Raw genomic sequence first — 135,055 nt, forward strand, 5'->3', positions numbered from 1 at the left:
CAGCTATGACATACAACTTTCTACTGGGGCTTTGGGGAAAAAAACAAAAGCAGGAGGATTAGCAATAGATGTTAGCTCAGAGCGGGTCTTCCTCAGCAAAAAGAGGAGGATTAGCATGGATGTTAGCTCAGGGCTGATCTTCCTCACAAAAAAAAATATATCTATATATATATATTCTTATCCCATCCCCTCCTTTTTACACAAAACGTAGCACACTCTGCAACCTGAAGTGCCTCTTGCTTTTTACTTTCAATCATATGGCCCTTTCTTTATCAGGACATCAGTACTTCCTCATTCTTTTGACCGTGTGGAAAGTTCCAGGATGTGCATATCTCAGTGTTTATTTCCTCAGCCCGTTTTGATCAGCACGTGAGTTCTCTCCAGTCTCTACTTTTACAAGCAATGCTGCAAGGAATTCCCTTGTGCACCATTTCCCGTGAGTATGGGCATGCTACCTGCAGGATAATTGCCCACAAGCAGGAGGGCTGGGTCTTAGTGGAAACAGAATTCCACTTAAAAGGGTTTAATGGAACCAACTACTGAAGGGCTGATGTCAACTGGAGAACCGACAGACGTATATTGAGTGTATTAGTTTTCTGTGGCTGCTCTAACAAACGACCACAAACTTGGTGGCTTCGACACAAATGTATTATCTTACAGTTCTGCAGGTCATAAGTCTGACGTGGGTCTGACCGGGCTGAAATCCAGGCGTGGGCATGGCTGCGATCCTTCTGGAGGCTCTGAGTAGGATCCGTTTCCTGGCTTTTTCCAGCCTCTCGAGGCTGCCCACATTCCTTGGCTCGTGGTGTCTCTTTCCATCTTCAAAGATGGCCAAGATGAGTGAGATCCCCATATCACATCACTCTGACCTCCTTTTCTGCCTCCACCTCCACTTTCAAGGATCCTTGTGATTTTTTTGAGCCCGCCAGGATAATGTCCTCATTTTAAGGTCAGCTGATTAGCATCCTTAATTCCCGTCTGCAACCTTAATTCTCCCTGGCCACGTAGCATAACAGCTTCCAGGGATTAGGACATGGACATCTTTGGGGGGTTGTTATTCCGTAAGGCACCCCAGAACTAGCAGCAGTGGGGAGCTGTTAACACATCTAAGGCTAAAGAGCATGAAGTGGGAGCAAAACTTGCCAACAGCTGGAGCCTAAAAGAAGATGCTCTCTGCAGGCTATGTGGCCACAGAGAAACACAGCCACTGCCCAGACTGTGGCCGGGCAGGGAGGGAGTAGGGGAACAGATACTCCTCTCTCATCTCTCACCCCCAGTCACCTGCCAGGCTTCCCCACTGGCAGAATCCACCAGAAGTGATACAATTTGCTTTTTTTGTGGCCACAGGAGGAAGCCCTCAATACACAGCTGCTCATAGGCAGCAAATATCCTGCTGGGTGTCTGGGCTTGTGCTGAATGCTGAGGATAGAGCCGAGAACAGGTTCCTCCGGCACCCGACACCTGTTACCTGCTCAGTTCCTTCCTTCCTTTCTAGTACTTTCCACCTTCTGACATACCATAAACCCCGCTATTAGTATTTATCTGGTTTATGTCAGCTCCCTGAAGGCAGGGATTCCTGTGTTTTGTTCACAGCTAAATCGCCAGATCCCAGCACACAGTACACAGTAGGCGCTCCATAAGTTTGGTTGTTAAAAATTGTGGTAAATGTGCAGACCATAAAATTTACCATTTTCACTATTTTTAGGTGTACAATTCAGTGGCATTCAGTACAAGAAACTTTGTTCCCATTAAACATTTAATTCCCCATTCATAAAATAGCTGTAATTTTGTGACTGGGTTATTTCACTTAGCATAATACTTTTAAGGTTCGTCCATGGTGCAGCATGTGTCAGAATTCCTTCCTTTTTAAGACTGAATAATATTCCATTGTCTGGATGGACCACAGTTTGTGTATCCATTCGTTCATCAGTGGACACCCGGGTGGCTTCCACCTCTTGGCTCTTGTGAATCAGGCTGCTATGAACGTGGGTGTACAAGTATCTCTTTCTTTTGCACATATACCCAAAAGTGGAATTGCTGGATCCTATGGTAATTCTACCTTGGACTTTTTGAGGAACCTCTAAACCATAAGATTGTTGTGAATTCGTGAGTGAGCTGCTTCTCAGGGGCCCAGAAGCAGAGTGGGACTTGTCCTTAAAATCCCTTTTTTGCCTTTCGATTTGGAACCATGTGAATAAATTCCTTACGATTTGGAACCATGTGAATAAATTACTTATTTAGGAACAAATAATAAAAAAAAAATTAAAAAGAAAAGAATGGCAGGAAACGTTTGTTTCTTGGAGCCATTGAAACCACCAAATTGGAAACCACAGACAGAGCAGGCAAGTGACAGTGTCCAGCAGCTGAATAGGAAATACATCAAGTTCAGGGGCAGCCTTCCCCTCTGGGCCTTCGCCTCAGCTGTTTCCCCTGCCTGGTACACCCGTCTCCTGACATCCATGTGGCTCCACTTTAGCTCCCTCAGGTCAGAAAGGTGGTCCCAGGCCACCTGATCTCAAATAACACCTCACCTCCCCATTTTGCTTTTTCCATATCACGTCCCCATCTGCCACACTATATATTTTACTTATTTATCCTTTTTTTTTTTTGGCTGTCTTGATGTCCACACCACATGTGCAAGGAATTTTATCAATTCTCTTCCCTGCAGTGTCTCCAGGGCCTATAACAGGGCTGAGCACGCAGTAGGCACTCAAGAGATTTTTTTTTTTTTTTTTTTTTTGCTGAAGATTTGCCCTGAGCTAACATCTGTGCCGATCTTCCTCTACTTTGTATGTGGGTTGCCACCACAGCATGGCTGATGAGCAGTGTAGGTCATCACCCGAGAATTGAACCCGGCTCCCCGAAGCCGAGCATGCCGAACTTAACCACTAGGCCACAGGGCCAGCCCCAAGAGATATTTATTGGTTAAATGAAAAGCAACCTTCCTCATTTCTTAGGGCCAGGAGTGGACAACACCCATTTCCAGACAGCTTCTCCCTCCAGGGATGAAAGGGGAGTAGTGGAAAGCAAACATTCTCCACAATATTTGTGCTGTTTTGTTTTCTACCTGAGTGGCTGGCACACAGGTGATTATTATTTTTTTAAATTGAGATACAATTGATATATAACATTATATGGTTTCAACTGTACAACATAATGATTCAATATTTATATATATTGTGAAATGATCACCACAATAAGTCTAGTTAATAGCTAACATCATCACCATACATAATTACAAAATTTTTTTCTTGTGACGAGAACTTTTAAGATGTACTCTCTTAGCAACTTGCAAATATACAATTCAGTGTTATTAACCAGAGTCACCACACTGGACATTACATGTACCAAGACTTATTTATTCTATAACTAGAAGTTTGTACCTTTTGACCCCCTTCCTCCATCCACCACCCCCCCTTCCCTGATTCTTTTTTAACTATGGTAAAATATACATAACATAAAATTTCCCATTTTAACCATTTTTAGGTGTACAGTTCAGTGGCATTAAGTACACTCACACTGTTGAGCAACCATCACCACCATCCATCTCTAGAACTTTCTCATCTTCCCAAACTGAAACTCTGTCCCCATTAGACACTAACTCCCCATCCCCCTCCCCCAGCCCCTGGCACCCACCATCCTACTCTCTGTCTCCATGGATTTGCCTCCTCTAGGGACCTCATATAGGTGGAATCGTTTGTGACTGGCTTCTTACACTTAACATAATGTTTTCAAGTTTCATCCATATTGGAGCGTGCGTCAGAATTGCATTCCTTGTTATGGCTGAATAATATTCCATTGTGTGGCTATACTATATTTCGTTTGTTCATTCATCTGCTGATGGACACTTGGGTTGTTTCCATCTTTTGCCTAGGTGATGCTTTTATTTATCTCTATGCCTTTTGGAATTCCTGAAATATTTCATAATAAAACAATTCCACAAAATAGGCCTCTGTCTAGTGGAAAGGAAAGCTTGCCAAGAAATATTGTTAAATGAAAATGATAGCACTCTCGCCATGCCTGTCTCTGTCTAAGCTCTTTGTGTGTATTAACTCATTTGATGCTCTCCACACACCTCTGAGTTTGGGACTCCGCTTAGCCCCATTCTGCAGAAGAAGAAACTGAGGCACGGTGAGGTTAAGGGACTGCCCGGGATCACACAGTGGCTGAGCTGGGATTTGAACCCAGACCTTCTGGCTCTAGGCTTCAAGTATGTAATTCCTTGGTTTCCTCTCAGGACCAGCATAGAATGTCCTGTCTGTGGCTGCTCGTGGGAATTTTCTAGACGCCATGTGCCCAACAAGCATGGAACTTCCTTAGAAAGATTCATGGCTTTTTTGGGGAGGGGGCTGACTGTTCTCTGAACTCGCCCATTCGAAAGGACACAAAGGGGTTTTGTTTTTTTAGCCAACTCTTGGCTTTTCCCTGGTCTGCTGGGAGTTCTGGGGGTGCCCCTCCTCGAAGACCTCACGGGGAATCCCCTAGTTCTAACTTCCTCCTGAAAACCCACTGGGGCAGGGTGGCCAATTGTCCCAGTCTGCCCAGGCCTGCCCCAATTTTAACCCGGAAAGTCCCTGGTCTGGGAACCCCCCTCCATCCTGGGCAAACCCCACGGTGGGGGGTGATCCGGAGCCCTGGTGCTGGGCCTGGACTCCATCTGTGATGGAGGAGGTCCAGAAGGAGGCCTCGGGCCCTGGGGGCAGCACACGAGCCTTCCCTGCAGCCTCTGTGGCTCCTTTTTTCTTCAGCTGTCAAGTGGGGGTGCTGGTCTCACTTTCAAAGAACCTGCAAGAGCTGAGAGAATTCTAAGAACCCAGCTGCAGGACAATGTGAGCTATTATTATAATTTATTTTTGTTACTGGGATTATTACCATTACTGTTGTTATTAGTCACCTCCTCTGATATTTCCTGTGGTCTCTCCTGAGGCGGTGGGAACCGGGTCCCAGGCCCACCCACCCTCTGTGGTTGAGCTTCCAGGCCCAGCAGAGGCTGCCCCACCTCACTGCTCCGGCTGTTGAAGAATCTGGCCCCCTCGGCTTCCTGCTGCTCCACTCCTGGTGGCAGAGAGGAAGCTGAGGGCTGAAGGCCACAGCCAGCCCTTCCCCAGCGAGCGGGACAGCAGCTCAGGCCCAGACGGCCCCCCGGGTCATTCACTCCGCCGGCTTCTAAGGCCCTTCCTGGGTACCAGGCACAATTCCAGGCGCTGAGGACGCAGTGGAGAACCACACAGACCCCTCACTTATGGAGCTGACATTCTAGAAGGGAAGACAGACCTTAAAATCAGTGCTCCAGTGGCCGGCCCCGTGGCGCAGCGGTTAAGTGCACGCGCTCCGCTGCGGCGGCCCGGGGTTCTCAGGTTCGGATCCCGGGCGCGCACCGACGCCCCGTGTGTCAGGCCATGCTGTGGCGGCGTCCCATGTAACGTGGAGGAAGATGGGCACGGATGTTAGCCCAGGGCCAGTCTTCCTCAGCAAAAAGAGGAGGATTGGCATCGGATGTTAGCTCAGGGCTGATCTTCCTCACACACACAAAAAAATCAGTGCTCCAAGAAACTTCCAGTGAAAGGTCAGGTTGTCATAAAGGCCATGAAGAAAAGTAAGCAGGTGAAGGGGCTGAGAGATGGGGTTGCTGATTCAGAAGGCGGAGCTTCTGGGGGAAGTGGTGAGGGTTCATTTCTTGGCCTGGGTGGTTGGTTTGTTTTATTATTGTGTTCTTTAAAACTGAGCCCACAAGTGAAGCCTGAAAGTTTCTTTTTTTAATTTTTTGTATAATCTTTTTGTGTGTGTGTGTGAGGCAAATTGGCCCTGAGCTAACATCTGTGCCCATCTTCCTCTATTTTGTATATGGGATGCTGCCACAGCATGGCTTGATGAATAGTGTGTAGGTCCGTGCCGGGGATGGGAATGCACGAACCCACGAATGCTGGGCCTCTGAAGCAGAGTGTACCAACTTAACCACTACGCCACTGGGCCGGCCCCTTGAAAGTTTTTTTTTAACGCATGGTAAAGGAAAACTGTTTCTCTACTCACAACACTTCTGAGACCCAATGTGTGGGTTTTCCACACCAAGCAATTCTCCAATTTTCTTTGGACACCAACTGGGTGTCCTACAGTTCAATTTGGGTCTGACGTTAACTACCCAGAGCTAGTGCAGACCCCACAGGTTAAGGGCTCAGTCCCACAGGACTGCCCCCGGCTTCAGACGCCAATCGAAAGTCCCAGTTTGTCACCTGTATTTCTGACCGACCAGCTATAGATTGGGGGTGGCTATAACCTCTTCTCAGATTCAGTAATTTGCTACAGAGGCTCACAAAACTTAGAGAAACATTTACTTGGGTTTATCAGTTGATTATAAAGGATGTGATAAAGGATACAGATGGACCGCCAGAGGAAGAGGTACATAAGGTGAGGTCTGGAAGGCTCCTGAGCACAGGAGCTCTGTCCCCACGGAGTTGACGTGCGCCACCCTGCCAAGACGTGGATGTGTTCACCAACGTGACAACTCTCTAAATCTTGTGGTTTGGGGTTTTTATGGAAGTTTCATTACACTGACATGATTGATTAAATCACTGGCCATTGTTGATTGAACTCAATCTCAGCCCCTCTCCCCTCCCTGGGGGCAGGAGTGAGGGTGGGTGGGAAGGTACCATCCCTCTAATCACCTGGTTGGTTCCCCTGGCAACCAACCCACATCCTCCAAGAGTCACCTCATTAGCATAAACTCAAGCTTGGTAGAACACGTTTACCATGAATAACAAAAGATGCTCCTCTCACTTCTATTACTCAGGAAAGTCCAAGAATTTTAGGAGCTCCGAGCCAGGAACCAGGGACTAAAGCCAAATATTATAACAAAACACGCTCCCATCACCCCTTTCACTCAGGAAGTTACAAGGGTTCTAGAAGCTCTGTTGCAGGAATCCGGGATGCAGACCAAACATATATCTCTTAGATATCACAGTGTCACACGTGGAAAGGCCAGTTCCTTCAGACAGGGGTATTTATGGCTTCAAAGTTCTCAGGCTCATCTGTGTCTGCCCAATATTCCCACTCCGTCCTGATCAGTGCACTTAACTCAGCAGAAGAGACTCTTGGGATTCTGCATCTACATGGCTTTACAATTCTGTAACCCACACCATCAGGCCTTGGGCTCATCATCTACATCTATGAAAGATGAGATTGTGTTAAGGCCCCTGCAAAAACACCTGAGCTCATATGTTCTCTCAACACAAGAATGTTCCTGTTGGCAACAAAATTGGAAGCCACACAAAAGGCCATCACCAGAAGAACGAACAATTAAGTTTTGAGCTACCGTTCTGTGGAGCTGGAATATGATTCGGCAGAGAAAAGGAATGTTCTAGAGCCACGTGCGTCAACATGGATGGATTTAATCTCAAGAATGTATATTGAGTAGATAGCGTCAAGTGGCAGTGTAACCGTGGGCCCTCCAGGACCAGTTCAACTGACCCCATCTTAACAGAGTAACTAAGAGTGGCCTTTCAGGAACTGAGACCCCTTGTCCAGTTCAGGCCACTTGAGGCCACCAACCCATCAATTGGACCTGTGCAAATGCCTGATAAGTGACCTTTTTGACCTCAAGAGGCTGAAACCTCCACCCTCAGATCATGCTAACCCCACCGTTTTGTGAACACGCATCCCGTGAAGAGCCATGGAGCTTGACCACGCTTGGGCAGATCATCAATTACCTCACCTCTCCTCACCTCCAGTCATCTATCTCCACACTTCAGACCACCCCGCCCTTCATCCCATAAATTGCGCCCCAAATCCTGAATCAGGGAGACAGATCTGAGAGCATACGCCCCTATCTCTTTGCGGATCCATCTCGCAATAAAGCTGATTTCTTTTCCCAAAAGCTGATGCTGTAATAATTGGCTTTTTAATGCACATCAGGCAAGAGAACACCAATTTTGTGCAGTAACAGCAGAAGGACATGTACAGTACATTTTTGTAATGTCAAAAAGTGCACAAAACATCGATTTAGTATTTGAAGATCAAGTAAAGTGAAAGGAGGAGTCATAAAAATATCCGAGGAAGTGTATTCCAGGCAGAAGGAGCAGCCCGTGCAAAGGCCCTGAGGCCAGACTGTGTGTGGTGTGTTGGAGGAATAGCAAGGAGGCCCATGTGGCTGAAGCACAGTGAGTGAGGGGGAGAGAAGGAGGAAGTGAGGGCAGGGAGGTGATAAGGCAGGTCGTGCAGGGCCTGTGGGCCACAGAGAGAAGCTGGACTTTTGCTCTGAGTGAGGTGTGAGCCAAGGAGGGTTCCCAGCAGATGAGGGACATGGCCTGACTTAGGTGCTCACAGGCGCCCTCTGGGTGATGCAGGGAGGACACACTGTAGGGGCGGGGGCAGGAGTTCCCAGAAAGGATAGAAGCTACTGCATCGGTCTAACTAAGCACGTGATGATGAAGGCTGGACAGGGAGGTGTGAAAAGCAGGCAGATTTTGCTGATGAACCAGAGGTGAGTGTGAGAGAAATGGGGATGTCAAGGAGAACCCCAAGATTTCTCTCCCCGAGCTAACTAATATTTCCATTTTTCTCTTGAATCCTTCCAGAGGTGGGCTGAGCACCACAATAAAACACAGTACATTCCTTTTACTCCTCTCTTTTATTGGGAAATATATAGACACTCTGGAAATGTCTCCATATCAGTTCAGAGCCCTGCATTTTTTCCCCAGCTGCGTATTATTCCCTTGTCAGAATGAACCACTGTTCATTCCCCAGCCCCCAGGTTCCCAGGACCACCAGGTGCCAGGCGAAATCTCTATCTACAGTTTCACACTGAATCTCCACAGCTGCCCTATGAGGAAGAGTTTGTTTGTCCTCTATTTTCTCAGATTCAGAGAGGAGCAGCCACAGCCATTATGACTCCAATTCCAGAAATAAACCTGGCTCTGCCCTTTTGTTTTGTTTTGTTTCATTTTATGAGGAAGATCAGCCCTGGGCTAACATCCAATGCCAATCTTCCTCTTTATTTTATTTTTTTGCTGAGGAAGATTGGCCCTGAGCTAACATCTGTGCCCATCTTCCTCTACTTTATATGGGACACTGCCACAGCGTGGCTTGACAAGTGGGGAGTCAGTGCATGCCCGGGATCCGAACCTGCGAACCCCGGGCCACTGAAGCGGAGCGCGTGCACTTAACCACTTGTGCCACCAGGCTGGCCCCAGGCTCTGCCCTTTTGTGCTTTGTGACCTGGGAAAGTTACTCGACCTCTGTTAAAGCAAAAATTATTCAGACGCGTTAAAACGGTAAGGAAGACTTTATTCAAGACTATTGCAATAGGGGAGAGAGATCTCGTCACTGAACTCAATGGGTCTGTCTCTTGTGAGTGTGCAGCTGAAAAGCATAACAAAGGCTGAAGCCCGGGGAAGAAAAAGGTTTATTGCTTGCACAAGCAATGGAGAAGATGGGGGATAGCTGGCAAAGCAGTGCCCTCCCCCTCCCCCTGCTTAGTGCTGGTGGAGACTTTATACCCCAGAGTACAGAGGATATGTTACAACTGTGTAACAACTGGGCCTAATCAGGGCACACGTGCAGGCCATTACATACTCCGCTCAAGGCACCATTACCTAACAAGTTCACTGCAACATGCCATTACATAACGGGTTCAAGGAACATCTCATTACATAACAGGGCCATGGTAACTTTTGGACACTTAGAGCTGGAGCAATTTGCAGGGGTCCTGCTGCGACTGTGTAAGTTTCACGGCAGGAGGGCAACATCTGCAAAAACAAAGACATCAACTTCTGAAAAACAGCACATTTAATTTTCTCCTTGTCTGGAAAACATTTCACAGACTATGTTTAGTTATGGATCTGATTTTCAGTAAGACTTTCCTTGCCTGGTTTCTAGTCACAATCTGGCTCAACTCTGAATATAGCAAAGACAGCTGGGGATTGCTAGCCAGAGAGCAGAAGGAGGGGGTTCATGTAAGGAAAATTAGTAAGAGGAGACATTAAGGTAGGGGGATTCTTGCTAAATTTGTTACTGAACCTAAACTCAGGTTCTTCTACCCGCTGCACAGTAGGGCCAATACAGAAAAAAACCTGAAACCAGGCTTGTGGCATGGAAAGAGGTTTACTATTATTGAAAGGCAGCCAGACGAAGAGATGGGAGTTAGAACTCGGATCCACCTCCTCAAAGGGAAAAAGGTAGGGGTTTTTATCTGGGGCTTTAGGTAGGGGAGGGAGAGCATGTGCCGGGGGTTTAGCTAGGGGACAGGGACCATGTAGCCGTGCTGGTTGGCGCCTTCCCACCAGCCTGTGTTTGGCCTTGAAGACTGAATTTCTTTCCTTTGACTGTCTGGACTTTTCTGCTTAGTTTTTACCTTCAGCCTGCGTTTGGCCTTGTGAGGCTGAATCTTGATGTGTGGACCTTGACTTCCTGGGAAAAATAGCTCACTCATATACTAAGGAAGGACAGAGAGACCTGGTTAGTTTTAAACAACAGTTGATTATGCTGAGTATGCACAGCTGCAGTTAGCAAAGCTTATCTCCAAGTTTTTGCTCTCTTCTTCTAGCCCAGGGAAGAGTTTTTAACTGCTTCGTGCTGGGTTTCAAACTGACCTAAGAAGAGTCTTGCTAAAGAGAGGCCATGGACTCAAAGGTGGGGATGAGGAACCTGATCAGATGTCTTATATATCAAAGGTGGGGGGAGGGGCCAGCCCGGTGGCAGAGTAGTGGTTAAGTTCAGGCGCTCCACTCTGGTGGCCCAGGTTGCACAGGTTTGATCTGCAGCGTAGACCAGACGCACCACTCATCAGCCATGCTGTGGTGGGGTCCCACATCCAAAATAGAGGAAGATGGCAAGGATGTTAGCTCAGGAGCTAATCTTCCTCAGCAAAAAGAGGAAGATTGGCAACGGATGTTAGCTCAGGGCTAATCCTCCTCACCAAAAAAAAAAAAAAAAAAAAAGGTGGGAGGATGACTTAGAAAGATTCTTTGCTCAGACTGAACCAGGCAGGCCAAAGCCAGGACTGGGGCCAAGGTTGAGGGCTAGTCAAGAAGAGGGCTCAGAGGACTAAAGTTTGGTCAAAGAGAGTCTTTGTCACCTCTCTGTGCCTCAGTTTCTTTCTCTGAGAAACGGGGATAATAAGAGCCCCCAGAGGACAGCTGCCGGGATCAAATGCGATAATGCGCGTAACACGCTCAGCGCAGAGCCTTCTCAGTCAATGGCAGCGACTTGCTGTGCGGGGATCAGGTGGGACGTCCAAGCTGCTACGTTGACAGCAAGAGGGCCTCAGAGGCCGGGGCTGCAGGTGATCAGGAAGGGATGTGAGCAGGTGGGCCCGAAATGCCTCCCGCAGAGGAGGGGGGTCTCGGCCAGCGAGGTGGGGTTGGCCCAGCAGCGCCCGGGAAGAGAGGCAGGACGGAATGAGGAGACGACGTATGGCAGGGAGGCTGGAGGATCGGATGGCGGCCGGCTGCAGCCTTGATCGCCCGGGTGAGGACAGGGGGCTTGCGCCAGGGTCAGCTCCGGAAGCCTGACTTGGGACCACCGACTGCGCGGGTAACCGGAGCTGCGGCACCGAGGGCGGACTACGCTCTCCCGCCCACGCGTGCGGGCCTCCTTCTTCCGCGTCTCCGCCCACCCCGCGGCAGCCAATCGCTGACGCGGCGGCGCATCCGGGTGCCGGCCCAGCCAATCGCGTTTCAGCGAGACAGTGAAGCCGGAGACCAATAGGAGCGCAGCTGTTGCCGCGAGAGGACAAATAGTTACAGGGAGCTGGCCAATGAGAGTGCCCGTTTCAGGCCGCCAATGGGAGGCGGCGTCTCGGCGGCTGTCAGACGGCGGCTGCGGCGGGGTGCCGCGGGTTCGAGCCGGAGGCCCCGGGAACGGGTGAGTCTGGAGCGCGGCACGGAAGGGGCGCACCCGGGACTCGTCAGGAAGAATGCGGCCGGCCGGAGGCGCGGGACTGGCTGCGCTTGGCAAGAAGTGGATCGAAGCACCCTCAGGACTCGTGGATGCCGGGTGGGTGCACATCGCGGTCCCCACCCCTGCCAGCCCCTGCCAACTGGGTTTGGAGGTTTGCGGGTGTGTGGGGTGCAGCCTTTCCAGGTGCAGATCTCACCCTAACCCCATTTTCAAAGCTGGATCTGGGCCCCGTGGGAACGAGGAAGGAGGAAATGGGCACCCAAAAAGCACTATCCCCAGGATCTTGTCTTAAACGTTAATAGATAATAATAGTGGACATTTATCGAGCGCTTACTGCATACCAGGCCCTGTCCCGATCCCTTTCCCTGCCTCATCTCATTGAATCCTCCCAACACCCTTTGAGGGAGAGATTGCCATAGCCCCATTTTCCAGATGGGGAAACAGGCTCAGAGAGGAGCTGATTCCTGAGAAATCCGATCCTGTGCTATTGCAACAGTCTCCTCTTCCCTCACTGTTTGTCTTAGTGCAGTAACATCGGTGGAATCCCAGACAGCTCCTCCCTGGAGATGCCGGGGACCGCAGGAGGCCTGGGCCTGGGCCTGGCTCTGGAAAAGTCCCAGAGCTGGACTGTGGGGGAGAGAGCAAAACACAACCCTTGCCCAGCTCGGGGGAGTCAGCCGCGACTGGGGTCACGTGTGGGGGTGGATGTGGGAGGCAGGAATCTCGGCCTGAATGAGAAAATCAGGGTGATGAATGATTTGATGAATAATAATAATCTTATGAATAATAATCTTATGAATAATAATAATTTGATTCTTGCTTTGCTTGTCATACTTGTTTTTTCATGCCTGTTTCAACGTCTGTGCTGAACATGTAACATACTGAACCGCACTGAAATGTTACAACCATCTCTTCATGGCGACACTTGCAGCATCTCCATTTTCCAGATGGGGAAACTGAGGCCCAGTGTGGCCAAGTGACCTGCCTGAGTTGACACAGGGAGAGCCGGGATTCGCCCCCAGGTCTGTTTGACCATAGTTGCCTGCCTGGTTATTTTGCGAAGCTGGGTTCAGAGCAGATTTTTATAAAGTATTTTTTTTTTTAATTTTATTTATTTATTTTTTCCCCCAAAGTCCCAGTAGATAGTTGTATGTCATAGCTGCACATCCTTCTAGTTGCTGTATGTGGGATGCGGCCTCAGCATGGCCGGAGAAGCAGTGCGTCAGTGCGCGCCCGGGATCCGAACCCGGGCCGCAGCAGCGGAGCGCGCTCACTTAACCGCTAAGCCACGGGGCCGGCCCAGAGCAGATTTTTATATTGGTGCAAATTTGTCCAGTAAACGGGGCTTTGTTGTTACTGTTGGTAATGGATCTGATAACGGGGACGCATACCCCAACTCCATCAAACTCCATGTGGAAACTGAGGCTCAGGGAGAATTGGGTGCCTAAGGTTGTACAGCAAGGGGGGTCCAGAATCTTCCCCTCGGGCCTCAGTCTGGACAGGCAGGAGGTTGAGGTGCTAAAGGACCCTCCAGCCCGAGGCCTGGGGCTGACGGGCTGTCCCTTCCTGGCCAGGCCAGCTGTCAAGAGCATGCCTCTGTGCCATTGGCGGGCCACCACCAAGGGCAGCCAGCCCGATGGGGATGGAACTCAGCTCGTGGCCACCAGCGGAGGCCTGAAGGTACTTCTGCACTGGGCTGGCCCCGGCGGCGGGGAGCCCTGGGTCACCTTCAGCGAGGCCACGCTGACCGCGGAGGAGGTCTGCATCCACGTTGCACACAAAGTCGGTGAGTCCCGTGGCAGGGGTTGGGGTGCTGGCAGCAGCAGGGGCCCATCCGTTCAGCCGCCTGCTTGTTCATTCAGCAGACACTGAGTGAGCACCTTTGTGGAAGTGATATTCCAATAGGAAAATCAGCCAGAAACACAATAAATAAGAAAACCGTATAGGAGGCCAGAGAAGATGGCAAAACATTAAAAACTTAGGGAGATAAGGGAGGGAGCCACAGGGATATCTGGAGAAAGATGGGACCAGGCAGAGGGAACAGCACGTGCAAAGGCCCTGAGGTGGGAATTTGCCAGCAACAGTGAGGAGGCTGGCGGAGTGAGTGAAGGGGAGCATGGAGTAGGCGAGGTGACAGCACAGGTCGTTCAGGGCCTGAGGGAGGACTTTGGATTTTACTCCAAGTGAGGCAGGAGCCACAAAGGACATGACTGGACTCAGGTGTCACAGGTACTGTCTGGCGGCCGTGAGGGGAACAGATTGTGGCAGGTGAGGGCGGGAGCAGGGAGACCAGGGTGCAGGTGACCTCCAGGTGGCAGATGATGGGGGAGAGGTCAGCCAGGGTCAGATCTTACAGTGCCTTCAATGCCAGAGGGAGGAGATCAGAGTTTAGACTTTCTACTGAAGGCAGTAGAAAACCAGGGAATAGCTAAGAGATCCTGCAGTAATGTGCTCAAAGTGTGATGTCTTCTGCCAGAGGAGGAGAAGGTCTCTCCAAGGGGACTTCACTTACAGCCCCTTCCTCCAGGAAGGCCTCTCAGATGCCCCCCCGCTAAAAGTGGCTGGAGGCCTTCTGGTGGATTTCTGCATGCCTTGTATTTTCCCACCGAGGGCTGACCGTTAAAGAAGTCAGACAGGTTTGCTGAGTGACGCGACACATGCCTGGCAGAGGGCCCAGAGAATTTGATCTCTTTGAGGAAGCAAAAGACCTCCAGAGTAACTGGAGAGTTCGTTTGAGGAATTTGGTAGAGGAAGTAGGAATTAAAACCAGAACATAATTGTCAAAGTCCAGGTCACACTTATTCTGTGCCGAGGGGGTTGGGCTTTCTCAGGGGGCAATGGGGAGCCATGCAAGGTTCAAGTGAGAGAGTAAAATAGTCAGATTGGTTCTTCAGAAAGTTGTCTCTCAGGGAGGCATTCTCCTTCTGCAGGAGGCGGTACACTTGGATACAGCAACTTTAGAGAGCAATTTGGCATCATCTAACACAGTTGAAATATACATTCTCTGAGGCCACACAGTTCCACTTCTAGATATGCACTCTACAGACACTTAGCTCAGGTGCCCCAGGAGACACATGAGAACGTTCAGAGCTGCCTCACTTATCTTAGTGAAAAAGAGGAGACCATTTTGAGGTCCTTCTACAGGAGAACGCACAAATAAATTGCAATATGGTGGAACACTGGAATACTATTCAGCCAGTAAAAAGGAATTTAACCAAAGTTACATATATCACATGTAAAATCTATTAAAAGCTATTGTAGCATGAAAAAGCAAATTGCAGATGGACACATAATCTAATACTGTGTTTAGAGTTTATAACATTCAAGACTGGGTCATGGAGGATATGAAAATGATAAACTCTAGTTCAGGAGTGTGGTTAGCGCTTCGTGGGAGGGGTAAGGAGGTGGATGTAGGAGGGGGCTTCCATTCACTTGCCAAATTTTATTTCTTTATCTGGCAGCTAGTAGTTAGGTGATGATAAATTATTCCAAATGGACTATTTTTGATAAAATTTTTAAGCGACGTGTATAAAAATGGCACCTTGGGTGGCCAGTGTGGGGAATGATGGCGAGGCTGGAGGCTGGAGTAGGCCTGGGCTTTAGCTTTAAAGGAAGTGCGTGGGTCCCAGAGAGATGGAGGATGCGGGGAGAGCAGGACTTATGCTCGATCTGATGTGGCGGGGGTGGGAGGAGTTGAGGACAAGGACCAGGTCCTTGCTTAAAGAACTGGGCAGAGGAGGGGCAAGTTTGGGGACCCCAGATGAGATCTGTGTGGAAGAAGGCACATCTAAGGGGGCTTGTGATGTCCAGGGAGAGACAGCCAGGAGGTGCTGGGATATTTCTTCAGGGCTGGAGTTCAGAGAGAAATCAGGCAAAGTGTGTTTGTAAAGATGTATTAGTCAGTCTATGATAGGTTTTGCTGCAGTAACAAGCAGCCCCTCAAATTTTCCTGAGTTAAGACAATGCAGGTTTACCTAAAATCTAATGCCCGTCAGATGGTTCATTTCTATTTTGTAAGTTTCACCACCAGGCAAGAGGAGTCTCCAGCATCCCTGGGGCAGGGAAGATGGCAGGAGGGTTTATTTCCAGGCCTGGGAAAATGCGCATCCCTTCTCCCCACATCCCATTGGCCAGAAACTGGTCCAATGGCAGCATCCTAGCTGCAAGGGATGCTGGGAAATGTAGTCTCCTTTGAGGCCTCAGCACAGTCAGCATATTGCATTGCCCCTGTCAGCAGGGGAGGAGCCCCAGGGAGGGCTTGTGACGGCAGGTCTGGAGGGTTCACGGGCTGTGGCAGCAGAGGCTGACCCCTGACCTCATTTCTCCCCCGTTCCAGGCATAACTCCACCGTGCTTCAATCTCTTCGCCCTCTTTGATGCCCAGGCCCAGGTCTGGCTGCCTCCAAACCACATCCTGGAGGTCTCAAGAGACACGAGCCTGACACTGCACTTCCGCATGAGGTGGGCGAAGGCCCTTGGAAAACTGGGCCCCTTTTGTTCTGCCCCCTCCCTCCCCTACGCCCCATCTTCCTGGAGCTGCTAAGCCCAGCTGCGCCCCCTCCCTTCCCACAGGTTTTATTTCCGGAACTGGCATGGCATGAACCCTCAGGAGCCGGCCGTGTACCGCTGCGGGCCCCCGGGGGCTGAGGCCCCCTCGGAACAGGCAGAGCAGGGGATGCAACTCCTAGACTCAGCCTCCTTTGAATATCTCTTTGAGCAGGTGTGAGCAGGGCTGGGGAGGCAGGACTATTTGTGGGGGACTTGGAGACAGTTGAGGAGCCCCCCCTTGCCTCCCCAGTTCACTCTAGCTAATAGGTTTCAACTCATTTCATCTGGGATCCTTTGGCTGCCTGAACCAAAGGGTTCTCAGACTCTTAGGATTGCCCGGGAAAGACTGCTGTGATCGATTAGTGATGTCTGCCACAGGCACAAGGTTGGGCAGAGGAGGCATGAATGCTGCATATTTGGCCTTTCCAGAAAATGGGGGTTCTCTCGCCTCCCCAAAGCAGCCAGAAGCTGGGGGATGAACAGGTTCTCATGCCTCGTTTTCTGCCCGATTCCCTCATCCCCAGGGCAAGCATGAGTTTGTGAACGATGTGGCATCACTGTGGGAGCTGTCGAGCGAGGAGGAGATCCACCACTTCAAGAATGAGAGTCTGGGCATGGCCTTCCTGCACCTCTGCCACCTCGCTCTCCGCCGTGGTGTCCCCGTGGAGAAGGTGGCCAAGAAGATCAGGTGTCTGGGAATGGGGGGGGCGGGGACACTGCATAGGTGGATGGAAGTGTCTGAGCATCTGGGGGCCAGGGTCGACCTTGCATACTGCCACGCCTTCATTCACGCCACAAGCATTTATTGAGCACCTACTGTATGCTGGCACTAGTTCTGGGTGTTGAGGACACAGCAATGAACAAGTCAGACACAAATCTCTGCCCTCCTGGAGCTCACATGGGGTGAAAGAGACAGGCAGTAAACAAAATACAAAAGTAAAAGGTTCAGTGTTTTAGGTGCTGATAAATGCAATGGAGAGAAGTTCAGCAGGAAGAGGAGGAAGGGGAGTGTCAGGGAGCAAGGGGCGTACAATTTAACACTGGGGAGTCAGGGAATTCCTCACTGAGAGTTGACATTCAAATGCAAAGATGTGAAGGAAGCGAAGGAGGGAGCCACATGGGCATCTGGGAGAAGAGCGTTCTGTATAGAGAGCACAGCCAGTGGAAAAGCCCTGGGGCCGCCTGATATGTTGGAGGAAGTGTGCTAGAGCGGGGTGAGCTTGGAGGACTCCTGAGAATTTGAGGGAAGGACGCTGGAGTCTGGGTTGCTAGGAGCCAGCTATGCTCACCTCCATTGCAGTGAGGGCTGGGGCAATCAGGGCACACTGCCTGGAGGAGGCATCAGGAAAGCTGGGTCTTTCAGGACCAGTGGTTCTTCTTAAAGCATGTATTTTTCAGTCCCTGTCGTGTTATCACTCTGGAGGACTAGAGCCCAGGGTGCTGGGAAGCCCAGAGAAGGCACCCTATCCAGCCTGGAGATCAGAGAACGCTATCCGGGGGTGGTGCCATTGCTGCTGAGACCTGAGGTTGAGTCGGCTTTATCCAGCAAGCGTTCTAGGCAGAGGGAACAGCATGTCCAAAGGCCCAGAGGCAGAAGGTGGCAAAGGCCTGTTTCCAGGGAGCTGAACTTGGAATGCAATTACACAAGTACAGGAGTGGGCTATGCACTAATTGGGGGGCCTTTTCCTGAGGGCACTAGGGAGCCTTGGAAGGCTTGGAAGTGAGGGCAGGAGGCAGCCACAGGATCCCTCTGGTCAAGGGATGGGAGTGAAGGCTTGGGACATGGAGACCGAGGCTGGAAAACCCCGTGATCTCGGTGGGTTGGGGGCAGGCCAGGTGATGGGGGGATGGGGCAGGGGGTAGGGCTTTGTAAGGAGCAGAGGGGCCTCCCTTTTATTGATAGTCATAATATCAATGATAAAAACAATAGCAACTTCTCCCGTCACAATAACACCCGACGCTCGTCCTTATTATGTGCCAGTCGTTGGTCCTAACATTCTCATCGGCTCTAGAGGTGGGTACTGTTTGATCCCATTTCGCAGATGAGAAGACGGAGCCCTTTAGAGCTTAAGGAAGTCGCCCAAGAGCTGGGATTTCAGCCCCACAGTCTCCTCCAGAGGTCTGGGCCCTGGGCCCTGACTCCACCTGGCCTCGCTGTATAGAACATTCTGGCCCTTTATCCTGTTCTCTCTTCCACCCTCAGAACAGCCTGGCTGTTTTCTAGACGGGGCAGCTGAGGTTCAGAGAGGTTAAGCCACTTGCCCCGCGTCACCCGGCCGGGCCCCGCCGCCCAGGCTCTGCCCGGCCGCCCCCCGCCCCCCAGGCTCTGCCCCCCCCCGCGCCCCCCGCCCCCCAGGCTCTGCCCGGCCGCCCCCGCCCCCAGGCTCTGCCCGGCCGCCCCCGCCCCCAGGCTCTGCCCCCTCCCCGCGCCCAGGCTCTGACCGGCCCCCCGTGGTCCCCGCAGCTTCCAGGACTGCATCCCGCGCTCCTTCCGGCTGCAGATCCGGCAGCACAACGCGCTGACGCGGCTGCGCCTGCGCAGCATCTTCCGCAGGTTCCTGCGGGCCTTCCAGCCCGGCCGCCTGTCCCAGCAGGTCATCATGGTCAAGTACCTGGCCACGCTCGAGCGCCTGGCGCCGCGCTTCGGCACGGAGCGCGTGCCCGCGTGCCACCTGGAGCTGCTGGCCCAGGCCGAGGGGGCGCCCTGCTACATCCGGGACAGCGGGCAGGACCCTCCGGAGCCCGGGCCCGAGGCTGCGGCCGGACCCCCCTCCCATGAGGTGCTAGTGACAGGCACCGGCGGCATCCAGTGGCGGCCGGTACAGACAGAGGTGAGCGGGGTGCCTCTTCCCCTCTGGGGGTCCAGGTAGGGCTGGGCGGGGGGCTCCTGCTCACCCTCGGCCTCTGAGGGTGGCTGTGCTGAGCCCTTTCCCCACGTGGCTCTGGGGCGTCTGTCTGTCCCCTGGGTCTGTTTCTTGGGGAACATCCTCTGTCTGCCTGCCCCATGGGGTCCTAATTTCCGGGGTCTGCATCTTTGGGGAACTCCTTTGTCTGGCATCTCAGATCCTCTTCCTGCCTCCCCGAGGTTCCGGCTTCCGGCATGTGTATCTCTTGGGTGTGGGTCTCATATCTCACCTATGACACCAGGACTCAGGGGGGATGCCTGAGGAGGTTGCCCAGTCCCACCAGCTCCCACCTCTCCCCAGGGTGAATGTGGGGGGGCTCGAAACAGGCATGGCCCTGCTCCATCCACTCACCCCACATGCTGGTTTCCAGGGTCCCGGTGGCGGTGGTGGTGACAGCAACAGGAATCCCCATGCTGCCCCATCCGGGAAGAAAGCCAAGGCCCAAGAGGTGGGCGACCAGCCAGCAGACAGGCCGCGGGAGGCTCCGTGGACCTACTTCTGTGACTTCCAGGACATCACCCACGTGGTGCTGAAGGAACGCCACGTCAGCATCCACTGTCAGGACAACAGATGCCTGGTGGGGCCCGGGGCTGGGAGCTGGGGGTGGGGGGGCGCTTCCGGCCTGCGTTGCCCTCCTGACATGCCCCCCGGCCCGCAGGAGCTGACCCTGCCTTCCCGGGCCGTGGCCCTGTCATTGGTGTCGCTGGTGGATGGCTATTTCCGCCTGACGGCTGACTCGAGCCACTACCTGTGCCACGAGGTGGCTCCTCCACGGCTGGTGATGAGCATCCAGGACGGGATCCACGGGCCTCTGCTGTGAGCGCCAGGGAGGGCAGGCGGGTGGCACTGGCCGAGGGGGTGGCTGCCAGCTAGACCGTGAGCTCTGGAGGCCGTGGGGCTTGAATGAGGTGTGTGCACGTTTGTGCGCATTCTTGTCTTAGCGTGTGTACGTGTGTGTGTGTGCACTGTGTGTGTGCAAGCATTCATGTCTTAGTGTGTACCTGTGTGTGCATGTGTGAGCACACACGTGTGCAAGCATTAGTCGGTGTGCATGTGTGTGCAAGTATTCATGCATAGCACATTGTGCGTGCATTCGTGTCGGTGTGCACGTGTGTGAGTGTATACGTGCATGTATGTCTTCACCCGTGTGTGCACAGGTATAAGTGCACATGTGAAAGTGTGAGCATGCTTGTGAGTGTGCACACCAGGGGTTATGCGGGGAATGAGGGCGCCTGTGATGCTATGGGCAGCATATCATACTGAACGTCCCTGGGTTTGAGACTGTCACCATGCCTGTCTGGATGGTTTTTTTTTTTTAATAATTTTATTTATTTATTTTTTCCCCCAAAGCCCCAGTAGATAGTTGTATGTCATAGCTGCACATCCTTCTAGAGCTGTATGTGGGACGCGGCCTCAGCCTGGCAGGAGAAGTGGTGCGTCGGTGCGCGCCCGGGATCCGAACCCGGGCCGCCAGCAGCAGAGCGCGCGCACTTAACCGCTAAGCCATGGGGCAGGCCCTGTCTGGATGTTTAATAGCCCACGCGGCGTGCAGCTGTGTCACTGCTCCAGTGACCGCATTTAAAATTATCATGTCGTGTTTTTGCACGTGACAGGATGGGTGGTTCTTGTGGGGCATAAATGCTGGTGGCCATCCAGATGTCTGTGGGGAGGTTACACCCCTGCAGGTGTGGGTCTGTCCTCGTATTTGAGGGTCACTGTCTGAGCAGTTCCGTTTGGATTCCGTTTGGCTGAGAATGTGAGCTGTCAGTGTTTATGTGCTCATCAAATGCGCATGTGGCCATCCTGCCGCTGCCGGGTCAGAGGTGGGGACTGTCAGCTTGTCTGGCCATGGGCCCTGTGCCTGGGTGTCCCCTGTCCTACCTGTGACACTGGGATTGGCCCCTGGCGGTGTCTAAGAGGTCTGACCCCTATGAGCCTAGTCCCTTCACCACAGGAGGGCAAAGTGGCCATTTCAGCTCGAAAAGGCTGTGGCTGTGTCTCTGGTCATGGCTGGGGTGTGCCACCCAAACAGGGCCCTCAGGGCCACATCAGCATGTGTCTTGGTTCTTTCGAGCTGCTGTGACAGAATAGCACAGCCTGGGTGGCTTAGCAACAACAGACATTCATTTCTCGCAGTTCTGGAGGCTGCAAGTCCAAGTTCAAGGTACTGGCAGATCTGGTGTCTGGTGAGGGCCTGCCTCCTCGTGCATAGAGGGCTGTCTTGCCACTGTGTCCTCACATGGCAGAAGGGGCGAGGGAGGGCTGGCCTCGTGGCTTGGCGGTTAAGTGCGCGCGCTCGGCTGCTGGCGGCCCGGGTTCGCATCCCGGGCGCGCACCGACGCACCGCTTCTCTGGCCATGCTGAGGCCGCGTCCCACATACAGCAACTGGAAGGATGTGCAGCTATGACATAGAACTATCTACTGGGGCTTTGGGGGAAAAAATAAATAAATAAAATTTAAAAAAAAAAAAAAAGAAGGGGCGAGGGAGATCTCTGGGGTCCCTTTTCTAAAAGCACTAATCCCATCTATGAGGGCCCCACCCTCATCACCTAATCACCTCCCAGAGGCCCCACCTCCTCACACCATCACCTTGGGGGCTAGGGCTTCAGCGTGTGAATTTGAGGGGGACACAGCATTCAGGCCGTAACAGCATGAGAGCCACCACATGTGTAGCTGTGTGGGCTCACAAGGCTGTCACCTTGAAGTGCCTGTTTGTGCTCATGACGGTTGTCACCTCTGGGTCTGGGGTGTCAACGCTTCTGTGCTTCCACGTTCACCGAGTACGCGTTTGTGTGTCTGATCATCGTCCTTGGGTGTGTGACAGACCATCCATCGTGAGTGGCTCTGTCCGTGGCTGGGTCTGTGCCCATTGGGCATCTGACACCTGTTTCCTGTCTCTGTGTGTGTCACTGTCAGCGACGGTGTCTGACAGTCGTTATGCACGAGTGTGTGTCTGCTCTGGCACCTGTGTCTCTGAGTTTTCACGTGCGTGACAGTGTTACATCCGTGTGTGTGCAGACACAGCGTCCCCACATAATCGTCTGCGTCTGACATTTGTCTCAGCTGGGAGGGTGCCCCTCTGCGCAGGTGTTGCGTGTCCCTGTTGCCAGGTGTGGGCCCAGCAGTGTCCCCTTGTCCCCCCGGCCCCAGGGAGCCATTCGTGCTGGCCAAGCTGCGGCCGGAGGAGGGCCTCTACCTCATCCACTGGAGCATCAGCCACCTCAACCGCCTCATCCTCACGGTGGCCCAGCGTGACCAGGTGGCCCGGGGCGGGGGTCCCGGGCTGGGGCTGGGCGCGCTCCCTGCCTGGACCCCTGCTCAGCGCCCCCCGCCCCCCTCCGCAGGCCCCCGGCGCGACGGGCCTGCGCCTGCGCAAGTTCCCCATCGAGCTGCTGGCCGGGACCTTCACGCTGGAGGGTTGGGGCCGGTCCTTCGCCAGCGTGCGGGAGCTGCGGGCCGCCCTGCAGGGCTGCTCCCTGCGCGCCGGCGACGCCTGCTTCTGCCTGCGCCGCTGCTGCCTGCCGCGGCCGGGAGGTACGAGGCTGGGGGCGGGGCGAGCCGGGGCGGGCCGGCGTCCCCCCCACCCCCCGCCAGCCCTCGTGACGTCACTCCCGCCCCCAGAGATCTCCAACCTCCTCATCATGCGGGGGCCGCGGGCCAGCTCCCGGCTGCTCAACCTCAGCCAGCTCAGCTTCCACCGCATCTGCCAGGACGACGTCACCCAGGTGTGGGGCGGGGCCCCGGGGGCTGCGGGGAGGCCGGCCTGGAGCTGTCGTCGCAGAGCTGACCCCTGCGCGTCCCCGCAGCTGTGCCATTTGGGCCAAGGCACAAGGACCAACGTGTATGAGGGCCTCTTGCGAGTGGGGGGCGCGGGCCCCGAGGAGGACAAGGCGGACGACGGGGACCCCCCCACGCCCGGTGGGGGCCGCGGCCAGCAGCTGCGAGTGGTCCTCAAGGTGCTGGACCCCAGTCACCATGACATCGCCCTGGTGAGTGGGCGCGGCCCGGGCACGCGCGGGGTGAGGGCTCAGGGTCTGCGGCCACCTGACCTGCCCCGTCCCCACAGGCCTTCTACGAGACGGCCAGCCTCATGAGCCAGGTCTCGCACGTGCATCTGGCCTTCGTGCACGGCGTCTGCGTGCACGGCTCCGAGAGTGAGTGGGCCCTGCCACATCCCCCCGACCCCCGTTGACAGGCCGACCCCCACTGATACCCGACCCTCAACCTGACTTAGACCCTGACCCCTGACTGCCCCCCAGTTTGTGACTACTGTCCTCGACCTGTACCCCAGCCCCTGACTACAGCTGGACCCTCACCTGCACCCCAGATCCCTGGCTGCACCCCAACTCTCCGCCTACACCCTAACTGCATGCTAAGCTCCATCTAACCCAGCCCCCATCTGCCCTCTGACCCCCTCGGCACCGTGACCCCACGCAGACCCCAGCCCTGGTGGGCACCCCAGTCCTCCCAGACCTCAGTCCCTGCTCTACCCCAAGCTCTACCCCTGCTCTGCGTGCACCTCCAAACTCCTTGTAAGGGCAACCCCAGCCAGCCCGCAGCCCCGCCGCCCTCAACCCCCGGTGTCCATCTCTCCTGCTGTGCCCCCACACTGGCCCACACGCCGACCCCCCCTGCTGCCCGCTCCACGAGCACCCCAACCCTGTGAGATCCGAACGTCACTCACGCCCCAGCGTCTACCCTGGACCCAGATGCCACCATTCCCATCTGCCTCCCCCCGCACCCACCTCAGCCTGCGCTCGGTCCTGCATTTCTCCTCTCCGTGGAGTCACTCCCGAGCCCTCCCCACACACCCCTGCCCTGACACGGTCCCAGCCCCCACGTCTTGCCCCGGCGCCCTGGGGGGTGGAGCAGGTGGGCGGCCCCTGCAGCGGCTGGGCCTTTGCAGACATCATGGTGACGGAGTACGTGGAGCACGGGCCGCTGGATGTGTGGCTGCGGCGCGAGAGGGGCCACGTGCCCCTGGCCTGGAAGGTGGCAGTGGCCCAGCAGCTGGCCAGCGCCCTCAGCTACCTGGTATGTGGCCTGTGGGCGGGGCCTGGGTCATGGGGAGGGCCAGGGCGGCCTCAGCATTGTGTGTTGAGGTCCCGACACATCCCTCAATCCACTCACTGGCCCCGGGGGATCTTTCCATGAACCTCCTCTGCTCACACCCAGCTGTGGCTCCCACCTCCCCTGAGAATACCTCACTCATCCTGGTGTCCGAGGCCCCGTGTGGCCTGGCCTCGGTCACCTCTGTCCCTCTCTCTTGCTGTTTATCCCCAGCCCTTTCTGGTCCAGTCACCCCAGTTTCCAGAGCACCCCCTGTGTTCCAGGCTCTGTCCTAGGCCCTGGGGACACAACAGAGAAAAACAGCCAGAGGTCTCTGTCCCTGGGGAGGTGGCATTTCAGTTGGGAGGGACAAGCGAGAAAGAATAATTAAGTCCATTATGTAATAGGTTAGAAAGGAGTAAGAACTATGGGGAAAAAGTGGCAGAGATAAGGAGTTGCTGGTTTGGGGAGAAGATAAAGCTTTAAATTGATGGGTTGGGGAAGGCCTCACTAAGGTGACCTGGAGGTGAGGGAGGGAGCCAGGATGGTGTCTGGGGCAACCACATTCCAGGTAGAGGGAACAGCCAGTGCAAAGGCCCTCGGGAAGCAGCGTGCCTGGCCTGGGTTTGAGGACAGCAGTGGGGTCCTCTGGCCTTCTGTCCCTGGCCAGGAGCCTGGACCACCAGCTCTGGGAGAACAGGAAGGACCCACTGGGCACCTAGTGCTGCCCAGTCACGATGACAGTGTTTTGGGATCCCCATAATGACCATGATTGTCTTTTTCACATGGGCTGTCCCCACGGGGACCACATGGGATGGGGTGGGGGCGTGGTCCACAGCCCCCAGTGGCCACGCCCCCTCTCCACCCCCCCATCCCCCCAGGAAGACAAGAGCCTGGTTCATGGTAATGTGTGTGGCCGGAATATCCTGCTGGCACGGCTGGGGCTAGCGGAGGGCACCAGCCCCTTCATCAAACTGAGTGACCCCGGCGTGGGCCTGGGTGCCCTCTCCAGGGAGGGTGAGGACCCCGTGGGGCTGGGCATGGGGCTGGGCTACCCCCACTCCTTTCACCCTCAGTGACCTCTGACCCTGGCCCCCAGAGCGGGTGGAGCGGATCCCCTGGATGGCCCCCGAGTGCCTGTCCGGCGGAGCCAACAGCCTAAGCACGGCGGCTGACAAGTGGGGTTTTGGTGCCACCCTCCTGGAGATCTGCTTCGATGGCGAGGCTCCCCTGCAGGGCCGTGGCCCCTTCGAGGTACATCCGGGGAACCCCTGGTCCCTTCCCACAAAGGGGATGGGCGCCTGCCAGGAGACCAGACCTGCCTACCCTCTGGCCGTGTGGCTTCACATGTCATGTCATCTCTGGGGCTCCAGGTCATCTGTCAGTTGGGATTAACTGTAGTCATGACCTCATAAGGGTGTGTGGCACACAGCAAGTAAGTGACATGCTTCCCTTTTAGGCAGAGTGACCAGGGCAGTGATGGGGGAAACACAGGCTGTGGGGGTGGGGGTCCCAGAGGACACCCCTGGCCCAGTTGTGGAGTCAGGCAAAGCTTCCCAGAGGAGGTTTTAATCCAAGTGCAGAAATACCCCAGTGACCCAGGCTAGGAAGGGCAGCCTAGGCGGAGGGCACAGCATGTGCAAAGGCCCAGAGGCTTGTGTGCATTCAGGGAGCTGCAGTCGGCAGGAACTTCTGGGAGCAGAGGCAGGTGGAAGCCAGGGCTGGAAGGGCCACGTGTGAGATGCTCCAGGGCAGCAGAATCTGCTTGACTTGGGTTTAAGTCCTGGCTCTGTGGTGGCGGGCAAGTCGGTTTCCCTTCACCGGGGCTCAGCTGTGTCATCTGTGAAACGGGAACAATAAGAACAAGGATCTGGGCCATCCAGCCTTGCTGCTCTGGGGGCTTGGCTGCCTCTTGGTGGGGGGGACTGGCAGGGGATGCACTGACTTTCAGGTCCCCTCCCTCACAGAAAGAGCGCTTCTACCAGACGCAGCACCAGCTGCCCGAGCCCTCATGCCCGGAGCTGGCCACGCTCACCAGCCCGTGCCTGACCTACGAGCCCGCCCAGCGGCCGTCCTTCCGCACTATCCTGCGTGACCTCACTCGGCTGCAGCCCCAAAGTGAGCCCCCCCTCCCAGTGCTGGGACCCCTGCTGACACAGGCACGGTGCACCCAAGGTCTCTGTACAGAGGCTCAGGGTGTGCGCCGTGGGTGCCCGGAGCTCTCCATAATATTTTGCTTGGGGAGACCCACAAATTCTTTGGAAGAATTTGACCCTGGCAATTGTTTTGTTTTTGATATTTTTTTCTCTCCTTGAAAAGTTTGTACGCTTGACACAATCTCAGAACATCCCAGGTGTTAGTTGTGATGCTGCCAACTCTGCATTTTGGACAAGAAGTGGAATTTTCCAGCTGTTGCCAAACAAGTTCCCTTATCTCTGGGATCGGATGCTGGGAGAGCAGTGGCCCGCTTTCTGGGCCCCCGAGGGTGGGCCTGCCGGGGAAAGGGCCAGGGTGTGGCCTCACCCACTGTGGCTCTTCCAGATCTTGTTGACGTCTTGGCTGTGAACCCGGATTCGCTCGTGTCAGACCCCACTGTTTTCCACAAGCGCTATTTGAAAAAGATCCGGGATCTGGGCGAGGTGAGGGCGGGGCCTGGAGAGCCGGGGGCGGGGCCTGGAGAGCCGGGGGCGGGGCCTGGGCGGTTAGAAAGGCCGCCTGGTGGGGGAAAGAGTTTGGGTCTTAAGGAAAGTCCTGTCTAAGGGTGGTTCTCACGAGAGGTGGGTGGGGACTGGCTCAGAAGACCCTCAGCTGCAAGGGAGGCCCTGGGGAATTGAAGGGGGAGCTCCAAGGGGACCCACCAACACGGAGTAGGTGGGGCCCAGGATTTTCCAAACAGACCTGCCTGGAGGCGGGGCCTGGGGAGCGGGGGTGGGGCTGACCCGGCGCGCTCCGGCCAGGGTCACTTCGGCAAGGTCAGCCTGTACTGCTACGACCCGACCAACGACGGCACTGGCGAGATGGTGGCCGTGAAGGCCCTCAAGGCGGACTGCGACCCCCAGCTCCGCACCAGCTGGCGGCGGGAGATCGACATCCTGCGCACGCTCTACCACGAACACATCGTCAAGTACAAGGGCTGCTGCGAGGACCAAGGTGGGCGGGGCCTAGGGCACGGTGGGTGGGGCTATGTCGTGGGCGTGGCTTGGCGGGCGTGGCCAGCAGGGCCTGGCCAATGAGAGCCCCTCAGTCCAGGCTAGAGGATACAGTTTGCAGGCGCCGGGGTGGGCGCGGCCAGGCGCCTCCTTTCGGTCCGGGGGGCGCTCTCCTGGGGCCAGGATGGGCAGGAGCCACCGTCAGCTCCGTCTCTTGGGGACGGGATTCAGGATGGGTCCCTCCCACCTGAGCCCTGGGCCTAGTGTGGGCGGGTCTTGGCCGTCCCTCCCCACCTTGGGGTGGGGGGACGGCAGGGCTCAGGGTGGGCGGCCCCCGGCCCCTGCCTCTACCGCCCGCACCGGCCGCCCCTCTCCCGCGTCAGGCGAGAAGTCGGTGCAGCTCGTCATGGAGTACGTGCCCCTGGGCAGCCTCCGAGACTACCTGCCCCGGCACAACGTCGGGCTGGCCCAGCTGCTGCTTTTCGCCCAGCAGATCTGCGAGGTGGGCCGGCCCGCCCCTGCTCCCAGGACCTGCCCCCTCCTCTTTGGCCTGGCCTGAGCTGTCTCATCCCCTCTGCTGGCCCGGCCCTTCCCTCAGCTCGCTTAGTGTCTCCTTACTGGGACGCTCTTCGTTCGCTTGGCCACGCCCAGCAGCCCAGCCCCTCGCCATCCGCCCGCCCCTGCCCAGGATCGTTTGTTGTGGCTGCGCCCCTGCTGTCCGGCTCTGCTCCCTTTCGCTCCGCCCCACCTGCCATCCTGTCCACTCTGGCGCCTGGCTCCCGCAAGCCTGACCTGACTGTCCCCCAGCCGTCCTGGCCACAGCTCGTGCCCCGCCCCGCCCCACTGATCCTGACGCGCCCCGCCCCCAGGGCATGGCTTATCTGCACGCGCAGCACTACGTCCACAGAGACCTGGCCGCGCGCAACGTGCTGCTGGACAATGACAAGCTGGTCAAGATCGGGGACTTTGGCCTGGCCAAGGCCGTGCCTGAAGGCCACGAGTACTACCGCGTGCGCGAGGATGGGGACAGCCCCGTGTTCTGGTGACTGGGCAGGACGCAGCCGGAGGGGGGTGCCAGGGTCACCTGGAGCGGACAGGGTGGAGGAGACGGATGCTGGGTTCTCAGATGACAGGGCCTGGTCCCAGTGAAACTGCCCGCCCTTACGGATGGGGCCCTAACTGGGGCCAGAGGGGTCCTTAAGCCGAAGGTCTGGACTCCAGACTGGTCTGGCCCCACGCCCGGAATGCCCCTCCCCCTAGGTATGCCCTGGAGTGCCTGAGGGAGTGTAAGTTCTACTATGCATCCGACGTCTGGTCCTTTGGGGTCACCCTGTATGAGCTGCTGACCTACTGTGACTCCAGCCAGAGCCCCCCCTCGGTGAGAGCCCCCCCTCGGTGAGAGCCACCCCGGTCCCCCCACCCGGTCCCCCCACCCGGTCCCCCCACCCGGTCCTAGAGGAGCTAGAAAGGCATGCATTCAATTCCCATCTCCCCCACCTCAGCAAGCGCTTAACCCACCTGAGCCTCGCCGTCCGGATCTGTAGAATGGGCCCCTTACACTGCAGGGGGCTTTAACTGTGACACAAACCCCACTCAAATAGGAACAGCTTATTCCATGGTTTGCAGACTCCAGGGGAGACTGGGAGCGGGGCTGGATCTGGACCCTCAGATGTCATCAAGAATCCCGTTTTCTCCATCTCCGCTCTATTGTTCTCTGTGGTGGCAGGACTTTCCTCTGTTGTGGCAACAGTGGCCCCCCAACTGAGGGGATCAAGGGTCCTTTTCTTCCCAGCATAATTCAGGACACTCTCTGATTGGCCCAGCTTGGTTCACGTGCCCACCACGGAGCCAATCACTGTGTAGCCACCAGCTGCAATTATTGGCCAGGCCTGGGCTGGGGGCGGGAGCCAAGAGTATGTTATGGATTTATTCCTAAAGCCAATCAGAGTGCCTTTTAAGAAGAAGAAAAAAAGGATTCTCAGGGCGTCTGGTTGTGTAGTGGTTAAGTTCTGCAGCTCCGCTTCTGCGGCCCAGGTTCCTGGGTTCAGATCCCAGGTCTGGACCTACACTACTCATCAGCCATGCTGTGGCAGCAACCCACGTACAAAATAGAGGAAGATTGGTACAGATGTTAGCTCAGCGCTAATCTTCCTTAGCAAAAAAAGGAAGATTGGCAACAGATGTTAGCTCCGGGCAAATCTTCCTCAGCAAAAAAAAAAAAAAAAGAAAGAAAGATTCTGGGCAGGCAAAAACAACTTGCTGAGAGACTTAATAATAACAGCAAACACCTGAATCAGACTTGCTCTATGCATATTAGTTTTTCTTTCACAATAACCCAAGTGGTAGATGATGCTATCACCCCATTCTACAGAGAAGAAAACTAAGGCCCAGAGAGGTGAAATCTTAAGCCCAAAGTTAGGCAATTGGGAAGCACCAGAGGGGACTAGAACCCCGGCAGTCCGTCTCCAAGCTTCTGACCTCTACTTAGGCAGTCCTGCCTCTTGAAAAGAGCTTGTCTTGTTTCTTCTGTAGAAATTCATCGAGCTCATAGGCCTCACCCAGGGCCAGATGACAGTGCTGCGGCTCACGGAGCTGCTGGAACGAGGGGAGAGGCTGCCGCGGCCGGAGAAGTGTCCCTGTGAGGTGAGACTCCCCGTCTTTTCTGCTGCCCCCCCACTGGACCATGGAGAGAGCAGCCATCACACCCCAGTTTCTCCTTCCCCAGATCTATCTCCTCATGAAGAACTGCTGGGAGGAAAAGGCCTCATTCCGCCCGACCTTCCAGAACCTCATACCCATCCTCAAAACGGCCCACGAGAAATACCGAGGCCAGGCCCCCTCGGTGTTCAGCGTGTGCTGAAGCCACCGGCAGCCGTGTGGCGGGATTGGAACAGGCAGGACCCCCAGAGGGGGCCTCCTGCTCCCCGCCCCAAGGGGAACCCAAGAGGGAGAGGTCGGCCTCCCCCACTCCCTGTGCCTTACTGCTGCCCCAGACCGTCCTGTCCTAGTCCCTTTGAGCTGCTGTAACAATACCACAGACTGGGGGATTTATCTACAACAGAAGTTTATTTCTCTCCGCTCTAGAGGCTGGAAAGTCCAAGATCAAGGCGCCAGCATGGTCGAGTTTTGGTGAAGGCCTTGTTTCTGGTTCATAGCCTCTGCCTTCTCGCTCTGTCCTCACAAGGTGGAAGGGGGCGAGGGATCTTTCTGGAGCCTCTTTTTTTTTTTTTTGGTGAGGAAGATTCGCCCTGAGCCAACATCTGTGCCAATCTTCCTCTATTTTGTATGTGGGTGGCCTCCACAGCATGGCTGACAAGTGGTGTAGGTCTGCACCCCGGATCCGAACCTGCGAACCTGGGCTGCCCAAGTGGAGCGTGCCAAATTTAACCACTCTGCCACAGGGCCAGCCTTTGGAGCCTCTTTATAAGGGCACTAATTGCATTCATGGGGGCTCGCTCCTCTTTTTTTTCTTTTTTTTGTGAGGAGATCAGCCCTGTGCTAACATCTGCCAATCCTCCTCTTTTTGCTGAGGAAGACTGGCCCTGGGCTAACATCCGTGCCCATCTTCCTCTATTTTATATGGGACGCCGCCACAGCATGGCTTGCCAAGCAGTGCATCGGTGCACGCCCGGGATCCGAACCGGCGAACCCCAGGCCGCCACAGCAAAGCGCGCGCACTTAACTGCTTGTGCCACTGGCCAGCCCCCTCTCGCCTCTTGACTTAAGCATCTCCCAAAGCCTCACTTCCTTTTTTCTTTCCTTTTTTTTTTTTTTTGGTGAGGAAGATCAGCTCTGAGCTAACATCCATGCCAATCCTCCTCTTTTTGCTGAGGAAGACTGGCCCTGGGCTAACATCCGTGCCTATCTTCCTCTACTTTATATGGGACACCACCACAACATGGCTTGACAAGTGGTGCGCCAGTGCACACCCGGGATCCGAACCTGTGAACCCTGGGCCACCGCAGTGGAGCGCGAGCACTTAACCGCTGTGCCACCGTGCCGGCCCCAAGGCTCACCTCCTAATACCATCACATCGGGCATTAGGATTTCAAGATGCGAATTTTTTTTATTGAGGTCACATTGGTTTATAACATATAAATTTCAGGTGTACATCGTTATGTTTCAACTTCTGTATAGACTGCGTTGTGCTCACCCCCAAAAGTCTAGTTGTGTCTGTCACCATACACACGTGCCCCTTTACCCTTTCTGCCCTCCCTCGCCTCCATGTATGACTTTTGAGGGGATGCACCTTCCATCATCATGAGCCTGATACAGGCCCCTAAGGAACCCAGGACAAGCAAGGAGCCCTTGAAGCCCATCTTTTTGCCCTACCTGGCCCATCCCCTCAGGGCTCACTGTTTCCATCAGCTGGCCATAAGCTCATACAGTCAGGCGCCGCATAACGACGTCCCAGTGAATGAGCAGACCGCATATACGACGGTGATCCCATAGAGCCTAGCTGTGGAGTAGGCTGTACCATCTGAGTTTGTGTAAGGACACCCTATGACGTTCACACAACGATGGCAGCACCTAATGATGCATGTCTCGCTGTCACTAAGTGACCCATGACTCTGTTCTGCTGCTGAAGGCTGTGGTCCTTGCCGCTTCTTCAGTGAGTGTCTCCTCACCTGGGGCCCACAGCTAGAGCAAGACAATGCAGAAGGATCCAGATTCAACAATTAAACATTTGCTCATGTCTAAATGACCAGCTAGCAATTAGACCAGCACCTAGAACACAGAAGGTGCCAAATAACCAGTCGTTAAATATACCAACAAAAGATTTGGGGGGCTGTGTGCTGTGTAGATAAGCCTGCCAATTTCACTCTTTCCCTCCTGTGTGACCTCAGGCAAGTGGCATCCCCTCTCTGGGCCTCAGTTCTCAACTATGAACTGGGGACGGTCATCTTGCTACCTCTCAGGACTAATGGAAAGAACTAATGAGGTCATTTATGTCAAATGCTTAGCAGACAGACATGCAAACAATTGCTTAATAAACATTTGATATTATTGTTAATCTGGTGTTTGCCGAAGTGTTTCTCCTTGCCAGGTGTACTAGAGATGAGCTATGTGTTAGCCATGTTGTGAAAGGCATGGGCTGTGTGTTAGCCGTGTTGTGAAAGGCGGTTAAATAATTTCCTTTTTCATAAGCCTTCTCGAAATCTTGCTCATTGCCAGCTCTCCTGACCAGACAGTTCCACACTATTCTAGTGACATTTGCTTTTTATAACAGTTTTCAAAATTAAATATTCGTTATAATTACAAATCTTTTGTTTTGTTTTGTTTTGTTTTTTGCTGAGGAAGCTTGGCCCTGGGCTAACATCTGTCCCCATCTTCGTCTACTTTATATGTGGACGCCTGCCACAGCATGGCTCGATAAGCGGTATGTGGGTCTGTGCCCAGGATCCGAACCTGCAAACACCAGCCCACTGAAGCAGAGCACATGAAGTTAACCACTATGCCACCAGGCCGGCCTCAATCCTCCTCTTTTTTTGCTTGAGGAAGATTAGCCCTGAGCTAACGTCTGTACCAATCTTCCTCTATTTTGTATATGGGACGCCACCACAACATGGCTGACAAGTGGGTCTGGCCCCGGGATCCAAACCCCAGAACCCAGGCCGCCGAAGCAGAGCGTACTGAACTTAACCACTAGGCCACGAGGCTGGCCCATGGATACGTATTATTGACTTAGGCAGTGAAAGTCTCTCGCTGTGCATCAGCCACCACTGTCGCCTCTGGTTTCCTGTTTTTGTTTCCAGAGACATTTTACCCAGATAAAAGGAAATCTGTACACATTATGCTTTCCCATCTTTTGCAAAAATAGTAACATGTCCTACTATATAGAGCTCTCATCTATATCCTTGTGATTTATTTTTTCCACGTAATAGGTCTTGGAGACGGTCCCACATATCCAGGCAAACAGTTTTCTTTTTCTATTTTATGATTTCGTTGTAGTCATCGCTGACGTGTTATCTGCCTTTATTCCCTGCTGGGGTTCCTGTTGTCATTTCTAATCCTTTGCCAGGCCCAGGATGCTGCTGTAGTGAGTAACCACATGTGGACATCATTTCACCCACGTTCAAGGGTATCTGTAGGACAAATTCTTAACAGGAGGGGCTGGCCCCGTGGCTTAGAGGTTAAGAGCGCCCGCTCCGCTGCTGGCGGCCCAGGTTCGGATCCCGGGCGCGCACCGATGCACCACTTCTCCGGCCATGCTGAGGCCGGGTCCCACATACAGCAACTAGAAGGCTGTGCAACTATGACATGCAACTATCTACTGGGGCTTTGGGGAAAAAAAAAAAAGGAGGAGGATTGGCAATAGATGTTAGCTCAGAGCCGGTCTTCTTCTCAATGGGAATGGCATTTAGGATCTCGCCTGGTAACCGGGAAAATACACTGCCCCTAGAATATGTTTTGATATTTGATAAGGCAGTTCTCTCTTTTTTTTTTTCCCCAAAGTTTTCTTGGCTTACCCTGGTGGAGCTACTGTTTATTTATTTATTTGTGAGGAAGATCAGCCCTGAGCTAACATCCATGCTAATCCTCTTTTTGCTGAGGAAGACGGGCCTGGGCTAACATCTATTGCCAATCCTCCTCCTTTTTTTCCCTTTTTCCTCTCCAAAGCCCCGGTAGATAGTTGTGTGTCATAGCTGCACATCCTCCTAGTTGCTGTATGAGGGACGCGGCCTCAGCATGGCCGGAGAAGCGGTGCATCGGTGCGCGCTCGGGATCTGAACCCGGGCCGCCAGCAGCGGAGCGCGTGCACTTAACCGCTAAGCCATGGGGCCGGCCTCAATCATGGACAATTTAAAGCATATACAAAAGAAGGGAAAATAATGTAATGAACCTGTGCTTACCCAACAGGCGGCATCAAGTTTGCAACACCCGTGGCCAGTCTTGTTTCAACTCTCCCCCACCCCCGCCCCGCCACGGGGTCATTTTGAAGCAAATCTCAGATATGTCATTTTGTCAAAACTTCCATCAGTATCTCGAAAAGATGTAACCACAAACAATAACTACAAAATCATGACCGCCCACAGAAAGTTGAATGATAATTCCTCAACATCATCGTGCAGCCTCAGTTTCAATTTCCCCAATTGTCTCTTAAATATTTGGTGTGTGTTTGTTTAGAGTTTGTTCAAAGAAATATCCAGGGCCGGCCTGTGGCTTAGTGGTTAAGTGCGCGCGCTCTGCTACTGGCGGCCCGGGTTCGGATCCCAGGCGCGCACCGACGCACTGCTTCTCCAGCCATGCTGAGGCCACGTCCCACATACAGCAACTAGAAGGATGTGCAGCTATGACATACAACTATCTACTGGGGCTTTGGGGGGAAAAAAAGGAGGAGGATTGGCAATAGATGTTAGCTCAGAGCTGGTCTTCCTCAGCAAAAAGAGGAGGATTGGCATGGATGTTAGCTCAGGGCTGATCTTCCTCACAAAAAAAAAAAAAAAGAAAGAAATATCCAGACAATCCACGCACTGCATTTGGCGGAGGGCGGGTTCCTTTAAGTTCTGGATTCCTCTTCCTCTTTTTTTTCCTCCTTGCACCATCCTTGTTGAAGAAACTAGGTTGTTTGTTCCGTAGACTTTTCCACTGTGGCGTCATCTTTGTGGTCGACTTGAATGCATTCCTCTGTCCTCACCTTGACCCACCAATGGTCAAGTTCAATTTCCATTTTTTGGCAAGACTCACAGAGGGCACTGTGCCCTCTCCGCAGGAGACACTCAGGGTCAGCTTGTCCCTCCTGTTGTGACATGAACAGCCACCCAGATCCATCAGGGATGCATTTTATTTTCCAACATTTTACTCTGAAAAATTGCCGACATATAGAAAAGTTGGGAGAATAGTACAGCAAACATCTCTAAATTCCACCGTCACCCAATTGCTAAATTTACCTTATCATGCGGTATCTGTCATTTCTCTGCCATCCATCAATCCATCTCATATTTTGGATACAAATCAAAATAGGTGGATGTCATATTTTTTCCTGTGGTGAAATATACATAATATACATTTTACCATTTTGACTATTTTTAAGTGTATGATTCAGTGGCATTAAAAACATTCACAATGTGTGTAATCAATACTATTATTTACAGAACTTTTTCATCTTCCCAAACAAAAATTTGTCCCCACTGGACACTAACTTCCCATTCCCCTCTCCTCTCAGCCCCTGGTAACCACTGTCTACTTTCTCTAGGAATTTGCTATTCTAGTGTCTTCATATAAGTAGAATATTTGTCCTTTTGTGTCTGGCTTATTTCGCTGAGCATAATGTTCTCAAGGTTCATCCATGTTGTAGCACGTGTCAGAATTTCATTTCTTTTTAAGGGTGAATGGATGGACCACTTTTTTTCTGTTGTTTTTTTTTGACAGCAGCCATCCTAATAGGTGTGAAGAGCGATCTCACGTGGTTTTAATTTGCATTTTCCTAATGGCTATGTTACCGCACAAAATTGGGGTCCTCTTGCCCGAAGCACATCAAGAGCCAATTATTAAGGCATCAGCTTTGGGAAAAAGAAACCAGCTTTATTGCTAGGTTGATCTGCAAGGAGATAGGGGCATATGCTCTCAGATCTGTCTCCCCAGTCCAGGGCTTGGGGCACAATTTATGGGATGAAGGGCGGGGCTGTCTGAAGTGCAGAGATAGATGATTGGAGGAGAGGAGAGGTGAGGTAATTGATGATCTGCGCAAGCGCGGTCAAGCTCCGTGGCTCTTCACGTTCACAAAATAGTGGTGGTGGCATGATCTGAGCGTGGAGTTTTCAGCCCTTGGACGTCAAAAGGGTCACCTATGGGTCATCCTTGCAAGCCCAGTTGATGAGCTGGTGGTCTTCACCAGCCTGAACTGCACAAGGGGTCTCAGTTCCTGAAAAACCACTCTCAATTACTCTTGATGAGATGGGGTCAGTTGAACTGGTCCTGGAGGGCCCGTGGTTACAGCTAGTGATGTTGAGCGTCTTTTCGTGTGTTTATTGGCCATTTGTACAGCTTCCTTGGAGACATGTCTATTCGAGTCCTTCGTTCGTTTTTGAGTTGGGTTGTTTTGTTGTTATTGACTTGTAAGAATTTCTTTATAATCTGGATATAAGCCCTTATCAGATATATTATTTACAAATACTTTGGATTTGGGTTTTAGTTGCTCTCTCAGCACCATGCAGGAAATGGACTGGGGGGCCCGGCAGTTGACTGGAGGGGGGAGGTGCCCCAGGTGAGGCAGGAGGGGCCGTGGCCTCAGGGATGGGGAGAGTGGATGAACGCTGGGTGTTATCGACGCCCTCCACAAGGTCCCTCTCTGGAGCTCAGATCAGAGGCACAGGAGGCGGGTCAGAGGCCTGAGAGATGGAAGTGGGAGTGCCCACCTGACCCCCCAGTCCCTTCTCTTGGGATGAAAGGACCAGCTGCCCAGAGGGGAAGGCAAGGGAGGATGAGACAGGGGACAGGGCCAGTTACAAGTAGCATCCTTGACAGACAGTGGTTCAGATTTCAGCTGTCTCCCTGCCTCAGCACTGCACACGGGGCATGGGCGGCCCCAAGATCTTCAAAGGTCAAGGGCCTACAGGAGCCACTCAGGTGGTCAACACAGAGCTGGGCACCCAGTAAATGTGGGCGCTGTTCGTTTTCATGGCTTCCCTCATCTTAGGGGTCCCTCATTATCATCCCCAGATCTCTTAATTGCCCCCCAGGAATGTTGAGATCTCACGCTAACCCCTTGATGCCCTACCTAGAAGTCCCTTCATTTCCCCCTGAAATGTTGCCTTGAAATCTCATCTTATCACCTCCAGGACAGTGCTTGGAGGTCCCCCATAAGTTCAGCTGGAAGGAGGTGTCTCATCTCCCTCCACGGCCCCCCCAGGCTTCGTAGTTCTGAGAACAAAGGAAGTTGATTGTGTTCCACTTCCTGTGAGTTCATTTCTGGACCAGCAGTGTAACTGAGGTCTGCCCTGCCAGAGACTCGCCAGCACCCTCCACCTTGCTGGGCCCTACCAAGGTCCCCCACTCTGGACCCCCGGGGTCACAGAGTGTCCCCCTGCCCCTCCCCAGGCCTGAGCAAGGGGCAGCCCCTGGACTTCTGCAATCCTCACCACTGTGGCTGCACTTCCGTCCCCTGGGCGGCTCCGCCTGTTCCCTGCTGCCAGACACCTTCCTCCCACAGGCTGGCTACTGTGATGCCCTCGGGGCGACTGCCTGGGGCCTGCTGGATGTCGCTCGTCTTCCTGCTTCTCATCGGCTGTCTGCTGCCCGCAGGTGAGGAGAGTCAAGCTGGGGAGGGCTGGAGTCGGGAGGTCAGTAGAGAGAGGGTGAGAGAACAGAGAAAGCAAAGCTCTCCACATCCTGTGCCCTGGCCATCTCGAGGACTTCCTGAAACTCAGATCCGACAGGGGCTCGAGAGAAAGTTGTGGCTCCTTAACGCAGCCTCCAGGGCTCCCCGAGGCGCCATCCCTGCATGTAACTTGTTCCCTACCCCCAACACACACACACACACACACTCTCCCAGCTCCATGTAGCCCCTCGATGTGTGCCTATGCTCTTCCCTCTGCCAAGACCTTGCTTCCCTTTCATTTAGCTAACGCCTACTTATCCTTCAAAACTGGCCATGGTCGTCCCCTCCTCCAGGAAGCCTTCCCTGACTCACTCCCTCCTGTAGTTTGGATCAGGGTTTCCTTGGCCTTCCTCCAAACTCTCCCCAGTTCCTGATCCATCATCCGTCTTCCCCACTAGACTAACGCACCCTGAAGGCGGGGACCATTATACCTGGGCATGAGGTGGGACCTGAGGATGGGGGGTTGGGGGGCACCAGAACAATCAGGAGAGTTTCTGTCTCTTCCCGCAGGTGTCCATGGGCAGTACTCACTGCGATTTGAGCCCCAGGACCTAGTGGTACCTGATGGAGGGTCCATCTCGGTAAACTGTAGTACAGATTGTCCCCATCCTCAATCCTTCCATCTGGAGACCTTCTTACCCAAGAAGTCGCTGGGTCAGGGCTTGGGCTGGGCAGCCTTCCAGCTCAGCAATGTAACCAATGACAGCCAGATCCTCTGCTCCACCTTCTGCGACGGCTCCCAGCTGTCAACCTCTTCTAACCTCACAGTGTACCGTGAGTGGACGCGCCCGGAGCGGGGAATGGCCTCGGGTGGTGGCGGGCGGGGGGTAGATGGCCAGTGGCGCAGGGGAGCGGAGGCCTGGAGTTTGCAGGAATGGACCAGGGCTCTGACCCAGAGCCTGGACCTGGATATGTGTGTGTGTGTGTGAGAGACAGAGGTAGAGACAGAGACACAGAGAGATACACCTCAACTGTATGCCAGGCCAGCAGCTGTGACATCAATTTATTTGGGTCCTAGCAAGCATTTTTAAAATGACATCTCTTGGGCCGGCCCCGTGGCTTAGTGGTTAAGTGTGCGCGCTCCGCTACTGGCGGCCCAGGTTCGGATCCCGGGCGCGCACCGACGCACCGCTTCTCCGGCCATGCTGAGGCCGCGTCCCACATACAGCAACTGGAAGGATGTGCAGCTATGACATGCAGCTATCTACTGGGGCTTTGGGGGAAAAAAAAGGAGGAGGATTGGCAATAGATGTTAGCTCAGGGCCGGTCTTCCTCAGCAAAAAGAGGAGGATTGGCACGGATGTTAGCTCAGGGCTGATATTCCTCACACACACACACACACACAAATGACATCTCGCATCTTCTAGTTATTACTTTTACTTTTATGGCGGGTAATCAATTCATGTGGTTCCAAAATCAAAACAGTATAAAAAGCTGTAAATTTCAAGCCTCCATTTGTATAGCGCTGGCTGCCAGCAGCTGCTGTTTTATTTTTCTTCGTGAGGAAGATTAGCCCTGAGCTAACATCTGCCAATCCTCCCTGTCTATTCTTGAGGAAGACTGACCCTGGGCTAAACCATCCGTGCCCATCTTCCTCCCCTTCATACGGGAGGCCGCCTCAGCGTGGCCTGACAAGCTGTGTGTCGGTGCGCGCCTGGGATCCGAACCCCGGCTGCCAGCAGCGGGGCGAGTGCACTTAACCGCTACGCCACGGGGCCGGCCCCTGTGGCTGCTGTTTTAAATGTTGACTTATTCACTCCTTACAACAGCCCCGGGTGGGGAGGTTCTCCTATGAGCCTCATCGCAGATATGGAGACCGAGGCTCGGGGGTCAAGTCACGTGCCAGCGCTCACAGCCCATGAGCGGAGCAGCTGGCACTCTGGTTCGCAAATTCCTGTCTGTAACAGGCTAGGTCTTCCTCTCCAGACTCTGCGTCCCCCTGTTACTGGTTTCTTATGGATCCTTCCAGACTTCCTCTGCATTTAAAAGAATACAACAGGCCTGGCCCCGTGGCTTAGCGGTTAAGTGCGCGCGCTCCGCTGCTAGCGGCCCGGGTTCAGATCCCGGGCGTGAACCGACGCACCACTTCTCCTGCCATGCTGAGGCCACGTCCCACATACAGCAACTAGAAGCATGTGCAACTATGACATACAACTATCTACTGGGGCTTTGGGGGAAAAAAAAAAGAGGAGGATTGGCAATAGATGTTAGCTCAGAGCCGGTCTTCCTCAGCAAAAAGAGGAGGATTAGCACGGATGTTAGCTCAGGGCTGATCTCCCTCACAAAAAAAAAAAAAAAACACATTAAAAGAATACAATAGACTAGGAAATAGCAGAGAACGTCACTCACTCACGGTGCCTACTGTTTTGGGAAGTCTTGAGATAAGTGTAGTGTACATGTGTAATCGCGTAGGCTCCTGTGTGTGCGCTGGTGTATTTGTGCTTGTGTACTTATGTGTGTGTCCACGAGTGTATGTGTCTGTGTGAGTGTACGTGTGTATGTGTTGTGTCTGTATGTTTGTGTGTGCCTGTGTTTGTATCTGTGAATGCCTATGAACTTATGTGTGTGTCTGTGTGAGTTACTGTGTCAATATCTGTGTGTGTATGAGCATATGTGGATGTCTGTGTCAGTACGAGTCTATGTATGTCTTTGTATCCGTGTGTATTTCTTTGTAACGTGTACATCTGCCTGTGTGTACCTGCGTGTCTATGTGTGTGTCTGTGTGTCCCTGTCTCTGCGTGTCTGAGATGCCTCTGTCTGTGCTCTACGGGAGCCTGTTGGTCCTGGCTCATGAGACCCCACTGTGCTTATCTATTCCCAACTCCGTGTCACACTGGGTAGCTTGAAATCTGCCAGAGTGGGAGTATTTCCACGGGAGAAATTGGCAGATGCTCCAGGTCAGGGCTCCCCTGCTCCACCCTGAGAGCCCAGGCATGATCAGCATACCACTAGCCCTGACCAGTGGTACCCCAGGTTAGCGGAGTCCAGGCCAGAAGCTGGGAGGAGGGGCCAGAGGAGTCCCTAGATGTGACATCAAGGAGGCAAGTGGACACATGAGTCTGGAGTTTGTGAGACCCAGATTTTAACCCTAGTTCTGCTCCTTCCTGGCTGTGCATCCTTGGGCAAACCACCTCCCCTCTCTGGGCTCAGTTTCTCCATCTGTAAAAGGGAAGGATGATAGAGGAGATTTCACTGGGCTGCTGTGTGAATGAAGGTGGATGACATCTGGAAAGTTTAAGAAAAGCTCTCAATACACAGGAATTTTGATGATTACTATCAACCTCATAAAGGAGTCATAAACACCTCCTCTTCCTTTTTTTTTTTTTTTTTCTTAACTGTGAGGTTCTGGGGAACAGAACATCTGACTTTTATTTCAGTGCCTGGCAAGGTGTCTGACAAAACAGGAAATAATCATGATCCTAAGGACAATAGCAAACACTTATCCTGGCAGGGACTTAAGCCCTCTGGGTTTATTAATTCAAAGTTCACAGTTCCACGCTGAGCAGGCCACCCTCGGCTCCTCTCCACTCCCTAGGGTGGGGGCTGCAGGGCTGGCTGGTAAGTGCTATTCTTCCCCCCCCCCATAGGGTTCCCTGATCGCGTGGAGCTGGCCCCCCTGCCCCGCTGGCAGCCTGTGGGCGAGAACCTCACGCTGAGCTGCCAGGTGGTGGGCGGGGCGCCCCGCGCCAGCCTCACGGTGGTGCTGCTCCGCGGGGAGGAGGAGCTGAGCCGGCAGCCGGCCGTGGGGAAGGCCACCCAGGTCAACGCCACCGTGCTGGCCCGCAGAGAGGACCACGGCGCCAATTTCTCGTGCCGCACCGAACTGGACCTGCGGCCCCAAGGGCTGGGACTGTTCCAGAACAGCTCGGCCCCCAGGCAGCTCCGAACCTTCGGTGAGGGAAGGGACTGCAGACAATGGGTATGAGCTGAGCCAGAAAAGGGGTGCCTTGGCCGCGGGGTTCCTGAGAATAGAGTGGCTCGGACCTCAAGGCTTCTGGGAAAACATGCCCTTGGCCACTGGGCGGGGTCACCTCAGACGGGAAGCCCTTGGCCGCGCGGGAACCTTTGAGAAGGCTGTGAGTGTGTCCTGGGAAGGGGGTGACTCAGGCCGCAAGGTATCCTGGGAAAGAAGGACCCTGGTTGGGGGCAATGAGTGTGTCATGGAGAAAGGGGCATCTACGGCTGTATGAGACCTCCTCCTGCTCAGGCCCACCCTTCTCCCCAGCCCTGCCCATGAGGCCCCCGCGCCTCGATGTCCCCAGGTTTTTGGTGGGAACGTCGTGCCAGGCGAACTGCACGCTGGACGGGTTGTTCCCCGCCTCCGAGGCCCAGGTCGAACTGGCGCTGGGGGACCAGACGCTGAATCACACAGTCGAGAGACGCGGGGACAGTATCACAGCCACAGCCACATCCACATGGAGCGCAGAGCAGGAAGGCACCCGGGAGATCGTCTGCAGCGTGACCCTGGGGGGCGAGACCCGGGAGACCCGGGAGAACGTGACCTTCTATAGTAAGAGGGGGCGGGGCCCAAACAGCTCAGGAGGCGAGAGGGGACCCGGCTTCAGCAGCACGAGGGGCGGGGCGCACAGCGCGGGAGACTAAACCGGAGGGGCAGGGCCTGGGCCGCCAGAGTGGGAGGAACTACGACGTGGGCGGGGCCTAAGTGACACGAGAAACACCATAGCCTGAGCGCCCCGAAATGGGCCAGGGCGCGGGGAAGCCGAAACGCGTGGCCCCAATACCCCGAGGGGAAAGAGGCGGATGGAGGGCGGGGATTGACGGATGGGAGGTGCGTGGTCAGCAAAGTTCTGGGCAACGCTCTGCCTTTAGGCTTCCAGGGGCCCATCCTGAACCTGAGCGAGCTCAGCGCCCCGGAGGGGACCACAGTGACTGTGACTTGCGCGGCCGGATCCCGAGTCCAGGTCACGCTGGACGGAGCTCCAGCCGTGGCCCTGGGGCAGCCTGCCCAGCTTCAGCTAAACACCACGGAGACGGACGACAAGCGCAGGTTCTTCTGCAATGCCACCCTCAAAGTGGACGGAATGACCCTGTACAGGAACACGAGCGTCCAGCTGCATGTCTTGTGTGAGTAGGTCACTCTGATCTTTAATCCCTTGCTCCCTTTATTTGGAAAGACTTGATTCTCCCTTGCCCCATCGTGCCTCGGGTGCGCTGGGTGTGTCTGATCATTTGGTGGTCCCACAGATGGTCCCAAGATTGACCGAGCCACATGTCCCAAGCGCTTGAAGTGGAAAGATAATACCAACCAGGTTCTGGAGTGCCAGGCCCGGGGCAACCCGAAACCGCACCTACGGTGTGTGCACCAGAGATCCCAGCTCGAGGTGCCCGTCGGGACCTCATTCCTTGTCACGTTGAACTACAGTGGTACCTACTTGTGCAACGCGGCCAGCTCACGGGGCACGTACAATCTGACCGTGGTGATGAGGGTTCAAGGTGAGCCAAGGCGAGGCCGCGGGTGTAGACCGGCAAGCCCAGGAGGGGCCGGGGCGCGCGCATTTACTCCTTGCTTCTCTGCACAGATTCGAACTCCGCAGTCGTCGCACTCATGGTGGCGTTAGTGATCCTGGGCCTGGTGACTGTCTTAACGGCCTTACTGTATGTCTTCGTGATCAAGAGGCAGAGTGACACCTACCAAGTGAATCCGAGGAGCCCCACCTGGTTGCCCCTCACGTCTAGACAGCCTGACCAAGCAGGGGGGGAGGAGCCATCCTGAGCCTCAGGCCGCGGGGATACTAGGCCAAAGACGACGGGGATTTGGCCGTAGCCCCGGGTTGCGCACCAATAAAACCTTCAAAATCCGGGGTCTGTGGCTTGATTGCACTTGCGCCGAGCGTCCACTGAGTGACATCTCCGCGGGGGAAGGGGGCGGAGCTTGTGGTGCCCAGACGCGGCTTGAACTCTAAGAGGCGGGCTGGGTCTTAGCCAATGGGCTGGCGGGGTCGTGAAGGAGGCGGGCCTTCTCTCGGCCAATCGGCGGACGCGTCCTCGTTGCCGCTCTATGCCGCTCCGCCCCGGCTCGCTGGTCCCAGAAGGCGCCGGGTTTCCCAAGATGGCGGCCGACGTGTCCGTTACTCACCGGCCCCCGCTGAGCCCGGAGGCTGGGGCCGAGGTGGAAGCCGATGATGCCGCGGAGCGCCGGGCGCCCGAAGAAGAACTGCCGCCGCTAGATCCCGAGGAGATCCGGAAACGCCTGGAACACACCGAGCGCCAGTTCCGTAACCGCCGCAAGATACTGATCCGGGGCCTCCCGGGGGACGTGACCAACCAGGTATGAGGGGGGGGCGGTGTGGGAGCGTGGCGGGAAATACCACCGTGCGCGTGCGCGGGGGGAACCGGGCGACACCAACGCTGGCGTGCGCGGGGGGGCGTCGGCGGGAGAGCCCAAGCGCGGGATCCACGCGGGGTCGGGAGAGACCAAGAGCGGGATTTGGGGGGGCGGTGATGGAGGGAGAAACCAACTTTGGACTGAGGGAGGACGTTGCTAGGGGCGACCACAGGCTTGGACGAGACCAAGCGATTGAAGGGGGCGGGGAATGGACGGGGGCGGGCAGCTCTGGCCATGTTGGGGGATTGTGAATGGGCAGCTACGTTGGGACTGGGGAAACGGGGGCGCCAGTTGCTGCCTGCTCTGATTGTGTGTTTCCCCACCCCCTCTACTCTTGGCTGGTGGGATCTCATATCCAGAAGTTTCAGGGTTGGCTCGAGTATGCCTTTCCGTAGCACCCGTTTATTATATCCTCTGAGAGATAGATCCGGAAGTTGTAGCAGTTCCTGGGGTCTTTCTTCCCCAAAAGCCCTAGAATTAATTTGGAAAAATGGGGTCTCCTGCCCCCAGTCCGCAGACCTGCAGGAAAGGGGTCCATTGTTCTGTGGAGCCCCTCGTGGCTGATCTTCTGGCCTGGGGTGCCCTTCTCTTGGGGCCTCCATGGGGCAGGGCATCCCAGTGCTCTTTGGACTCGGAGAGATTGCAGCTGCCGCACCCTGCCGCGGAGGAATGGGTACTTTCTCCCTGCTGCCAGAATCCACTGCTCCCTGGCCCACCAGCACATCTGCCACTGGCTGTCCTGCCCGTACATGGGCACATGACTAGTAGGGTCCCAGGAGTGTTGAGAGGGGTGTGACTTGGGGACAGACCTCGGGCAGGTGCCACTAAGCATGGTCTGGTTTATTCCTAGAGCCGGCTTTCCTCCTAGTGCCCACCATCGCTCAGCAGAGAACATGCTGCCTCTCCTGCTGGGTGCACGGTCTGGCACAGGCAGGCCCCAGGGGCTTCCCCCTCCCCCGCAAAGCTGGCTTGCAGAAAGGCAGGTGCTGTCAGCGAGAGGGAATCAGGAGGCACGTGAAGCCACGCCATGTGGGCTCATTAAGTACACAAGGTCCCCAGTCAGGGACCCCTGCGTGGCATTCCCACTGCTGCCCTGACCAATCTACCTTCGAGAGGTTCCTTCACCTCTCTGAGCCTGTTTCCTCCTCTACGAAATGGGTATGTTAATACCTAATTTGTGAGGTTGTCGGAAAGAGTCAGTCTCGCAAACCGAGATTCAGACGGGTGACGTGGCTTCCCTATGGGGCATACAGCAGAGCTGGGCCAGGAACTCAGATCCACCTGACTCTCTAAAGAGCGAGTTCTGTTGGTTAAAAGCATGAGATTTTGCGGCTACGCTCTGAATCCCAGCTCTGGCCTCAGTGGCCTGGGCCGGGTACCTGCTCTGAGCCTCAGTGGCCTCATTTGTAGAATGGGGATGGCAGTTAACCTGCCTGCATAGCAGGTCCCCGTGAAGGTGGCGCAGGTTGCTCGCTTCTGCCCCTGGTGACTCCCTGTCCTTTGGCTTCTGTCTCCGCAGGAAGTGCACGACCTGCTCAGCGACTATGAGCTCAAGTACTGTTTTGTGGACAAATTCAAAGGGACAGGTTTGTGGGGCCGTGGGGTGGGCTAGCGGCAGAGGGTGACAGTCCCTGAAGCTGGGTGGGGCCTGGTGCAGCGTCTCCTCTCCTGAACTTTGGCCCAACATCGTCCCCTAGGCCAGCGCAGGACAGACTGTTGCCCCCGTCTGTCCCTCGTCCTGGGTGCCCATCGTGGGGCAGCCTTGATGCTCTTCCTCCTGGCTGCCCAGCCAGATACCTGGGCATTGGGCTCCCCGCTTCCCACGCCATCCCCCCAGCCAGCCAGTCACAGAGGCCTGTCTGGTCTTCTCCTTCAAGCCTTCCAGAACAATTGGTGCCTCTCCATTCCCTTGGCTTCCACCTGCTCCCTGGCCCCTCCATCTCTGCCTGAATGGCAGCCTCTCTCTGGCCTCTCTGGCTCTGTCATTTCAGGCCCCTGTTGCCCCCCGAGGCAGCCAGCTCTCGTCTGATTGCAAACCTGCTCAAACCTTCGAACCTTGATCATTCTTCTCTTTCCTCAAAACCTCTCTGAGGCTCTCCTGACTGTACCTTCCAAGGATGTGTCCCAGCCTTGCCATCTCCTCTGGCCCCCATAAGGTTCCAGGCTGTTCCTTCTGCCGCTGTTCTTAGCTGTCCCCTCTTCCGTCCAGGTGGCGCCAGGCAGCTCCTCACAGAGCCCTGAGGCCCCCCCATCATAGCACTGACCCCCCTGGGCTGTTGTTGCTCGCTCACTCACCCGCCTCCTGCACTGAGTGGTCAGCTCCGTGCAGACAGGGCCAGGTCTTATCAGCCTTCGCCCCCCACCTCCTGCACGGGAGGCTCTTGGTGGGTGCCTGTGCCCTCTAGGCACTGTGCCAGGCGTTAAACCTTCAGGGGCCTTTGCTTACGATCTGTCACATGAGTGTGGCATGTGAAGGAGCTGAGTGAGGACAGGTGACCCCTCGAGACCTACCTTGTGGGCTAGGGTGGTGGTTGCACCCTGGAGGCAAATGGGCTTGAGTCCTTGTCTGTTCTCACTCTGTGGCCATAGGCAGGTCGTTTACCCTTCTGAGCATCGGTTTTTTCACCAGCAAATTGGGCGTGACCTGCTCGAGTTGGCCGTGAGGCTAAACTCATTAAAATAGCTAAAAAGGGGCCGGCCCCGTGGCGTAGTGGTTAAGTGCGCGCGCTCCACTGCTGGCGGCCCGGGTTCGGATCCCGGGCGTCCACTGACGCACCGCTTGTCAGGCCATGCTGTGGCAGTGTCCCATATAAAGTAGAGGAAGATGGACACAGATGTTAGCCCAGGGCCAGTCTTCCTCAGCAAAAAGAGAAGGATTGGCAGATGTTAGCTCAGGGCTGATCTTCCTCACAAAAAATAAACAAATAAAAAATAAAATAGCTAAAAAGCGGTGGGTGCCTGGCACCTGCTCGGTGCTTGGTAAATATTGGGAGAGGCAACAAGTCAGAACTGTTCACTGAGCGCCTTGAGACAGTCCACTTTGGGGAGGAGGATGTGATTCAAACAACTGCCAACATTGAAGGTGCAATGGTCATGGGACCAGACCATGCAGGGCACTGTGGGAGCACAGAAGTGGGATCTGAAACAGGAGTGGTCAGGGTAGGCTCCATGGAGGAGGTGATGTTTGTAGTCAGCTTGAAGGGTGGGCCAGGGTCAATCAGGTGAAGAGGTAGAGGCCAGTGCCACACGCTCAGGGAAAAGCAGGTACAGAGGCCTGTGGGAGAGTGTGCCTGGCATGGTCCACGAAATAGTAGCAACAGATGGGAGAGGAGGTCAGCAAGGCCACAGGGCCAGGCCATGCAGGCTCCACTGACCTCCACAGTGAGAAGCCCCTGGGTAAGGGCATGGCACGATCTGATGATGGTTTTTGTTTTTTTGTGTGTGTGTGAGGAAGATCGGCCCTGAGCTAACACCTTCCAATCCTCCTCTTTTTGCTGAGGAAGACTGGCCCTGGGCTAACATCCGTGGCCATCTTGCTCTCCTTTATATGGGTATGGGATGCTGCTACAGCATGGCCTGACAAGCGGTGCATCGGTGCGCGCCCGGGATCCGAACCTGTGAACCCCGGGCCGCCAGCAGCGGAGCGTGCGCACTTAACCGCTTGTGCCACGGGGCCGGCCCCTGATGATGGTTTTGAAAAGCTCCCTGTGGCTCCTGGGGGGAGAGCAAACCCCTGGGGGGAGTGGCAGCGGGACCAAGGCTGAGACAGGGGCTCGGACGTGAGAGGGGTTAGTGGCCTGGAAAGGCGGTGAGGGAGGGGCACAGAGCCCGCCTGTCTGGGTTCAAGTCCAGGCTCCTCCGCTTGGGCAGAGGGCGCTGCCCTGGGCCCGTTTCCTCGCTGGCAAAACGGTGGTTGTGAGGAGTAAGTTATTCCCATTTGATAGATGGGGAAACTGAGACCCCAAAGCCACTGGGGGGCTAGAGTTGAAACCAGGCTCCAGTGACCACATGCTGAACTCCTACCGTGTGTGTCACCCGAGTTACACACATGCGTCCTGGGACAGAGCCGGGTGTAGAGTCAGCGCTGCTGTGGGTCGTGAGCGGGGCGAGGGTGAGAGCAGGGAGCAGGCCTCGTGGCACGTGGGTTGCTCAAGGCTGGTGACCCTTCCAGTCAGCTGCTGCCTGAGATATCCAGGTGGTTCAGTGTCCTGAGGTCACACGTGGTCTCGAGGGCAGAGGGGCAGGTCCTCGGGGCCCCCCTGACCCCGTGTCCCCCCTGCCGCAGCCTTCGTGACTCTGCTGAACGGGGAGCAGGCCGAGGCCGCCATTGGCGCCTTCCACCAGAGCCGCCTGCGCGAGCGCGAGCTGTCGGTGCAGCTGCAGCCCACGGACGCCCTGCTCTGCGTGGCCAACCTGCCGCCCAGCCTCACGCAGCAGCAGTTCGAGGACCTGGTGCGGCCCTTCGGCAGCCTGGAGCGCTGCTTCCTGGTCTACAGCGAGCGCACCGGCCACTCCAAGGGCTACGGCTTCGCCGAGTACATGAAGAAGGACTCGGCCGCCCGCGCCAAGTCGGACCTGCTGGGCAAGCCCCTGGGCCCGCGCACCCTCTACGTGCACTGGACAGACGCCGGGCAGCTCACGCCCGCCCTGCTGCACTCCCGCTGCCTCTGTGTCGACCACCTGCCGCCCGGCTTCAGCGACGTGGACGCCCTGCGCCGGGCGCTCTCGGCCGTACACACGCCCACCTTCTGCCAGGTGAGCCCTGGGCCCGGAGCGGGGCCTGGGGGTGCGGGGGCCAGCCCATAGCACCTCTGAGGGGCCCTCTGGGGTCACCTGCCGTCTCTGATCTTCTGGGCCCCTTTTTAGTAAAGCAGCCGTGACGCCACTTTGAATGGGGTTCTTGTTAGAAAGGGCACGTGGTGCAGTGGGTGACAGCCCAGCGAGGAGCCAGATGGCTGGGGTTCAAATCCCTGTGCACCCTCTAGCTACTGGCTTAACCTCTCTGGCCTCAGTCTCTCCTGAAAGTGCAGGCGAGGCTGTCTTTGTCAAAGCTGATCGCGAGGCTTGCTCCCCTCTTGTTGGTGTTCACTCCCGCACTCAGATGTTTGTTGATTGCCCACCCCAGGCCTGGCATTGAGGAGGCTACTCCGGAGGAGCCCACAGGCCACTTAAGTCTTGAGATCAGGAAGCCGGGCTTGGCCGGATCCCAGCCCTGCTCTGTGGCCCTGGGCAAGTCACTCGCTCTCTGAGCCTCAGTTTCCCTCCTCCATGGGAAGGGATTCAATACTCACGCCTTGGATTGGCAGAACAATCCCTGGTTCATTCCAGTCGCATTTGTCAGGCACTTCTCTGCGTATGCCCAGCCCCGTGACAGGCGCAGTGGGTGAGAACAGGCAGGCCCAGCTCTCCGAGAGCCCCAGATGGTCTTGCCCACAGACCCCCAACATGGACATTCCTTCAGCAGTCACTGTTCTGATCACGTGGCCTGCAGCCCCTCCCTCCTGTAACAGCCCAGAGAGCCAGGTAGTGGCCCCATTTCCAAGCGGGGACACAGGCACAGAGAGGTCAAGTGACATGCCCAGGGTCACACAGCCAGGGCGTGGCAGGGCTGGGGTCGGAACACTGCAGCCTGGCCCCAGAGCCCCAGGCCGGCTGGAGGAGGCTGGTCCCTGGGCTCGGCCGGGACATTCCTGGGCTCAGGTCCCAGCTCTGGCCTTGGGTGGGCCCCGATCCCCTCGTGTGAGTGGGGTGTTGGTTGGTGCCTGGGTAGTCAGACCTCCGCAGGAGCGCCTCTCCTTGCTCGTCAGTGTCGGTTCTTGCCGCTCCCTTCCCTGTGCTCTTCCCGTGTGCCCGGCCCTGGGCGCGGCTCGGGGCACAGACGAGTCAGCTCGGCGGCCACATTCTCTCGTGTGGAGGTCAGGATGGCAGGGCCGTGACCAGCTACAAGTTCTTGCTCTCAGCCTCAGTTTCCCCATCTCGAGCTGAGGCCAGCAGTGCTTTGTGACTGGGTTGCTGTGGACAGCTGCTCACGCGTTCCTCCATTTACCGCTCACCGGACGTTTGCTGAGCACCAGGCATCCAGGCGACTGCCCCCGAGGAGCTCACAGTGACATCAGGCATCCTGGTCGCCCAGAGACTGGGCCCCAGTCCGGCAGGGTGAGGTTTGAGCCTCAGTCCCCCCTGAGGAGGGGCAGCGTGGCCTTGGCTGCCCTCTGACCCCTCCAAGGCTCCCTCTGTCATCTGCGAGATGAGCGTGATTGTGCGAAGATGCGCATCCGGGCCTTGGCGGGGCCCTGGTGGGGGGGAGGGGAAGTGCTCGCTAGAGTGGGCTGATGGCCACAGCTTACCTGGCGTGGGTGCTGCGCCCAGGCCTGACAGCCCCCCCACCTGCTGCGCCTGGAGTGCAACCTTTCCCTGCCCCTGCTGAGCATCATATCGAACCCCCACAACCACCCTGCAGAGTGGGTCCAGTGGCCCCATCTTACCGATAAGGAAACCGGGCCCACAGGCGTGTGCAGTGGCCTCCCCAGGCCGGCCAGCCAGTACAAGGTGGGCCGGGAGTCAAGGTCAGGCAGCGGAGCCCGGGGGCCCCGCCTTCCAAGAAACCCGGGTGCCAAGCTGGGAGTTGGCTGTCCTTACGGGGGGCATTCATTTTCTCCGTAATCAAGAGGAGAACGTCAAGGAATTCCCGTAGCAACCCACTCCAGTGCGCGTTGCGGTTTACACACAGGCCCATTTCCATATCTAATTGCTTTATTTCATGACAAAGTTGCTTAAAGATATTTAAGTGCTCTAGCGGTGTATAAAGCAAGTGTTACAGGACCTTGGGGGTTATACAAAGCCTTTTCCATCTTATTTGTTCTTGTTGATGGGCAGTCCAGTTCTGTTTGGAGTTTAAGCACATCTGGTGGTGAAGGCTCTCTCCCAGCCCCCCAGCACCTTTGCCAACAGCCCCTCACCCCAGTTTATGTCTCCTTGCAGTGGGATTTATTACGCCTTTCAAACAAACGCACGGATGCCTTCCTGCATTCCCTTGACTCAAATATCGCCTGGCCTGCCTTGGTTTGGTTTTTCCACTCCGGTGTCTTGGGCATCTTTCCATGTTTGGACACGAGAGCCTCCTTGTTCCTCTTGTGGCCGTGCCACATTCCATCTTATGGGCTCCGTGATGTCCCCTGCTGCTGGATGCTGTGTGGGCCCCACACCACGCCACAGCCGCCCACTTGTCACTCGGGAGCCAGGGGGAATGGCATTGGTTCTCAGGACAGCCATCGCCACGCAGAGGTGGCCAGTCCCGTTAAGGGCATCAGCCTGACCTTGTCTGATCTCAGGTCCAGCTCTGTGGCCTAGACAAGGGACTGCCCCTCTCTCAGCCTCAATTTTCCCGTCTACACAGTGGGCGTGCTGATGGTCCTGCCTCTGCCGTGGAGTGAGACATGGCTGGAGGCACCTGCTCTTGGGCCCCCGGGTGTGCAGAGCCCAGCAGGGTGCTCTCACTGTATCTGCTCGCCCTGGGGCAGCCCCCACCCACAATTCCAGCACCCACAATGCCCTGAAAACCGAGAGGTGGGTTCCCCGAGTTGGTAGCAGGCTCACCTGGCGGGCAAGCCTGACTTGACCCCCGTGGGGCCGTCTGTGGCCTTTATCTTTGCGTCTTGTGCGGAGCTGTTCGTGTGCTTGATTTCCCAGGAGCCCCAGACCTCGCTGGGGGTGCCTGACCCTGAATATACAGGATGGGCGGGGTTCTCCTTTCTTGTCTCTGAAAACTTCTCAGTCTGGAACACGTCTGGTCCCAGCGTCTGGATAAGGGGCCGTGGGTCTCAAGTACCAAATGGCTGCTGTTGAGGGGGTGGAGGGACCACACCGCTGATGCGCCCGCTCCCTGGCTGTGTGACCCACCTGCCTGGCACCGCCAGCCTGGAACCCGAGCTCGGAGGCCGCCTGCCTCACCCCTAGGCTGTGTGCCCTTCCCAACCCCGGCTGCAGCGCCCTGGGCCCGAGGCTCGTGGTGGGGTGGCGCCCCAGAGCCACCACCTCTTCTCCCAGCAGCCCCTGTCCCCAGCCTTGCAGCCCTAGCACGCTGTCTCCATCTCTGCACCTCGGTGTGCTCGGGCCTCCCTTCAAAGTCCCCAAGTGGTGTTGGCACGAGGCCCAGGGAGCGAGGTGGGTCCCAGCTCCCCACTCCCGCCAGCTGTGTGACCTTGGGCCCGCTGACCTCTGAGCCTCGGTTGCCTCCTCTGGAAACAGCTAGGATGCCGCCTCCCAGGGCCAGTGAGCAGATGCGATGAGCTAATGCAGGAACCGGGCTTGGGGCAGTGCCAGGCCCAGAAGCCACCCTCTCTGGGGATCGCTGTCGCGATCGGGATCCGCGCCTGGTCACCGTGGTCACTTCGCGTGGTGGCGGTCCCTGCCCCCGGGGCGCTCACGTCTGCCTCTCCCCCGCAGCTGGCGTACGGCCAGGACGGACAGCTGAGGGGCTTCGCCGTGCTGGAGTACGAGACGGCCGAGATGGCGGAAGAGGCGCAGCAGCGGGGGGACGGCCTGGCCCTGGGGGGCAGCCACCTGCGCGTCTCCTTCTGCGCCCCGGGGCCCCCCGGCCGCAGCATGCTGGCCGCGCTCATCGCCGCCCAGGCCACGGTGAGTGCGTGCCCGGGGTGGGGTGGAGCAGCCAGGCCCCCCTCCCTCGAGAAATCAGGGCCCCCACAGGCGCCAGCCGGGCTCCAGGGGCGTGGGAGGGACGAGGCCCCAGCCCTGCGGCCGGCGCGCTCTGAGCCGCCCTCCGTTCCTCTCCTCAGGCCCTCAATCGGGGCAAAGGGCTCCTGCCTGAGCCCAGCATCCTGCAGCTGCTCAACAGCCTGGGGCCCTCCGCCTCCCTCCAGCTGCTGCTCAACCCCCTGCTCCACGGCAGCGCGGGGGGCAAGCAGGGTAAGGGGGGCCGGGCGGGCGGGCGGGCTCCCCAGCGCTCCCAGAGCCAGGTACCTCCCTGGGATTGTTGTCCCGTCTGAGCTCCGAGCCACCCGTGAGCAGGGGCTGGGACGAGAGTGGCGGTCACCACAGGGAGCCGGTGCCCTCGTGCCCCACAGGGGAGCAGAGCAGCCTTCCCGGCCCTTCCCCTTCCCGGCCCTTCCTTCGCCTGTGTCAGTTGCCCTCTCGGAGCTTCTGGTTCCTGCTCTCAGCAGGCCCAGGGCTGTGCTTCATGGGAGGGGGGGCTTCCATCCAGGCACCCCCGCCCATTCCCTGGGTCTCCCCGCAGGCCTCCTGGGCGCCCCCCCGGCCATGCCACTGCTCAATGGGCCCGCGCTGTCCACTGCGCTGCTGCAGCTCGCCCTGCAGAGCCAGAGTCAGAAGGTAACGCGGCCCCAGCCCCTCACCCACGCTCCGCAGCCCCGCGCCTTTCCGTTTCAGACAGCGCTCGCACCTGCCACTGGATGGCTCGCCCTCAGTGGGGTCGGGTGACATCTGGCTGTGACCCTGGGGCTCAGAACGGGGCCTGGCCTGTGGCAGGTGCTCCTCAGGAAGTGACTCAGGCTGGGGGAGAAAGTCCAGGCCCCACAGGGAAATAGGGCCTCTCACCCCACCCCCTTCACACGTACACACACACACACAAATAGACACACACACACACACACACAGCCCTGTCTGGTTTCATTCACGGGGGCCAAGTCACTGTTGTGGGTGTGTCTGAGCCCTTGTGTGGTTAAGAGTGACCGTGTGGCTGCGATCGACACAAAGTTGCACGTGTTGGACACTGTGGTTCCGTGATGATAGCAACAGGGCTGGGTGTGGGACAGCATGTGTCTAAGAAGGACTGTCATTGGGGGTCTGTCTGACAGTGATTGACAGTGTGGGGTGACAGGCCTTGGCATGCTGAGTGTATGCTCCCGCTCCCTGGGTCTCCCCAGGGCCTCATACGGGCCCTGGCACACAGGAGGCCCTCGGTCACCATTGGCTGGCTGGCTGGGTGATGGCCAGGGTCTCGCAGACACTGGGGGACACTGCATGTCTGCCTGCGACTGGCTGTGGGCTGGAGTCTGGGTGTGCTGGGCTTGACCGCCAGACCCTGCGTGACACCTGTCTGCTGTCCAGGCCACACTGCCCCCATCTCCAGCTGACTGTGCTCTGTCTCTAGAAGCCCGGGATCCTGGGAGACTCTCCCCTGGGCACCCTCCCGCCTGGGGCCCAGCCTGCCAACCCCCTCCTCGGGGAGCTGTCTGCAGGTAACACAGGCCCTGCCCCTCCCCATCTCTGGGACCCGCCCCACTTCCCTTTCCCAAGCCCCTTTCCTCAATGGGCGTGATAGAGTCCTGGGTGTGTGGCCTTGGGCAAGTGACCTAACCTCTCTGGGTCTCAGTGTCCTCATCTGTCAGATGGGTGCCCCCTCGCAGGCAGCCGTGAGCATCCTGGGAGCACACAGTTGCTGCTCGGCTGCTGGCCCTGGCCCAGGCTGAGGCTTTCGGGCCCCGGGAGGAGGGGTCCTGTGTGGCTGGGCCGCTGACACCTTCTGTCTGTAGGGGGGGGCCTGCCCCCAGAGCTGCCGCCTCGGCGAGGGAAGCCACCACCCCTGCTGCCACCGCTGCTTGGCCCCTCCGGGGGTGACCGGGAAGCCATGGGCCTGGGTCCCCCTGCAGCCCAGCTCACGCCACCCCCTGCCCCTGTGGGGCTCCGAGGCACCGGCCTCCGAGGCCTCCAGAAAGACAGTGGGCCTCTGCCAACACCCCCCGGGGTAAGGCCCTGCCCTGCGCCCAGCACCACGCCAGCCTCCTTCCCTGCGCGGTCCCCCTGCCAGGGGCCCTCGTGAACCCAGCCCTCCCGCCACAGGTCTCGCTCCTGGGGGAGCCCCCCAAGGACTTCCGGATCCCCCTGAATCCCTACCTGAACCTGCACAGCCTGCTCCCGGCCAGCAACCTGGCGGGTAAGGAGGCCCGGGGCTGGGGAGGCGCCGGGAGAAGCCGCCGCCCAGCTGAGGGCCCCCTGCCTAACCCCCCAGCCCCCGGAGGTGGCAGTGGCGGCGGTGGCAGCAAAGCCTTCCAGCTCAAGTCCCGCCTGCTCAGCCCCCTCGCCAGCGCCCGCTTGCCCCCCGACACAGGGCTGCCCGACAGCTATGGCTTCGACTACCCTTCGGTGAGTACCTCGCTGCCCTGTGGCCCGGCTGCTGTCACCCTTTGTCCCCTGGGTGTGAGTCCTTCTCCAGACGGATATTTCTCTAGTACTGACCGAGCCAGGCCAAGCGCTAGGGACGCAGTGGGGAAGATACCGGACATGGCCCCTGCCGCGCAGTCTTGTCTGTTTGTCTGCTCGTCAGACCCTGCTTCCTGTCACTCTGTCTGTCTCTCCCAAGAGGCCTTAGGCCCCACTTCTGCTTCTCCTTAGAGATGGGGCCCAGCCTCCTGTCTGTCTCTCTGTCCTTCTCTGCCCTCTCTGAGTCCTGTCTCTGTGCCCGGGGGGCCGCTCCATGATTCAGCCTCCTCCGGGTCAGACGCTGTGGACTGGACACCGGTGTTATGTTTGGCACACGCTGGGTTTTGAAAAAATAGCAAGTGAAATAAATACCAACACCAACATATAAAACTCCTCGAGTTCACACAACCCAGCTCACCTTGAAAGCTCCGAACACCGGCCCCACTGGGGCCACATGTCTTCTCAGCAGTCACCTTGGGCCAAAGGGTGGTGCGCAAAGGGGGCCGCCCCCTGGGATGGGGCACACATTCTGTCTCATTGCCCCACCCCGCAGGCCTAGTTGGCCCCCATCACTAGAGTTTGCCCCCTACTGGAAGGGACAGACTTCCCTGATGACAGCTGTACTGTGGAATTCTGCCAAGGGTGAGGTTGGTCCAGACCCCAACCCAACACGCTTCTCCCACTTTTATTTAGGACATGGGACCTCGGCGGCTCTTCTCCCACCCACGGGAGCCAGCCCTAGGGCCTCACGGACCCAGCCGACACAAAGTAAGAGCCGCCCTGCCCGTCCCACCTCCTGAGTGTATCAGTTAGCTCTTGCCGAGTAACAAGCGGTCCCACTACTTTGTGCTTAGAACAGCAAACACTTTATTATTTCTCACCATCCTCCGGGGTGGTGGGTGGGCAGTTCTGCAGTCCCCTGGCAGCTCAGCTGGGGCTCAACAGTCCACAATGGCCTTCATCACATATCTGGCGAAGCCTAGGCTGGTGACGGGGCCTTGGCCGGGACGGTTTATCTGCTCCGCATGGAGCTCGTCTCCAGCAGGCCAGCCTGTGCTCATGCACATGGTGATGGTGCCAGGGTTCCCCAGAGGAAGGAGGAGGGCATACACCTCTGCTTGCATCGTCTTTTTCCTGTCCTGTTGACCAAAGCTAGGCTCACGGCAAAGCCCAGAGTTGTTTGGGGGAGTCTACGAAAGGGGGTGGATACTGCAACAGTCTACCTCACTCAACTGGTCCCTCTTTCCAGATGTCCCCCCCGCCCAGTGGCTTTGGCGAACGGAGTGGTGGGGGGCCCCTCTCCCACTTCTATTCCGGCTCACCCACTTCCTACTTCACCAGCGGCCTGCAGGCTGGCCTCAAGCAGAGCCACCTTAACAAGGTGAGGAGCCTCCCGGGCCGAGCACACGTCCCCAGGGACAGCCAGGACGCGGGGCCTCTGTGACCCTCGGTGCGAACACTGGATGGGAGCAGGGATCGGCTTTGCCAGGGCCAGCTGAAATAGGCCAGCCTCCCCGCAGCCATGTGTCCCGTACCTGGTGCTGCCCAGCCTTCCAGGCCTCCTCTCACTTCCTCCCCCAGCAGCCCAGGGTGTGGGTAGTATTAGCCCCAATCAACAGATGGAGAAACTGAGGCCCGGAGATGACATACTCTGCCCCTAGTCTCCCAGCTAGTAAGTGGCAGAGGCAAGATTTGAACCTGAAACCCTCGCCTTGCTCTGGGGGCTGCTGCTTCTCCCATCCCATCTCTCCTGTTTCTCTCAGGCGGTCAGCTCCTCCCCGCTGGGCTCTGGAGAAGGGCTCCTGGGCCTCGGCCCTGGGCCCAACGGCCACAGCCACCTGCTGAAGGTACAGGTGGGGGGCGGGGACACGCAGGGCTGGGGAGTGGTGGCCCCGGGTGGCTCCTGACCCACGACCCCCTCCCCTCTGTCTCCAGACCCCCCTGGGTGGCCAGAAGCGCAGCTTCGCCCACCTGCTGCCCTCGCCCGAGCCCAGCCCCGAGGGCAGCTACGTGGGCCAGCACTCGCAGGGCCTCGGCGGCCACTACGCAGATTCCTACCTAAAGCGCAAGAGGATCTTCTAAGGGGCCAGCGCTGGAGATGCTCGAGGGCCTGCACCGAATCGCTTTGGGGTTTTCTGGTGTTTTGTTTTGTGTTTGTTTTCTTTTTCCTTTCGGTAATAGAAAAATCTCTGAAAGACTTTGCTGACCAACCAGCCGGAGCCCCAGGAGCCCAAGGAGTGTGGGGGCGTCCGGGGGCTGCCGCACCTCCGGCCTGCTCCCGGCGTGGAAACCCCGCAGCCTTAAGAGAGGGGCCCCGGCCTGCTCTCTCCCGTCCCCTGTGTCTGCCTTTGTCCTCTCCTGCCTCGTCGCTCCTGTGTCTTGGTCTTTCGAGTGCCTTGGAGGTTTCTCTGACCTCCCGTGAGGATCAGAGACTGTCCCCTTTTTTAACTTTGACAATTGACTCTTGGTTCCTTTTCTAATTTTTATTATTTTTTAAACAATCCAGGACGACCCCCAGCTCTGATCCCTTCAGGGCCCAGTATGTCTGGGCCTCCATTCCACACCTGTCAGTTTGAAACGGCTCAGCCCTCTTCTCTGTCCCATGGCTGCTGCAGGCATGGCTGTCTCCTGCTCCTGCCTGCCCACTCTGGCCTGTCCTCCAGCTCTGGGTCCCCTGCTTCCCGCCACAGTTCCCTTGCCTTCTGATGCCTTAAAGCCAGGCCCCAGGCCCCGCTGGCCAGAGCCTCTCAGATGCCGAGCTCCGGAAGCTCGACTCAGGACCAAATGGCTCTGGCCTGGGGATTGGGCCCCTCTACCCAGGTCCCCGCCCTGAGGACAGTAGAAGGCCAAAGCCTTGGTCTTGGCGGACCAACCCCACCCTCCCTCCTTCCCAGGCGGAGGAGCAGAGACCGGCTTTCTCCGCCTGCGCAAACCAGTCCCCCTGCTGTCCGTCTGTGGGAGATGGGCATTATGCATCTCCCTGAGCCTCTGCTGTCTCCCCCCATGTTGAAGATGAGCCCCGCCTCTCCGTCCCCAGGCCAGGTCACCTGGAGCTGGCCTCCCTTTGGCCCAGAGCTGGAATCTGACAACCCCATGCAGATCTCTGCGCCTGCCCACCAGCAGGACCTGTCGGCCTGAGATGACCCTGGGCCTTGCCCCTGGCCGGCTGGGCCACCAGCTGCCCTCCCCTGACTCTGGGGGTCCACATCCACTCCAGGGGGGTGTCCTCTCCCCAGTCCTCACACAGACCTTTGCTGAATTAAAGTTTGTAAGTAAATGGTTTTAAAGAAAGCAGAGCTGCCTGGTTCTTGGGACAAACAGTGGGCCTGGGTGGGCGGTCTGAGATGGCCCTGGAGGCCTGGGCGCGCGCGAACCTGCCGGCGCCGTCCCACTCTGGCAGTCCCCGCCTTTCGCACGCCCCACGCAAACGCCGGCGCTTATATTCGGGTAGTTACGGGCCTTTTGCTCACGTGGCCGTCACTGCGCATGCCCAGCGCACGGGTCACGTGATGCCTGTCATGGCCGCCTCCGTAGCGCGGGGCGGGGTGAATGCTGGGTTCCTGCTGCGGGCGGCCAGGGGCGCCTGGTGGAGCAGACCCGGGGGCTTTTGGGGGTTCGGGGAGGCGGCGGCGCCGGTGACAGCCAGGAAATTCCGGGCGACAGGTACCTGGGGTGCCTCTGGGGTGGGAAGACAGCGTTAGCCCGTCGGACGCCGGCCGGGTGCGGCGCGGCGCTTACTCAACTGTGTTTTCCAGGCTCGCGGCCGGCGGGGGAGGAGGAAGCCGGCGGCCCGGAGCGGCCCGGGGACGTGTGAGTGGGGGGGCCAAGTCCCCCATTTCTCGTCCCACGAGGTTCCTCCGGTCCCCACCTTGCCCTGCAGCCTCATCCCTGGGTCCCCCTTCTGCATCGCCCTATTCCCCTGTCGTCAAGCCCCCCAACCCCAACTTCCTAACCCTTGATTCCACCTGGCCCATCATCCCGTTCGGCATCTACACCCACATCTGTCCCCAGGGTGAACGTGGTGTTCGTAGACCGGTCAGGCCAACGGATTCCGGTGAGCGGCAGAGTCGGGGACAATGTTCTCCACCTGGCCCAGCGCCATGGGGTGGACCTGGAAGGTGGGAGCCGGGCACAGGGAATTGGGGAGGCCCTTATTCGCTCGTTAAAAAAACCCACAAATCAGATATGTGTCTCCACTGCTTCACCCTCCCATGGCTTCCCACCAAAGATGGTTAAAAATCCAGGCTCCTCCCCACGCTCTCATCCCCAGCTCTTAACCTTCATTCACGCAGAAGTTATTCATTGAGCGTTTACTAGAGATTACTAGAACTCCTGCTCTCCAGGAGCATGTATTGTCTGTCTGCCTCCCTTCTCCTTCTCTCCCACCTATACTGGCTTACTAGCTGTTCCTCCAAGAGCCAACTTCATTCCTGCCTCAGGGCCTTTGCATTTGCTGCGCCCACCATCAGGAGTGCTTTCTGACCAGATGTTCTGGCTCCTTCTCATCCTTCAGGTCTCAGCGTAGATGTCATCTTCCTGACAATCATTCCCCTCTGCCCAGCCAAAGTCCCCAAGCCCCATTCACTCTGTCACATCAGTGTGTTTTATTGTCTTAATTACTTCTCATTGTTTTGGTTCCTTTTTGTCCTCTCTTCCCAAAATGAGATCAGAAACCCTGTTCGCCTCATTCACACTTATCTGTTGCCTGTCATGGTATTTAGATGTGACAAATAGTGTCAGTATTTGTTGAAGGAAGGATAATAATAGCAGACATTATTTTAAGTGCATTGACACGTTGCCTGATTGACTCTCCATGACAACTTTTTGCAATAGGGGAGATTGTTATCTCATTTTTTAGGTGAGGAAACTGAGCCCCAGGTTAAAGAGACCTGGTCCAAGGTCATGTATGTGGCAAAACTAGATTCACACCCAGCCTATTCACACCCAGAGCACCCCCTAATCTGTGCTGCTCTTTTTTGAACATCGAACACCTACTGTGTGGCAGGCAGCAGTGTACACAAGAGATAAGGCTCCAGTCATTTCACACCAATTTTAACCTAGTAGGGACAATAATCCCACAAATAAACATGTATACTATCATGAGCAACTGGGAAGGACAGTCTGAAAAATATGTACAGGTTCATTTAAGAGGGAACCTGATTTAATTGTTAGAAGGGGTGGGGATGTCGTGGCACCTCTATCCAAATTCTGTTCTGGAATCCAGTGGCCGGCAGGCCAGGAAACAGATTGGAACATGAGTTTTAGAAGCAAGTGGCCTGTGTTCAAATTTTGCCTCTTAGCAGCTGTGTGACCCTGAGCAAGGGACTTAGCATCTCTGAGCCTCTGTTTCCACATCTGTAAAATGGGAGAATTCAGTTGCTGTCTCGCCGGGTTGCTATGGAGGATTAAACAGGTCTCGTGCGTAGCGCTTAATACCTGGCACGTGGTTAGTGGGCAGTGACTAGTCGGGACAATTATATTAGATGATGTCGCTCTCAGGGGAAGAGGATGCTAGCGAGGTGGGAAACAGGGCTGAGGAAGAGACGCGGGGGACAACTTGGAGTGTCAAGGCCAAGTTTCTCCCCAGAGACAGGGAGGGTGGGCAAATTAGTCACCAAGTGCCGCAGGGAACATCTGCTGGGTTTGGAGGCTGCCTTGCAGCCCCATCCTCCTTGTTGACATGTCTGGAAGAGAAAGGAAGAATCTGTCCCTTATAACACCTGTCTCTTGAGCATTTACAACGTGCGTGGCTCAGCATCTCGGGCAGAGAGAGGGGGGCAGGTTGCCGGGGCACAGGTAAACCCAGAGATTAGATGGTATCTTCAGGCTGTGATAAATACTGTGCAGAAATTCAAAACAGTTACCAAGGTGGGGACAAGGACCAGAAACAGGAGATGGGGGCCTTGGAGGACGGTTGAGTTGAGTCCCCAAGACCAGAAGGATCTACCACGGAAAGAGTGGAGAGAGGAGCATTCCAGGCCAAGGGGACGGCACATGCACAGGGCCTGCGGTGGGGACGGGCCGGGCACGCTGGAGTTGAGCGAGGGGGCCGATGTGGCTGAAGTGGAGTGCGTGGGGGTCGGGGAGGACCTCCAGGACGGAGTGGAGGAGTTTGGACTTGATTCTGGCTGTGAAAACCCTCTGGAAAGGCTTTCGGCCAGGAGGGACGTTATCCCCAAGCGCAGTTCTCGGTGACCAGTCTGGGGGTTGGGAGGGTGTCCTGGGGCAAGCGGAAAACCCCAGCCTCTGCATCTTTCCACTTATTCGCTGACTCCTCCCCCTGCTGCGCTAGGTGCTCAGTGAATCCCTCCCTCCTTCAGGAGGAGCAGGGAGGCGGGAACACAGTTGCCCCGCGCAGTGACAGGGTCGCAGCAAGGGCTCCTACCCTACCCAGAACCTGCCTGGCTTTTCCCCTCTCAGCTACACTCAAGTCAAGTCCATGCTCGTTAATGGTTCCATGTACCCAACCGGCTGGGGCATCTTTGGGAAATGGGATACCCCGGACACCCCTTTGCAAAACCTTGGGAACAGCTGGCTGAGTAAATAACAGGGTGGGGGGGCACACAGGCCTGGGAGGGAGAGCTGAGGGGCGCGTGGTGAAATAAAGGGCTTCTCCCTGACTGTGCCCCTCACTGGCGCCCCTCCCTTGCTGCCCCCAGGGGCCTGCGAAGCTTCCCTGGCGTGCTCCACCTGCCACGTGTACGTGAGCGAGGCCCACCTGGATCTTCTGCCTCCTCCTGATGAGAGGTGAGCGAGGCGGCCCCTCCCGGCTCTGAGCTGGGGGTCTGGCCGCTGAGCCTCTGCATTCCCCGTGTCTGGAGGTCCGCCTGGGCAGCAGCAGAGGGCAGCCCAGCTTTTCTCCCCCAGAGGAATGCTGCCCCTCTGACTGCTCCCCCTGGACTCGCCTGCCCCTCCTTGCCCTTCTGGACCTTCTCACCAGCCGGACCAATATGCCCACCACTAACCACTGCCCTCCTCGCCCCAGGGAGGACGACATGCTCGACATGGCCCCCCTCCTGCAGGAGAACTCGCGGCTCGGCTGCCAGATTGTGCTGACCCCCGAGCTGGAAGGGGCCGAATTCACCTTGCCCAAGATCACCAGAAACTTCTACGTGGACGGTCACGTCCCCAAGCCCCACTGACACGGGCAGCTGGACCTTCCGGGACACCCATGGCGCCAGGGCCAGGACTGGAGGAGTGGCCACGTTGCGAGCCCAGCCCAGAGCACGGACAGGCCGGAGAGCGAGATGTCGGAAGCACCCAGAAGGCCCAAACCTTCAGAGAGATCCTGTGTCCAGGCTCTGGTGGGGACAGGGCCCCTGCTGGGGCAGCCTCCCCCGGACTCCTGAGAATCGGGGTGTGGAGAGGGGTGGAATCGAGTTGGAGTGACAATAAAACTTGATCACAGACTTCCAACCAGCATCTTGAGTGGCTTTGGGGGGGCACACCCTGTATCCTCCAGACCCCCAACTGTCCCCTCCCACAGCACTGATGGGGCCAGCGGGGATGCTGAGGCAGAGGCCTGGGACCCCCTTCCTGGAGGCGGGGGCCTGGGAGCCTGAGGGCCCACGTGGGCCAGCGCGGCGAGGCCCCGCCTCCGCAGGCGCGGAGGGATTTGTGGGGTCCAGGCCGGCCTTGGCCGCCGGGGCTCTGCGGGCCATCTGAGCGGAGCCGGAAGGCAGAGGCACCCCTGAGGCTGCCCCCCGAGGGTAGGGGCTTGGAAGCAAGTGCGCAGCGTCGCCTGCTGGCGGCGCCCGACGCCCCCGGCCCCGCCCCGCCCAGCTGGGGCTCCTCGCACCCTCGGCCAGAGCGCCCCCAGCCGGCGGGTCCCGCCCCACCCAGGTGCGGCTCATCGGGTGGGCCTGGCGGGGGCGGGGCCTGGCGAGATCAGGGAAGGGGCCCCGGGCTGGGGCGCGATGGAGGCCGATCCAGCCCCCGACTTCTCGATGATGCTGAGAGAGCTGCTGGCGCCGCCCTGTCTGGACCCCGAGCCGCCCCCGGAGCCCCCCGCCCGGCAGGCCCCAAGGCCCCCGAGATGCCTCAGACCCAGTGGCAGGTGCGTTCGCAAGCGGCCCCTTCCCTCAATCTGACCCAGCGGTCAGGGGATCTTGACCTCTGGTTCGTGGGGTTATCCTGGGGTCACAGTGTTAGTTACCGGTATTTACAAAGCAGACCTTCTGGTCCTCGGGGACCCTTGAGGTGTCGTAGGGGTCAGAGGCCGTGCGATTTCCCTCACCCCATGTCTCTGAGGCCTATATAGGTGCCGCCCAGGGAATGAGGTGACCACGCTGCCCCTTGTCCCCAGGTCCTTCTGGCCTGCACGCCGGGACTCGATCACCGCCCTGCACTTCCTTCAAGAGACAGCAGAGGGGCTGGCCCAGCCCCCTGCCCAGGACACCCAGGTCCTGGGACCCTGCTGGGAGCTGAAGGCCCTGGGGTCTCTGGGACCCCCGCCTCCGGCCAGCGATGCCAGGAACATGCTGCCCCCCATCAGCCAGCAATGCGGCAGCCTGGGGCCCCCAGGGGCTCCCCTGGCCCCTTCAGCCCCCCCCCAGAGGAGGCCCCGGAAACAGCCGAACCCCCAGCAGGGCGCAGAGAAAGTGGACCCCCGGTTCGAGGGGGTGACCCTGAAGTTTCAGATAAAGCCGGATGCCAGCCTGCACATCACACCCAGCTACAGGTAGGGGCTAGCCAGGGTGAGGACACCTTTACGCCATTGATAACGATAACACTGGGCGCAGAGGCCTGGCCCGGCATCCGCTCAGGGCTTCCCACACCGGCCCTGCGTAACAAACGGCCCAGCCTCTGAGCCAGTCCCAGCCTCAGCCCCTGCTGCTCTGAGCCAGTCACATCCCGGACCGAGCCGGGGCCTCCTCGTTGGGAGAAGGGCCTGTGAGGCCTGCTGCTTCTGTTATTTTTTCCAATAATGATAGTGGCTACATTTGGCAGAAGCAACAACAATAATGAGGTAACAAGTGGCACCTGACGTCAATGGGCTCGTTGAAAGCCTCGTGAAGCCCATTTTACAGATTCGGAAACAGGCCCAGAGGGTGCGCTCTCTAGTCCGGGATCACACAGCGAGGACATGAGAGCGGAACCTGGCAGGCTGGCCCCAGGCTTCCTGCCTCTTCAAATCATCATCGTCATTATTATTATTATTATTTTATTAGTGAGGGGCAACGCCAGGCCTTTGAGTCCTCAGATGCCTCCTTGGGGGATGCCTGATGCCTTGATAGTAAATCTTCATTTGGGGGGCTGTCTGGGATGGGATACAGGTCCCCCAGTGCTAACGCCTTGTCTGCTCCCCAGCCTGGCCTCCGGCCGCCGCTCTCAGGCTCCCCCAGCAGGCCCCGCCAGGGGCCCTGAGGCCACTTCAGGAGGCAGCGAGGCCTTGGGTGAGTCCTGGTGACTTGAGAGCTATAAATATTTGGGGGGGCCAATTCCCTATCCTCCCTGTCTTTTTCCCCATCCTGCTTCCCCCACCCCCTCCACTCGGGCTGAGTCACCCCCTCCCCCGGCTTCCTCCTCTGCGAGCTTTGCCATCTGTCTCCTTTCCTGCCTTTCCCTGTGTCTTAGATCCACCAACACCCGGGGCTGGCCCAGAGCCAGGTGGGGCCTTCGCAGAGCCCCCCACAAAATGCTCCACCCCGCACAGGCCTCCTGAGCCGGGCCTCTGGGACTCTGACCCCTACCCTTTGATCTCTGCCCTTCAGGGCCCCGGCGCTGTGCTTCCTGTAGGACTCAGAGGACCCCACTCTGGAGAGATGCCGAAGATGGGACCCCTCTCTGCAACGCCTGTGGTATCAGGTCCTCAGAACGGAGGAGGGAGTTGGGGTGGGGGCCCCGGATCAGGCCGTGTTTTGCCAGAGTGGGGTATTGGGAAGGAAAAACCCCCTCGCCTTGGGGAAAGTGGTTCCCTCATGGTGGTTCTGGGCCCCCGCTGCATCCTAAATGTTGGTTTCTTGTCCCCCTACTCCAGGTACAAGAAATATGGCACCCGGTGCGCCAGCTGCTGGCTGGTGCCCAGGAAAAATGTCCAGCCCAAGAGGCTATGTGGCAGATGTGGGGTATCCCTGAGCCCCCACCAAGGCCCAGCTCAGGAAGGCTAAGCCCTTCGTCACCCAGCTGAATCTGTCCTGCCTCAGCTTCTCCAGGGGGAGAATGGACAGAAGCCCTTCTAGAAGGAGTGGAGAAAGAGCTTAGGTCTTGCGGGGTCCCCAGCCTGCCTCCTCTCTGCCCCCTCCTCATCAGGGACCCCATGGGGAAGACCCAGGCCTCAGGCCCCAGAGCCCCTGTCTGAGGGTCGCTGGCCCCTCCCTGGCCCCTGCTGCAATCCGGCTGGGCTGAGCCCCCCTCAGGAAATGCTCTCAGCAGCGAAACTCGTGTTGTTAATAGTGATAACAATAAAGAGCAGAACCGTTCAGAGAGAAGGAGCCTTGTGACTCAGGGATGTCGCCGCGTGCGCCCACACTCGCCTGTGCCCCAGCCCGGGAATGTGGGAGAGGGGTTTTCTCCTTGGGGTCCTAAAGGACATGGTCCTGTATCCAGGTGCCAGCCCCCCTGCCCAGGGAATTAGCCACATTCACCACCAGACAGGGAAGCAGCTGCCACACACAGAGACAGACACACACACAAGACAGACAGACACATGTGCACGGACAGACGCACACGCTGACACAAGACTAACAGATACCACACACGTCACGGAAGGACACATGCGTTGACAGATACACATCCCCTATAGATGATGGACACATGTCGATAGACACACACGATACAGACACACATGTCAACACGCACGCAGATGACACATTGGCACACAGTGACACACCCAGCGGGCTGTCATCTCCACCCTTCCCTGCAAATGTCACCTTATGCCTCCTTGTGCACACCGGTCCCTGCTGTGTCCCCTCCCTTCTTTCAAGATCTCTCACCCCCCTAATGGGTGTCCCCAGCCTAAAGCCAAAAGCCACGTGGGAGGGGGGCCCTGGGGAGAGCTCGGCTTGGCCACTGTCACCGAGACACACGGGTGGCCAGTGCTCACTGGGAGGGAGGGTGGGAGTCAAGGATGGGTGGGATGCAGTGAGGGGGGTGGTCCCTCCCGGGGGCGGTGAGCGAGACCCTCTGTCTCTCCTGGGTGAGCCTGTGAGGAAGGCCTGGGCCCAGATCCCTCAGGCCTCGGATCCCTGACTCATTTGGTCCCCCCTTCCTCGGCCCAGAACACCCTCCCCCACGTCTCCCACAGCTGCCACTTACTCATTGCTTGTGGGGGGCTCAGCCCCAACATCACATCTTCAGAGGAACCTTCCCTGAGCACCCAGTCTAACACAGACACCCCACTCTCCCTCCCGGATAGCAGGCTCTAGTTCAGCTCGCTGCTGGTCTCCCTCTTGGAACCTACCAGAAGTTCCACTTCTTTACTGCTCCAGGGTTATTTCATACACATTCATCTCCCCTGCTGGACTATGACTTCAGAAGTCCAAGGCCACCGCCACACCTGTGTCCCTTCCCGTGACAGGCCGCCCCGGTGCCCAGCATGGAGCTCCCTAGGAATACTCATCGAGCACACGCAGGTCCCAGAGTGTGTGTCTGCAAACTCATGGCTGCTTTTATCCACTTATCCACCATTTTATGGTGCAACTACTGTGTACCAGGACCCAATGGGGACACTGCGTGGCGAATAGACCACAGATCCCTGCTCTAGCAGGGCCAATATTCTAGAATGACCGTAAACAAATATTCAATCAAATATCTAATAGGATGTCAAGTCGTGATTGGTGCTACAGGGAAAATAAAGTCTGTGAGGGGATGAGGAGTCCGGGGGACGGTCCAGGCAGAGGGAATGGAAGAGCCGGCAGGACTTTGTGGGGTTCCAGAACCTCGAGGAGGTCTCGGGAGTGGAGGGAGGTGATCGGGGAGGGGGTGGGAGAGCAGGGGCTGCACCCTGCCTGTGCCTTGTTGCCTTCTGTACCTGGCACCCCGCACTGGCTGGGCCTCTAGTGCCCCCTGTTTCCTGCTCTCCTGTTCGCTCATGAAGCGTTTTTGGGGGGCGGCCGATGGAGCCGGAACACACGCCTGCTTCCTTCTGTTAGCGCAGTGTGCCTGTTCCTGAGAGAGGAGGAGCCTGGGAGGTGGGGGGAGCCCAGCTGCTCCCTCCTTCTGCTGTGGGCGGGCGGGAGGGTGGGTGCAGAGGGAGTTGCGGCTGATACCCTGTGCATCTGTTCTGACTCAGGATGCACCAAGTCGAAAGGCAGGTTGGGGGTAAACTGAGGCACGGTGGATGGACACAGGATGGAGGAGGCATCCAGGGCGGGGCAGGGGTGCGCCCTTCGATAGCAGGGCCACGCTGGGGGCTGACACGCAGCTGCAACCCCCGCCTTTCATTTACCCATCCTGGCGACGCCTCAGGGCAGAGGCCCAGACCCCTGGGAAGGGGACTCCACCCATCCTGGGAAGGCAGAACCAGCTCTGCCCAGAACCAGGCCCCGGGGAAGCCCCGGCTCCCACCCGCCCGAGTGTGCAGGATCAGAGGGCAGCGCTGGGCGGAAGAGATAAGCCGCGGGGAGAGGGAGGAAGGCGAGAGGTCCCCACCCGGACTCAGGGGTCTTTAAGAGCAGGAAACCTGACACCAAGAGAACAGGCTTCAGGTCACTCCTGGAAAAGGCGGTGTGGTCTGTGCCTGACCCAGGGTAAGTCCTCAAAACCAAAAATGATGTTTTTTTTGTGAGGAAGATCAGCCCTGAGCTAACATCTGCCAATCCTTTTTTTTTTTTTTTTTTGCTGAGGAAGACTGGCCCTGGGCTAACATCCGTGCCCATCTTCCTCCACTTTATATGGGAGGCCACCACTGGATGGCTTGACAAGTGGTGCGTGTGTGCGAGCCAGGGATCAGAACCCATGAACCCCGGGCCGCCGCAGCGGAGCGCACGCACTTAACCGTTTGCGCCACCTGGCCGGCGCAAAAACGATGTTTTTTTAATGAATCACCCTCAGGGTCAGGATTCAAACCCCGAAGCAGAGCGACCCGGAGTCCTTTATAAAAATTTTATTAGCAGGGGTGGGTAGAAAATGAGGGAACGCCCCTGGAATTGAATAAATAAATACATGAATAAATAAATAAATAGAACAATACAGAAGCCCCCGCGTGCGTCTGGGGGGCGTCCCCCGGCCGGCGGGGAGAGGGAGCCGGCTCACGCTGACGTCAGCTGGATGGCGAAGACCTCGCCCTCTGCTGGCGCCTCTGCGCAGCCCGCAGCCTCTGCTCCACCTTCGGCGCCCGCGCCCCCGCCCGCGCCGCCGCCCGCGCCGTTGAGACACACGGCCTCGCCCGAGCTCTCGGCCTCCTGCACGTTGTACTCGCCCTTCTTGCAGGCGGTGGAGCGCACGTAGAAGGCCAGGCCGGCCCCCGCGGCCAGCAGCGCCGCGCCCCCCGCCGCGCCGCCCACGGCGACCCACAGCCACGGACCTGCGGGGTGCGGACCCTCAAAGAGGGTGGACCAGCGCCGGGCTCCGCCTACCCGACGAGGTCGCCCCAAGCCTGGGCCACCTCTGTCCCCGCCCCACAGGCACGAGGTCAGTCCTCACGGGAATTCCCAGTCCCGCCTTGGGGGAAAGGAGAGACCCCAGTAAGGCCCCCAGCGTCAGCGCCACCCCAGATCCACTTTACAGGCCACCTCCGCACATGGGGCTATAAGCCCCTAGCCCCAGAGATCCCCAAAAGGATGAGGGTGGAGGGACCGGGTCATTCCTTCACCCCAGAAAGACCCCACCCCCAGAAATACACGAAGTGGGGGGAGAGGATCCAGTTGGGGCCCCCCACTCCCCATCCAATGACCTTGGACCCTCTCCAACCCCCATTCTCCACAGAGACACAGTGGAGAGTGAATTGGATCGAGTCCCCACCACGCAGTACCCACCCCAAGTTAGTCAAGCCCCTTCCCATGGCAGTCACAGCCCCGGAGGGCGCCTCCCCAGGGACCGGGTCGGGAGCCCCAGGGCGCAGGCCACGCCCCCTGTAGCTCCCTCGCCCCGCCCCCTCCAGCTGCCACTCACCTGCCACGCGCACAGTGATGCGCCGCGTGTGGCGCCCGTGCGCGTTGGTGGCTGCGCACTCGTACTCGCCGCCGTGGCTGCCCAGGGCGCCCGCCACGCTCAGCGTGCTGTTGTTGCTCGACAGGCCGATGTTGAGCGCTCCCGGGGGCGCGCGCCAGCTGATCTGGGCGGGGGGCCAGGCCTCGGCGCGGCAGGTCAACGTGAAGTTCCCGCCTGGCCGCACGCCCCCCGGAGGCGAGGCGGCCAGCTCGGCCACCACCGGCCGGTCTGCAGGGGACAGAAGGATGGAGGGGGCTCAGCGCCCGCCCAGCCACCGCCCAAGTGGCCCCCTTCCGCCCACCACAATCTGAGAGCACCCCTCCTCGGATGGGCAGGCGAGGACCCTGCCTCGCGTAAGTGCCACATCCCCCTACAGTCCGGCTGTTGTCCCGAGTTTTCATTACCCTCAGATTTAAGCCGGGAGTCCTTGTCCCCGAGAATGGGACTGGGGGAGGTGCCCTTGAATTCCCCAGGGCAATCCCACCGCTGCAAGTCACTATTCTGGGGACCGAGTGCCTCTATCTGGTGGTGTCCCCACTCACATTCCACGCCCACCGTGACAGTCCGGGCGTCCGTGCCATGCGCGTTGGTGGCCAGGCAGCGGTAGGTGCCCGCATCCTCTCGGGATACGCGCAGCCGCTGAGGCCGGGGCGCGCCCTCCCGGGAGCAGCGCACCTGTGGGGAGGGGCGACCCCGGGCGGCGCAGGCCAGCGCCGCAGCGGCAGCCCCTTCCAGCCACGTCTGGTGACTCGGGCAGGTGGACTCATCCATTTGCGGCGGCGCTGCAAAGCCATTATGGGGGGCGTCAGGGAGGGGCCGGACCCGGGGCACCCCTGACTCCCCGCCAGCCTGGGCCCCGCTCACACTCCGCGCTCACGGCGACCGTCTTGACCGTGGAGCCGTGCCGGTTGGTGGCGTTACAGATGTAGATACCGGGTGCGAGGTCACTAGGGATGCTGGGGGCTCTGGGACTAGAGTCTGGGGGTGCTAGCGGCAGCAGCACCCCCTCGCTGCTGCCTCCTGAGCCGACGCACTCCACTCTTGGCTCTGGCTTCCCATCTACCTCACACGAAAATAGCCGCCCAGATCCTTCCACCCACGTCCAGTTGCTGGGGCAGCCCAGCTCCTCAAAACTGGGTCCATCTGCGGAGCAGAGGGTCACACAGGGACTGAAAGTCAGGCTAGGGTCAACCCGACATACCCCGTCTTGTCCCGTGCTGCCCTCGCTCACATTCCACCGTGACAGCCACATTTTTGGCGGCAGAGCCTCGAGCATTGGTGGCTTCGCAGCGGTACGTGCCCGCGTGCTCCCGGGCCACGTGCAGCAGGCCCTCGATGACTCGGGCCTCCCCGGAGCGCACACAGCTCACGTTGGGCGGCGGGACCCCGTGGGCCACACAGCTCAGTGAGGCCTCGGTTCCTTCCAGCCATGTAATACGTTCCGGGCAGCCCACGCTGTCCAGCGCTGGGGCGTCTGGAGGGGGGAGCGTTGGTGGGTTTGAGGTTTGGGGACCGGCCAATTATCCTTAGACCCTCTTTCCTGTCCCAGGGCGGCCACGAAGGGTTGGGCATGCTGCGCACTGCACAGGGACGCCGAACCAAAGGCATTTCGCGCAAACCCTGAGGGGCGCCTTTTCTAATTTCCACAAAGCGCCCACAGGACCCTCCTCCAGTCTTCAGCCTAAAAATTGTGAGATGGCTAGGAGTGCCCACCCTTCCAAGACTCCACCCAAACGCCACGCCCCGACCCCTTGGACACGCCTACTCCTTCCCCTCCATCCTTCCCTTATCTTCCCCTAATCCTGCTCACCAGACTCTTTTCCAAAATTTCGCCCAAAGGCACACCTCAGGCCCTGCTCCCACTCTTCCCTGTAGGCTGGCCACCCCGAGCCCCTGAAATCCAGACAGAGATGCGCCCCGCGCACCCCCACTCACACTCCACCGTCAGCGTCACGTCCTGGACCGCCTCGCCCCGGGCATTGGCAGCGGTGCAGCGGTAAGTGCCGGCCAGCGCGCGAGTGACCGGACCCAGCAGGCCCAGCGCCAGCACAGCCCCGCCGTCGGGGCGCGCGCAGTGCACCGAGGGCGCGGGGTTCCCGCGGGCCTCGCAGCGCAGCGTCTGCTCTGGGCCCTCCGGCCAGGTCCAGCTCCTGGGACAGCCCGAGTCGTCTAGGCGGGGGGCGTCTGCGGGGCAGGGGCGTGGGATACAGAGATGCTAGACGTGGGCCGTGAGGAAAGGGCCCACTTCCGCGACACGGCCAGGGACCGGGCAGGTCCTTGGAGATCCCGAGGAGGGAGGCGCGAGGTTGAAGGCCAACTCACACAGGACGCGCAGCTCTGCGCTCTCGTTCTTGCTCAGCGTCTCCCCGTCCACCTCGAGGGTGGCGTCGCAGAAGAAGCTGCGCCCGTCGTCGTCCTCGGTGGCGTTTACGTGGAGCTGGGCGGGCTGCCCCGGGCCCGCGGCTGGAACTCCATCCAGCGTAACCAGGGCTTGGGTCCCCGCTGCGCAGGTTACTGTCACCATGTTCCCCTCGGCGGCGCTGGGCTCGCTCAGGGTCAGGAGCGGCGCGGGGAAGCCTGGGGGCGGGGCATCGGCCTGGAGTCCACTGACCACGCCCCTCCTGCGGGCCAAGGGTGCCCCTGACCTGCGCGAACCTCCCCGCGCTGCAGCCAAACCATGGGCACCGTGCCCCGCCTCCCCGGCTGCTCAGGCTCCGCCCCCTCTCGCCCCGCCCCCTTGAGGTGGTCAGGCCACATCCCTAGGGATCCTCGCGGGTTTGCGACCTTCCCCTTGGGGCGGCTCTGACTCCACCTCTCCAGCTATCCAGTCTCGGTCCTCCATCTGCTCGGCCCCTTCGGGATTCGGGCCCCGCCCGTTCCGGTACTAAGGTCCTGCCCCCTCTTTGCCCCGCCCCCTCTTTGCCCCGCCCCCACGTTCCTCTGGCTCCACCCCCGAGCCGCGGCGGTCCCCCCTCGCTCCCTCTTACTGTAGACAGTCACGTTCTCCCGGGTCTCGCGGCTCTCGCCCCCCAGGGTCACGCTGCAGACCAACTGCCTGGCGCCCTCCTGCTCTGCGCTCGCTACGGCTGTGGCAGTGGCCATGAGCGCGTCCCCTTCGAGGGTGACATCGGGACTCAACCTCTGGTCCCCCAGCGCCAGGTAGACCTCTGCCTCCGAGGCTGGAAACAGCCCATCCAGGGCGCAGCTCACCGGTCTTTCTGAGCCCACTTCGAAGAGCCGGGGGGCGGCGAGGCGCGGGGGTTCCGGAGACAGGGCTGGGGGTCAAAGGACAGAACTTTGACTTCTGTGTTGAACGCTCAATATGTACTAAGCGCTTTACAGGCACTATCTTATCGAATTATCCTCAAGGCGCAAAGAGGAAAACAACTTTCAGCTGGTGAGTGTTGAAGTAAGGCTTAGAATTCAGATTTCTCTGCCTCCAACTTAAACGCCAGCCCGACCCCACTTGGTCCCCTTCTTCTCTCCATACCCACTCACCGAAGGTTCGGAGCTCTCTGGATGCCGAGCTGTTTTCGAACAGCCCCAGGCCGTGCGGCCGCAGGTCCAGCTCCGCGCGGCACGAGAAATTGGCCCCATGGTCCTCCCTCCGCGCCAGCACGGTGGCCGTGAGCACCGCGCCCCGCGCTCGGGGTGGCTCCCCGGCGAAGCTGCGGCGGATCAGCTCCTGGGCACCCCGCAGCAGCGTCAATGTGAGGCTCCCACGAGGCCCGGCACCGGGCACCCTACAGCTCAGGGTGAAGTTCTCGCCCACAGGCTGCCAGGCAGGCAGCGGCACCAGCTCCACGCGATCCGGCCGCTCTGCAAGGGGGGAACTACCGCTCTTGGAAACGCGGGGGCTCAGCTGGACGTGGCTTGGAGCCCAGGGGCCAAGAGGGGAGGGCATGGGGATCCAGACAGCGGAGCTTGAAGGGGAGGACCCCGTGACCCAGGGGGCGGGGCCTGGAAGAGAGGGAAAGTAGTGGAGTACGAGCGTGGCCACTGGGAACTCACGAAAAGTGCGAATGAGCCCACGCGCCTGCAGCGTGCGTCGCGCGCAGCGGAAGAAGCAGACGGGCTGAGTCTCCGGCTCGCGGATGTCCACCAGCTGCCGCGCCAGCCAACGCAAACCCCTCTGGGTCCCATTCCGGCGCAGAGAGGTCTCCAAGCCACCGCGCTCGGGCCGTGGGCAGTTGGTGCTGCAATTCAGCCACAGCGATCCCCCGCGCTCCACGAGCGCCACGCGGGGCTGCAGGTCCGCCCAGAAAGGCTCTTGCGCGACCGCTGCCCGGGGAAACGCGGGCTCAGCCTGCGGAGCCACCTCCCTGGCATCTTAGCGCCCCCATGCCAAGTCAGGCATTCCCGGGGAATGAGCAGAGGTCGCAGCCGGGGAAGAACTCAGGAGTCCCGCGTCCTGCCCAGGCCTCAGGTTTGGAGGTGAGCTCCCACGGTCCAAACCCCGAGGGTGTCTCTGGGACATGACAGCGGAGAGCCCTGGTCTCCAAGGTGCCCATGGAGTGATGGGAAAGCATGGGGGGAGGGGGAGATGAGAGGAAAGATGGGGTCTTGGACGCAAACAGCAACGCTGGGAGGAGGGGACCTCGAGTGGGGGAAGGGAAACGAACTGGCTGGCTCTTAGGGTTCTCGCTGGGAGACGAGGAGACCGAGGTTGAGGTGAGGGCAAAGGGGAGATCAGGCTGAGTCAAAGAGAAGTGCAGACCCCAAACCCGGGTGAAGAACAGGGAAAGAGGACGCGGGGCTGGGCTCATGGAAGGAACCGCGGGAACAGCGGAGGGACTCGGTTGCCAGGGCTCGGGGTGGAGCGGGAACAGCGCCTCTGAGTCACGACAGGTGGGGAGACCGGGTCTTCGCGGACCGCGAGTGGGGAAGATGCCAGTCCGTGGGCTACGGTGCATAGCAGAGCGTGAGGGGTACCCCGGAAAGGGGCAAGGGAGACATGGGGTCTCCAGGGCGCAAGGTTGGGTGCAGAAGAGCACCCAGGATCTCGAAGAGGGTAGGGTAGAGACCTAGGCGAGCGAGGAGGCGGGAAACTGGGTCTCCAGTGTGCGTTGGGGGAAAAAGGATCGAGGAGAACGCCCGGAGCTCAAGGTGGGATCAGAAGCGTGGGAACGAGGCGAGGGCGGAACCGGGAGGGGCTTGCGGCCGCCTCTCTGGTCCGGGAACTCCGCCCCCGCCCTGTCCACCTTGAGCAGGGACAGGCTCTTACCTGAGAGGCCGAGGAGCCCCAGGCCCAGGGCAGCGCAGAGGCCGAGCAGCGCCCGGCGAAGCCCCGGCGAGGGCCCTGGCATCGCCGACGCGGGGGAAGCGCAGGAGGCGAGGGGAGCGCGAGCGCAGAGCTGGGCTAGAGGACGGCGCGGCGCGGCGCGGCGGGTGGGGTGTGGAGGAGGCAGAGTTGCGCTCGGGGATTGGTTTAACGTTGGTAACTTGGTTTCCAAGGAGGGGGCGGCGGCAGAGGCGGCGGGGGGGCGGGAGGGCGAGCGTGCGCCAGGCTCTCGGCCTTGGTGAAGGCGTGCTGGCAGGAGCGAGCGACCCCCGGGGTCTACGTGGAGGCCGGCCCCGTCGCCCGGAGCCTTCTGGGGGCGGACGCGCGCTCCCGCGTCATCCTCGGCGGCGGCGCGGAGGTCGGGGGATGCTGGGTTGCCCTTCCGAAACCCCCACCCCACCCCTAGCTTAGATGCTATGATAATGAGCCGGACTCCGAGCTCCGCCCCCAGACTTTGCCCCTCCCACCAGCGCCCCTTGGGGCGGGGATTGATTTGGGGGCTAGGAGAGATTTGGGAAGCGCAAGATGGGGAAGGCACAGTTCCAGGGGAGGGTGTGAGGATGCCTCGCTCGCTGATCCCTCCCCTTTTAACCCAAGGGAGCTGAGGGTACAGCCACGCCCCTAGTCCCCCCTCCGGCTCCGCCCCCGCACGCGACAGAGGGGGCGGGGACGAAAGTGCCAGCGACTCGGGGACACGTGTGCGTGCGCGCAGCGTTCGCGGGCGTCTAAATTAGGGTCCGCTCGGCTCCGGGTCTGTATCTACCCAGCGTGCAGCGGGCACGTGTCTACGCGGCGTGTGTGAGCGCTAGCCGCCGAAGAGCGCCCCGAATCCGCTTTCTGCGCGGCGGGCGGCGTCCTGGACCGCGTGGGCCCTGCCAGGCATCCAGTGCAGGCCCGGATTCTATGTCCACGCGAGACCAAGAGACCAACTGTGACACTTTCGACCCCGCAGCCAGGCCCCAAGCTTTGATACCCACACTCCCCCCCCACGTGCCCACCAGGCCCGGTGACTATCAGGACGTTGCCAGGACACGAGTCTGTGACACCCCACGTGCACTGTCTCATTGCTCCTTCCCCAGAGTCACCACAAGGGTACCTTTTCTGCGTATCCACGTCCCTCAGTATGTCCATGTGACCCCGCCCATTTGTGCTCTTACTCCCAACGCTGATGGTGAACCCTGGGGATCAGTGGTCGCCCCACCCCAGTCCTCCAGGAAAGTGCAGGATCTAAAGTGGCCGGGGGGATGGGAAAGGAAACTTAACATCCAATCAGAGCCACTGCGTGGTAGCGGCGGAGCCAATCAGGAAAAGCCATACGAGAACCAGCCCTCCCACAGGCCGAAGCCCTCCGGGGCCCATTCTTTGCCCATCTGGGCCGCACCGATAATGCCCGCAGGAGAGTTTTTTACTACACCGGCTGGGAATGCAGAGGAATTGGGGCTCCGGGGACCAGAGTGAGGAAATCACAGGTGCCCTCAGGGAGACAAAGAACTTGGAGAAAGGGATTGAGGCCAGGCCACAAAAGAAGACCAGTTCCTTGGAGGAGATGCGCTAATGGGGCATCTTTAGACCGCGGGACAGAGGCTGGCTGAGAAAGGCTTTATTGATCCAAGCAGGGTTCCCCAAATTGTTTCAGATTCTTTTTTCCCCAGCCGGCCTGGACGACCCCCTCTACTCCCGGGACTGCATCGATTGGCACTTTCGCAGGTAGGCGACCCCCACGACGAGAAGGATCCCCACAAGGGCTGCGATGGAGGTGGAGGCCAAGGCTGTGGACGTGAGGCTCCAAGCTAGGGACAGGAGGTGAGAATTAGGAAGGGAGCACATGGAGGTGTGACAACTCGCATGGAGCTCATGCTTGGCCCGCGCACCCTCCTGGGGTCATAACCCATCCCCAGCCCTCCTCAAGTCCCCAGGATTACAAGGGTGCCTCACCGCGAACTGGCAGCGTAATGGGTGCCGAGCTGCTGCGGACCACTAGGCCGTCGAGATTGAGGCGCGCGTGGCACGTCACGGGCTGCCAGAGGTCGTGGGGCCTGGCTCGAAACGCGTGAGTCAGCGTCACATTGGCCGGATCCAAGCCCTTGAAGCGCTCCAGGCTCTCGGAGTAGATGACCTGGCCGCCGCGCCTCAGAGTCACCACCAGGAAGCCCACGGGGAACACGTGTGTCACGTGGCAGCGCAGAGTGTACTCGCTGCCCACGAGGACCGGAGGCTCCAGGATCACGCTGCCCGGCTCTTCTAAAGCGAGAGGGGGCCGCTGAGCAAGGTCCGCGGGCGCCCCCTAGCGCGACACTGTCAACTACCCCTCTCTGGCCCCCTCCCCTCTCCCCAGCCCGGCCTGAGCCTGGCCCTCACTGTAGGCGTTAATCCTGGCTGTCGCCCTCCGCGTCTCTCCTGCGCAGGTGACGAGGCAGAGCACGTCGGAGCTCCAGGCCCTCACGTCCAGCAGCTGGTAGGACACCCAGCCTGTCCCATTGAGCGTCTGGCCCCGCCGCAGCTGGGTGCGCAGGCTGGAACCATCCGGCAGGGGGCAGCTGCTGCTGCAGTTGAGCCACACCGAGCTCCCGGGGCGCACGGCCGCGAACTCGGGGCTTATGCGTACCCAGAAGGGCGCCGGAGAGCTGCCCCCGGGGCCTTGCGCCCGCGCAGCCCGCCGCCTCCGCGCGCTCCCGCCTCCCGGGTAGGCGGCTGCCAGCAAGACCAGCAGCGAGAGGGGGAACAGAGACCCCATGGCAAAGAGCCCACACTGAGGGGCCCCGCGCCAGGGAGCCAAGGCTGGCTCTGAAGATAAGAAGGCCCGCAGCCCCGCCTCCTCGGCCCCACCCAGAGAGCGCGCCAGAGGCCCCTGGAAGACCCAAAAGCCCTTCAATATATACACACCCCTCCCTCGGCTCAAAAATGAAATTTCTGACCCCATTATAAACCAACTGTCATTTTAATTTTCACTAGAGTCTCAAACGGTCCTAACAAGCCCCAGACTTGGATTCGAGCCTCTGGGATGGGCCTTGAACTGGCAGGCTTTTCTTGGCGGCGGAAGTGAGAGGACAGATCTGTGGCTCCCACTGGACATGACAGCCCCCCCAACTCACAGGAGGCTGGGCCAAGGAAAAAGCTTTATTAGCATAGGGAGAGGCTTCCGGAGCTGCCCCGCCAAGTCCTCTCCTCCACACGGCCTGCAGGGAGGGCCCTCATCGCCGCAGGAATTTGGAGCTCCCGGAGCGTCTGTTCTTGTACTTCTCTGAGATGGAAACGGGTAGGAAAAGGCAGGAGCACACAGGGGTCGGGCATAGTTTCATGGGACTCGTGGCTTAGCTGCCAAGGAGTGGGCATGCCACCAAGTCCTCGTGAGCACTAGCAGAGATGTGTATGGGCGGATAGGGGGCTAACAGGTCAGCACCAGTGCTAGGGGAGTAAGGGCTCAGTGGGTCATCCCTGGGCATGTCACCAGCTAAATCATGTGGCCATTGATAGTCCCCTTCCAGGGGAAATCGGCTTGGCCAATGAAGTGGGGAATTCCAGCCCCACTTGATCTGTGGCCAGGGACTCTTGTGCAGTGCACGGCCAGTACAACTGTACCTGGTGACCTTGAATGAGATTAGACTGAGAACTTCCCAAGGGCTGGAACCTATGTTCATCCTGTTGACCATCCTAGCCCGCATAAAAGGCACTCAATAAATAGCTAGTAAAAGAACGAATGAATAAATATATCATCAAGAGTTGGGGACAGTCAGTGGACAGCAGCGCCAGAGCTGGCATCTGGCAGAAGAAGGGTGGGGATCTGTGTTTCAATGCTGCGTGTCTGCGCAGGGCCACTTCTTCATTAGGACTGTAGGGCCTCAGTGCACACAGTAGTGGTCAGTTTCAGTGGCTCCCAGGTGGGCGTCCCCACATCGGAGGTATGTGTCTCTGTCGCTGCCCCTCCGGCCAGGTAGACTTTGCCATTCCTCACAGTCAAGCCTCCTTGTGGCTCAGTCTTGTGACTGCAGGTCAGGTGTGAGGCCTGGGGGTCTTGGTGTACAGGCGCCACGACCCCAAATGCTGTCTATATCCTGACTGAGGCCTCTCTCTTGCCCTCTGGCGTCCTGGGAGGGTGGGTGCAGCGGAATGGCGCACGTCCACCATTGTTCGATGTGGCACCACTGCCACGGTGTGGGGGCTGAGGAGGAGGCCCCATCCGGGCACAGGCTCAGGGCGGTGTGGCTGGTGTGTTCAGTTTCAGGGCGGCCGCCTCCGCGGCCTTCTGTAGCCTGTACTTTTGGATCTTCCGCTGGCGGTTGTAGAGGTAAGCGGCTGTGCCCAGAGTGCCCAAGACGCCAGCAACTGTGACCAGAATGATGATGGCCAGCTTATTCTCGTGGTCTGTGGGGAGGACACAGAGGGCGGGGAGGGGTGAGCTGGGCTCAGGGCCCCTGCCCCTGCCCCTGCCCGGCCCCGAACACTGGCACACTTACAGATCACGATCACGACCACGTCCCGGGTGACCTCCCCTTGAGAGCTCTTCGCCTGACACTTGTAGGTGCCCGCAATCTCCCGTTTGACAGGCTTCAGGTCCCCGATGGGCAGCTGAGCCCCATCCCATTTCCGGGGACAGTTCAGCTCGGGGGTCGGGTTCCCAGAGGCCTTGCACCTCAGGGTCTGCGTCGAGCCTTCCTGCCATGTCCAGTTGCCCAGGCAATCCTTCTTGTCTAGTTTGGGGCCGTCTGGAGAAACACAGCAAGATGAGGGAAGGGCTCGGGGACCCGGGCACCCCTGGCCATCTAGGACTGGAGGACGTAGGGAGGAGTCTGGGGAGGGGGTCACCGGGGCGGGGGCAGGGTGGGCCTCGGAGGCCAGGAGCTCATGAGGTCTTAGGGGTCCAGCGGCCCCACTCACACAGGACACGGAGCTGCCGCGTCCGGGTCTTGCGTAGCACCTGCCCGGCCACCTCCAGGTCAGCGGAGCAGGAGAAGACGCGCTCGTCGTCCTCGGAACTGGCGTTGAGAAGGACTCGGGCCCTCGAGGCGGGCTTCCCCGCTGCGGCCCCGCTCAGCGTCACCACGGCTCCAGCATGGGCCTCGCACTCCACGGTCACCACGGTCCCCTCCGAGACCTCGGGCTGGCTCAGCGTCAGGTTGGGAGCCGGGAAGCCTGGGGGCGGGGCATACAGTGAGCCCCGCCCCCGGCGTCGGCCCCGCCCCCCGAAGCCCCACCCCTGCCTCCACTTACTGTAGAAGGTCACTTTCTCCCGCGTCGTCCGGGTCTGGTCTCCCAGCATCACCTCACACACCAGCTTCTGGGGGCCCTGCTCCTCCGCGTGCGCCTTCACCAAGGCCTTGGCCGAGAAGGAGTCCCCCTTGTATGTGACCGTGGGCTGCAGCCTGCGGTCCCCCAGTCCCAGGTGGACCTCGGCCTCCAAGGCGGGGAAGAGCCCGTCCATGGTGCATTCTACCAGCTGCTCTCTCTCCACTTCCGCGACCCGAAGGTCAGAAAGGCGCGGGTTTGTCTCTGGCAGGACTGGCGAGAGAGGGTGAGTGTGAACGCAGAAGGGACCCACATCCTGAAGCCCTTTCCCGGGGCATTTTCATTCCCCCGCCTGCAGCATCCTCTTCCCGGGAGACTCTGCGGCCTGGGTCACCCCCATCCCCACCACCCCACTGGCCAGGAACGTGCTCTTCCCAGAAGCCTTGGCAATCTAGGTCACCACCTTCTCAGTCCCCCCACGGCCAGGGGCCCTCCTTCCCAAGAACCCTGTCCCCCCCGAGGGAACACCCCCTGAGCCCATTCTTCCTGGGGTTCCCCAATGCCTCACCGAAGGTTCGGAGCTGCCTGGGGGCCGAGCTGTTCTGGAACAGTCCCAGCCCTTGGGGCCGCAGGTCCAGTTCGGTGCGGCACGAGAAATTGGCGCCGTGGTCCTCTCTGCGGGCCAGCACGGTGGCGTTGACCTGGGTGGCCTTCCCCACGGCCGGCTGCCGGCTCAGCTCCTCCTCCCCGCGGAGCAGCACCACCGTGAGGCTGGCGCGGGGCGCCCCGCCCACCACCTGGCAGCTCAGCGTGAGGTTCTCGCCCACAGGCTGCCAGCGGGGCAGGGGGGCCAGCTCCACGAGACTGGGGGTCCCTGGGGGACAGGAGGGAGGAGTGTCCTGTGAGCTGGGCAGGCCACCCGCCAGCAGGGGGCGCTGGGGCGCTGCCCGCACCTGTCCCGGGAGTCTCACCAGGCTGTCCCCAAAATACACCCCAAACCACGTAAGCCAGAAAGGAATGTTAAGAACTTCAGGGAAAACCCGTAAGAAGCCCCCAAGTGGTTGTGAAGGGCGCGAAACAATTCTTTTTTCACTGTAGCATCTAAAAGTGGAAACCAGCTTCCAAGTCTGTCACCACCAGGTGTCGGGTCAAATACTTGCAGTCAATTTCAGCTGCCCAGTCCACTCGAGATGGTTTTTAAAAGACCCCTGCTCCCCCTTTGCCTATCTTGGAATTATTTTTCTCCAAAGCATCTCTCCCCCCTGACATACCAGATCACCTTCTCTATTCCCCCCATGTCAGCCCCCAAGGGCACGGATCTTTGCTTTATCCCCTCTTCTGTTGCTGGCCAACAGTAGGCGCTCTATATTTGTCCAAAGAATAAGGTTGGGCCACCCACACTGATTCGAGGCCTTTCGGGCGCTCACTTTTACTGGAAAGAAGTTCCCCCAAGTGTTGTGTGATCTTCTGAATTGTCACATTTGTAAGAACAGCCCACGGACGCTCAAAATGAAACTCTGAATATCCCCTGATCACACAACACGCCGGCTCGGTTTTCGCAGGCCGGGGTCTCCATGCTGCACGCGGCGACAGAATTCCAAGCCTGGATCGCCAGCGAAGATGGACAGCCGAGCCCCGGGGCACTGGGGCTCAGCCCTGAGACCCCGGGGGCTCCCCCGGGAGGGGTCTTAAGGACGCCCACTTCCTATCCCCTTCTCCAGAGGCCCTGAAATGTGACTCAGCAATGCTGCTCAAGTGTCAGGGACCTCGGCTCAAGTCCTAGCTTTGTGGCTGAGGGACTTGCCTCTGGAGCAGTCCCAGCCCTCGGAGCCTGGGAAATGGAACCTCAGTTTCTTAAGCTGTAAAATGGGGCTATTGGAGGTAGAACTATTATTAAGCCATTTAAGAGGTTGAGCGAGTGATGGGAAAAGGGCATGAGGTTTCTCTTCAGGGTGATGAGAATGTTCTAAAATTAGAAGTGTGGTGATGGTTGGACAACTCTAGAAATGCACCACAATTCACTGTGGACAGAGCTGTTAAAAAAAAGAAAAGGCCAAGAAACCCCACAGCCCTCCAGCTTTTACCTCTAACCAGCCGCTGCAAACCCCAGCGTGCAGGGTTGGAGGCCCCTCCACCCTCAACCCCAAATGGAACTCACATCTCCGAGGCCAGCTCCTTGCCCCGAAGGCCGGACTCGGGAGGAGTTCTGTTTCGCCTGTACGGCTTCTGTATCTCCCCACCTTTGGTCCCTTGCCAAATCCTGGTCACTCCACTCTGCAAATATTTGTCTCCCTTCCTGGCCATGACCACTGCCCACGACATGTGGCCTGGACAAGGCCCACGGCCAACTGCTCTCTGGCTTCCTGTAAGCCCGGCCTTCTGCTCTCAGGATCCCCGGCTTGCTCACACACCCTCCATGGCTCCCTATCACGCTGAGGAGAAGGCCTCAGCTCCTCGCTCTGGCACTGAAGTCCCTGCCAACCTCAGCAGCATGCTTCGGCACTCCAAACCTTTGCCCAGGCTGTTCCCTCTGCCAGGATGCCTATCTTCCAACTCCTATGGACCCTTCAAGGCCCAGTCAGGGGTCACCTCCTGCAGGAATTACGACTCTAACCTTTCTAGAGAAAGCTTAGCCACCTGGGGATGCTCTCTCATCGTCACACTGGGGGTGGGGCGGGACCAAGCTAGAGTCCCTCCTAGGGGACCCCGCTTGCAGCTGTGTGCCAGCCATCTGCTCTGTTTCAAAGAGACAGAAACTGAGCAAAGTCCAGCGCCCAGAGTCACAGAGGCAGAAATGTGGCAGAGCCACTCAAACCTGGAGACCTGGGCTCTTAATAATCAGGCTGAGGTGCGGAAGGTCCTTCCAGAAGGTTTCCCCGGGGCTTTCAGAGGCCACCGGGAATGTTTGGGGACTTCCCTCACCTGGCCAGCATCTGCTCCAACATCCTCCCAATCAGAAGCAAAGCGGCTATTTGCTCAAAAGCTTCCTTGGCCCAGGAACCGTGAAGGAGGGAAGTCCTTCATGCCGTACTGCATCATTGTACCCAGCCGAGGTCTCATGGGAAAGGCGATGGAGAGCCACGTCCCCCACAGTCCCCCCCAGTAAAGGCCACGCTGAGACTGGAACCCAAGGCTGGCTGATCCTAAAGCCAGTTAGCCAGGTCTCTTGGTTTCTCTCTTCCTTGACTGTTGTCATTTGCATTTCATTGATTATTTCTTGCCTATGGTTAGGGCAACTCATTCTCACGGTTCACACTGCCCAAAGTTAAAGAAAAGGCCTAGAGAAAAAGATCACCCCCTGCCCTCTCCTGGAGCCCCTAGCTTCTCTCCTCACAGCCAACTAATATTACCATTTCTTGCATTTCCTTCCAGGGCTCTTTTGCATAAACACAGCCTCCCTCAGGCCGCCCCCAATGCTCCCTAACACTGAGGATTGCATGCCACTCATTCTGGGCATACCTTACTCCTTCCTTTTTTTTTTTTTTTTTTTTGGTGAGGAAGATTAGCCCTGAGCTAACACCTGTTGCCAATCCTCCTCTTTTTGCTGAGGAAGATTGGCCCTGGGCTAACATCCGTAACATCCTCCTCTACTTTATGTGGGACGCCGCCACAGCATGGCTTGATAAGCGGTGTGTAGGTCCGAGCCTGGGATCTGAACCTGCGAAGCCCAGGCCGCCGAAGCAGAGCGCTCGAACTTAACTGCTATGCCGTGGGGCTAATCCCTACCTTACTTCTTTTGAACTTGTCTTCTGATTGTTGCCAATATGTAAAAAATGCCATCTCAGGGCTAGTTTTTAATTTGCATCTTTTGTGTGTGTGTGTGTGTGTGTGTGAGGAAGATCAGCCCTGAGCTAACATCCATGCCAATCCTCCTCTTTTTTGCTGAGGAAGACCGGCCCTGGGCTAACATCCGTGTCCACCTTCCTCTACTTTATCTGGGACGCCGCCACAGCACTGCTTGACAAGCGGTGCGTCGGTCCGTGCCTGGGATCCAAACCCATGAACCCCGGGCTGCTGAAGCAGAGCACGAGCACTTAACCGCTGCGCTACCGGGCTGGCCCCTGCATCTTCTTTTTCAAGAGTTCAATCTAGGACCTTGTCACATGTTGAAAGAGTGAGAAGCCTAGAGAGCCAGCCTTCTGGAAGGTACTGAATCCCTGCGGACACTCTAAGGGCACCCAAGGAAGTTCATGGAGGGGTTTCAAATGACTGTGAGACTTTCTGAAGGGGTCCCCAACTGCCCTGAAGGTGAAGTGAGAGCCTCCCCGGCCCTACCCCCTGCCTCCCCCACCCAGTCTGCCTCGTCCAGGCCCCTGAGCCCAGCCACTCACCGTACACGGTGAGGTTCATTGAATCCGACGTCTGGTTAGGACAGTTTGCAAAGCATATTAGAGAGCTGTCCTCTTGCACATTGCTCAGTCGGAAGGTCTTCCAGTTGTGCCCGGACGCCACTTCCGTCTTAATCAGGTTAGTCTCCAGGCCCACGTGGGAACAGGGGGAGCTGCAGTTCACCTCCACGGAGCCTCCTCGGGGTATGATGGCTTCTCGGGGGTGCACTGATACTTGGGCCTCTCCAAGCCCTGGAACAAAAATGTGAGGAGAGGCCAGGCATTATAAACTGGGTTCATCAACATGACTGTGGACCCAGCCTCGAACAAGACGCAAGTCTCCGCCCTCAGCGTGGGAGACAGAAAAATTCACGAGCCAACGAGTTAATTAATAACTGATGTTAGTAAGAGCTTTGATAAAAACAAAACAAGGTGGTAGAACAGACAGTGCCTTCCTGACAGGGTGATGGGCTAGCAGAATCTGAACGATGAGAAGGGGCGGGCCATCCCGAGAGAAAGGAAATGAATTCCAGGCAGAAGGAGCAAGTGCAAAGGTCCTGAGGCAGGGTGGCCGGGGCAGCGTGAGTGAGGGGGAAGAGTTAGGGGAAGAGAGGTCAGGAAGATTGTGAGGGCAGTGGAAGCCATGCCAAGGATGTGTTTGTTCTTCATTCTTAGAGCCATGGGGAGCCATGGAGGAGTTTAGCAGAGGAGGGACATGAAATCAATATCCTTCTCCCTCCCAAGAGGTCAGGTGGAGGAAGCTAGCCCTCCGGGGATAGAGGGGTTCCAATCAGGTTGGCTTCTCCCTCCCTTGGACAAGTGGTCTCCCCTCTCTGGGCCTCAATTTCCCCATCTGTAAGGTGGGTGAATAAAGTCATCCCACCCCTGCTAATGCAAGTAACTCCTAGCACAGGGCAGGTAGCGAGTGGCTGCAGGTAAGAGGGAGGGGGATTGCTCCCTCGGACCCTGGCGCCTCCACAGCTGGAAAAAAAGTCTGTCTGAGCCCATCCCTCCACCCCTTCCAAAGATTCCTGGCCTCAGTTTGGGTTATTCTATCTGCGGCGAAAGCGTGGGAAGACAGCAGCTCCGGGAATTCTCCAGGGGTGATTCTGGATCATTCCCATTTCACAGAGGGACATGGTGATGTCTGGGGAGGCGAGGTTGCTCGGCTAGAAAGCAGCAGAACCCAGACTGGAGTCGGGATAAGAACGCTTTGTGGAGCTGGTAACCATGGTGTCCATCCTCCACTCGCCGGCTTCCCAGCACTGCCACCATTTGCCACCGCTGTCTCCCTTCTCCCCTCCTTCCGGGCTGGAGCTGGCGGAGGGGTGCTGGGGCGTCCGACTTCTCAGCCTCCGGAATTCCCCTGAGCAGAAGCAGCCCTGGACTTCCCCAGGCGCAGGGATGAGGAACAGAATGTACATGTGTGTGTTGGAGGGGGGGGGTCCCCAGCCTACTCGGCTGGGCGTGGGGCCATTTCTCCAGACCATCTGGGGCCAGGCGCCGAGCTGGGCCAGCGCACAAACCCTGGGAGGTGGCCGCTATTCTCTTCCCCATTTTCCAGCTGAGAAATTAAGGCTCCTCCGGGAGGCGCAGGCCACACATCGAGGTGATCCAGGGGGCCTGGATTCGAACCCATGGCTCTTGACTTTCAATCAGTGCCACTAGCCCCAACTTCCCAAAAAGAGCTCCTTGAGGACGCAGGGCCTTATGCCCAGCCGGCCGGGCGCCGGTCCTGCCGCTGCGCCCAGGGCGCACTCCGGGCCCCGGGAGCGGCCCCGACGGCAGCGCCATCCCCGACTCACCTGGGAGCAGAGCCCCGAGCAGGGCCAGGAGCGCGGGCAGCGCGGGCGCGCATCGGGCGGCGCCGGGGGCCATAGCGAGCGCACAGACGGACACGGGTGCGCAGCGGTGCGCAGACTGGGGCACAGAAGAGGGGCGGGTCCTTTTATAGCGACTGCCACGGGGGGCCAAGGGGCGGCGCTGCCTTCCCGGAAACCTCGCGCCTTCCCCTCCGGAACGAGGGCTCCGGCATTTCCGGACTGAAAGAGTGCCCGACCCGAGCCGGGTCAACCCCTTCGCTGGCCGCTCATGCGCTGGGATTTCCGAGGAAAGCAATGTGAGCCCTGGAGGGGACTGCGCCCTGGGCGTCCTGTCCCCGGGCCGGGCTGACCTTGATTCTGCGATTACACTGCTCTAAGCGCTTTATTGAATATGCCAGCCAGGCGGGACAGTAGGGACTGTTACTGTGCTCATTTCACAGAGCGGTAAACTGAGGCTCCGCGCTGCAGGGGATTCGAACTCAAGTCTGACTCCCCAGCGCATGCAGCCCTCTTTAACGGAGGGGGCGGTCCCTGGCTTGGTGGGGGGCCCAGGCATGCTCTCGGGGCGCCCTCCGTCTAGGGTGCCCCTCCCCCAAAGGGCATGTCCCCGGCCAGCTGACACCTAGATTTCCCGAGAAGCGGCCCCTGCAGGCCTAAGCGCCTCGAGGACGCCTGGCGTCGTCACATCTGAGGACCTGCGTCCCCCGCATCGACGGGCACTCCACCCCCGCTGCCTCGCTTCCCCTTTCGGCCTGGCCGCGGGGGCATCTTTACAGCTTCCAGAAAAAAGGAAGGAAGCCACGTGGCCTGACACGCCGAGCGCCTCCGCTGCTGTTCTCAGGCTTCGCGGGAAAACTGAGGCAGCCAAGCTCGATGGGGGAGGGGAGGGGGGCGCGCGAAGCCGTGCCTTCCGCAGGGAAACTGAGGCAGCTCCTAGGCCCTGAAGTGGGGCGGGGAGAGGGAGCGCTCAAACTCCTGTTCGAAACTCGACCCCCGGGCGCCAGCACTAAATAGGTGGGGGTTTGCTTAGGGCAGTTGCACTAGGGCATCGGGGGCGGGGGGGCGCTGTGGGCCCCGCGCCGCATCCATGGGCCGCCCTCACGTCCCACCCCAGGCCACGGCCTGCGCACGTGGCCCCAAGACTCGGGATCCACCACTGCCAGGCTGGGACCGTGGGCTCTCCGTGCGCCGTCATGCCGCCTAAGGCTTCCTGTTGTGGGGCACGCGGCGCGTCGCCATGGAGACCGCGGAGGTGCCAGGGAGGTCGCGCAGCAGAAGGGGAAGGATGGGGGGCCCCGGGGAACCCTTGAGCCCTTCCTCCCGGGGATGGGGCTGCGAGTCACTTGTCATCCAGAAACGCGTCCCCCCACCCCAGCCTCCAGCCCCGATCGTTCCTAAGGAATTTCCACGGGGATCTTTCTTCTTGGGGGGTGGAGGGTGCTGAATTCCGGCCTGGAATTGCCTGGGCAAAGGCGCAGGGTGGAGATCGGGGATGTCCCTGCGCCTCGGAGGGTCCGGGGAAGTCCTGCACGGTGGTGCTGGGCGGCGGGGGTGTTATTTTCCGGTGGATTTTTCTCAGGGCCCCACCACCGGGTCCGTTGGCCTCGGCCCGAAGTGCGCGGGCGGCGAGCTCCCCCGCGCGGCCAGATAGGGCGTCGTTCTTCCTTCTCTCTCTCTCTCTCTCTCTCTCTCTGTCTCTGTCTCTGTCTCTCTCAACGGTCTGTGCGGTGTTTATTGAGCGCTCACTGTGTGCCAGGCGTCTTTCCAGGTGCTGGGGACACAGCAATGGACAGAACTGACGAAAATATCTGCCCTCTTGCAGAGATCGTCTTCGTGGGGGCGACAGTCAAGAAACAAAACTAAAATAGAGTGTTAGCTCCTGAGCGGTACTGAGGAGAAAAATAAAGCAGGGCAGAGGATAGGCAATGTGAGAGTTGATGAACTTTTAAAGAGAGTATTCTGGGAAAGACTGAGAAGGTGACATTTGAGCCAAGTTCAGAGGGAGGTGAGGAGGGAGGGAGTGTACCAGGGAGGGCACTGAATGTGCAAAGGCCCTGAGGTAGGAACTGCCTTAGGAACAACCAGGAGGCCGGTGTGGCTGGAGTGCAGCAGAAAGGGAGAGAGCTGGAGGAGACGAGGGCAGGGAGGGGAGGGGCAGAGCATGCTGGTGCTTGTCTGCCTGCGGGGAAAGGGGGGCACTTGGGCTTTGCTCTGAGTGAAGTGGGAGCCACGGAAGGCTCTGAGCAGAGGAGGGGCCTGCCCTGACTCAGGTGTTTACAGGCGCCCTCCTGACTGCAGGAGCTACAGTCAGGGGACGGGGAGGACAGGGTGGAAGCGAGGAGACCAGAGAGGAGGTGACTGCTTTGCTGCAGGTGGGCAGTGATGGGGCCTGGACTGGCCAGCGACATTGGAAAAGTGGCCGAATTTGGCATCCGTTTTGGCAGCGGGGCCAACTGGGTTTGCCGAGACAGGGGTGCAGAGCAGAGTCAAGGTGAACTCCTTGGTCCTGGCCGGAGCCGCTGGGAGGATGGAGGGCCGTTTCCAGAGCTGAGGATGGGGTGGTGATGAGGGACAGGTTGGCCGGAGGAGCATCCTCCAGGCTCCCTTCCACTCCCTCTGTGCTTCCTCCAGGAAAAGGGAAGCTGATACTCCCCTGCCCTCTGGGCTGCCGCCAGGAAGGGCCGGGCTTCCTCCAGGGTGCCAGGCAGTCTTGGGCAGCCCAAGGAACAGGCCCTCTGCAGACCAGAGACCTGTGGACCAGGGCGGAAGTATCCACACCCCACTCCATGGCGTTACGCCTGCTCTCCCCTCCCTCTGCGCTCTGGCGTGGCCACCTTGCAGTTCCCTCAGCCTGAAATGCTCTTCCCCTCATCCCGACAGGGCCGGCCCTCCTTTCTTGTGGCCTGAGCCTCCTCCTAAAAGTTTTCCTGGACGCCCCCCACCCGCCACTTCCATCCTGGGCCACACCCCGCTGGCTCTCTCACTTGCCCTAATGGTTACATTACTGAAACGTCATTCCCTTGCTGAAATTCTTTTGACTGGCTTGACTGTCTGTGACCTCCCTTTCTGTGAGCTCCGGGAGGGCAGGGACCCCGTCCACCCCAGCACCTGCATCAGTGTCTGGTCCTTAGAGGCGGGAGATCAATCCACATTTGGTGACTAAATGAACGTCTCTTGTCTCTGAGCATTCTGCATATGCTGTTCCTCCAGCCCAGAATCCTCTTCCCCTCGCTTTTACAAAAGGTTCCCGGAGCTTTTCATCCACAAGGTTGTAACAGGGTGGGGAGCACAAACTTCGAGCAGAGGGGGGTGCGAATCCAGGCTCTGGGACTTACCAGCTATTTTAGTTTAGCTTCTCCCCGGAAGCAGGCTCTGAGACAAGATTTGGCACGCAGGTGGTAGATCTGGGAGGTGATTCCAGGAAACACCTGGTGCCAGGAAAGGGGAGCATTAGTGGATTTCCCCTTTGGGGGTAAGTGGGGTTCGGTCTTTCTGGAGAACTCTTAGAGATGGGTAGATTCCACACCACTTCTCTCCCTCACTGGGTGAAGCCTGCTCCAGGAACGTTAACTCCCCAATACTTCATATATATACATACATATATATTTAAAAACTTTTTACTCACTATGCTGTACATTACATCCCCAGAACTTATTTACCTTATAACTGGAAGTTTGTACCTTTGGACCCCCTTCAGCCATCTCCCCACCCCCCACCTCTGGCAACCACCAATCTGTTCTCTGCATCTATAATTTCAGTGTTTACAAATTCCACACACGAGTGAGATCATACGGTATTTGTCTTTCTCCGTCTGACTGGTTTCACTTACCATAGTGCCCTCAAGGTCCATCCATGTTGTCGCAAGTGGCAGGATTTCCTTCTTTATTGTGGTGAATATATTCCATTGTCTAAATACACCACATCTTCTGTTTCCATTCATCCACTGATGGACACTTAGGTTGTTTCCAGATCTTGGCCGTTGTAAAGAATGTTGCAATGTCAACTATATCTCAATTTATAGAAGAGAATGTTGCAGGGCCGGCCCGGTGTCCTCATGGGTAAGTTTGGCAAGCTCTGCTTTGGCCGCCTGGGTTCGGATCCGAGGCTCGGACCTACACCACTGGTCAGCAGCCATGCTGTAAGGGCAACCCACGTACAAAATAGAGGAAGATGGGCACAGATGGTAGCTCAGGGCCAATCTTCCTCAGCAGAAAAGAAAAGAATGTTGCGATGAACATGGGCGTGCAGATATCTTTTTGAGATACTGATTGCATTTCCTTCAGATAAATACCCAGAAGTGGAATTGCTGGATCATATGATATTTCTATTTTTAATTTTTTGAAGAAATTCCATACTATTTTCTTTTCTTTTCTTTTTTTTTTTTTGTGAGGAAGATCAGCCCTGAGCTAACATCCGATGCCGATCCTCCTCTTTTTTGCTGAGGAAGACTGGCCCTGAGCTAACGTCTGTGCCCATCTTCTTCTACCTTATATGGGACGCCACCACAGCATGGCATGACAAGTGGTGTGGTGGTGCCCTCCTGGGATCCGAACCCGAGATCCCCGGGCCGCCAAAGCCGAGTGCGCGCACTTAACCACTGCACCACCAGGCCAGCCCCTCCATACTATTTTCCATAGTGGCTGAACAAATTTACCTTCATATATGTATAATTGAGATAAACGTATACATGTTTAATTGAGATAGGTTCACATAAGAGTCACATTTTTGCCTTTTCAAGGTTTTCCAGTAGATTCACAATCTTTTTGTGTGTGTGTGTGTGAGGAATATCAGCCCTGAGCTAACATCCGCCAATCCTCCTCTTTTTGCTGAGGAAGATAGGCCCTGGGCTAACATCTGTGCCCATCTTCCTCCACTTTATATGGGACGCCGCCACAGCATGACCGGACAAGCAGTGCCTCGGTGTGCACCCAGGATCCATGCACACTTAACCGCTACGCCACGGGGCCGGCCCCTAGATTCACAGTCTTGTACAACCATCACCACCATTTGATTCTGGAATATTTCCACTACCCCAAAAAGAAAGCTGCTACGTCCCCATCTCCCCTCCTCCCATCCCCTGGCACCCACTCATCTACTTTCTGTTTCTATGGATTTGCACATTCTGGACATTTCACATAAGTGGAATCATGTAACATGTGGCCCTTTGTGTCTGGCTTCTTCCACTGAGTGTAATGTTCACCATATTTAGCGTAGAGTTTCAGTTCATCTATGTGGTAGCGTGTATAAGTACTTCTTTCATTTTTATGGCTGAATAATATATCCTTATAAGGATAGATCACATTTTGTTTATCCGGTCATCGGCTGGTAGACATTTGGGCTGTTTCCGCTTTTGGCTGTTATGAATCATGCTGCTCTGAGCCTTCGGGTACAAGTTTTTGTATGAACCTGTTTTCAGTTCTTGTAGGTATCCGTTGAGGAGTGGAATTGCTGGGTCCCATGGTAATTCCACATTTAATTTTTTTTTATTGACGTCATAATAGTTTATAACATTGTGAAATTTCAGTTGTACATTATTATTATTTTGTGTGTGTGTGTGAGGAAGATCAGCCCTGAGCTAACATCCGATGCCAATCCTCCTCTTTTTGCTGAGGAAGACTGGCCCTGGGCTAACATCCGTGCCCATCTTCCTCTACTTTATATGGGACGCCGCCACAGCATGGCCTGACAAGTGGTGCGTCGGTGTGCGCCTGGGAGCCAAACCTGCGATCCCTGGGCCGCCGAAGCCGAGCGCACGCACTTAACCGCTGTGCCACCGGATGGGCCCTCAGTTGTACATTATTATTTGTCAGTCACCATACATATGTGCCCCTTTACCCCTTATGCCCATCCCCCACCCCCTTCCCCTCTGTGTCCACGTGTTAGTTTATATTCCACACGTGAGTGAAATCATGTGGTGTTTATCTTTCTCTTTCTGGCTTATTTCGCTTAACACAATACCCTCCAGGTCCATCCATGCTTTTGCAAATGGGACGATTTTGTCTCTTTTTATGGCTGAATAGTATTCCATTGTGTATATATACCACATCTTCTTTATCATCAGTCGAGGGACACTTGGGTTGCTTCCATTTCTTGGCTATAGTGAAGAATGCTGCAGTGAACATAGGGGTGCATAAGCCTCTTTGGATTGTTGATTTCAGGTTTGTTGGGTAGATACCCAGTAGTGGGATAGCTGGATCACAGGGTATTTCTATTTTTTAACTTTTTGAGGAATCTCCATACTGTTTTCCATAGAGGCTGCACCAGTTTGCATTCCCACCTGCAGTGAATGAGGGTTCCCTTTTCTCCACATCCTCTCCAACGTTTGTTATTTTTGTCTTGGTGATTGTAGCCATTCTCACGGGTGTGAGGTGATATCTCATTGTAGTTTCGATTTGCATTTCCCTGATGATTAGTGATGCTGAACATCTCTTCATGCACCTGTTGGCCATCTGTATATCTTCGTTGGAAAAAGTCTGTTGATGTCCTCTGCCTGTTTTTTGATCTGGTTGGTTTTTTTTGTTGTTGTTGTTGTTTTTGTGTGAGGAAGATCAGCCCTGAGCTAATATCCATGCTAATCCTCCTCTTTTTGCTGAGGAAGACCGGCTCTGAGCTAACATCTATTGCCAATCCTCCTCCTTTTTTTCCCCAAAGCCCCAGTAGATAGTTGTATGTCATAGCTGCACATCCTTCTAGTTGCTGTATGTGGGACGTGGCCTCAGCATGGCCAGAGAAGCGGTGCGTCGGTGCGCGCCCGGGATCTGAACCCGGGCTGCCAGTAACGGAACGCGAGCACTTAACCGCTAAGCCACGGGGCTGGCCGATCTGGTTGTTTTTTTGTTGTTGAGTTGTGTGAGATGTTTACCATCTTTAACTGTTTGAGAAACTGCCGGACTGTCTTCCACAGCGGCTGCACTTTTTACATTCCCACCAGCAACTCGCAGGTGTTCAAGTTCTCCAATTTCTCCACATCCTCGCCAATGCTGATTGTCTGTTTTGTCATTACTATAATAATAATTATTGTTACTGCCCTCCTAAGGGGTGTGAAGTGGTTCCCAGTCCTTCTGATCTGTCCAGTGGACAAGCCCCACGCGGTCCTGCAGTGTGGGCAGCGGGGGGTGTGCGGTCAGCGTGCCGAGAGCTCCGGCCACGAGCTGTGACTTTGAGCAAGCCGCTTCCTTAACGGCCTCAGCTGTAGAAGCGATGATCACAGATACTCAGAGGGTGGATGTAGGATGTCAATACCACGATTCGGATGCAGCACTTGGCACGGCCAAGTGCAGAGTGAGAACAAACGGTAGGACTTTCTGTCTGTTTCTTTAGACTCAGCTCGGAGGAGCCCCCCTCAAACTTCCCGGACAGAAACACGGGTTCCCTCTGTGTTCATCCTGGCACTGCAGTTTCTCCTTGCAGCCCTTGGGTGTAAAGCAAAAATTCATGACGTTTGGCTGTCCATCAAAACACGACTTAGCTTCTCCCTAGACCTCTTTCTTCTGTGGTGGAATCTTGACCTGCCCTGGCTGAGAATGCTCCCTGGGACTCAGGCCCAGATCAGCATCACGTTCAAGTCTCTGAACTTGACCACGTTCAAGTCTCTGAACTTGACTTGGTGTGGGATGGGAGCCCTGGGTCCAGCCTCTCCAGGCTGGAGGCCCGGGTGGGGAAGAAGGGTCTGGTCCCTCTGCTGTTGACTCTCTTCCTGTCCCCTCGCCCCCTCTCACAAGCCTTTGGGTCCCTCCTGCCCAGGTGCAGGGAGGAGGGGGCAGGGGACAGGGCAGTTCCTCCTTGGATGACCCAGAAGTGCAGTAAAGTGGTGCCCCCTGGTGGATTTGGTGGGTATGTGTTTTGGGGGCTCTGAGGCTGTCCCTTTCCTGGAGACGCCTTGCCGGGGTGGGGGCACCTTTGATCTGGGTTGTGGCTCTTCCCTCAGCCCCTCCCAGGGGGGCTCTATGCCCACCACCGATAAGCAGACACCCTGGCTCCACCATGAGAGCCACCTGCCTCTCGCCCTGGGTTTCCTGGGGGTCAGCTCCCAGCCCCTCAGCTCACTTTACATTAACACTTTCCAAAGGCTGTGAAGTCCCCTCCTCGCTGGGCCCTGGGTCAGCCCATGTCCCAAGAAGGTGGGCTGGGGACTTGCAGGCACCGTCAGCTTCCCTGAAGAAATGTCTTCCCCCATCTGTTTTTTTTTTTAAAGGCTTTTTATTATAGAGAACTTCGAACATAGGCCACAGCAAAGAGGACATATGATGAAGCCACATGGGCCAGCTTCCACATTTCCCACGGCCCATCGTGTTCCCTCTCTCCCCCTCCACCCCGGCATGGGTTAAACTGTTTCTCCTTTAGGGGAAAAAAAAAAACCCCCTAACACCCAATACCTGCCACTGTGATCTTATTTGGAAACAGGGTCTTGGCATGTGATCAAGTTCAGATGAGGTCATTAGGGTGGGCCCTAACCTAACATGACTGGTGTCCTTATCAAAATGGGAAATTTGATCACAGACACGCACAGAGATGAGGGCAGAGATCAGGGTGACACATCTACAAGCCACGGGCTGAAGACTGCTGGCAAACCACCAGAAGCCAGGAGAAAGGAACGGAGCAGGTTCTCCCCCACGGTTCTCAGAAGGAACCAACCCTGCCAACACCTTGATCGCGGACTTCTGGCTTCCAGAACATGAGACAACACGTTTCCGTTGTTGAGGCCACCCAGTTTGTGGTATTTTAAGGCAGAATACACACACTCCCCCTGATGATTTGAAAGCAGATTCTAGACGTCAGGTCACTTTTTCTGAGGCCCTTTTCCATCCTTGACCTGGCTGAGGGATTCCAGCACAACGGCACACGTTCTGACTCACTTCTTTCGAAAATCCATATGGGCAGGGGTTGGCCTCACCCTGTTTCCTGACGGCTGTGATGTTACTGTGATGTTACAAGTCTTGTTACTCCTAGCTACAACGATCGAGGCCAGGCAAGGTCTTACTCCAGGCCTCAGTGTCCCAACACGGCCAGCGAGAGGCACAGGGAGAGGTAGGTGACAATATGGCTTCAGCCCAAGCATTTCCCGCCCGGCCTCTGCCCCCCTTCTGACTACTGGCTCCAAACGGCTTTTTCTTTACTTAGTCAAATCTGGCGCTCTAAGGATCAAAGTTTATGTCCCTTGAGGATTTTCAAAGAATGTGTCATGAGCTCTCCAGGCACTCCAAGGAGGCATTCCACAGATGTTTCTGGCAAGGGCCAGCCTGCTGATGGGTGGTCACTGTGGCCACCTGGCCTGGCCGGCCCCACATATGCAGACGGCACTTCTGGCCGACTCGAAAGACACTGACCACATTATTATTTTCTTTTTTCTTTCTGAGGAAGATTCGCCCTGAGCTAACATGTTGCCAATCTTCCTTTTTTTTTGTTTGAGGAAGATTTGCCTTGACTAACATCCCTGCCAGTCTTCCTCTATTTTGTATGTGTGTCCCCGCCACAGCATGACTGGTGAGTGGTGTAGGTCCATGCCCAGGATCTGAACCCATGAACCCGGGCTGCCGAAGCGGAATGCGCCCAACTTAACCACTATGCCTCGGGGCTGGCCCCCGACCACGTTATTTTATACTCTGTATTATGACTATTAAAAAAATTAATTGGGGGGAGCCAACATCAGCAGACTCAAAGAATTAGCATACTGGCTTGGTGTTCTCAAAAACGTGTTTATTCGCTCATTTATTGCTTTTCTGACTGTGTGCTTAAGGGAGATGGTCTGATGAGAGCTCAGCTTCCCACATCGCACCCGCTTGTGGGGTCAAGCCCGCACTCTCGGACAGAAGGAAGTAACAAAGGGGACCACAGACCTCGGGCCCACAGACCGCGTTGAGGGTGTGAGTGCTGGATGAGAGCCCTCGGGAGCAGGGAGATGCCAGGATCGGGTTCCTAGCAATGGCTGACGCCCACACTCCTCCGCCCGAGCCGGAGTCTGAGTCACTCGGGAACTTGCCTGAGTTATTTCTATAAACAGCACTGAGGTCGTCCCTTGAGGAGAGGTACCCGGCGGTGCCCAGCCCCAGGCGAGAGCCTGACTTGCCAAATGCAATTACTCACAAGATGGCACGGAGCTGTTCTGCTTTTCCTGACTCTTTGATTACAAAATAGAATTTATCTTAAAAACAAAAAATAGGGAATTAGGGCAGGAACTCGGTTGGGCCCTCTGCCGAATGGCCTCTTCCTGGTCATGACACCTGCCTGGCCGCTCTGTGTGGCCTCAGCTTTCTGTGGGATGAGGGGTCTGGGCAGCGCCTGCCCCGCAGGCCGGGCGGGGCCTGGCCTGGAGAGCGCGGGGGGAAGGAGGGCGGGCCAGGTCCTGGGCTCAGGGGAAGTCGCAGTAGGGCAGGCGGAAGGGGTAGAGGGGCGTGTAGCGCGAGTCGTGCCAGAGAAGCTTCGCCTCCAGGAAGGCGACGGTGCGCAGGGTCAGGACCAGGGTCTGGTGCTTCAGCATGCTGTGCACGTTCAGGCCTGGGGGGGCGGCGGGCAGTCAGCGCTGGGCTGCACCCCCACATCGGGAGCCCTCACGGAGACACCAGGGTCTGGCATGGGGTCGTGAGCCTGCGGCCTGGGTTATCACCCCAGCTCAGCTGCCCACTGCCGGCGAGACGCTGGGCAAGGGACTGTCCTCAGCTTAACTTCTGACCTCGTGCCCAGCTCTCGCCTGCGCTCGGAGGCGACTCCCACCCCCACTCCAGGGGGCAGACAGACGATAATAAAGAAACACAATGTACGGAGGGAGGGAGGGGGGCCTGTGTGGCTGCCATAGTGAGCGAGAGGGAGGAGGGGAGGGCAGGAAGGAGACGGGGCGGGCCACGTAGGATCTGGGGGCCTTGGGCAGGCCTTGCGTTTTCACCCTGGGTGAGGTCAGAGCCATCGAGGACTGTGGGCAGAGGAAGGGACGGGACTCAGGGGCTCACAGGCGCCCTCTGGTGGCCGTGGGAGGGGCCAGACTGTGGGGACGAGGGCAGGAGCCAGGCACTAGAGCAGAGGCCACTGTGCAAGTCCAGGTGGGAGGAGCTGGGGGCTGGTCCAGCGTGGGAAGAAGGGGTCGGATTCAGATGCGTTTAAAGACAGCTGACAGGGTGAGCTACCAGACCGGTGTGGAGGGTGATGGTGCGGTGTGGGGCCTGAGCCATGGGAAGGAAGGGGTTCCTGTGTGCCAAGAGGCCTATGGGCCTGTCCAGGAGGCAGCTGGCCATGCCATCAGGATAAGGGGAGAGAGCTCTGGGGATCAGTCAACACGGAGATGGGGGTGACACACTCAGGACACGAGAGCCTGCCTCTGCGCCTCTCTCTGAGTGAGGAGCCAGGCCAGCACAGCCGGCGGGCCCCTGCGCTCACTCCACCCGGCCCTGTGCCCCCTGCTCTGACACACGTGACCTCAGGGTGTTTCTTTAGGAAAGACGCCATTCTCCTGATGCCCCATTTGGGCAAGCTGAGGGGTGGGCTGTGGAGGGTGGGACCGAGTGGCACACACAGGATATGAGCTGGCCCGTGCGCTCTCTGGGGGTGTGGGGGGCAGACCGGGGCGCGGTGCTCACCGACAGCTGGGACCAGGTTGAAGGTCTTGAGCGCGGAGGTGGCAGCCACGACGCTGGGAGGCATGTCCTCGTGTTCCCTGTAACGGAGGCCGGAGGTGAGCCGGGTGGAGCACTGAGCCCGGGCCCCCACCTCGGCCCGCCTGCCCCCTCACAAGTCCACGAGGAGCACGGAGTCCCCCCAGCGGCGGTAGCGGGCCAGCTCTGTCAGGTACTGGGGGTCTGCCGTCGGCAGCTCGAGGGAGTCCACGACGTGCAGGTGGTCCTGGCGGGAGGAAGTGACCGTCTGAGCCCCCCCGCCCCCAGCCGCCGCCTGGGCTCCCCAGCCCCCACAGCCCACCCCCAGGCCCCCGGGGCTCCCGGCAGGATGGAGGCTCTACCTGCGCCAGCTTCACGGTCAGCGCCACCTTGAGGCCCTGCACGCGCACCTTCATGGGCAGCATGTAGAAATAGCTGGTGGGGCCCCGCGGGCCGTGCGCGACGCCGCCTGCGGGGACGGACGGGGAGGACAGGCGAGGGCCCCAGCTGGGCTTGGCTGGCCTCTTTCCTCAGCTGTGAGACTCTGAGTGAGGGCCGTCTACCCGCGTGTCCACCCTCTGCTGGGCCCTGGGAGGACAGCAGGGAACAAGACGACAGGACCCCCGCCCTCACGCCAGAGGCTCCACCGCAGAGGGAATCAGGGCTGTGCGGGGCAGCACGAGGGGCTGTAGAGGGCGGGGGGACCCAAACGAGGCCAGGGAGGGCTTCCTGGAAACGGTGTGGCTCAAGCGCATTAGAAGGACAGAGGAGTAGGCCAGGCAAACAGGAGAGGACTCTGAGTCAGCTGTCTGGTCGGGGAGGGTGCCGAGGGGACAGGGGGAGGGCTGTGCAGCCACCAGCGCCTGGAATGCCAAGGTCAGGGGCTCAGACTTCAAGGCAGTGAGGTCTGTGGGCTGAGTCCTGCGGCCCCGGCCCAGGGGGGCTGATGAGGTGGAGGGATCCCCCAGACCCCGCGTTAGCGCAGACCCCCCGGCCCGGCCCTGCCCTGCCCACCTCCTCGCCAGATCGGAGAGCGGATGCTTCCATGCCTGGCGCGCCCACTGCCCTTCTGTGGCCAGGGCTTCCGGCCCCCACCCCGCACCTCGGCCCGGGTCTTGGTCTTGGCGTAGCTCTGTGGGCACAAAGTGAGGAGGGTCAGGTTCACGAGGCAGGTGCCATCGCAGCCGAAGGGAACAACACAGCAGTGAGCTGGCGGACCGGGCCTGCCGCCGGGCCCCCCGACAGGAGGCACAGAGATTGGGGCTCCGTGGGGACAAGCACGGGGTGCTCCGGGAGGGAGGCAAGGATGAGGAAATCGAGAATTCCCTCCGCTGCTCCAGAATGTCAGCCTCCGAAAGGCAGGCGCTCTGCTGCCTGGGACACAGTATTTTTTGCATGATTTTAATGTGGCTACAACGGACAGGAAGGAGGAGCATGGGGAAAGACTCAGCTGGAGAGAGTCAGGGAGAGGTGGGGGTGGGGGACCATGAGGGCTTCCAGTGCCAGGCTGACAACTTCATTCTAGGCCGACGGGGGAGCCAGGGAGGGTGTGAGCAGGGGAGGACTTGCTGGACTTCTTTTTTTTTTTTTTTTTTTTTTTTTTTATTTTATTTATTTTATTTTTTCCCCCCAAAGCCCCAGTAGATAGTTGTATGTCATAGCTGCACATCCTTCTAGTTGCTGTATGTGGGACTCGGCCTCAGGATGGACGGAGAAGTGGTGCCTCGATGCGCACCCGGGATCCGAACCCGGGCCACCAGCATCGCAGCGCGTGCACTTAACCACCAAGCCACAGGGCTGGCCCACTTGCTGGACTTCTGAGGTGGGCAGATGCAAGGAAGGCAGAGGGACCCTGATCGATAATGGCTTCTTCAGTGCTCCTGACACAAAATCCAAACTCCTCACCATTGCTCTTGCTGACCTCTATGGCCACGCAGGGCTCCTTTTGGTCCCTGCCACAGGGCCTTTGCATATGCTGTTCCTATAAACTCTAGCCCAACCCCACTGCCCCCTTTACCTAGTTAGCTCCCACTGCACACCTGAGGTTAGATGCCCCCTTCTCTGGGACAACTTCTCTAACTATACATTTACAGGCATGACTACTCAATTCACATTCACCTCTCCACCTAGACTGTGAGCTTCCTAAGGGGAGCAATCTTGCCTGTCTCGTCCACTAGCACAATGCCCAGTGTACAGCAGGTGTTCAGAATATGCCCGGCAAATGACCCATCAGTGAAGGGCTCAGGAGAGAGGGGATGAGGCCCGAGCCCAGCAGTCCAGAGAAGACACACCGAGGGGCTTCCTCTGCCTCCCTCCCCCCACCTCACCCCACTCGGGCACTCACAATTCTCTTGAAGTTCTTCTGCCAGATGGCAACCTGGTGCAGGATATCCAGCCTGTGGAGGAAGAAAAAGATGTGAGGGGCCCACCTCCACTTAACACCCTCCCCACCCCATCAGATGACAACCTAGGCTCCTCTCTTCCACTCCCAGGGCAGTGTGATCTGGCCCTGCCCCTCTCTGACCCCATCTCGCACCACCTCCAGCCGCAATGGCTTCTCTGCGAGATGGAGTCCAGACTCCAGGCCTTTGCACTGGCTGTTCCCTCTGCCGGAAATGCTCTTCCCCTAGGTGGTTCCTTCTCAGCCTACAGGTCTCAGCCCAAACAAGATCCCCAGGAGGGGCCCCCTTGCCAAAGAAAGAGCTGCCCCTTCCTCTTTCTCACAGTACCTCTCTCCTTTCCTACCATTACAACTTACTTACTGCCACTTTTTTTTTTTTTTGCTGAGGAAGATTTGCCCTGAGCTAACATCTGTGCCAGTCTTCCTCTATTTTGTATGTGGGTCGCCACCACAGCATGGCCACCGATGAGTGGTGTAGGTCCACACCCAGGGAACTGAACCCAGGCCGCCAAAGCAGAGCATGCTGAACTTAACCACTAGGCCACGGGGCCAGCCTCTATTGTCACTTCTTTATGGACTGGTTTTCCTCTCCAGCCCTGTGCTGTCCCATACTGTAGACACTGGCCACCTGTGTGGCTAGTCAACACCTGAAATGTGGCCAGTGCCACATGTTCAAATGACAGTATTTTAGATACACCAGGTAAAGTAAAATACATTATTGAAATCAATCTCACTTATTTCTTCCTCTTTAAAGAAAAATGTGGCTACTAGAAAAATTTATTTATTTAGTTAGTTATTTGTGTGTGTGTGTGTGTGTGTGTGTGAGGAAGATCAGCCCTGAGCTAACATCCATGCCGATCCTCCTCTTTTTTTTTCCTGAGGAAGACTGGCCCTGGGCTAACATCTGTGCCCATCTTCCTCCACTTTACGTGGGACGCCGCCACAGCATGGCCTGACAAGCAGTGCATCGGTGCGCGCCCGGGATCTGAACCCGGGCCACCAGCAGTAGAACGTGCGCACTTAACTGCTATGCCATGGGGCCAGCCCTAGAAAAATTTGAATCACACATGGGGCTCACATTATATGGCTAAGTTGGACATGGCTGCCAGGGTGGTTTGCCAGGAGTTGGCAAACTCTGGCTAGTAGGCCAGCCTGGCCTGCCGCCTGGTTTTGTAAATACGTTTTCCTGGCACACAGCCATGCTCATTTATTTACCTACTGTCTGTGGCTGCTTTTGCGCTTCATTGGCAGAGATGAGTAGTTGGCATGGAGACCTGCAAAGCCTAAAATATTTGCTATCTGGCCCTTTAGAGAAAACCTTTGCTGACCCCCCTGCTCTGAGCTGTAAGCAACATCGGTGACCTCGGTGCTCATTCACTGCTGTATTCCTAACACCTAGAAGGGAATCTGGCACATAGCAGGTGCTTCATAAGTATTTATAGAACAAAATACATTGTGTTTTTAATTTCTTTGTCACCCTCTACTAGATTGGCACTCTGTCAAGGCAGGGGGCAAACCACACAAATAACAGTCATAGTAATAAATTAATAGCACTTATTATGCGCCAGACATGGTGCACGAGACAACACACACCTTGGTATGTGATAACCCAGCCCCGGGAGGTGGCACACATAAGGATGAGATCCTGGCTCTAAGCTGTGTGACCCTGGACACATTTCTTTTTTTTTTTTTTGTGAGGGAGATCAGCCCTGAGCTAACATCCGTGCTAATCCTCCTCTTTTTGCTGAGGAAGACTGGCCCTGAGCTAACATCTATTGCCAATCCTCCTCCTTTTTTTCCTCCCCAAAGCCCCAGTAGATAGTTGTATGTCATAGTTGCACACCCTTCTAGATGCTGTTATGTGGGACGCAGCCTCAGCATGGCTGGAGAAGCGGTGCGTCGGTGCGCGCCCGGGATCCGAACCCTGGCCGCCAGTAGCAGAGCGTGCGCACTTAACCACTAAGCCACCGGGCCGGCCCTGGTCACATTTCTTAACCTGTCTGTGCTCAGTTTCCTTAGCTACAAAATAAGAATAACAGAATCCCTTCCTATGATCTAGTTAACTAAAATGTAAGTAGACTGTGCCAGGCACATAGGAATGACTTAGCCGTTGTAAGCCTTCATTTTTGCAAAAACCAGTAACAGCAACGACAATCAACATTCCTGTAGAACTTAACTATGTGCCAGAATTAACTCATTTAATCATCACAGCAACCTGCGGTTTGACAGAACGGGGACACTAAAACACAAAAGCGGAAGGCAGGATTTGAACCCAGGCACTCTGGCCCCAGAGTTCTGGGTCCCTATCCCCTAGAGAATGTCACCGCTCAGCTCTCAACTTGACACAACTCTGCAGCAGGAAAAACCATCCTCCTTTGACAGGTGGAGAAACTGAGGCTCTAGAAATTCGCCTCTTTCCCCAGGTACGAGCCCAGGTCATGCTGATGCCTCAAGCCCCGCTCCTCGCCCCTCTGCCACCCAGGTCCCCATGACAGCTCCCACTCACCTGGGCGCCGTGGCGAACACGTCCGGGTGCAGCTCGGTCAGCCCCACGCGCTCCTGCTCGTAGCCCCGCAGGGACTCGACCCAGGCCTGCACCGGGCGCCGGGGCGCGAGGACCGGGAGCTCGCATCTGCGCAGCACGGGCTCCTGGGGACCTGGGGCGACTGGGAGGTCAGGCGTCAGGGCCAAGGGTCAGAGATCCCCGTCGCCGCCCCTCCTAGGGCGACCCCGGCAACCTCACCCGCGCTCACTACCGGCTCTGACTCCTCCGCCGGCTTCACCGCCTCTTCCGCCAGCGCGCTCAGGCCCTGCAGGCGGTGGACGAGAGTGAGACGACCCCCGGAGCGTCCCACCGGCGTCCTCCGACCCCGCCCCCAGTCCCCGGCCTCACCCGGCAGCCCGTGGGCCGGAGCCAGGCCCGCGCCCCGGCCCGGACCAGCAGCAGCATAGCCGCGCGGCTTCCCACGCCGAGAGGTCACGGCTCCCTCTGCCGCGCGCCGCGCCTCGCGATGACGTCACGCCCGCGACACCGCCCGCCGCGCTCAGATGGGGCGCTGCTGCAAAGCCGGGCGTGCGTCCAGCAGCGAGGACGGCGGGGCCTGGCCCAGCGTGCCTCCACTTCCGCCCCAAGACTAACCCCTGGACCCCAATTTTCACTCCCGGCCTAAACGACCCTCTGCGACCCCTGAGAACGCGACTCCACCGCAACAAGCCCCGCCCCCTCCGTGGGCCACTTCCTCTTGGGTCCCCGCCCCTAAAGAGCCGGTGCAGGAATCCAGCCAATGAAGCCTTCCCACGCTCTTCGTTCAGCCAATGAGCGTTAAGTCTGGAAAAGTGGCCCGCCCATGGCTGGGCGGTTCCGAGGCGGGCGGCTAAGGGAATTTGACCAATAACTATTAGGTTTCGGATGTCAGCCGCGCCCTCTAGGCCACGCCCCCATGTACCCGCCGAGACTGTCAGCGGTGATTTTTCAGTATCCAATAACGTGGTTTTGTTTGTTTGCCTGTGTGTTTAAATGCAGAGCCTTATCTCCCCCAGAAAGCACTCAGGATTAGGCCTGCCGGAAGGTGCCCCTCTGCTTAGATCCCCCGGAGCTGGGCTATGTCCCCCTCAAACCCCTCAGATTAGGTCTGTGTCTCCCCCAACCCTTAGGCCAAGGTTCCTGTCGCCTCTCAGACCTGCCAGGGTTCTCCGAGGACAGAGCAAAGTGGAGCGTCCACAGATCTTGGTTTGCCGCCCTTGTCGCCCACCCGCCCTGCAGAAATCCGAAAGCTCACTTTGTAGGTACTTTGCCACGTTCCCCGTCAGACCCTCCAGGGGGCGCCACGAGCCCGGAGCAGCCTTCCGTGCCGGGCCAGACCCGAGCACTTAGCTGCCAGCGCCGTCTGGACTGAGCTCAGGGGCCGAGAACTTGGTCTCGGAACCAACCTCAGTTTCCTCTTCTGGAAAATGGGGAGGTTGTGACTTCGATGAAATGATGGAAGCAAAGTGCGCACAAAATGAAAACGCTAGCACAGAGTGAGACTTAAGAAATAGCATTATTATTATTAAAGGTCAATTTTGTCATCAAATCAAGGCAAGAGCCAAGGCAGGTATGAGGGTGGACCCTGGAGGACTTGAAAGATGTGCTAAACTGTGAGCCTTTTTTTTTTTTTTTGCGTCTGATATAGAACATGGATATTTTCTTGAAGTATTAATGAAAATTTACAGTGTATTTCACTGTGTATTTTATCCCTGCAAGAATAACTGTGGATGTGTGTTTAAAACTCCATGCACTTTGTAATTTAAAAAGGTCTTTTAATCCTTTATTTTGTAGAATTTTATTCATTCATTTTATGTTGGCATAGGTAATTCACACACTTGTAAAGAAAATTTCAAAAACTACCAAAGGATAACTAGAGTGAAAAGTCTGTCTCCTCTACCTCTGTCCCCTGCCCCCCAGGTCCCCTCCCAGAAGCCACCACTACAACCAGTTGTGTGTCTCCTCCCAGATCCAGTGTATGATTTTATAGGCAGATTTACAGGTCTGTCCTGTGCTGGGGAGTTTAGATTTTAAGTTGTGAATGATGTAATGGCATTTAGTTGCTTAATGATTTATTAGGCACCTACTGTATACTGCTGGAGTAAATCCAGCAGAAAACCTTGAGACGCTCACAGTCCAGTGGCTAAGGGACCCGAATGGGCAAGGGAAGGTCTCTAGGGTCTGTGGGAGCCCATGGAGAAGAATTCCTAACTCCTGGGGACAGGGGTCTCAGAGGCAGCTTCCTAAAGCTGTAACCTGAGAGTTAAATCTTGAGGGCCCATCAAGAGCTTGTCCAGAGGAGAAAGTATGTTCCAGGCTGAGGGAACAGCATTTGCAAAGGCCAGAAGTGGGGAGAACATGGGGGATGCGGTGGGCAGGGGTGGCTGGATCTTCCTGATAGCCACATGCTTTGTTCATTGACTCATTCATTTATGCTGGTCCCACCTCAGGGCCTTTGCACTCTTGTTCTTTCTGCCTGGAACATACTTTTCCCAGATCCCCACATGGCTCCCTCCCTCCCCTCCTTTGATTCTTTACTCAAAAGTCACCTCCTCCAAGAAGCCTGTCCTTACCACTCCTATTTCAAATTGCAATCCCCACCCCTGGCCCTCTGACCCCCTTATTCTGCCCTGTTTATTTCCATCAGTATTTATCTTCTAACATCCTATATAACTTCCTATTGTTTTTAATGCTTTTTGGCTGTCTCCACTATTAGAGTGTTAACTCCCCAGGGCAAAATTTTTGCTCTGTCTTGTTCCCTGCTGTAGCCCCAGAGCCCAGCAGAATGCTTGTGACACAGCAGGGTCTTAACACACGTTTGTTGAGTGAATTCCTCCGCTCATCATCTTGTTGCAGGAATATAACCAGAAACAGAAAAAGCTCTCCCTTTGTCTCCTGGGTCTCAAAGTCTTTATCTCCCTGAGGTCATGGGCACATAAGATACCCAATAAATTATTATTTACCTAATGGCACTGGGGTCACATAGACACAGGTTCGAATCCAGGGGCTGCCACTATTGGCTGGGTGTCCTTAGGCACATGATTAGCCCTTTTGGAGTTTGGTCTCCTTTTTTTTTTTTTTTTTGGTGAGGAAGATAAGCCCTGAGCTAACATCCAATACCAATTCTCTTTTTGCCAAGGAAGATTGGCCCTGGGCAAACATCCGTGCCCATCTTCCTCTACTTTATATGGGACACCGCCACAGCATGGCTTGACAAGCCATGCGTCAGTGTGCGCGGGGGATCCGAACCTGCGAACCCTGGGCTGCTGAAGTGGAGCGCACACACTTAAGTGCTGCGCCACCGGGCTGGCCCCTGGAGTTTGGTCTCCTAATCGGTAAGTGGGACACACAAAAACACTGAGCTTTGTAGAGGATCAGAGTTCTCTTTCCTTCCTTCCTCACTCCCCACAGTCTTTTTTCCCCCACAGAGGGAGCCTGTAAACACCTGAGGCAGATCACATCCCTCCTTTGCTCAGAACCCTCCGTGCCGTCCACTTCACTCACAGCAAAAGCCAAAGTCCTCCTGCAGCCCACAAGGCCCTGCAGGACCTGTCCTTACTTCCTCCTACCCTCCCCCTCTACCACTCTGTGGTTTTGGCCAACTGGTCTTCTCACCAGAAACTGTCTGTCTCACACCAGCCTCAGGGCCTTTGCACCGGTCGCCCCTTCTGTCTGGACGACTCTCCCCTTCAGCTGCATGGCTAACTCCCCCACCTCCTTCAGATTTTTACCCAAACGCCACCTTCTCAGGTGACACTGGGTCTAAGATCACTGTTCCCTTCCTACCTCATGTTTCTCATCTGCCTTCCCGGTTTCATATGTCTCTGGAACTTTCATTACATTCTAACAGATGACATCATGTTCTTATTTATCCTGCTGCTTCTCTGTCACCCCCACTAGAACGTCAGCTCCTGGAGGACAGGGATCTTTGTTTTTGTTGCTAAGAAGGGTGCCAGGCACCAGGGGGTTCTCAGTACATAGTAATCGAACAGGTGGAATGTAGACAAAACAGTTAGCACAGGGCTCCCACCAGCACGTTGATTATGAGCCTCAGTGAAACTGAGGTAATGACCTTGAGAACTGTACACTGCAGGGCCGGCCCCGTGGCTTAGCGGTTAAGTGCGCGCGCTCTGCTGCTGGCGGCCCGGGTTCGGATCCCGGGCGCGCACCAACGCACTGCTTCTCCGGCCATGCTGAGGCCGCGTCCCACATACAGCCACTAGAAGCCTGTGCAACTATGACATACAACTATCTACTGGGGCTTTGGGGAAAAAAAAAAAAAAATTAAAAAAAAAAAACAACTGTACACCACGAGGCTCAAAGTTTGACCGTTTTGGCCCAAGCCTGGGTAGAGGTCAAAGGTCGACATGTCAAACCCACTCCTGTGGATCAAAGGCTCAATTGTAGGTGACCTCCGTCCCCAGTGACACGGGGCCTGCGTCAGCCTTGCAGCCCGCAGAGGAGGTCTGCTGGCTGCCGGCACGATAGCAATTTAGGGGGCACACATGGGAAGCTGGAGGCCCCCCGGATATCTGGTCTTTCTAGCCCCATCACTATGTAAGGCTTCACAAAGGCCAGAGGTCAGGGTTGCAATGCTTGGGGGGCAGCCCCCAGGTAGGAGGTGCAGGGCATGTGGGGGGTCTGGCTTACTGGGGGGAGCTGTCTGAAGTGCCCCTCCCCCATCAACTGCCAAAACATCTGCAGTGTGTTTGTTTGCAGCTGAGTTTGTGGGTAACTGCCAAGCCCGTGAGGAGGCGGAGTCTCCCACTGAGGCACCCTCTCCCAGGGCACGGGGGATACATCTCATTTGCATGGACGTTTCTATTCCCTTCAGTTCTGCCAGGCTGGGGCTGTGGAGCAGAAAAAAGGTGCAGATCAGCCCCCCAGCCAGGTCTTGGCAGAAAGCCAGGCCCCCCCCTCCCGGGTTGAACCCCTGGGCAGGGCACATGGGCTCTCTGAGCCTCAGTTTCCTCGTCTGTAAAATGGGGGTATAATTGCCGCTGTCTCACACGGTCTGTTTCAGGCTCGAGCCTGTATGCCCTCAGATCATCCATGCCCTGCCCCGCCCCCACCCCATGACCAAGGGCTGACCGCTGCCCACCACGTTGCCCTTGCCCACTGGCTTCTGCCCACATTTCACCAAGAGCAGACACCCAGGATGGATTGGAAGGCAAGACGATGGGAGCAGCCAAGATACTTCTCCCCATCTGCTTCTGGTAGCATCTCCCACTGGGCACAGCCTCCTTATGTGCTAATTTCTAAATAGTCTCTCCCCACTCTATTTCAGTTTCTCATCTACGCAACCAACTCCTGTATTAAATCCCCTCCATTTGAGATGCTTCTATTTTCCTGAGTCGACGCTGACTGATGGAAGGCAGCTGTGACGGCTTTTGCTGGTTGGTTTTTTTGTTAAGAAACAATTTCAACAAAATAAAGTCTTCCCTTTTGAGTGTACCATTCTGCAAGTTTCCACAAACATATATAGTCATGCAACCACCACCAAAATCAAAATTTAGAATAGTTCCATCACCAGAAAATTCCCCCATGCCCTTTCATAGTCAACCCGTCTCTCCACCCCCAGATCCTGCCAACCACTGGGATGTTCACCTTCCTCTAGTTCAATCTTGTCTAGAATGTCATAGAAATGGAACCACATAGCAGCCTTTTGCGTCTGGCTTCTTTCCCTCAGTGTTAAGCATTTGAGATTCACCCATGTTGTTATGTATCACTGGTTCCTTGATTCCTGAGCCATTTTCCTTGCAAGGATGGACAGCAGTCTGTCTGTTCATTTCCTAGTTGAAGGAGCTGCTCTGAGCTGCTCATGAGTTGATATTGCAAAGCGCTCAGGACAGTAACCAGCACATTATAAATGCGTCAGCTGTTATATTATGCTGGGGTGGGGGGCTTGCTGAGAAGGAGCCTCCGGCATTCCCCTCTCCCTGAACTGTGCATGCTTCTCTCGTCCCGAAGGGAGAGCCCACTCTTCCCAGGCTGGAAGGGCCGAGGCTGCATCTGGTGGAGACGTGGCAGGGGCCGGCCTCCGCCGGGAGCCTCCCCACCCCATCCCTGAAGCCGAAAGTGGGCCCCGAGCCCACGGATGGATGAGACACAATGGCCGCAGCCCTGCTGCCTGCCAAGATCAGCATCTGGAAAGTTTCTCTGCAGCTGGGGCCCCTTCCCCCAGTGCTGGGCGATGATGAGAAAGTTGGGACCTGTCACAGACACTTCTTTCCATGCGGTTTCTCCTGCCAAGAGCTGAGAGGTGGGGGTGGGGAGAGTGGAGGCTCAGGGAGGAGGGAGGGCAGGCCTGGGCCTCATTGATTTGGGGGAGTTCACAAAATTTGGGGTGGGAGTGGGATCAGAGAATTCCCCTCACCTGGATTACAGAGAAGAATGTTCCTCCTCTCACCAGTGACTGATGTGGTCCTGAGTGGTACCCACCGCCCTTCTGTCCTGACCTGCCAGGGCAGGGATGCAAGTCACTGAATCTGGACTGGGGCGGGGACTTGAGATGAACAAGGAGGCAGAGAGCTTTAGTCCAAATCCCACCACTACTGTGTGCCTCAGTTTCCTCATCTCTAAAATGGGGTGACAAGGAAAAGGCAAAACTATGGAGACAGTAAAAAGATAGTGGTTGCCAGGGGTTGGGGGGAGGGAGGGATGAACAGGCAGAGCACAGAGGATTTTTAGGGCAGTGAAACTGTTCTGTGTGATACGATGATGGTGGATACGTGTCCTTCTCATTTGTCTAAACCCATAGAATGTACGACACCAAGGGTGAACACTAATGTCAACTATGAACTTGGGGTGATAATGACATGTCCATGCCAGTTCATCAGTTATAATCAATGCACCCTTCCGGGGCCATGTTGATGATGGGGGAGCCTGGGCACATCTGGGGGCAGAGGGTATACGGGAAATCTCTGTACTTTCCACTCAGTTTTGCTGTGAACCTGAAACTGCTCTAAAAAATAAAGTCTATGAAAAAAATGGGATGATGATAATAATAACACCCACCTCACAGGGTTGTGAGGATTCATAGGACCGCACCCAGCACAGCCTGTGTCTGTCGCATGAGTGAGCGTTAGCCATTATTGTCAGAGGCCCTGTAATTAGTGGAGGCTGGTCCAATTCTCTTCCTTCTGTATTTCCCCTTCCTGGGACTCCCCAAGAAAAGGGCCTTGCTTCCTTCCCCTTCCACAGTTCTCACTCAGGGGCTCCCCTAGGGCAGGGCCCAGCTTTGCATTTAACCCCTCCAGACCATCAGGAAGTCTAGGCCTTCAGTGGTTTCCATTTCTCCAGCTGTCCCCTCAGCTGACCCGGCGGAGACCTCGTGTTGTGTCAGATGTAGGAGGCGGCGGGGTGGGGGGGAGGTGGAAGTTGCTTGTGAGTGCCTCTGTGTGCCTCAGGGGACATCACCTTTATCTAGGAGCCATGGTCCCTGTAACAGACAGCCGGATACGTCTGTGGCCTTGACATCACCCCCACCCCCAGGTCCCTGGGGGTATAGCAAACTGCTGAGCTAGCCGAGGGCACTTCCTCCGCAGCCTTCAAGTCCCCACAGAGGCTGAGATTTCCGCTCCGATAGCTCCGTGGGGAGGAGAGGACCCAGTTCTCTTTGCGCTTTGCTCCTGTGGGTTGAACACCTGGTTTCTAGAGGTCGTCCAGGCAACACATGTCACTTGGCAGAGGATTCAGTGAGGTGTTACCGAGGTCCGAGTGGACCCCAAGATCTGGCCTGGAACCAAGTGGACACTGAAATCTGGCTCAGGAAAAGAAGCGAAGTCTCTCTGACTTTTCTTATCTCCCCATAAAGCCCTGCTACCCTGTGTTAGAACTATCTGATTTCTTCTGTCTCCTCCATCGGACTGTCAGCTTGGGACGGCAGAAACCAATGAGGCGTCACCAGAGATAGCACAGAGCATTGTATGTTGCATTATATGAATATATACGCTGCCTACATATATGTAGCATTAACATATTGATTTTTAATATTCATTTCTTTATTAATCACTTACATATGTTTATTCTTAAGATCAATTTATTTAATGATGATATGTCGATTGTTGATATGTTTATTAACATTATTGTTTATATTATTGATATTATTTATTATTGTTATTACAGGAAAAATTTTACAACTAGACGTCTGGCGATTTGTTTGTTACCTTTTATCTGATTTTTCATGTCTTTGTAAATTTTTTGAATTGGTAATACGAGCTAAAAACTTCCAGTCCCCCAGAGTATACCATGAAAAGTCTGGCCCCTTCTCACCTGTTCCCCTGCTCCCCAGCCCCCCTCCCTGAGGGTAACGGCTGTGACCAGTGGCTTGTGCCTTCTCCCCGAGATGGCCTACGAGTCCACAGGCAAATATGTGTGTATTTATACAGTCCTTATAAATACACCTAGACGATGCGTGCAAGCAATGCACACTGGTCTACTCTGTGCTTTTTTCAACTTAACATCTTGAAGAGTTTCACATCCAGACTACTCCATTTTTTACTTTTTTCATAGTCATAAATGGATCAATTTTAATTTCCTTTTTGGTTTTGTGTTTTAACACTCTTTAAGAAGTGTAACATACATACAGAAGAGTGCACCACAAGTCTCCTTTCTTTTTATCAGTTGCATTGTCTGGGTATCAAGCAGCCTTAAATTTTTTAAAATTTCAGCTTTATTGAGGTATCATTGACATATAAAATTGTGAGATAGTTAAAATGTACATCATGGTGATTTGATAGACACATCCTTAAAGGATTTCCCTTTCTAGTTAAATAACACACCCATTGTCTCACATATTTCTCTTTTGTGTATGAGAACATTTAAGTTCTACTCTCTTAGCAAATTTCACTTATACATTGCAGTGTTATCAACTGAGGTCACTACTGTTTACGTTAGATCCTCAGACCTTATCCATCTTATAACCTAAAGTTGGTACCTTTCCACCAACCTCTCCCTGTTCCCCCACCCCAGCCCCTGGCAACCACTTTCCTACTCTCTGTTTCTATGAGTTTGACTTTTTTTTTTAAGATTCCACATATAAGTGAGACCATACGGTATTCATCTTTCTCTGTCTGGCTTACTTCACTTAACATAATGCCCTCAATGTCCATCCATATTATTGCAAATGACAGGATTTCCTCGTGACTGAATAATAGTCCATTGTCTGTATACACACATCTTCTTTATCCATTCATCCTTTAACCGACACTTAGGTTGTTTCCAGCTCTTGGCTATTGTGAATAACGCTGCAATGAACATGGGGGTGCAGATACCTTTTTTTTTAGCATTATGCTTTTCAACACTCTTTACTGAAGTATAATATATACATACAGAAGAGTGCACCTACCCCCTCCCTCCTTTTTATTGCATGGTCTGGGTATCACGGAATCTTAATTTTTAATTTAATTTATTGCTGGAATAGGGCACATACGCACGTCACAAAAGTCAATAGGCATGGAAGGATTCACAGAGTGAAAGCAGCCTCCCTCCCATGCCCTGTCTCCTATCTTTCAATTCCTCTCCCAGGAAATTTACCAGTTTCTTCTTCCTGCCATATTCTGGATATTCTGCATGCATACAGTAGAATATCAGCTCCTCAGAAACACGGAGTTTTGTTCCTTAATATATGTTTAACTTTGAGAATAGTGTCTGGCACCTACCAGGTGTTTAATGTATTTCGTAAATAAACATATAAGCAGATTATGTATACATTTCCACAAATAGTACCCTCCTAAAAGGCTGAATGAGGGGAACGGGAGGAAACTGAAGGATTAAATAGAAGATTGGCCCTAGCTTGGAACGCAGGGCGCAACCTGGGCCTGCTGGTCGACCACAGCGAGGGTGGGACAGCTATCGATAAAGGGAGGGTCGGCTGTTGGGTGCTCCTGGGAGAGGGAGCAGCGGCTGAATTCTGAGGCCTTATCAAGGCAAAGCCAGTCCTGTCTTTGGGGCAGGGCGTGGCACATAGTAGGATCTTGATTATTTGTTAGATGAACACACACATAGAAGGGGCTTAATGCCTATTTTCTGCGTTGACACATAGTCGGTTCTTAATGGCTCCTTGTTGAGTAAATAAATGGGATCCCGCGCTCTCCTCCAATTCTGGGGTCCCAGGGATGGGCCAAGAGTTTATTCGCAACCGAAGACAGTTGTTTCAGGTTGAGGCCACCTGGCCAAGACAGACGTGACGTCACCAGGCTGCGTGACGTCATGCGCCGGCCGGTTCTCACGGGTGGGGGCTGGGAGGGGCAGGGCGGGAGGTGGGGGTGCGGACAAAGGGACCCCGCGCGCCTCCCCCGCCGGCCCCCGCGCGCGCGCCCCGGCTGGCCAGCCACATCTGGAATTCATTGCCGCCGCCGCCGGAAAGGGGAGGAGAAGAGGGCGGGGCGAGTTGGGGGGCCGAGGCGGTGCCTTTCCCCGCCCCCCCCTCCGTCCCCGGTCCCCAGCCCCGGGACGCAGCCGAGCCCGGCGGGCAGCCCCAGCCCCAGCCGCGGCCGTCCCGGGGACGCAGACGCCCAAGCCCCTCCGACCAGGGCAGCGACCCGGGCCAGCCTAGCCAGGTGAGCGTGCGTGGCGAGGGGGAGGCAGAAAGGGCGGGCCCCGGTCCCCTGAGGTCGCAGGATCGGAGCTGGGGGGCCTGGCCAGGGGTTGGGGGCGCCCCGGGGCGCGCACGCGCCGCGCGTGCTCCTGCTGCACGGAGGGAGTGGTCACCGTGAGCCCTCTCCACGACTCCAGGCGGCCCCCACTGCCTCGGCCGCGAACCCCCAGACTGCGCTCCCTGCCTTCCCCAGCGGCAGGAAGTTGGCGCCGAGGAGAAGGCGGAATCCGAGCGCTTTCAGTCGCAGACTGGGAGGCAGGACAGCGAGCCCCGCGATCAAGGGTTTGGGGAGTGTGTATGGGGGTGTAGGGCGCCCCTCCTGGCTAACTCGGGCTGGGCGAGGGCGAAAGGTGCTGCGCGCCCTAGAGCTTCCAAGCCAAGGGGCGGGGCCCCGGGGAAGGCAGTCGCCCACTGTCTGCTCATCTGGCTCTCTGCCTCAGTTTCCCTGAGTAGTTCGTCTCCTCCAGTCCGCCCGCGGGGGCGTGGCTTTGTTCTTGAGGGAAAGGGAACGTGACTGCGTGGCTCCGGCGCGTCGTCTTTATCCTGGGGATGGGGCCAGGGTGCAGACGTGCGTGCCACAGACCCCGTGTGGTCCCGGGCCCAGCAGAGCGTCGGAACCTCGCCCCCTCCTCCGGCACGAGTTGACTCACCCGGGGATTTCCACCCCCTCCCCCGAGTCCGCCCTAGTCAGGTGCTCCGGGCGCCACGAGCTGTGCCCACCGTCCTCCGCGTGGCGCAACGCGGGTGCAGCATTCGTGGTGCGGCTGCTGCTGGAATCTCCCCCCACCCCAACCCCCAGTGCTCCGGGAATGCCAAGGCGGGGCCCCTGGGACGGAGAGGAGCCCCCCACCCCCACTTGGAGATGTTGGGGGTCCCGCGCGTGTGGCTGTCGCGGGAGAGAGGAGGCGCGGCCCCAGCGGCTGCGAGTGTGGATACCGCGCATTCCACGGCCAGATAAGGAGGTCGAGACTGCGGCTGGAGGGCGGGGGCGGGTCCTGCCGCCGTCTCCACGGAGACGCGCTGGGCTTCGCCTGGGGTGGGGGGGCTGCTCGCGGACCAGAGGCGTCTCCAGCCTCCCTTGCTGTTGTTTGGGTCTGGGCAGAGTTTAGGAGCCTCCACCCTCGGGGACCCACTGGGGCCTTGTTGGTTCGTTCATTCATTCATCCGTCCATCCATCCATTCCACATGCTTTCTGAGCACTTCTGTATGCCAGGCATCGTTCCAAAGGGGCTGAAAACCGACTGGGTGGCTGGCCTCCGACACTCACGTTCTACCGTGGAAGCCAGACAGAAAACAAGAAATACAATCATAATTTCCAAAATTGGCAAGTGCTGTGAAGATCATAGAGCAAGATGCTGTGATAGAAAGGGCCTGAGGAAGGCGGCTCGAGTAGACTGGCACGTCAGAGGAGGCCCCTCTGAGAAAGTGCCCTTAAAACTGAAACCTGAAAGATGAGGAGATAGTCGTTCAAGGATTGCGAGGAAGGGCATGCCAGGTGGAGGAACAGCCGCGGCAAAGGCTGTGAGCTGGCGATGGGGGTGGCAGGCAGGAGGCCAGTGTGGTGGGAGTGGAGTGACCCTGGGGGAGAGTGGGAAGAGACTAGGTGGGAAGGGGCCAGGCCCTTTGGGGCAGTGGGGAGCCATGGTAGAAGCTGGAGCTGAGCAGTGGCATAGTGGAGCGCCCCCTGGCTGCAGCGCGGAGAATAGGGGGTGGGGCCTGAGAGCTGAAGAAAGGGGGAGAGGGGCTGCCCTAGGGCAAGAGGCTCATTGAGTGACCGGGAGGAACTCTTAACCACAGGAGTTGCCTCTAAGGGGAACTTGGGGAAGGGGTGCCTGGAAGCCACTGAGGCTTCCTCCAGCCTTCCTCTCTCCTTATTTCCCCTTGAACAGTCTTGGTCTGTCTCTCTTCCCTTCCCTCCAAACCCTGTCACTTGTGGCTCTCCCTCCATTGAGGCCAGGGACGGCCTCCTGAGCTTCTGTGTGTAGCCAGGCTGGGAGGCTGACACAGCGAGGGGAAGCTGGCAAGGGCTGTATCGGCCTCGGGGTGACTCTTCTGCCAGCCCCAACCTCCGGGCCCTTCTTCCTCTTTCTGGGAAGCAGACCTGCCTTCAGTTCGCGTGTTAGCAAAGTCGTCGGGATGCAGTGTGGGCCTCAGTTTCCCCTTCTCTAACTAGGAGGGCCGTCCTGCCTTCTGAGGATGCCTTGACAGCCTCCTGGGGCTGCAGAAAGTGAGGGTACAGCGCCCCCTGTCTCTCCCCCCTCCCCCCCAAGAAGACAGACTTGGTCAGTCCCTGGGGTGCAAGGGCTGAACTCATTTCTTATTTCGCCAGGAAACAGCTATAAATCTTTCTCTTGGCCGCCAGACAGGAGACGAGTGGTGGCCCCACATGAGGCGGGGACGGGGCGGCCACGGAACATACCCTGCGCTTCTCGCCCACCAGCAAATGTGTTTCCCAGGCCTGCGATGGGTCTTTGATTGTTAATTATGAACCCCAAGAGGGGCCCAGTAGACCAGGGCAGGCTGGGGGCGTCTGGTCGGGGTGACCCGGCGGTCAGGCCGCGGTTCAAACTCTCCCCTGGGACACCCGCACAGCCTTCACTCTGTCCTCGGAAAGAAATGCGCTCCAGCCGCCTGCAAAGGTCCAGATCAGTAGTGCTGGCCGGAGAGCGCCCCCAACGGGCCAATCAAATACCGAGGACGGAGAGCTCAGGCCAATAGGCGAATCGCTCAATGCCCTGGGATTGAAAATGACCCAATCAGAGCGCGTGCTGTTTCTGGCCCGACGGCTGGTCTGGTAAGGCCGAGGCCTGGGCCGAGCCAGCTCCAGGCCGGCTGCAGCGGGCAGAGGGCATCGGGGCGCCAGGGGCCCTGTCCGGCAGGGAACAAGGGGCCTCTGTGTGGCGATCTGGGCGGGGCGACAGTCCCCGGGGATGCGCACAAGCCCTTCTCTGTTCCCAAACTAGGACGGATGTCCCTTTGCCCAGGGGGAGCAGCTGCCTCCGTCAGGCCGGGGGCCAGGGCGCCCCTCCGAGGGGGCGTCCGGGGACTGAATGGCTTGGCGACCCCGGAAGCCCCCCATCACTCCCAGGCTCACTAGGAACCGGCCTAACCAGCCTCCTTTCTGGAACCGTGTTCCTGGAGCGCACGTGGTCCTTGCTAGGCGTGTTTCCAGGGATGTGGGGAGGGCTTTCCCGCGCCTCCCCCTACCCCCCCAGTTATCTAATGGCTGGAGCTTCCTCCCGGCTCCTTTGTGAAAGGCAGACACTGCACCACCTCTGAGACACCCCCCTCCACCACCAAGCTGGGGGGAAACCATGATGTCCGCTCTCATCCTCTCTGCCCACGCGCCTCTTCCCACCCCCTCCCCCCACGGCTCAGTTTTCCTTGACAGTGGGGGTGACTCAGGGTTTCATGGAAACAAATACCGTCCCCCCTCCCCGCGAGGCTGCACGCCCCCTCACCGCTCACATGACTTCAGCACAGCTGCCCCATCCTCCTAGCCAGGACCTCCCAGACCGGTCTCCCGTGGCTCCCCCATCCCATCAGCCTTCTCCACACCGGATGTGACTGGGGAGCTGGGACTCCACCCTGTTTGTTCCAGGGGCCTCACATCTGGATTTCATCTTGGCTGGGGAGGGGGGTGCCGGCGCCCTGCTCACCCCGCTGGGACTGTCTGTCACACGGCTGGACTAGCTGGTGCTGATGAGAACAGGCTGTTGGGAGTCTTGCCTGGCTGGCTCAGTCAACATCCCTCCCAAAAAGACTGGGTGGAGGGCACCTAGGCCACAGCTGTATGTGTGGCAGGAAGAGGGGAGCTAATAATATTGGCTAATATTTATTGAGTGCTTGCTACGTGCTAAGCGTGCCTTATGCATCATTCAACAAGATTTTGCCATCAGCCCTCTGAAGTCCCCATTGCACCGATGAGAACATTGCAGCTGAGAGGCCGAGTATCTCGTGACTTGTCCAAGGTCCCTCAGCATGTCAGAGGGGGGAGTGGGGTTGAATCCTGAATTGCTTCCAAGATCTACGTCCTTGAAGATGACGTGACCTCAGGGATGCTCGAACCTTAGGGCCACCCTGGTGTCTCCCCAAGACCTTATCTTGGGAGCGCGCATGGCCTCCGGGCTTAGACCCAGCCTGGAATCCAGGGCAGTGGGTGGTAACCAGCAAGGGACCGTGTTATCAGCAGTGAGCATCTCGCTGACCCGGGTTGCCAGGCTGGCCTGAGGCCTGAGGCTCCAGTATATTTGAGGAAGGAGACAAGCTCTCCAGCTCCTGCCCCAGGCTCGCTCTCTGGGTAGGTTGGCAAGGCTTCTGGAAGCCCACTTTGTGTCCTTCATGCCCCTGGGGGGAGACCTTCTGTTCCTTTGAAAGACAGTGTAGCCTAGTGGTTATAGAGGCTTTGGAGTGAGTTTTTTTGGCTCTGCCACTTACTAGCTTTGAGATTTTGAGAAAGTGAATTGACCTCTCTGAGTTTCCCACCTGTAAAGCAGAGATGGGGATGATTCTGACTTCACGCTGCCACTCAGCGAGGGGTGACGGAGCTGGGAGTCGAACCACAGCCGTCCAAAGTCAGAGCCCTGGCAGCAGCCACAGCACTGACCTGTCTGTCTGTCTGTCTGTCTTTTCTCTCTGCAGCTCTGACAGCCCCATGGCCCCGGCCGGCCACTGAGCCCCACCATGGGCAGCCTGTACTCGGAGTACCTCAGCCCCAGCAAGGTCCTGGAACACTATAATTACACCAAGGAGACACTGGACACGCAGGAGGCCTCCCGCCAGGTGGCCTCGACGCTGATCATCATTCTCTGCTGCGCCATTGTGTTGGAGAATCTTCTGGTGCTCATCGCGGTCATACGCAATAGCAAGTTCCACTCGGCCATGTACCTGTTCCTGGGCAACCTGGCCGCCTCAGACCTCCTGGCGGGCGTGGCCTTTGTCGCCAACACCTTGCTCTCGGGCCCTGTCACGCTGCGGCTGACACCCGTGCAGTGGTTCGCCCGCGAGGGCTCTGCATTCATCACGCTCTCCGCCTCCGTCTTCAGCCTCCTGGCCATCGCCATCGAGAGGCACGTGGCCATTGCCAAGGTCAAGCTTTACGGCAGTGACAAGAGCTGCCGTATGCTGCTGCTCATCGGCGCCTCGTGGCTCATCTCGCTGGTGCTCGGTGGCCTGCCCATCCTTGGCTGGAACTGCCTGGGCCACCTGGAGGCCTGCTCCACCGTTCTGCCGCTCTACGCCAAGCAGTACGTGCTCTGCGTGGTCACCATCTTCTCCGTCATCCTGCTGGCCATCGTGGCCCTGTATGTCCGCATCTACTGCGTGGTCCGCTCCAGCCATGCCGATGTGGCGGGCCCGCAGACGCTGGCCCTGCTCACGACCGTCACCATCGTGCTGGGCGTCTTCATCCTCTGCTGGCTGCCCGCCTTTAGCATCCTCCTCCTGGACTATGCCTGTCCCGTCCGGGCCTGCCCTGTCCTCTACAAGGCCCACTACTTCTTCGCCTTCGCCACCCTCAACTCGCTGCTCAACCCTGTCATCTACACGTGGCGCAGCCGGGACCTGCGCCGGGAGGTACTGAGGCCTCTGCTGTGCTGGCGGCAGGCGGCGGGGATACAGGGACGGCGGAGCGGGACCCCGGGCCACCGCCTCCTGCCCCTCCGCAGCTCCAGCTCCCTGGAGAGGGGCACGCACATGCCCACGTCGCCCACGTTCCTGGAGGGCAACACGATGGTGTGAGGGACACGTGGGCCGACAGCCAGGCCACGGCAGAGTGCCCTGCGGAGAGGCGCCGAATGACCTTGGACAGAGATGTGGGGCTGCCAAGCAAGATGTCCCCACACCAGAGACCTGGGTGATACTGAAAATGTTTCACGCCCGGGACAGCCGGCTGAGGCACCGACCAGTCACGTGGCCGAGCTGCAGCAGCGTCGTGGAGACAAGTGCGGTGACCTGTGTGGCCCCTTGAGGACTAGATCATGAGGAGGTCTGGGAGACCCGGAAAGGGCCCGGGTGACAGCAGGCAGGCGCTCGAGAGGAGCTGAGGGCAGGGGCGATTGACAACCCGGTACGAAGGATTTCAGGATTTCACCACTGTCTGACCCTCCGCCCTGTGCCAGACTCCTTTGAATTTATCTGTTTTGCCACTTTCTCCTGGCAACCTCAGGCCACTTCCCTGGAACCACTGTCCCGAGAGGCTGGAGGCCTCCTCCCTGACCGTCCCAGGTGGCCCTGGCTGACAGTTCTGGGGCTCAAAGCCACACCTTCCCCAAATTTCACCAGCTGCCTCACTTCAAGAGATGCTGGGAAACCACAGGGTGGAGGTCGTGGGCGGGGGCCGGGGGCTAAACCCCATTCTCAGACCTCATTGGCGAATTGCACTATTTGGGGCACGGAGGAATCGCCAAGGACTGGAAAAACCGGTCTGGGGGCGCTGAGGAGGGCTCTGGGCCTCCCAGTGGGGCAGGGTGGAACTTGAGAAAGTTCTAGGGGGAGCTGTCTGCCCAAGAACCGCCCCCCCGCCCCTCGCCCAAAACAGCGACCCCCAAGCTACTGCCACCTCCAGCCTCAGCCGAGGTCCCAGATCTCCTAAGAAAGGGGAGCCTGGAGCCCGCTGTGCCTCCTTTCAAGTTGTATTGAACAGAGCAGGGGGTGGGGGTGCCAAGGACGTTTGTGGGGCGCTCTCTCCTGACCTGCCCTGGAAGGACTTGGCTAAATTCTGTGGCTAGATGGAAGGGACATTGCGGTACAAATGTATATTTATGTGTGTCTGTCTGTGCATGTGTGTGTGTGTGTGCATGCGTGTGTCACGTCTGTGACCCCCTCTCCCCACCGCCTTTCCCCAGAGTGGATGCTATTCTGTCTCCTCATGTCCGTGTCGAAACTGCCAAAGAGGGCTCCGGCCTTGCACAGACTCCTGTCACTGCTGGCTCATCTCCCCAGTTTCAGAGCTTCGGGAAGGAAACCTCACACCTCAGAGTGATCTCTTGTGAATGCACAGGCTGGGGAGGGGGGCTTTGGGGGGCAAGGAGCCAGTTGGGGGCTTGTCTCCCCTCATACAGCTCCCCAGATGCCCCTCATGCCTGAGACCCAGGCTCATGCCGATCAATAAACGGTTCAGTTTCTCCTGGTGGTGGTTGTCTTTTGGGGCTTAAGGTGGTAGTTCTCCCATTTGCGCCCTGCGTGGCTGGGGAGGGATGGGACAGGGGAGGGTGACTGCTGCCCAGGCCTGGCGGGTGCTGGGGGCCCCCTCAGGAGCTGGTCTTGGAGGACGTGGGCCCAGAGACCCCTCCGGAGCTCATATTCCCCGAAGGAATGGCTGGCCTTCATCAAGCACCTTCGAGGCATGAAGAGGTGAATCCTTAGGAGGTGGGAGTTACTATAAACTCCTTTTCTGGAGATGTGGGTTCAGAGAAAAGTGAGCTGCTTGGGGTCACACAGCCCTGTCTGGATTTGAACTTGGGCGGGCTGACTCTAGATCTTACCGGCTCCACCACTGGGCCAGAGAAAGGATCCTCAACCCTCTCTTTGTCATGGAAGGAGGGGTCGGCCCCACCCAGAACCAAGAGCAGCCCAGATGGGATGCAGCTGGTGGGTGGGTCCCTAGCTTGGCTCCAGGGTGGCACCACCCTTTGCCCAGAGGCACAGGGCTCAGCGACTCCTTTGAAGATAGATCTGGCGCTTTGAAGGAGAACCCAGGCCCTCAAGCTGAAGCCTCACCCCGCAACACCATTGCAAATACTAAGGCAGCCAGTGAGAGAGAAGGAATGGCGCAGACCGCAGCCAGGGGCTCAGAGGCCAGCACACCCCATCGGAATTCCCCTTCCTTCAGCCGTTCAAAGACAACCTTTGTTTGGAAACCTGAGCCCTCGCTGGGATAGGCAGGAAGAAGAGGCAGAGGGGAGGCCAGGGTCAACAAATTTCCCCAAATAGCCACATGCTCCCTCCGTCTTCTCCTTCAGGCCTGTGCTCGAATGCCACCTCCTCAGAGAAGCCCCCTCTGACCACCTTCTTCCCTCTCTATCTAGCCCCGCACCTGCTTATCATTTGCCAGTATATTATATATGGGTTTATCTGTCTTCCCTCAATTAAAATAGGAGCACCTTGAAGATAGGACGGCATCCATCTTATTCACCACTGTGTCTCTAGCATTTTGAACAGTATTTGATGCATTCCCACCACAGGGCCTTTGCACCTGCTGTTCCGTCTACCTGGAATGATCTTCCTCCAGACATCCTTGTGACTCCTCTGTCCTCCTTCAGGTCTATATTCAAATATCACACCCGTGGTGAGGCCTCTGGCCATGCCACGCACATGTTTCTTACCCTATCCCCCTCTTTGCTGCTCTCTAACATACAACACATTTTGATTCTTTTTCCTGTTTATTTTCGATTTCTCCCTTCAGAATGCCAGTTCCATGACAACAGGGGTCTGTCTTGTTCACTGCTTGGCCCCAGTGCTCAGAACAGTGGCCGGCACACAGTAGGTACTCCATAAACGTTTCTCGACTGAATGAAAGCAAAGCCAAATGATGGTCATTTCAATGAGTGTTAAGTGCTGTGAAGAAAATAAAACAGGGCAAGCAACAGTTTGGGGGTACTGTGCTCTGTAGAGTAGACACTACTATTGGGACTCTAAGGAAACTGAGGCACAGAGAGGTCACGTAACCTGCCTGAGGTCCCAGATCATGTGGGTGCAGGGGCTGGGATTTGAACCCAGGCCATCTTTGATTGCCGACAGCAACACAGCTGATCCTCCTTAACATGCTGGTCTGAAGATCTGCTTTGCTGATATCTCCCAAATCTTGGAGCCTAGAACGGAAGGGACCGATCTTTGGGGATGCAAGATGATTTTCACCTCCTTTTTCCCTCTGGAGCCTATTGGCTATTAGGGGGCATCAAACTCACCTGTTAAAAGGCAGGTTCTTTTTTTATTTTTTTAATTTTGTTGAGGTCATGTGGGTTTATAAGAGTGTGTAATTTCAGGTGTACATTACTATGTATCAGTTTCTGTGCAGACTGCATCGTGCTCACCACCAATAGTCTAGTTTTTATCCACCACCATACATTTATACTCCTTTACCCCTTTGGCCCACCACCCTATCCCCTGCCCCTCTGGTGACCACTAATCTCTTCTCTTTATTCATGTGTTTGTTTATCTTCCACATAGGAGTGAAATCATGCGGTGTTTGTCTTTCTCTGTCTGGCTTATTTCGTTTAACATAATACCCTCAAGGTCCATCTATGTTGTTGTGAATGAGACGATTTTGTGTTTTTTACGACTGAGTAGCATTCCTTTGTGTATATATATCACATCTTCTTGATCCACTCATCAGTCAAGGGACACTTGGGTTGCTTCCACTTCTTGGCTATAGTGAATAATGCTGTAATGAACATACGGGTGCATAAGCCTCTTTGGATTGTTGATTTCAAGTTCTTTGGATAAATACCCAGTAGTGGGATAGCTGGATCATACAGTATTTCTATTTTTAATTTTTTGAGAAATCCCCATGCTGTTTTCCATAGAGGCTGCACCAGTTTGCACTCCCACCAGCAGTGTGTGAGGGTTCCCTTTTTTCCACGTCCTCTCCAACACTTGTTATTTCTCGTCTTGTTACTTACAGCCATTCTGACAGGTGTGAGGTGATACCTCATTGTAGTTTTGAAAATGCAGATTCTTAAGCTCCACAGTCAGACATTCTGATGGAGCAGATCGGGAGGGACCCCAGCAATGCATCGCCAGTGATGAGGAAAGGCATAGTCTTTGGACCACGTTCTGAGAAGTTCTAGACTCCATAACCTAGAGCAGCACGTTCCAGTAGAACCGTCTGCAATGATGGAAATACGCCATATCTGCACTGCCTACTGGTGGCTATTTAGCACTTGAAATGTGGCTGGTGCGGTACAGGAGCTGAATTTGAACTTTCATGAATTTAAATGTACGTAGTCACGCGTGGCCGTTGCCTCCAGTACCGGCAACACAATTCTAGATTCTGTAACTCTAGTTGCTACAGCCTCTGAGCGGCTGAACTCTTTTGGCATTATGCCACCATTTCCACAAAAATTCATGTCTTACCACTGTTATTATGAATGACACGGTAGCTTCCACATATCACATCATGATTTTTGGAATATTTCATTTAATAATCATATCAAGATTAGGCTCAGCTGAAGATGACAGAAAGCACAAAATATAGTAACTTAAATAAGAGGGAGAAATTGATGTCTCTTTCATATGCAAGAGTTTCAGGGGAAATTAGTCGCAGGTAAGAAGGACAGGTGCCAGGGCCGGCCCGGTGGCGCAAGCGGTTGAGTGCGCGCGCTCTGCTGCGGCGGCCCGGGGTTCGCTGGTTCGGATCCTGGGCGCGCACCGACGCACTGCTTGGCAAGCCATGCTGTGGCGGCGTCCCATATAAAGTGGAGGAAGATGGGCACGGATGTTAGCCCAGGGCCGTCTTCCTCAGCAAAAGAAGAGGAGGATTGGCGGATGTTAGCACAGGGCTGATCTCCTCACACACACAAAAAAAAAATAAATAAAAAAAATATATATAAAAAAAAAAAAAAAAAAAAAAAAGAAGGACAGGTGCCCACTTACTAGCAATCCAGGCTCCTGTCTGTCTATCTCTCTCTCTATATATATCTATCCATCCACCCATCTATCTAAGTACTTCAGTGCGTTTCCTAAGAACAAGACATTTCATAACCTCAGTAAAATGATCAAAATCAGGAAAGCTACAAACTTTAATCAGATTTCATCAATTGTCCTGTTACCGATCTTTATAGCGGAAGAAAATGCCAGATCACTTGTTGCAATCAGCTGTCCTTTTAGTCTCCTTCCATCAGAACAGCTTCTGAACTTTCGTGACTTGGATATTTTTGAAAAATGCAGGTCAGGGTTTTGGTAGAATGTCCTTCAATTTGGGTTTGTCCGATGTTTCTGCATGGTTAGATTCAAGCTATGCTTTTCTGGCAGAAATACCACAGAAGTGATATATCTTTCTCAATTAGTCCCATCATCAGCAGTATTAACTTTGATCACTTGATGGTATCTGCTGTCTTTCAAGTTACTGTTTCCTACTTTGTAATTATGAAGTATCTTGTGGGAGACACTTTGAGACTCTGTGAATATCTTGTTACTCAACCCACTCACTCGTTTAGCATCCATTCTTGTCTGAATCAATTATTACTCACTGGATATTTTGAAGAAAATTGGAGGCCAGCACATCATTTCATTCGTGAATAACTCACTTCTTAAAAGAAAGCAACACCTTTTTTTTTTTAGCTTAACCACAATACCAGAATCATACTTATCAGAAGTATCAATCAGTGTTTGAATTTCCCCATCTATCTCGACTTTCTTCTTAACATTTTATTTGTTTGAATCAGAATCCAAACAAGGTCCTCACATGGCATTTAGTTAATGAAGCTTTCCTTGTTAAACAATAGATTTAACCAAGTTAAATCTATTTAACCTTGTTTGACGAGGTTTAACAAGGTTTCCTCTCTCTCTTTTTTTTTTCCTTCTTTCTTTCTTTCCTCCCTCCTTTCCTTCCTTCCTTCCTTCTTTCTTTCATCTTTCGTTTGTTGAAGAAACCAGGTTGTTTGTCTAGAGAGCTTCCCAGAGTTTGGTATTGGCTGATGGCATCCTCTTATGTCATTTAACACTGTTCCTCTGTCCCCAGTCAGATTCAAGATTGATATTTTTGGCTTCAACTCTTTGTAGGTGGTACTGGAAACTTCCACCAGGAGAACGTGACGTCTGGCTGTCTCTCACTTTTGCTGATGACTAAGACTGATCAGGGGGTTCCAATGCCATCACCCTGATCTTTGTAAATTCCCCATCTGACTGTCCCCTAATGGTTTGATTATCCATGGACACCTGTCGTGTAGATCCACTTCATTAGCAGTATTCAAAGGATTTCTAATCCATCTCTCCATCCTCACGTCCCTAGCCATTTTTCTCATTTGTCTACAAAGCAAACACACTTTCCCAAAATTCACACATCCGGTGTTTACCACCTTTCCCTGAATGTCTTGTCCAGAAATAGTTAAATCTGCCAAGAAAGGGAAATGAAGTCGGGTGGATGTGATTCATTTTTAGTGGCAATTGTGGTGTATTAAAGTGCCTACTCTAAAGTCAGAAAAACCAGACTCGAATCTCGCATCCAACACTTGACAACCCAACTAGACTTTGGGCAAGTCATGTGACAAGTCCCAGCTGGTTTCATCATCTGTAAAATGGGTATGTTAACAATCCCAACCTCGAATGCAAAATGGGACTGCCTCTTTAGGAAAGAGTTTGGCAGTTTCCTACAAAGGCAAACATAAATTTACCACACAACTCAGAAATTTGATTCCAGGTATCTACCCAAGAGAAATGAACGTATACGTCCACACAAGGACTTGTGTGTGAACGGTCACAGCAGCATTGTTCATAATAGCCCTGAAGTGGAAACAACTCTAATGTCCATCAACTGGTGAAAGGATAAACAAGATGTGGTCCATCCATACAATGGAATATGACTCAGCAATAAAAAGGAACAAAACACTGATACACACAATAACACGAATGAAACTCAAAATAATTATGCTAAGCGAAAGAAGCCAGACACAAAAGATCATATGTTGTATGGTTCTGTTATATGAAATGTCCATAAGAGGCAAATCTATAGAGACAGAAAGTAGATTAGTGTTTGCCTGGAGCTGGAGGTAGGAATGGGGATTAATAGTCAACAGAGATGAGAGCTGTTACTGGGGTGATGGAAGTATTCTAATACTAGATTGTGGTGATAGTTGCCCAACCGGGCAAATTTACTAAAAACCATTGATTTCTACACTTAAAATGCAGGACATTTTTGTGGTATGTAAATTTTACTTCCATAATCTTGTTAAAAAATAATCCCAACCTCTCAAAATACGTATCGGGTGCTCCATTTCATTCCGACCCTCAGAGATCTTAGATTCTAGCAGAGAAGACAGTCCATAAAAATAAATATGTAATATGATGTTAGGAAGTTTCCACTATGGAAAAGCGTGTGGAGGTTCCTCAAAAGATTAAAAACAGAACTGTCATATGATCCAGCAATCCCATTTCTGGGTGTATATCTGAAGGAGATGAAATTGGTGTCTTGGGGAGGTGTCTGAATTCCCATGTTCATTGCAGCATTATTCACAATAGCCAAGTTATGGAAACAACCTAAGCGTCCATCAACAGATGAATGGATAAAGAAAATGTCACACACACACACACACACACACACACACACACACACACAAAGGAATATTATTCAGCCACAAAGAAGGAAATCTTGCCATTTGCGACCGTATGGCTGAACATAGAGGACATTGTGCTAAGTGAAATAAGCCAGACACAGAAAGACAAACACTGTATGGTCTTATTTATATGTGGAATCTGAAAAAAATTGAATTCGCAGAAGCAGAGAGTACAACAGTGGTTGCCAGGGGCTGGGGCTGGGAGAAATGGGGAGATGTTGGTTAAAGGGTACAAAGTTTCAGTTATAAGATGAGTAAGTTCTGAGGATCTAATGTACAGCATGATGACTAGAATTAATAACACTGTATTGTATGGCTGGAATTTGCTAAGACATTAGTATTCTCTCTACACACAAAAAATGGTAACTAGATATTATGCTAAGTGAAATGTCAGAAGGAAAAAGACAAATACCACGTGACTTCACTCATATGTGGAATAAAAAAAACGAACCACCAAACAAAAGAACAAAAACAAACTCATAGATACAGACAACAGACTGGGGGTTACCAGAGGGGAAGGAGGATGGAGGGTGGGAGAAATGGCGAAAGGGGTCAATTGCATGGTGGTGAATGCAGATAGACTTCTGGTGGTGAGCATGCTGTAGTATATACAGATGTCGAATTATAATGTGGTACACCTGAAACTTACATAATGTGATAAACCAATGGTACCTCAATTAAAAAAAGAAAAGTAACTAAGAGAGATGATGGATGTGTTAATTAGCTGGATTATGGTAATCATGTTACAGTGTATCAAATCATGTCATACACCTTAAATATATGCAATTTTTATTTGTCGATTATATCTCAATAAAGCTGGGGACAAATGCTTCTTAAACTTTCACAAGTGGAGAGCTTGTGAAAAAATACATCTTCCAGGGCCCTACCAGGGCCCAGAGAATCCAACTCGAGGGCCCAGGACTCTGCATTTTTACTCTGCACCCCCGGTGATGTGAACCATCCATGACTTACAGTTTTCAAAGTGCTGGTTTGGGGATGATTTTAGGCTACAAGATATTGCCCAGAGGAAATATGGCTGTGGCGAGGTCATTGCTTTGTCATTTCCACGTGGCTAAATCCATCATTCTCATCCAGGGTGATTTCACACCCCCAGGGGACAATTGGCAAAGTCTGGAGAAATTTTCGGTTGTCCTGCCTTTGGGTGAGGGTGCTACCGGCATCTAGTAGGTCGAGGTCAGAGATGATATTGATCATCCTGCAATGCACAGGACGGTCTCCCATGACAAAGGATATTTGGCCCCAAATCTCATTAGTGTCCAGTTTGAGGAACACTGCGTGCCCTTCTGGCTCCTTCCACCTGGTCACCCGGTTCAAGACTCCTAAGCCACAGCTGAGCGAGGAAACTTCTAGAGACATCCGCAATGCCCTGATTAGAGACTCTCTGTCTGCATCTCTTTGCCAGGTAGTTTTAACTCGGTGATTGTCTTTAGAGAGGCAGTGGTGGTTAATTAGTGCTCATTTCCGGGAAGGAGGCGCTTCACGTGGAGTCCCTCTGATTTAATGGCCAGGGCAGGCCCAGTTCCCATTCCTGCTCAGTGTAGTGAGGAAGATTTTCTTTGCGGTTCAGGAGCCAACGCTGTGTTTTCACTTCGTGTGCCGGGAGGTGGGCGATTCCCTGAGGTCTGATCGCTTGTTTTCTCTAGGGCCTGGTGGCTATAACGGGTGGTGGCTATGGGACCTAGGTAGGCTGAAGAGGGCTGGGGTGGCTGAGGGATACAAGGCAGGACATAAGTGTTCTAGAAGGAAGGAAGGAAGGAAGGCGGCCCAAGCTTGAAGTAGTTGAGAGAAGCGGTGATTTATATAAAGGGAATCACGCAGTGTGTACTCTCCCATGCCTGGCTTCTTTCGTGCAACGTAATGTTTTTGAGATTCCTTTGTATTTTTGCAGGGGGTTATAGAGTGCTCATTCTCGATGCTGAATAGCAGGGTTCTGCAAACTACGGCCCGTGGGCCAAATCCACCGCACAGCCTGTTTTTCTATGGACTGTAAGCTAAGAATGGTTTTTGCATCTTTAAGCAGTTGGAAAAAAAAAAGAGAGTATTTTGTGACACGTGAAAATAGTATGAGATTCAAATTTCAGTGTCCGTAAATAAAGTTTTATTGGAACACAGTCGTGCCCACTCACTGACATAATTGTCTGTGGCTGGTTTCACACTACAATGGCAGAGTTGAATTGTGACAGAGTATGGCCCCAAATCCTAAAATATTTACTATCTCACCCTTTACGGAAAAAGTTTGTGAGCCCTGTGAATAGGTAACTATCTGTTCTATTGTTGGTGGATATTTGCATGGTCTTCAGTTTTCAGCTATTGTAAATAAAGCTGCTTTGAGCATTTTTATACGTGTCATTTGGTGACTACAAGTATTCATTTCAGGAGTGGAATTGCTGGGTCATAGGGCAAGAGTACGTTTAACTTTAGATGTTGTCAAACTGTTTTCCAGACTGGCTGTACCATCTTAGATGCCCCCATCAATAAAAGCGAGTTCTGTTCTTTTCATTTTAGCCATTGTGGTGTGGGTGGGCGTGTGGGGAAGACGATATTGCGTTGAGGTTTCATTTTGCGTTTCCTTGATGACTAACGATGTTGAGCAGCTTTCTGTATGAGTCTTGGCCATTTGGATATCCTCTTTTGTGAAGTGTCTGTTTGACTCTTTTATCTACTTAATAAGAAAAAGAAAGGCAATCCCTTTCTTATTAATTTGAAGGAGTTCTAGGGTATTATAGATATGAGTTTTGGTTGGCAGACATATGTCTGTGGCTTGTCTTTTAGTGGTATCTTTTGATGAACAAATTCACTTTAATACAGCCTGATGTATTTTTCTTTATGACTAACATGCTTTGTGTCCTGTTAAACAAAAAAAACTTGCCTGTCCCAAAGTCACAGAGAAGTTCTCCATTTTATTTTAAGAGCTTTCTTGACTTGGCTTTCCCATTTAGATCTGTGAGATGTCTGGAATTAAGATTTGTATGTGGTGTGAGGTAGGGATCGAGGTTCACTTTCTTCCATGTGGCCATCCAATGGCCCCAGCACCATTTACTGCAAGACCATCCTTTCCCTGCTGCCCTGCCAGTTGTTTTTGTTTGACATATGTCACATAATCACATGGTTCTGCATTCCAAAAGGGCAAAGATATTCAGAAAAATTCCTCTTCCTGCCCATAGCTCCCACTCTGCTAGTTAACATTGCTTATCTCCAGGAAGTTTTCCACTTCTTGTTTCTTTCCCAAGGTTTTATGTATAAAAATGTAAATACACATAGTCCTCCCTCACTTTTTTTTTACATAAACACTAGCACACTATGCTTCTGTTCTGCATCTTGCTTTTTTTTTCCACTTAGATAGGAAACACTCTCTATGATATTATGCAGAAAAATATCCTTTTGTTTTATGTTATTGTGGGGTTTGTCACTGTATGAATGGAACACAATTTCTTTAGCTAATCCCCACTGATGGAAAACTAGGTTCTTCCCAGCCTTTTGCTACAGATAAGGCTCAGTGAAGAGCTGTGTCCGCTTCTCATTTTGTTCACATGTGTGAGTAGATCTTAGGAGAAATTCCTGGAAGTAGAAGAGCTGAAGAAAAGAGTGTGTGCAGGGGCCGGCCCAGTGGCATAGTGGTTATGTCTGGCATGCTCTGCTTTGGTGGCCCGGGTTCATGGGTTTGGATCCTGGGCATGGACCTACACCACTCATCAAGCCATGTTGTGGCGGCAACCCACATACAAAATAGAGGAAGACTGGCACAGATGTGATGTTAGCTCAGGGCGAATCTTTTTTTTTTTTTTTTTTTGTGAGGAGATCAGCCTTGTGCTAACATCTGCCAATCCTCCTCTTTTTTTGCTGAGGAAGACTGGCCCTGGGCTAACATCTGTGCCCATCTTCCTCCACTTTATATGGGACGCCGCCACAGCATGGCTTGCCGAGCCGTGCCTCGGTGCACGCCTGGGATCCGAACCGGCGAACCTTAAGCGCGTGCACTTAACTGCTTGTGCCACCAGGCCGGCCCCAGGACGAGTCTTCCTCAAGCACAAAAGAAAAAGTGTGTGCATTTCTCATTTTAATGGACGTTTGTAGACTTAGCATTTAACGTGGGGAGAAGAGCATCCTACCCTCACCCATGCAGGCTCCATAAGACTCTATTGTGTACCAACTACATCCTGGGCACTTTGCTAGGCACTGGGCATAGGTGGGGTGTGACTGACATAAAGTCATCACCCCAAAATATGGGATCATCAGCTGACATAAAGGCTCTGAAAGAAAGGGCTGTGGTTCTAAGAGCCTACTGGACACCTGATAGGGTTGGGAGAGGTCCAGAAAGGCTCCTTGAAGGAGTTATGGTTGAACCAAAATAGGAAGAATGATTAGAGATTCTCCAAGCAGGAGAAGTGGGCCCGTGGAGCAGAGGGCTTTCCAGCCTAAGGGAACAGCAAGTCAGAAACCTTGCAATAATTATCTATGGCTGCATAACAAAAAGCCCCAAAGTCGAGTGGCTTTTTTAGAACACCACCACCCATGTATTCTCTCTCCTGGTTTCTGTGGGTTGGGAATTCAGGAGCAGCAAACTGAGCAGTTCCAGCTTGAGGCCTCCTATGAGGTTATGGTTGGAACTTGGCCAGGGCTACCAACATCCGAAGGCTTGACTGGGGTGGCAAGAGCCACTTCCAACGTGGCTCACTCACGTGGCTGACAGATTGGTCCGTCTTCCCCTGGGCCTCCCCGCAGGGCTGCTTGAACTTCCTCACAACATGGCAGCTGGCTTTCCCCACAGGAACAAGTGGTGCTGCAATGCCTCTTATGACCCAGCCTTGGAAGTCACACCTTCGCTTCCACCAGATTCTCTTGGCACACAGACTGGCCCTGACTCAGTGTGAAAGAGGACTCCACAAGGGCCCGAATACCAAGAGGCGAGGAACATTGGGGGCCCTCTTGGAGGCCGGCTATCATAGGTCTTAGGCAGGAAGGGGCTGGGAACGTCCAGGATGTGGCTCAGCTGGGGTGATGTGGGCAGGGCTAGGTGCATGGGGGGGGTGGGTTTACCCTAAGAGCACTGAGAAGCCATTCAGGTGTGTTCAATGGGGTAGGGGAATGGTGACGTAATCAGATTTGAATTCTGAGAAGATCCCTCTGACTGCTTTGTGGAGAACAGCCTGGGAGAGGGCTGAGTGACAGCTCAAGAAGGAGGCTGGGGGGGTGTCCAGGAGAGACTTGAGGGTGACCTGGGCTGGGGCAGTGGCCCTGGAGGGGCAGATCAGCTAACTCACTCAAGGGCTGTTTGAAGGAAAAACCCACCAGGCTTGGCAGCAAGTCTCTTGTGATCCCATACAGAAAGCCATCAGCCTGCTTAAGTGCTCTACAAGGAGCAGGCAGGTCCACCCAGCACACCCCAGAGTTGGTTTCCCCAGATCTGATTCCTGGTCACTTGAGCCCAGAGAGGGAGCTTGCGAAGCCTGCCCTGCTGGTCTTCCTGCCTGGCCCCTGTCTGGGGCGAGAGTGGCAAAGTGTCCCCATCGAAACCTTGAGTGCTGCTGCCGCCATCTGGGGCCTCCTTTGGTCCTGGCACCAAGCGAGAGCTCAGTGGCCGTGACTAATGCCCCAGCATGTGGCGTGACTCAGCTCTGGCTTTCTGACTGACCGTGGCCCAGGACATGTGGCCATCTCTCCACTAGCCCTGGTGCTCGGGGCTGACACCTAGCCTTTCCTGGCCCCTGGAGTGTGGCCCTCCAGCTGGAGGCTGGAATACGGCCTGGGAAGCAGGGAGGTGGGCCTGATAAGTCTCATGTCAGGGGTTCATGAACACTACTTTAGAGACCAACAGGTGGAGGTGGAGTAAATGCACCTGGGAGCTGAACCTGGCTGCTTCTGGAATTTCCAGTCCCTTCTCTCAAGGGATGAGCCCATTTCTAGGTGGAGGTCTCTGGTGGTCCAACCAGTCACTCTGGAGGCTCCCAGAAGCCATCAGCATCCCTCTCCCCATGGCTCTGGCTGACATTTCTAGTGGTCAGGTGAATTGAGTGAAGTGGATGACTCAAGGACTAGAGACAAACGAGGCTTTGCAACCTTCTCTGATTTGGGCCTCAGTTTCCCTGTTTGTGAAATGGAAATCCATTGTTGTGGGGGAGAAAATAGCTTCATACCCACCAACCTTTGCATCTTCACTGTACATCAGGCACCTGCTTGCCGCCTCCTACGTCCTATATATTCAACCAATCTTTGGATTCCTACGGAGTGAGCCCTTGGAGGGCCAGCTGTGAACGAGGCAGACCAGGTCCTTGCCCTCTGGAGCTCGTAGTCTTTGCAGGGGTCAGCATGCTAAGGCCCATAAGCTAAATCCGGCCCACCATCTGTTGTTGTAAATAAAGTTTTATTGGAACATGGCCATACCTATTCGTTGACTGTCTATGGCTGTTTTCATGCTACAATGGCAGCATTGAGGAGTTGCAACAGAGAACGTGTGGCCTACAAAACCTAAAATATTTACTGATCCTTTAGAGAAAAAATGTGCAGACCCCTGCTCTGCTCTAGTGAAATAGACATACTATGATGACAGTAAATAAGAGACTCTCTGACAGTGGTAAACTCTATGAAGGAGCAGGGTAATAGGCCAGAGTAAGAGGTCAGGGGGAAGCCTCTGAGTAGAGGCAAGCTTGGAACTGTGTGAATCTCCCAGAAGAGTGGTCTGGGCAGAAGTGAAGCAAAGGCCCTGGGGCACATAAGAGCTTGAAAGACTAAAAGTGAATCAAAGAAGCTGGAGCTCAGTGAGGTGGTGGTGGTGGGGGGATGAGATGCATCCAGGAAGGATCCTGTAAATAGAGTAAAATGCTTAGATTTTATTTGAAGGGCAATGAGAAGTTTTGCAAGGTTTTAGTGGGGAAGAGAAGAGAAGAAGGGTATGTCCCCCCACCCCCCCCTTTTTTTAAAGCTCTCTGGATGCTGTAGTCTGGGAGACCAGGGAAGAAGCTACTAGAACAGTCCAGGCAAGTGATGGAGTGATGATGGAATCTCTGAGGAGGCAGCAGAGCGGATAAGCAGAAAGACCCGGGTTGTATTTTAGAGGAGGAGCCAACAGAGATTGCTCACCTCTTGCATGTGAGGGGAGGACAGGAATGAGAGATGGTCTGAAGCAGCACCTTGAGAGCAGATCAGCAACGTTGGCACCAACTGGGGCAAATTTTGATGTCGCTGAGTCCTTGCCCCATCTGTAAAATGGGTCGAATCTTCCCTTGACAAAGGGATCACAAAGAAGATCCGCCTGAGAGGATATGTTGTCACTACATGCAGCTGCTCTTCCGAGAGCTGAGGCCCTGACAAGCAGGTCTGCTTGTCCGTGTCCCCTCTCTCCCCCATCCTGTGAGCACCCCTCTTCCTAAGGCAGCTTAGGGGCCCAGATGCTGGTTTCCGGCAGGTCTACGGGGCCTGAGCCTCACTCTGGCCCGACTCTCTTCTATCTGCCCCCATCCTCAGCCCAGTTTCCTCAATGCTGTCCCTTTGGCCTCCCAGGGGCCTGACAGCTGGCCAACCCTGGGGTTTCTCTTTCGCATTCAGGCTCTGGAGCTCAAGACACCCGGATTCATGGTCCCTGCTGCTTACTGAGTCTATGATCTTGGGTTAGCAGCCTCTGAGGCAGACTCCTTTGTGACAAATATCCCAGGCCATGGGAAATGGGGTCCTGACACCCCCCCGCCTTTATGGTTGTTAAGGATGAAATTAAATAACTCTTAAGAGCCTGGTACAGTACATAAGTGCTGATTCCATATTAAATTAATAGCTATTAATTTAATATTTTTGTGAGGAAGATCAGCCCTGAGCTAACATCCATGCCAATCCTCCTCTTTTTGCTGAGGAAGACCGGCCCTGAGCTAATATCTATTGCCAATCCTCCTCCTTTTTTTTTTTTTTTTTTTCCCCCAAAGCCCCAGTAGATAGTTGTATGTCATAGCTGCACATCCTTCTAGTTGCTGTATGTGGGACGCGGCCTCAGCATCGCCGGAGAAGCGGTGCGTCGGTGCGCGCCCGCCCGGGGTCCGAACCCAGGCCGCCAGTAGCGAAGCGTGCGCACTTAACCGCTAAGCCACGGGCCGGCCCCAATAATTCTATTTTTAATTTTTTAAGGAACCTCCACATTTTTCTATAGCAGCTGCACCATTTTACATCCCCACCAACAGTGCATGTGGGTCTTAATCTCCACATTCTCGCCGATGCCTATTTCATTCTTTTGATCATGGCCATGCTAATAGGCGTAAGGGGGATAGCTCATTGTGGTTTTGATTTGCATTTCCCGGATGATGACTTAACTTGAGCATCTTTTCATAAACTTGTTGGCCGTCTGTGTATCTTGGGAGAAATGTCTATTCAAATTACTTGCCCATTTTAAACCAGGTTATTTGCCTTATTGTTGAGTTGTAAGAGTTCTTTATATATTCTGGATATTAATCCCTTATCAGATAAATGGTTTACAAATATTTTTTCCCATTCTATAGGTTACTTTTTCACTTTGTCGATTGTTTCCTTTGCTGTGGAGATT

At 56.1% G+C, this 135,055-nt stretch overlaps 10 protein-coding genes across 16 annotated transcripts; 6 read left to right on the forward strand and 4 right to left on the reverse strand.

Moving 5' to 3' along the window:
* Positions 1-11,787: 11,787 nt before the first annotated feature.
* Positions 11,788-32,558, forward strand: TYK2 (tyrosine kinase 2). Of its 5 annotated transcripts, XM_014796955.2 has the most exons (25): positions 11,790-11,988; positions 12,824-12,914; positions 13,467-13,678; positions 16,229-16,352; positions 16,464-16,611; positions 16,964-17,127; positions 18,904-19,270; positions 19,716-19,922; positions 20,004-20,161; positions 22,497-22,605; positions 22,691-22,880; positions 22,968-23,071; positions 23,153-23,335; positions 23,413-23,500; positions 24,253-24,380; positions 25,277-25,412; positions 25,495-25,649; positions 26,363-26,513; positions 26,937-27,034; positions 27,353-27,545; positions 27,928-28,046; positions 28,414-28,586; positions 28,805-28,922; positions 30,077-30,187; positions 30,270-32,558. In XM_014796955.2, the coding sequence occupies exons 3-25, from the start codon at positions 13,483-13,485 to the stop codon at positions 30,402-30,404; spliced, it is 3,555 nt and encodes a 1,184-aa protein (XP_014652441.1). In that variant the 5' UTR covers positions 11,790-11,988; positions 12,824-12,914; positions 13,467-13,482; the 3' UTR covers positions 30,405-32,558. The 5 variants fall into 5 exon arrangements, 4 of the variants coding, with proteins under 4 accessions (XP_087281604.1, XP_087281603.1, XP_087281605.1 ...); XM_087425477.1 differs by lacking the exon at positions 30,270-32,558 and having other exon boundaries at positions 11,789-11,988; positions 28,805-28,939; XM_087425478.1 differs by lacking the exons at positions 28,414-28,586; positions 30,077-30,187; positions 30,270-32,558 and having other exon boundaries at positions 11,788-11,988; positions 28,805-28,916.
* Positions 32,559-37,481: 4,923 nt separating this feature from the next.
* On the forward strand, positions 37,482-43,687 carry ICAM3 (intercellular adhesion molecule 3). The gene is made up of 7 exons (XM_014796949.2): positions 37,482-37,789; positions 38,376-38,639; positions 41,453-41,758; positions 42,091-42,375; positions 42,696-42,950; positions 43,071-43,319; positions 43,406-43,687. Exons 1-7 carry the CDS (start codon positions 37,711-37,713, stop codon positions 43,597-43,599), a joined length of 1,632 nt encoding a protein of 543 aa, XP_014652435.2. The 5' UTR covers positions 37,482-37,710; the 3' UTR covers positions 43,600-43,687.
* Positions 43,688-43,869: 182 nt separating this feature from the next.
* RAVER1 (ribonucleoprotein, PTB binding 1) lies at positions 43,870-58,680 on the forward strand. 2 transcript variants are annotated; one of them, XM_004442625.3, is made up of 14 exons: positions 43,870-44,154; positions 45,731-45,797; positions 48,497-48,966; positions 52,657-52,848; positions 53,007-53,136; positions 53,465-53,559; positions 54,341-54,428; positions 54,723-54,934; positions 55,030-55,123; positions 55,199-55,332; positions 56,083-56,157; positions 56,639-56,770; positions 57,153-57,236; positions 57,325-58,680. In XM_004442625.3, the coding sequence occupies exons 1-14, from the start codon at positions 43,885-43,887 to the stop codon at positions 57,469-57,471; spliced, it is 2,190 nt and encodes a 729-aa protein (XP_004442682.3). In that variant the 5' UTR covers positions 43,870-43,884; the 3' UTR covers positions 57,472-58,680. The 2 variants fall into 2 exon arrangements, with proteins under 2 accessions (XP_004442682.3, XP_004442681.2); XM_004442624.3 differs by having other exon boundaries at positions 55,030-55,332.
* Positions 58,681-58,750: 70 nt separating this feature from the next.
* Positions 58,751-62,805, forward strand: FDX2 (ferredoxin 2). 2 transcript variants are annotated; one of them, XM_087425481.1, is made up of 5 exons: positions 58,751-59,052; positions 59,145-59,199; positions 59,371-59,507; positions 62,049-62,136; positions 62,375-62,805. In XM_087425481.1, exons 1-5 carry the CDS (start codon positions 58,899-58,901, stop codon positions 62,529-62,531), a joined length of 591 nt encoding a protein of 196 aa, XP_087281607.1. In that variant the 5' UTR covers positions 58,751-58,898; the 3' UTR covers positions 62,532-62,805. The 2 variants fall into 2 exon arrangements, with proteins under 2 accessions (XP_087281607.1, XP_004442680.1); XM_004442623.2 differs by having other exon boundaries at positions 58,755-59,052; positions 59,401-59,507.
* Positions 62,806-63,305: 500 nt separating this feature from the next.
* ZGLP1 (zinc finger GATA like protein 1) lies at positions 63,306-65,685 on the forward strand. Its single transcript, XM_087425241.1, has 5 exons — positions 63,306-63,445; positions 63,695-64,069; positions 64,699-64,784; positions 65,103-65,196; positions 65,369-65,685. Exons 1-5 carry the CDS (start codon positions 63,306-63,308, stop codon positions 65,496-65,498), a joined length of 825 nt encoding a protein of 274 aa, XP_087281367.1. The 3' UTR covers positions 65,499-65,685.
* A 2,740-nt stretch (positions 65,686-68,425) lies between these two features.
* On the reverse strand, positions 68,426-75,095 carry ICAM5 (intercellular adhesion molecule 5). The gene is made up of 11 exons (XM_004442621.3): positions 74,705-75,095; positions 73,492-73,761; positions 72,979-73,299; positions 72,468-72,755; positions 71,803-72,057; positions 71,416-71,664; positions 70,712-70,954; positions 70,345-70,623; positions 70,023-70,262; positions 69,442-69,708; positions 68,426-68,854 (listed from the first exon to the last, which is right to left on the reverse strand). The coding sequence occupies exons 1-11, from the start codon at positions 74,784-74,786 to the stop codon at positions 68,580-68,582; spliced, it is 2,769 nt and encodes a 922-aa protein (XP_004442678.2). The 5' UTR covers positions 74,787-75,095; the 3' UTR covers positions 68,426-68,579.
* Positions 75,096-76,361: 1,266 nt separating this feature from the next.
* On the reverse strand, positions 76,362-77,503 carry ICAM4 (intercellular adhesion molecule 4 (Landsteiner-Wiener blood group)). The gene is made up of 3 exons (XM_087425483.1): positions 77,120-77,503; positions 76,697-77,002; positions 76,362-76,551 (listed from the first exon to the last, which is right to left on the reverse strand). Exons 1-3 carry the CDS (start codon positions 77,493-77,495, stop codon positions 76,433-76,435), a joined length of 801 nt encoding a protein of 266 aa, XP_087281609.1. The 5' UTR covers positions 77,496-77,503; the 3' UTR covers positions 76,362-76,432.
* A 122-nt stretch (positions 77,504-77,625) lies between these two features.
* On the reverse strand, positions 77,626-86,222 carry ICAM1 (intercellular adhesion molecule 1). Its single transcript, XM_004442620.3, has 7 exons — positions 86,118-86,222; positions 84,316-84,564; positions 80,553-80,858; positions 79,970-80,257; positions 79,637-79,891; positions 79,216-79,464; positions 77,626-79,123 (listed from the first exon to the last, which is right to left on the reverse strand). The coding sequence occupies exons 1-7, from the start codon at positions 86,188-86,190 to the stop codon at positions 78,951-78,953; spliced, it is 1,593 nt and encodes a 530-aa protein (XP_004442677.2). The 5' UTR covers positions 86,191-86,222; the 3' UTR covers positions 77,626-78,950.
* Positions 86,223-95,810: 9,588 nt separating this feature from the next.
* MRPL4 (mitochondrial ribosomal protein L4) lies at positions 95,811-103,309 on the reverse strand. The gene is made up of 9 exons (XM_004442619.3): positions 103,012-103,309; positions 102,862-102,928; positions 102,625-102,775; positions 100,062-100,113; positions 98,732-98,849; positions 98,080-98,186; positions 97,855-97,964; positions 97,703-97,779; positions 95,811-96,629 (listed from the first exon to the last, which is right to left on the reverse strand). The coding sequence occupies exons 1-9, from the start codon at positions 103,066-103,068 to the stop codon at positions 96,484-96,486; spliced, it is 885 nt and encodes a 294-aa protein (XP_004442676.1). The 5' UTR covers positions 103,069-103,309; the 3' UTR covers positions 95,811-96,483.
* A 9,703-nt stretch (positions 103,310-113,012) lies between these two features.
* S1PR2 (sphingosine-1-phosphate receptor 2) lies at positions 113,013-120,382 on the forward strand. Its single transcript, XM_014796944.2, has 2 exons — positions 113,013-113,204; positions 117,884-120,382. The coding sequence occupies exon 2, from the start codon at positions 117,926-117,928 to the stop codon at positions 118,979-118,981; it is 1,056 nt and encodes a 351-aa protein (XP_014652430.1). The 5' UTR covers positions 113,013-113,204; positions 117,884-117,925; the 3' UTR covers positions 118,982-120,382.
* The last annotated feature ends 14,673 nt before the right edge of the window (positions 120,383-135,055 follow it).

The sequence above is a fragment of the Ceratotherium simum genome, chromosome 39 (genome assembly GCF_057802395.1).
Source record: "Ceratotherium simum simum isolate JZ-2026a chromosome 39, ASM5780239v1, whole genome shotgun sequence".
Lineage (NCBI taxonomy): Eukaryota > Metazoa > Chordata > Mammalia > Perissodactyla > Rhinocerotidae > Ceratotherium > Ceratotherium simum.

Bases quoted from the DNA above. Each gene is read 5' to 3' on its own strand.
- ZGLP1 (XM_087425241.1), top strand. From the start codon at position 63,306: ATGGAGGCCGATCCAGCCCCCGACTTCTCGATGATGCTGAGAGAGCTG. The intron at 64,070-64,698 runs GTAGGGGCTAGC...TCTGCTCCCCAG, and splicing joins CACATCACACCCAGCTACAG to CCTGGCCTCCGGCCGCCGCT. The intron at 65,197-65,368 runs GTCCTCAGAACG...CCCCTACTCCAG, and splicing joins TGCAACGCCTGTGGTATCAG to GTACAAGAAATATGGCACCC.
- TYK2 (XM_014796955.2), top strand. From the start codon at position 13,483: ATGCCTCTGTGCCATTGGCGGGCCACCACCAAGGGCAGCCAGCCCGAT. The intron at 27,035-27,352 runs GTGAGGGCGGGG...CGCTCCGGCCAG, and splicing joins AGATCCGGGATCTGGGCGAG to GGTCACTTCGGCAAGGTCAG. The intron at 28,587-28,804 runs GTGACTGGGCAG...CCCTCCCCCTAG, and splicing joins GGGGACAGCCCCGTGTTCTG to GTATGCCCTGGAGTGCCTGA.
- ICAM4 (XM_087425483.1), bottom strand. From the start codon at position 77,495: ATGGGGTCTCTGTTCCCCCTCTCGCTGCTGGTCTTGCTGGCAGCCGCC. The intron at 77,003-77,119 runs GTGAGGGCCAGG...CTCTCGCTTTAG, and splicing joins AGCCAGGATTAACGCCTACA to AAGAGCCGGGCAGCGTGATC. The intron at 76,552-76,696 runs GTGAGGCACCCT...TCCTGTCCCTAG, and splicing joins CATTACGCTGCCAGTTCGCG to CTTGGAGCCTCACGTCCACA.
- RAVER1 (XM_004442624.3), top strand. From the start codon at position 43,885: ATGCCGCTCCGCCCCGGCTCGCTGGTCCCAGAAGGCGCCGGGTTTCCC. The intron at 45,798-48,496 runs GTTTGTGGGGCC...CCCCTGCCGCAG, and splicing joins GGACAAATTCAAAGGGACAG to CCTTCGTGACTCTGCTGAAC. The intron at 56,771-57,152 runs GTGAGGAGCCTC...TGTTTCTCTCAG, and splicing joins AGCAGAGCCACCTTAACAAG to GCGGTCAGCTCCTCCCCGCT.
- ICAM5 (XM_004442621.3), bottom strand. From the start codon at position 74,786: ATGCCAGGGCCCTCGCCGGGGCTTCGCCGGGCGCTGCTCGGCCTCTGC. The intron at 72,058-72,467 runs GTAAGAGGGAGC...CCCCGCCCCCAG, and splicing joins GGAGAACGTGACTGTCTACA to GCTTCCCCGCGCCGCTCCTG. The intron at 70,263-70,344 runs GTGAGCGGGGCC...ATGGCTTTGCAG, and splicing joins GGTCGCCGTGAGCGCGGAGT to CGCCGCCGCAAATGGATGAG.
- MRPL4 (XM_004442619.3), bottom strand. From the start codon at position 103,068: ATGCTGCTGCTGGTCCGGGCCGGGGCGCGGGCCTGGCTCCGGCCCACG. The intron at 102,776-102,861 runs GTGAGGTTGCCG...CAGTCGCCCCAG, and splicing joins AGAGCCGGTAGTGAGCGCGG to GTCCCCAGGAGCCCGTGCTG. The intron at 96,630-97,702 runs GTGAGCACCGCG...CCGCCCCCCCAG, and splicing joins CAACCTGGTCCCAGCTGTCG to GCCTGAACGTGCACAGCATG.
- ICAM3 (XM_014796949.2), top strand. From the start codon at position 37,711: ATGCCCTCGGGGCGACTGCCTGGGGCCTGCTGGATGTCGCTCGTCTTC. The intron at 37,790-38,375 runs GTGAGGAGAGTC...CTCTTCCCGCAG, and splicing joins CGGCTGTCTGCTGCCCGCAG to GTGTCCATGGGCAGTACTCA. The intron at 42,951-43,070 runs GTGAGTAGGTCA...GTGGTCCCACAG, and splicing joins CGTCCAGCTGCATGTCTTGT to ATGGTCCCAAGATTGACCGA.
- ICAM1 (XM_004442620.3), bottom strand. From the start codon at position 86,190: ATGGCCCCCGGCGCCGCCCGATGCGCGCCCGCGCTGCCCGCGCTCCTG. The intron at 80,258-80,552 runs GTGAGGCATTGG...CTCTCTCGCCAG, and splicing joins CAGGCAGCTCCGAACCTTCG to TCCTGCCAGAGACAAACCCG. The intron at 79,465-79,636 runs GTGAGTGGGGCC...GTGTTTCTCCAG, and splicing joins GCGGCAGCTCCGTGTCCTGT to ACGGCCCCAAACTAGACAAG.
- FDX2 (XM_087425481.1), top strand. From the start codon at position 58,899: ATGCCTGTCATGGCCGCCTCCGTAGCGCGGGGCGGGGTGAATGCTGGG. The intron at 59,508-62,048 runs GTGGGAGCCGGG...TGCTGCCCCCAG, and splicing joins CCATGGGGTGGACCTGGAAG to GGGCCTGCGAAGCTTCCCTG. The intron at 62,137-62,374 runs GTGAGCGAGGCG...TCCTCGCCCCAG, and splicing joins CTGCCTCCTCCTGATGAGAG to GGAGGACGACATGCTCGACA.
- S1PR2 (XM_014796944.2), top strand. From the start codon at position 117,926: ATGGGCAGCCTGTACTCGGAGTACCTCAGCCCCAGCAAGGTCCTGGAA.